Genomic DNA, 134,814 nt, shown 5'->3' on the forward strand with positions numbered 1-134,814 from the left:
CAGTTTGTACTCAATATGAATTTAAGAAGGAGCAGATCAAGTTGTTGGCTAGTGTGGATTTTCTGGGTAACTTTAAAACTTGAAATGTTCTACATTACATTCCAGCTTTTGATGATTTCTTTGTATTGGGTCGTAAATATTCCTCTTGCTATTTTTGTAATGTATCTTGTTTTTGAAAACATGTTACATGTTACATTGTCACAAAAAAGTTGCCGAACAGCCTTGTGTTTGTCCACGCAAAAACATGAGTCTAGTTAGTCATTTTAAACGCTACTCACTTTTCATTTGATTCAATACGATGAGTACTCATTAAATGAGTACTCATCGTATTGAATCAAATGAAAAGTGAGTAGCGTTTAAAATGACTAACTAGACTCATGTTTTTGCGTGGACAAACACAAGGCTGTTCGGCAACTTTTTTGTGACAATGTAACATGTAACATGTAACATGTTTTTAACCTGCCGCTAGAGGGCGCATTAACATTTTATGACATCACTGGTAATTTATTTTGTAAAGTACAACCTAGCCTGAAACTGACATCGTTGAAAGCAAGTTCACCTCTTTTTCCACTTTCAACTTATACACAGGCTTTTCCTGTTTGGTCCGGAAGGAAGGGTCACGTGATTCAGCACACATGAGATAAAATAAAGATCATGGATTACTCTATCAATTCCCGCAACCGTCAAGTTCAGTTGATTTTATATTGATTTTCAAAGATTAAATATTTTAATCTTAAACGTGACGTCACGTGACCCATGATGACGTCATCGTGACGTCACTTTAATTTCCATTTATAACACATCCCATACACATCAACTTTCAACCCAGTCGGACCTTTAGTTCTGTAACTATAGTAAGCATTTATATGACTAACTATATAGCTTGAAAGTTTTCATATATGCTTTGGTAGTAACAGCTACTTCAACATGGTAGTTTTCAATTATTGTACTTTGCGCTATGGTTCCATAAGAGAAACACAGAGATGCTGGAAATTAATTGATATCTCAAACTCATTTCATAATTCATAATGCCTCGCGATAATTTGCACCACAGTCCAAAGAAAAGTTGATCGCCTAAGGAGCCGGAAGGGATTTTCCCAATTTCTTTCCCCAGAAAGATTTGGTTTTTCGCCTTTCCTAGGAGCAATGATAACTTAACCCTAAAAGGGCCGGGTTCTGTTGACCATCTCTCAGCTGGGGGTGGGACGGATTCCGCCCCCCCCCCTAAGATCTCGGCCATCGAGTGACGAAAAATTATGAAACTCGGTTCATGCATTACTTATCATGAACATACCCAAGAAATTTCATGACTATAGACAGCTCGGGTCGCAAAAAAAACAAACACTTTTCGAGGCTATCGCGGAAAAAGTTGAAGGGGGGGGGGGGGCGGATTTCGCCCGGCCCCTTAGAGGTTGATTCGATGGGGATAATGTTAACAAATGTCGTCTTCTTTTTGGACACATCAGGCTTTTGCCCCTAGGAGTTGCAACGAATCACTGATTTTTGTGACTCGAGTTGATTCGATTCTTTATAAAGAAGTGACTCGAGTCGAGTCTTTAGGTCAAGAAGGTCAAATCGAGTCGAATCGAGTCTCAAGTGGACTCTCGAGTCGAGTCGAGAACGAGTACTGCCCAGCACCCCTAAATATGGGCCAATCGGGCAGTTGCGCTTGGTGAAATTGCGGAGAGTTATTTGTTTTGCTGGCTTTATTATTTTCGTATAGAAATTCTATTAATTGCCTCCTCATTCAGCATTTTGATATGGCGGCTGCAAGTACCATTTTGAATTTTCGTTCATCTGCATGGCTTGAAAAATAAGGCAATTTCAGAACAGAACTACCTGACTGTGGCTATATAGCAGCACACGTCGCGGTCATTCTTCGTACGTCCCATGGGCGTCAATCTGTGTGGGACGGGAGGGGTGGAGCAATTTTTAAAGTGGAGGCCGGGGGTTTCATTATGTCAGCCCCCACTTTTTTCGTCCCCGACGTTAGAATAGCTGACCCAATGACTCTGAAATTAATTATTTTAAAATGGTAATCTTTGGCTAAAAAGAATTGGCTAAATTAGTCTGAAATTGCCTCAAATTATACCGCAGAGCGTGTAGAACCAAAAATTGTTCGGGTCCCTCACACCCTTTTTTGTTTCCAAATAAAAATTGCAGCATACGTGATTCAATGACTCCGAACTAGGAAATGATAATGTTTTGTTTAAAAAATTGATTAAAGTCGTCAGAAATTGACTCAGATTGCACCACAGAGCGTCTAGAGTCCACAATGTTTCGGGACCTGCTTAAGGGGACCCAGCGCTGTAAGGGTTTAATTCGGTAGCGCTCGCAAGTAAGTTCTGATAAAAGTATTCCCCCCCCCCCCCCGGCCGCGATCCCCCCCCCCCCCATTTTGAAAAGCGATAGACGCCCTTGTCGTGTATGTCCCGATTGTGGATTTATGTTAATAACTGATATCTGAAAAAGCTAGAGAATAAAGTTTATATTCTTTATTTTCTGATGTTTGGTGTCCGCACGTCAGCGTACCAAAAGCGTCAAAAATGTGCCGCCGGAAGCGAATTTCTTTTCCGTAAAAAAAAATCGCAGGCGGGGTGCTCCAAAGTCATGAATAATTCAATAGTTTCGATCGGGCCAGTATGTTTATTCATGAAACAGAACAATACTACCAAGAGCATTGCTGTTATTAAGTCAATCGGCTACCTTTAAAGCATTTTAAAGTACGGATGTCGTCGAGCTACGACAGTAGCCTTGCGGATAGCGTGATGAGCTATGCCGTCTACAAAGATCCCTGGTTTGAATCCGCGTCGTCGCTGCTCATTTTCATCGACAAGTTGTCTTCTCTGAATTTATCGTTTGAGATAATTTTATTTTAAGGGAGAAAAAGGATACAAGAACCTAAGTGTCTTGCAACGATTCAAAGGAAAACTGAATTATGCATCATATCGAGCAACTAACCTATAGATACGGGGAAAAAATCGCGGACCGAGCCCCACATCCGGCGGGCTTTTTTTTTTGCCTGCGGCAGCGGCTAGTGATATACAACTGTCCGTTACAATATCTTCTATAACCCGTTGGTAACAATTGTTCTAAAAACTAGTACGTTTAAATTTCAAATTGTTCAAAATTGTAGGCTGATCGGGAGGAGAGGCCGACTCTTGACTTCGTGCGCAGCGGAGAGCCGCATATGTCCGCATGATCGTTCGGAGCAAATAGCGCCCTCTACTTTTTAAAACATCCGTCGAAATACAAGACGGCTTGATTAAAGACTAAATAAAAACCAGTCTCGTCGTGTCCCCAGTCGCCTGCTATTACATTAGCAACATTAATTTGGTGATTGGAAGCTACGACCGACTAATGTATTATGACAACTTTCACAGATCGGCTATCGGGTCAGCTGACTATCGGCCAGTGCAGTACATGTACATGCATGACATGGGGCCAGTGTAAAACTCGAAGTCCAAAGAAATAAAATGGCAATTTCTGGAGTAACACTGTATCATTTCTTGCTGGTTGGTTTTATTTCTGCCAACGCAGCTGTCCAGCAGCCTTCAAGTTCAAGATGTGTTTCTGTTGTGTTGGATCCAGCTACCATGACCCTAAAATTAGTGGACGGATATCATCCGAATTCTAGCGTCGCATGGGCGAACTTCACTGACCATCAACAACAAACGGGGTACGTAGGCTCGAAAACAAAGTCAGTCACTGCACTCGAGCGAGCGCGAGACACGATGGCTCTGCATGGTACCCTAGGCTGTGACGGTACAAAGAAACCTGTGCATGCTGTGGCTGGACGGCACTCGGTTTGGATAATGCTTTGCACTTGTAAAACCTTCTTGTTCAGTTGTTGATTTAAATGATGATTGGAATTGGTTCAATTTCTTTTCGGAAAACTTAGGACGCCACTTCCAATTTCCAATACTTCAGTGGTTGTTGTGTACAAATTTCAGTCTGTTTCCAGAACTGTAGTGTAAACTGTAAGGTTTTTACAAACAAGTGACGGATGAAAAGATTCCCATATCTGGCCATCACTTGTCACCCTGTGCACAAACCCTATGTGACTGGTCTGAACATTTCTAAAAGTTTTCTCAGTGAATACTTCAATATTTTCCCTGCTAAATTTGACTTTTTCTTAAAAAAAATAATTTTAGGACAAAGGCCCTATACTGTGATAGGTCACTGAAGGAAAAAAAATTAACAGTGATGACCAGATATGGGAATCTTTCCTCTCATGTCACAAAATGTTTGGCCCAGTATTATCTTGATGTCGATAGGAACTCCTAGAACTATGAGGCTCCATGTAGTGTAGCCCCACTAGTGTGGCCGTCGGTATGCTGCGCTGAACCTCTGGCCACACACCGTGGTACCGCGCGCTACTGAGGACGAAGTTTTCATAAAATTCAGGGCAGTTTCTTACATTTTCAGTTTCTTACTTTCTTATGGTTGTATTCTATGATGTCTCACCTATCACTTCTGGGATGCTTAGCATGTGCTTAGGTCTAATGATGTTCCATTTTCCGAGATATTCTTCAATCTTTCTGGAGTCCATATGCACTCGTGAAACGTCTGGTGATGGCAGCCATTTTGAATGGGACAAGAGATGACCTCAAGCTGTGACGTCGCGTGTATGCAAATTGCTTGTCGAGCGCGCGAGGGCGCGAGTTGCAAATGCGACGGCTGTTTCCTGTACCATGCATTTATCGTCAGGGGGCCACGTGCACCGATCTCTATTCAGGATCTACGGCACAGGAAACAGCCGTCGCATTTGCAACTCGCGCCCTCGCGCGCTCGACAAGCAATTTGCATAAACGCGACGTCACAGTTTGAGGTCATCTCTTGTCACATTCAAAATGGCTGCCACCACCAGACGTTTCACGAGTGCATATGGGCTCCAGAAAGATTGAAGAATATCTCGGAAAATGGAACATCATTAGACCTAAGCATCCCAGAAGTGATAGGTGAGACATAGAATACAACCATAAGAAAGTAAGAAACTGAAAATGTAAGAAACTGCCCTGAATTTTATGAAAACTTCGTCCTCAGTAGCGCGCGGTACCACGGTGTGTGGCCAGAGGTTCAGCGCAGCATACCGACGGCCACACTAGTGGGGCTACATGTAGTGGAGCCTCATAGGTTCAGAACCCCGCAAAATTGTTGTCAGCACAAAACACTAATTAAGTACAAAAACGTCCATCCCAACCAAGCTTTTTCCCACAGAACCGCTGCACAGTTTGCCCCTAAACTCCGTACAATACCTCATGACATACTCACGTTATGTGCACCCAACAAACATCGGTGGATTCTGTCTGTTTTTAGGCCAAAATGATGAAAAATATGCCCTTTCCGCACTGAGCCAACCTGACAATTGAAACGTGCACGCGCGCAGAATGATCGCAGTCATTTTTCGGTTCGATCGCTCGGAGCGCGCCGCGGGGGGTACGTACTTGCACTTGTACGCATGCGCATACTATCGTTCCGCTCCTACACCATACCCCCCGCGGCTTTCATTCATCGCGCCAACTGGCTAAATTAAAAAAAAAAACAATTTCTCGTCCAGCCATTTCGAAAAAATGAAGGAGGTGGGCGCTTCTTTGTTTCAGTGTTGGTTCCCAAGTAGCCCCATAAATGTGGCCTATTTACTGGACTGCCTCCGTAAACATAGGCCACACATCCACATGTACAAAAACGTGTCGCACTTTGCCAAATTTTGATTTTCGCATTTAGGCTTAGTTTGTAGGTTTTTTTTGCTTTAGAAGCATACTCACCCTCTTTATAGGCGAATCAGAAAGTGCTGCCTTTTTCAGATGTATATTTTTCGTGAAATTTCCAGATTCATTTTTACATGTTTGCGTATCAAAATTTCAACATGAAATTTCACAAAAATTAGACATCTGAAAAAGGCAGCACTTTCTGATTAGCCTATAAAGAGGGTGAGTATGCTTCTAAAGCAAAAAAAACCTACAAACTAAGCCTAAATGTGAAAATCAAAATTTGGCAAAGTGCGACTTGTTTTTGTACATGTGGATGTGTGGCCTATGTTTACGGAGGCAGTCCAGTAAATAGGCCACATTTATGGGGCTAGTTCCCAAGATGGTGGATTTTCCAAGAAAGCAGATTAATATTTCAATTTTTTCGACTATTTTGTTGATACAAAATTGTATCCAAATTTAGAGGCATAACCCTTTCTACATAGCAACCAGTTTTGTTAGGAACAAATAAAAAGACAATATATTGACAATATAATGTGCAAAAAAAAAAGGGAGGCGGCCGGGAAAAACAGAAGCGGGAGGGGACGAGAAACTGGTTTGTTTTTAGATATTGCGATAGCGTATTCCTTCCGTGTGTATGTCTGTATGTCTGTATGTATGTCTGTGTGTCTGTGTGTTATGCTTTGGTATGGGTTAACTCTTCTCCGCACGATAACTTGAGAAATTTGGTTTGTGGATTGTTCTTGGTAGTCTAAAGAAGCCTATTGCTTTTGGGGCCGACAGGTCAAAAGTCAAGGTCACTATTACTGAAACAATAGAAATGTTGTCAACGCCATAACTTGAGAAATACTTTACTGAGGAACTTGAAATTTGGTTTGTGGGTTGTTCTTGGCAGTCTCAAGAAGCATATTGCTTTCGGGGCCGACAGGTCAAAGGTCAAGGTCACTATTGCGAAAACAATAGAAATCTTGTCAAGCCATAACTTGAGAAATACTTTTCTTTGGAACTTCAAATTTGGTTTTTGGGTTGTTCTTGGCAGTCTTAAGAAGCCTATTGCTTTTGAGGCCGAAAGGTCAAAAGTCAAGGTCAATACTGCTAAAACAATAGAAATCTTCCATTTTGGTTAGGGACACTGACAAGTATCCGTACTAACTGACTGTATAAAAACTGCCAGCATGCCAGGGGGATCGCGCAAGTCTCACTTGCAGTAATTTTTTTACATGGCCTAATCATGTTTTTGTAATTTGTATCAAAGCATGACCAATAAAGTATCCTATGAATTTCTGTGTGTTCTCTCACTCAGATGGAACTATTTGACAGTCTCTACCAGCCCCGAGTACAATGACACCCTCCAAGCCTACGCTGCCGGTCTGGTGGAGGGCTTCCTCACGGCAGACTACATCTACATGGAGTGGTTTAACACCATGGCAAGCTTCTGCCATTACATGACGTCTGACTGTCTGAAGATCCAGGCTTTCCTGACGGAGAACCTAGAATGGATGGAGCAGCAGGTGAAGGCCAATCCAAACGACCCGTACTTCTATCAGGTGGGTGACCCGTGCATCTACACACACATTGTAGTCCAAATCCAACAATAATAATGTGTATTTGTTTCAATATTAGGTTTTTCCCTTCACCGACGTATCAACACAGTATACTCGATGTGTTACCTCCGGAGTGAAAGTTGGAAAAATCACTCGGGTGGGACTCTCATGAATAGTTTAAGTGCAATACCCGCTGCTACATGTACATCAGATTCAAACCACCAGACCGATCCCGCAAGCTCGGTGGTCTAGTGATAAGACGTGTGCAATAGAAAGCAGGAGGTCTTGGGTTCGAGTCCCACTCGAGTATTTTTTTGCAACTTTCACTCGGGAGGTAACACGCTGAGTATACAGTGTTTACACGAAGGGCAAAAACCTAATGTTGAATTACATCACCCCGACGCAAATTCCATCTTATGAGTAGGTTATGTAATTATATAGCAGATATATCCACCGGTGTTGGTGCTCAAGGCGCTACATCATTATTACCCTGCTCATTGGGCCAATGAAACATTCCAAAGACCATCTCAGCTTCCTGGGGAGTGTACAGTTCAATGCAGCCATTTCATCGCAAAGCAGTTAAAATCAACCACAATCACCATCTCTGCCCTCACAGGTACCCATTTACTCCTGGGTGGGGAGAAGCAATGAGTGACAAAGTGCCTTGCCCAAGGGCACACGCACCATAACCCCAGGCTGGGCTCGCACCCACAACCTGCAGAATTACCTGCAGACCACAGATTCAATGCTCCAGACCAGGAGGCCACATCACTCCACAAAATTTGTGGAAAGTGTAGAGTAAGGGCCCTCCCCCCCCCTCCCCCGATAAAATGGAAATGTGTGAGTTTACGTGAGTTCACGGTAACGCCCTAAAAAGTATAGGTCAGTAGGTAGGAAACAAACATATGTCTGTCAATCTTTTACAGTTTGGAAACTCACATAGGAAAGACTTTATTTTCAAAATATTCTTCCTTTAATGTTTTTTACCAAATGTGGTAATAAGTAGTTTGAGTTAGGCAATGTGGCCGCAAAAAATCCAGATACATTGTGTTACTGTAAACGCACAATATTTGGGGGGCATATCTTTGTTTTTGGTTTTTTATTAATCTTGCATTTCAAAATAAAGGGGAACATTTTCTGTCTACTGCTTGCAAAAAAAATTACATTTGAAAAAACAAAATTCTGACTCAATACATGGAAATGAGTCCCATTTTATGTAAGAAGTATTTTTAAAAATATTGATAAAAACATTTAAAAATATAGATAACTGGAATATGTGTCAACGTTCCCTGGATCCATGATGGCCGAAATAATGTATACATTCAACAATCACTGTTTTGTCTTTTCGGATTCTTAATCGGGCCTTATTCTAGATGAGGTCGACCCATTAATGGATGAATTCATAGTCTGGCCTAGTATTGATCAGCACTGTTTTGTACGTTATGATTCTCAGATGGGCCTTATCCTAGTTCAGGTGGATGGACTGAAAGATGGCTACATGAACAAACCCGACAGACCCAGCATCGACATTGACCCGTTCGGTTTCCTGTAAGTTCTGTATCTATAAGAGTTCCTGTCTTTTTTAAAACGGGCTAAATTTAGATCACTTCCTTCCCAACATTGTTCAGTTGGAGAACAATGAATGTTTTAATGATGTGGCGTGATAGGTGCAGACCAGTAAAGAAATTTTCATCGAGACATTGTTGTAGGACTCATACTCGGACTCGTACTCACATTCAAGTACATTTTTTTTCATACTCGTATTTTTAATACTCGTATTTTTAACATGACAAGGTTTTTTTTTTACGACTGCACCACCGTTGGGGAAAATGTTAACTGACAAGAATAAGAAAAACAGGTGTCCTTCCCCATGGGTTCATATTTTAGGAGAATATTTTTTTATTTTACCCCCGGGGGCCAACACCAAATATGCAGGGTCATCGTTTTCCTTGTAATGAAGACACAGTGACTTCAAATGAAATTTGTCTTAAGGGAACGGTAGGGTTTACAGCCCTAGGGGAAAAAAAATTACCCTAAATGCATCAAAATACATCATTTTAATAACGCCTCTACTTTCGTAGCTTCTTTTTTGGGGGGGGGGGAGGGGGTAGCTGTTTTTATTTTTTTCCTTGCTGGTTTTAAAAGTCATTATGAAAGTGCTTGCCATTGGTTTGATTACTGCAAAACACACCAACTAATGATTTCAGCAAATTCAAGTTCAGAGAAAAAAAGAAAGAAAAATGATAGACTCAGAATTGTTTGAAAACTCAATATTTTAATCAAAATCGCACTAGGAGAGGATGTCGAGCATTGATCTTGGCCCAGCGGCATATTAAAAAAATCAAACACAAACAATACACTGTGTATCATTGACACAATAGATAGTTGCCGGTCATTGAGAGATGTATCAACTTAACCTCTTGGAATGTGATCAAGTACTAAAGGCATTTCCAATGCTTTGTAAATAAATAGATTTACAAACATCGTAGATTCTTTGCAAATAAAACTGGAGGATAGATTGAGTAAATACAAGGTCCCATTTTAGAAATTTGAGTTCTGTTTAAGCGTTTGTTAAAACTTCTAAACAGATTTGACTTTTTTTTCGTTTAAACGTCACATCTATACATTATATGTGAAGGTTTTGTTAGATGTCAAATTCTGAAAGATCCCGGACTTTTCTATGCAGCCTTTTCCAAGCCGATGGCGATCTTGGTGACATCCAGACGGCCCTGAAGGCCGATAGCGGCCAGAAACGCGGCAGATTTGCCGGCCACTGCTCAGCCCTCATCAAGTTGTTGCCAGGCAACAAGGATCTCTTTGTTTCGCATGACACTTGGACGGAGTACGGGAGCATGCTCAGGGTCGTGAAAAAGTACAACTTTGCTTTCAGGATGTCTCCGAAATGTAAGTACATACATACATTGGACTCAACTGTTAAAGGGAATGTACAACATTTGCTTTTGCTGAAATTTTCAGAAATGGATGGATTTGGGGGGTTAGTATTTTATGGCAAATATTGCTACACTGACTTGTTTGAAGTTTTGTGTTCGTAGATGCTGGAAAAACCAAGAAAAACAATCCTGTTCTTGTAGTCTGGTTCCTTGACCCCAGTTAAATTGAAATGGAGCAATTTATAGACGTCGGGGGAATTGTAAGGTCAGGGAGCCAGCCTAGCTGGCTTGTACCCGTTCACAGATGTGTAACCGACTGCAAACAAAATTCAGACAAAACAAAATATGGTAAGTAGGGGGCAGTATTTCAAAAGCCAGTTTTTTTCAACGCTGGTCGGCTGACCAGCGTTGGAAATTGATACAAATATACCGCTTTTCTTGAAAATGTCAGCGCACAAGGTGCCATGATTTTTCAGGATGCTTTAGACTGTCATTCACTAACAGTCCAGCAAGATATTTCATAACGATTTGGTAATTTTGTTTTTTGATGTTTGCAAATGTGATACATTATGATTTTAGTGACCAAAGTTTTCTTGGTGTGCAATGTTGTACATGTATTTTCAGAGCATTTCTGATTTTAGGCAAAAGTTGTGATTTTTTCTTCTGAAGAACATACTCAGATTTTGCACAATATTTCTGTTACTTTTGAAACACTTGAAAACTCTTTTCATGAACTGTGTAATTGATATTAGAACATAACAACTTTCATTATTTTTAAAAATTTTTTTAAACAACGAATTGACATCGTGGGCGGTCTGCCCCTGCTGTGGCATTTTGCTGACTGTGGCTATCATATCCACTGATCTTTATATAAAGACTGGATAGCGGATATGCATACAACATTCACACAGAAGACTTTGCATGTTGACCAATTCGCCCCCGATCTCACGAAGATGGCCGCGTATAATACGAACGTTCTACGCGTAAATACGCGCGCGTTGTATCAACAGTTGACGCGCATTTTGGTCATGTACACATATTATGATGTTCTAAAAGGGACACATTTCCATAGTGATTATTATTTCAAAACGCCGAAAAAGTTATATTTGCGGCATTTTAGTAACCACAACGTTAGAAAAATTGTAGTTAACCTTGGTCAGTGATGGTGGTCAAAATATAAGTCAAGTGAACTGCGACGTTACAAAAGAAATCATGCTGTCTATAAAAATGACAACTTGTCCTTTGTAGATCACCAGCCGGTCTCAGCAATATGGCGTCAAATTCGTACATTGTGCGGCTCTTTATTAGCTATCCAGTCTTTATATAGAGATCAGTGATCATATCTGATCATTAGGTAGAAATAATATGCCTGTATGTGCCTGGGTGGGGGGAGGGAGGGAGGAGGGAGGGGGGGGGGGCTGCTCCAGTGGGTTTCCTTTTGCAATAATAATTAAGGGTTTCTCCCACCTCCCAACCTGAACATTTCTTCAACATCTTATATCTCAAGGTTTCTTAAGGATTTCAAGCTACATTGCCAATGCGTTTCTTTTTTTGTAGAAACCCCAGTGTTCATGTCTAGGTTTTATTCAAATTTTCTGTCCACTTTGCCTGCAGCGTCTGCCTTTGTTCCTGGTCGTGAGGTCTCATTTTCCTCCTACCATGGCCCGCTTCTCTCTGGCGACGATTATTACATCATGGGCTCAGGTCTGGTAAGTCGGAGTTTTCAACTTTTTTTCGAATCCTGTAATCAGTATAGGTACATCTTTGGATGATTTTTTTCTTCACTGTATTAATCGCAACAATGCTGAATTCTACCATATGCTACAGTGGGCAATCACCGTTTGATCTGGTAGTTCAGACTGTAAGTAGTAAAGTCCATCACAAGCCAATGTGGCCCATCAGGCCGGCGTTTACCTCCGGTTTCCTTGGCATGAAACGACTGAAAATATTTCTATTCCCCCTGGATGGGATGCCAGTCCTTCGCAGGTTACTCCCCAGCTAATGCTGGTACCCATTTATACTCCTGGGTGGAGTAAGGCAAGTGGGGGCGATGCAATGGACTAGCATCCCATCCAGGGGAATAGAAATATTCTCAGTCGTTTCATGCCACTGAAACCAGAGAGAAACGATGGCATGATGGACCACATTGGGTCGTGACAGACTTTACTTACTTTACTTCATTGCTACTTGTAAAGTGCGGATATGTTTGTCATATAGGTTTCCATGGAAACGACAATAGGTAATGACAACCCAGACCTATGGAAGTATGTGAAATCCAAGGGGACTGTTCTGGAATGGATGCGCACCCTTCTCGCCAATCGCCTCGCCAATTCAGTCATGGAGTGGACGGATATCTTCAGCAAGTACAACAGTGGCACGTGAGTTTGGCAACTTGTTGGGGAAAAAAATTAGCAGAACGGCATCCTTACTATAATTCCAGGAATCCCTGTCTTTCTGTTTGTCTGTATTTGGATTATCTCTAGAACCGGGCACCGTATGAAGTTGAACATTGGCGGGTATATTGCTCGGGGCCACAGAATGTGCAGTGCCAAGTTGGAAGTTGTTTGGACGAGCAGTTCTCGAAAAAGCTGCAGAAAAGCAGCATTTTCTGAGCCTCAACGTGGCAGATTATAGCCTAGAACACGCACAGTCCTTTTCAATTGTTTACGTCATGTTTGAGCTTAAGCGCGCATGCTCAATATGACGCAACAATGGAAAAAGGATGGGCGCACGCATTGTAGGGCGATCATTGTCCAGAGTATTGGTGAATATCATGCACTGCGTACCATGTTTCCGTAACTCACGTACGTCAGTAGCTGCACGCAGTGCACAGGCACATGCATTTTGCAGGCCACTGAGCAACCATCACTGTAGGGCGATACCATTGTCCAGTATGGGTGAATATCATGCACTGCGTACCATGTTTCCGTAACTCACGTACGTGAGTAGTTGCACGCAGTGCACGGGCACATGCGTTTTGCAGGCGACTGAGCAACCATCACTGTAGGGCAATACCATTGTCCAGTATGGGTGAATATCAGTGCTGGGGATGGCCTGGCCACATGTACAAAGTGCGTTCAACCTGTGAGTGTGAGTTCAACCTGTGAAAACAACACAATTGAAACGTGTGCGTTGTTTGCATGAGCAGTTTGAAATTGCCCCCACCGAACAGGCGCATTTTTCGACGGGCCCTGCACTAGTAGCAACAATAATCATGATCACGAGTACTGAAGGTGGAACTTCAATGAGGGCTCTGTTTCAAGAACACAGAGGACACACTCTTGCAAGACGTGATTTAGTACTCGTCTTTTCATATAGGATCATTTGCTTTCATGCATTTTGTTCGTTTCCAATCATACCACTTAAATTCTTATGAAGACTGTTCAGAACCTAATCTATTGAAATTTCAGCTCGGTGGATATTACACTTTTTGAGAAAACAGTGAAAAAACCATGCACAATTTTTGAACACGAAAATTGATGTTGTCAATAGCAGTCTTTATTTCGAACAATCAGTCAATTGAATGATCGTCGGAAATCACCTACATTTTTTCTAAACGACAGCAAGCCAGACGGAATAATTCTGTAGGCTACTTTTTGGATAAATGCAAATTATTTAAAGGTATAGTCCATCATTTGTAATTTGTGCATTTTGTTCGTTTGAAGCAACAAAAGTGCTCAAGATCTAAAGAAGGGTGCTGAACAACTAACCTGATGAAGTTTCAGCTCAGCTTCAGCTGTATATTCCGAGAAAAACAGCATTCTAGGATCTCAATTTCAAATCAAAAGTTGCTGAATCATGTTTTGAATTGGGCCTGAATTCAGCGTCCGAGCCCATTGCAGCTACGCGATGTCGTGCACTGATCCGACGAATTGTAACAACCGCGCGCATGTGTGTCGTGCTAATGCTTGCGTGCGCTTCACCGAATAACAAAACGAACTACTAATTTGAATTTCCTACGGTGCTTCTTAAGAAGCACCGTTGGAAATGCCTGCTTTTGTTGTTTTTTTCAAAATGACAGCTTGCCAGCAAGAATAATTTCACAGGGAGTTTAGTCCCCTTACTATCTTTCAATCAAGTATGTTTTTCAACAATAATTACGCCAGTTACTTTTTGGATAGCTGAAAATGATGGACTCTGGCTTTAAAGCTTTAACTGCTTTAATAGGCAGTGCTAGAGATTATCTGTTTTATTGGGGTGCTTAGATCTTCACACTTTTACTTGTTTGTAACAATTGGTAATGTGTAAAGAAAGGCTGTCTTTTTTGGTAAATGTGAAATGGATGTTAAGCATGGCATCAAGAGTGTATCAGTGTTCTCCAACCTGATGCCCCGCCAAGCTTTCTGAGGCGCCCGCCAAGCTTCAAAAGTTGCAGCCAAGCTTAAAAAGTTGTCTGCCATAGACAAACACGTGGGACTACCCTTACCCTCCAGGGTATATTTGGCCAGAAACTCTGCCAAAAGTAATAACATGCAACACTTGTCAAACTGAGAAGCCTGCCCATTGTAGCAATCCATCAGACCAAAAGTCTCAAGGCCAATTTGCCTCGGAGTCCCTGGTCACTGACTGTTAAAAAAAGATGATGCCGAGCTAGTATTGTACTGTGTTAGAAATGGCTTAAAAGCTGTTGTCCATACATAAATTGCATGTTCATCTGCAAATAGCGCCCCCTAGCATAAAGAAATGTATAATTAATTATACATAATTATAGCGTGCCCCCCCCCCCCTCCGCTTTTTGACGGCGCACCGATCTTTAATTTCAAAGTTGGACTTTACACGATTGATAGTATACATGTATAGCATCTGTATCTGTTATTATAAGATGGAATTTTTGCGTTGGGGTGATATAAATCAAATTAGTGCTTTCTGCACTAGAAAGCAGGAGGTCGTGGGTTCGAGTCCCACCGGAGTGATTTTTTCCAACTTTCACTCGGGAGGTAGCACACTAGGTATACAGTGTTCAAACGTCGGTGAAGGGCAAAATCTAATTTGATCTGTATCTGTGTTGCCTATTTTTCTCATTTTTTTGAGTTACTGCCTAAATTCATGAATAGGGCTCTATCAGTCACCCATGTGACCCAACCTACATTCGGAAAGTCAGCATCGCCATTGTAGTGGGCAACGATCGTATAGCGCCCCACGCAGTAGGTTGTAGGAAAGCATTCAAAGCTGCGATGGATGGCACAAACTGTTTTAGAGGAACGCGGAGCCAACACCCACTATTGGGTCAGCACGATTATGACAACCGTACACGGCACAGGTAGTGACCATTAGGTCACTTGATAAAAAAAGTTGCAATTGACAATTGTTTTATGTGAAAATGACTTGTACTGTCTAGTTTACAATGCACAACGTGGTTGCTAACCAAACGCCTGCCTACTGCCATGGCAGCCAACCACAGGGAAACCAGATAGTCACGTGGTACTTTGACTTCATATGATCGGACCCTATTGTATAACTATCAATTGTGCGTTGTTTTAAAGCTACAACAATGAATGGATGGTAGTAGACTACAAGCATTTCACACCTGGACAGCCATTGCCAAAAGAGGGCGTCCTTGCAGTATTAGACCAACTTCCGTAAGTAGTCTGCGTTATAGTGTACATTTTTTTTAATTGAAGATCAAAGATTTGAACATTTGTTCACTTTTGTTTGATAAAAAAATGTGATGTACAATACATTTTAACATTTAGACAGTATTAGACTGTGCTTTGTGGAATTATCAAGCACCTAAAATGCCAAGCTTATATGTTTTAAAGGGAAAATACAACATTTGCAAACATCAAAAAATAAAACTACCAAATCATTTTGAAATACCTTGCTGGACTGTTAGTGAATGACAGTGTAAAGCATCCTGTAAAATCATGGCACCTGGTATACTGTCATTTTCAAGAAAAGTGGTATTTTTGTATCAATTTCCAACGCTGGTCGGCCGATCAGCGTTGGAAAAACTGGCTTTTTTTTTCAAATACTGGCCTCAATTGACCATCGCACTTGTTTGCAATCGATTACACACCTATGAACGGGTACAAGCCAGCTAGACTGGTTCCCTGACCTTACAATTCCCCAATTTATGTAAACTGCTCTGTTTCTTCTTATATGGAGTCAGGGAACCAGACTACAGGAAAATGATTGTTTTTCTTGGTTTTTATAGCATTTTCGAACCCAAAACCTCAAAAATGTCAGTGTAACTATATTTGCTATATATTTCCAACCCCCCAATTCCATCCATTTCTGAAAATTACAGCAAAAGCAAATGATGTATATTCCCTTTAAAGCATATTATGTTTGTAACATATTTTGTTATTATTAACCCCAAGAGGGTGGAGTAGGGGAACCCCCTCCCTAAATTTTCTTTAAAACAACTGCAATAAATTTTTGTTGTTGCACAAAGCTTGAAGAGTTGTTCTGCTAAAGTCGTGTTCAAGTCGTGTTCAAGTCATAGCAGTTATGAAAATTAGACTGCTGTTCTTGTGAAATACAACCTTTTCAAGCTCAAGGTAGTGAAAAATGTGAACTTTTTGCATTGATAGTGTAGAGTAAAATATGCTCAGGCAGAGAACTTGAAGTATATTGCAAATTACAATAATTTGTAACTAAAGCCTTTGTCAGAGTGGATTGAAAATTTGTAATAATGTGCGGCATACCTGATCAGAAGAAAACAATTGTCACAGGACAGTGGAGATCTGAAGGAGGATTGGAATAACCCCCACCCCCAAACTCTGCTGTAAGATGGTTGACAGAGCTCTTTTTTGACTTAGGAAGAACTCACACTTGGAATTTTCCTTTTTATGTTTTTTTTTACCCCCAGTGGACAGATCGAGAAGAAGGATATGACATGGTTACTCACAAAACAGACCTACTGGCCGAGTTATAATGTTCCGTAAGTAGATTTTATGACTTCTATCGCTTCTATCGCCCTGAAATGGTAACTAGCTTCCCATATGGGCTTTGTTTGCGAACAAGAGAAGGTACTTTTTTAACTGCTTTCGAAAGCCCAGTGTATGGAACACACCTCGTGTGTATGCTTGTACAAGCATTACATTCACTGTGTGGACTAACGAACAAAAGAGGTCCACATAAACCAGTTTTCAGATACGTTGTGTGGACTTGCCCACGCCCACACAAGGTTTCCCCCTCTCTGGAAAACAGGTTTAGAGGCATTTTTGAGTTGGCAAAATGAAGAGAAACACTAAAGGGAATCATAGAACAAAAATTGGGTTGAAAGTGTTTTCACAATGTGAGTAAAATGAGTTTTTTTCAGAGGTTTTTCTTAACTACACAAAAACAAAGGAATGTCCACACTAGGTATGTAACGCAAACATTGTATGTTCGCGTACGTATTACGCAAAGAATGCACAACTTTATTTCATTCTGCATGTGCACAAAGCCATAATATCTTCGCGTGAGCGCCAAGCGTCGTCAGCAATGTGTTCGATGTTCGATGTCCCAGTGGTCTCCCCCAACTCTCCCTTTCTTACCGTTGAGGGGGTACTGGTGCACGGAGCCCATTAAGATTCACTACGGCAGTAACAAGTCCTTGATTTGAAGTGTGCGTTTGGTGGTTTTTATTTTCAAGGTGAATAACTGGTCAATGTTTTTGTGAATACAGTGGAACGCCGCTATAACGAACATTGTTGGATACACAGAAAGTGTTCGTAATAACGATCGTTCGGTATAGTGATTTTGAACCGCTGGTACCGACCAATAGTGAAGTGGAATTTTCCACATCCCGCAGGCGCACGAGGAGTTGTCACGATACTTAAGCAACGGGTGGTTTTCCCTTTTATTCCTTTGGGAAATAATAGCCATCTATCAATGTTCAACATTCAAACATTCAAACTATGGGTCGTTTGATGTTCGGGAATTAAAAGTGGCCCAAATAGTGTTTAATACGTGTACAATCGGAAGATTTTTTTGTTAATCTGTTGACTTTTTTCAGCAACAATGTTCGGTACATTTTGCACATTAAAAGCGGGAGCCAAGGATGATGTTCGGTATAGCCGAATGTTCGGTATAGCGGTGTTAGCTATTGCGGCGTTCCACTGTACTTTACGCACTATTTGAGCGTCATTTATTACTTCTTACTGGTCATGAAATCAAAGGTTATTCTAAATGCACAGGCACTTCGGCATAAAAGATCGTAGTGGGAGAAATGTGGTAGAAGTGTTCATTTTAGAGGTGGGAGGAAAACCTGGTGTCATATGGAATTTGGACTCCTATGATATCCGGTCTCTTTTACCTTATGTGGACTCTAACCCTCACACAAGATCTGTCACTGTCCTAAGTGTGTGCACTTTAACGATACACACAATACATGCAAAGAGTCCGTATTTCATGAAGTCTAAATTTGACACTACACTGGGATTTTCAAGGACAATCCAAGCAATCATGCAGGGACCAAAAACTCAATCCTCAAGTCTGCCCGGGTGAGATAAGAACCTCTGATCATCCCCCCCTCCCCCACCGCCAATACAGAGTAAAGGCTAGGTCATACTTCAAGCGAAACAAATTTCATGATGTCACCATTTGAAGATTCATTGTGTCGCTCACCGTCACCCTGTAGAATTCATTTCACATCAAAATTCACGTCACTAACTTGCAATTGATAGTCGGGTGTCATTCTTCCTTTCAGTTATTTCCCAGACATCTTCAAGAACGGTGGCTTTGCCAAGCAGGCTGCCAAGTACGGGCCGTTCATGCAATACAACAGCACCCCCAGAGCCAACATCTTTCGGCGGGATCATCACAAAGTGACCGACATGGAGTCCATGATAAAATTGATGAGGTTCGCTGCTTGTCAACTTTCATATTCTTACATTTTTCATGATAGTAAAGTGGGTATTAAGTTCTTAGAAAATCTAAACAACTAATCATAGACATTTTTTTTTTTTGCTTTTTGCGTAGAAAAAACAGGTGACCAAGCAAATTGTTGTGCAATGCATATGTATTTTCTTCTTGTATCCCCCCAATCCAATATTACTATTATTATTATTATTTATATCAGGCTGACTTGATCCGAAAGAAATAAATTTCAGGACTTTGTCTTTATTTCTCATATTTCTTTGAAAATTCTTCGCTCACCGATGCAAATTTCATGCCGCTCGAAGCTGCCATTGTGGTGGTTGACAACAGTCAGACAATGTGTACGTGTTCATCTTTTCCAACCGTGAACAAAAAATACCAGAGAACAAAAGAGAATAATATCATCCACGATTCCCAGCATCTGCGATTGGGGTCGTGTACAAAACCTACGGGAGTCTTTCTAAAAAGTTAAGAGTACAAACAAAAGAGGGACAATAGGACGTCCACGATCGACGGTGAACACACGTTTGTGTGCGTGGGATGGTACCACGCACTACACTCTGTTGACTGGTTGACAACTGAGTTTCTACGCTCTTGATTGTGCGGGAACCAGCGAAATTTGTTAAATTGCCCGGATGAGGTCAATTTACAAAATCTTATATCACATGTAACGGAGACAAAAAAAGTGGATCCCAAATTTACAGAATCACCCCATTCTGAATCACCTGAATATGATTTTTGTGCGCTCTGACTAAAGCCCGGTTCATAATTCACGCGAAAGCGAAAGCGAAGCAAAATTTGTGACGTCAACAATACGTTCAAAGCACGTCCACCATTGTTGACAACATGGATTTCGCTTCGCACTTGCTTTCGCATGAAGTATGAACCGGGCTTTAGATCAGTCTGGGACTAGCTTTACTAGACTTGGCTAGTCTTGTTTCTAGTCTGAAAGTGACTTCATCTGTGCCTGTTTTGTGACTTCTTTCAGGTACAATGATTTCCAGCATGATCCGCTCTCCCGATGCAATTGTACGCCGCCCTACAGCGGTGAGAATGGCATCTCGGCACGCTCTGACCTCAATCCAGCCAACGGTACCTACCCGCTGGAGTTCCTCGGTTTCCGCTGCCACGGTGGCACAGACATGAAGGTAGGCATTGTCCTTTCAAAGTTTTCGAACATTCCTGACCACTCCGTAGTGTGGCACTCAGGATCTTTCGGACTTTATTATTTCTATCAATTGTTTAAATTTTTAGACATTATAAGTCTAATAACTAGTCTTGTTATATAGTTTTGAGTCACCATTCAATGTCTGGAAAATGTTTTATTTTTATATTTTTAGAGTCAGGATCTCGAACTCTTTTCAAGATCCTGTTTTTCCATCAAATGTTTATTTGAAAATCAACTTTAACAAGAAAATATGCCTACTGTTTGGTTTATTCTAAAGTAAATCATGGTAAAAGCCTTACCCCATTTTCATTGGGGTTCACTCAAATTTGACACTCCCTTATGTAAGCAGTTTGTGAGGTCACAGAAAAGTTCTCAAGTACATCACTGCCATTTCAGCATCTGCCCATACAAAAACATCTAGTTCTGAATTGCCCCCAAAAATGCCAAAAAAAGACACACAAAAAACCATCGTAGATGCTGGAAAAACCAAGAAACAATGCTGTTCTTGTAGTCTGGTTCCCTGACCGTACTTCAGATGAAACGGAGTAGTTATAGATGTCGGGGAATTGTCAGGTTAGGGAACCAGACTAGCTGGCTTGCACCCGTTCATGGATGTGTAACCGATTGCAAACAATATGTGGACTAAATAAATCTGGTAAACTGGGGGCAGTATTTGAAAAAGTCATTTTTTTTTCAATGATGGTCGGTCAAGTATCATTGGAAATTTATACAAGAAATTTATACAGCACACCCAGGTGACATGATTTCACAGGATGCTTGAGACTATTATTCACTTACAGTCAAGTAGGGTATAAACATTTCATAATAAGGCCAAAAAAAAAAGTCTCCGGTTTCTGGTATGCGCGCGCGTCGCCGTAGCCATGCGCATCGGCAAAATGAAAAAGTTTTTTTTTCAATACAAGATGATGTCTCAAAACCGCCAAACTCACTGGTTTGACTGAAATCCTGCTGCTGCACAATTTTAACGTGTTTTTAGATGGGGTTATGATCGAGAATAAGCTTTATGTGGCCTCTCTGGACTCCCATATATTTGCATTAAGTTTAGTCGGGCACCATTTGCAGTCATCAGCCGACATTTGAAGACAAAAAAAAAAAAACAGGTAAAAAAAAAAAAAAGCCGCGTTGCCGCACCACTTTTGGGGCAAGCTCCATACCAGAAACCGGAGACTTTTTTTTTTTGGCCTAATTTGGTAGTTTTTTTTTTTTGATGTTTGCAAATGTTGTCTATTACCTTTAAATTTGAAGTGTAAGATTGGACTGATACTTTTTGAAATAGATGGACCATTTAGTTGTGCAGACTGCAGTTGTGTACTGACTTGTGCACGCATGCTGCACGCGTTCTTGAAGACAAGGCGTGCGTGCATTTTGGTTGACCCTAATGGTCAAAGGAGCCGGGAGTGCGTGCGTGCTGACGACTGAGTCAGGCATGCAACTGGGAATTTAGAAATAATGAGGAAACTCCAAACCACACAAGACTTTGTACAGTGTTTTTCAATTTATAATGGCATTCATGAGAAGTAAAAAAAAAATGAGGAAATCAGCGGATCCGAGGAAATGTTTGCATGCCTGCTGAGTGCGACTTCAGAAAATTGCTGTCGCCGGATTAGTCCATACACAATTGTTATGAAGTCAGGTGTCCGGTTTACTTTGCTAGAGGGTACTTCTTCACGGTGTCCCTAGTCATCATCTTTGTCCATATTTGCACAGGTGACCAGCAGTGGCATGGCCAAGACGCTGTCCATGATGGCCGTCAGTGGGCCCACCCATGACCAACAGCCCGTCTTCCAGTGGAGCAAGTCTCCATGTGAAAAGGAGCAGCTTCACCTGGGCCACCCTGACCTCTTCAACTTTGAACCCATGAAGATCGTTTGGGAGCAGCCGTAAAATAGAACCAGTACCTGCTGTCAGTGCAAGTGCCAGCAGCCGATTTCACGAAAAAGGGCGTAGCTTGCGCCATGCATAGGACTTACGCAACAAATTTGTTGCACAACTGCGCAATAAACTTAACAATCAATTAAGAATCAATAGCTGTGCAACGTTTTAAATAATCTAAACATCTTGGACGAGGATAATAACAGCATTTACGACGGCTGTTTGTGTACGATTTTGTTCGATCAGGAAACAGTCGTTGAATCACCTCAGCCTGCCATTTTAAAAATAATCTTGTCCGAGTTGCTTCGGAATTGTGCGGCAACTCTAAACGCTTGGTCACTAGTAGAATAGCAATTTATTTACTTCAAACACAAAGCTGTGACTGTCTTGTTTCAACCTTGATAAGTTGTGCAGTAACGGGCACCAGGACGATCACGATTTGCTGGTAAAATAAGTCATTTTCGGTCGCTACGCCACAACTTACACCACCTAAAATTTTTGCTTAAGTTATGCCATAATTTGTTGCGCAAGTCGCGGATTTACGCGTTGTGAAACTTTCGTGAAATTGTCATCAACTGAAATGTTGCGCAGTGTGAAATGTTGCGCAACTTGCGCAATAAAATGTGGCGCATGTGGATTTATGCCATTGCGTAAAGTTTCGTGAAATCGGCTGCAGTATATGTATAGTGCAGGTGTCAGTATTAGGCCCGGGTATAGCCAAGTGATTTGTACGACCTTTGTTTACTGCTCACGAGTGTGAATTGATATGTTTGGAAAGTTAAATTTTTCAGTGTGGATGTTACAAAACAACATTTTCATGATACTGAAGTTTTAATACAATAAGCACGAAGCAATAATCACAAACTCCAGTCATAGCAGTTTATCATTAGCAAGCATTCACAATGACGCACCCTTGCGCGCAGTTGCTGTGAGCGAGAATCTTGTGTTTGGTGTGCGACATCACGTAGCTACAATGTAATGGGAATCATGTCCCAAATGCTGATTTGGGGATTTGTGTCACAATTCAAAATACAACTATGCAACTGTTAAACAAAAATCGAAATCCAGAATGTTGTGTTTTCTTGAAACATACAGCATTCATAGAGCTAAAATTTAGTCGTTAAGCACTGGTCTTTAGATTTTGAGCACTTTTATTGCTTCAAATAAAAAAAAATGCACAAATGACAAAAATGGTCCATCCTACCAACTTTCCCATTGAAACTGGTACATCAAACTATAGTTCATGCTTTGTTCTATATCAAGGCTTAGCACGGAGGCAAGTTTGTTTGGGGGCTTGTGATGGGTTTCGCCCTTCACTATAGAAATACACTACTAGTTACTTTCTGAAAATAATACTTTCAAAAAGGGCAAAGCCCAATATTGAAATAACAATTTATGTGTCAATTCGTTCATCAGGATTCAATTCTGGCTAACATTTACAAAGAGGAATTTCTTAAAACGTACTTTGTCCGTTTTTAGTTACGTTGTATAAGTAGAGGACGGGATTAGACAAGTACATGTCCTTTTTTTTGGTGAAAACATGCAATGTTTACTTTTAAGGTTTTATTAAGTTCTATTTTTGTGTCAGGGGTGCTAGTCTGTGCCCAATTCTTTCCAAAAATGAAGTGGAATTTTTGTACCATTTTTTTTTTTAGTTTAAGACAATGACAGTCTTAGTATATTTTATCTTTATATTTTTGGTCATTAGAAGGTGGTGACTTATGCACATGCTTGTTCTACATTGTAGCATGTTACCATTTTTATTTTAATTAATGAAAATGGTTGCTCAGGGTGACATTCCTATAGACTTGTGCACAAACAGAATTATTACTTTAACCCTCCTATGCAAATATACATTATGTGCCAAGTAGTCCTTTCAGTCAAAAATCAATCAAGTGACTGTTTTCAACAGTTAAGAATTCTCAGTAAAAGCATAACATTTTGTCTAGAAATAGGACTTCAACCATTAGGGAGACATTAAATGTCTCCCTCATCTACCTTGTCTGCCCCGTTATCTCAGGATATCACACCAATGTTAGGACAGCTTGCTCGTACGCAGAAGAAATGTATAATACACTAAAAAGAAAGTCCCCCTTTAATACTTTTTTGTCTAACTCAAAAACTACTGGGCACATCGTGCTCAAATTATGACTGATTAGTACAGAAATTCCTTAGCAATCCAGCCATACTCGTTGTTTGGCCCAAAACAGTGATAATGTGTACAAAATTACGCAATTTATGACAAATGGTACCGGAAAAAAGTTACACTTTTGTATACGTGCAAGTGAGTGTGAACCACATCTTGCACGTATTCAAAAGTGCAACTGTTTTCGGTATCATTTGTAATAAATTCGTACACATTATCACTGTTTTGGGCCAAACAAAGAGTATGGCTGGATTGCTAAGGAATTTCTGTACTGATTAGTTGTTATTTGAGCAAGAGGTGCTCAGTTGCAAGAATTTCAAGCAACAGTCTAAACAGTAGTTGCAGCATTATGAGTTTATTCAGTTTTTTTTTCAATACATTATCTTAAAATTTATACATGTAAGTGGTTGACATTTGTAATTCATACACGTTTTCTCAATTTCAAATTGAACCAAGACATGGACAAAATGGGGAACCGTCTGGATAGCTCAGTTGGTAGAGCACTGGAATGGCAATCCGGAGGTCGCAGGTTCAAACCCTTCTCCAGTTGATTTCTTTGTTCAACTTTAAAATTAGCATCAAATTAGAATAATAAATAGTATTAACTTCACCAAACAAATGTAAAAATCCCAAACGTAGCAAATTTGTTTATATATCCAAGATTTTGTCTAGTTTTATTTTTCTTCACAAAGACGTTTTGGTTGTATTTTTTTTAAATTAAATATATATAACCTGCCATAAGATGGCTCTTTATCGTAAGTAAAATCACCTATGTTTGGTTCAGAAGGATGTTTATACATAGATTTGTAATAAATAATGCAAGGTGATCATATAACAAAAATTTGCATTAAAAATTAAGCCTTGTGTGACCTGGCCATTCAAGTCAAGATAGTTATTAAGTTATCGCAAGCCATCCAGTCAGGCGAGTAGCATTCAATTAGCTTATTTCCCACCTAATGTGTTTTGACTTGTGACCGACTCCATGACAACTCGGTCTTTAGCGCGTTATTACAAAATTTGAAAAGTACACCCTGTTTAACCTTGAACGTATTGTAGCCTGAGCATTTCGACCACCAATTTATACAGCATGTCGCAATAAACATTGTGCATAAGAAATCGCTGATTTTCTCAAAAGTTGGTCAGACTAGCTAATCAAATTTTATAGCATTTTTAAGCCTATGGTCTTGTTTATAATTGGTGAAAAAATCAAGAAAATCCAACAATGCAAACCAGAGGTATCTTTGATTTGGTAAGGCTATGTATTTTTCGACCTGCACAATGTAATTTTCCACACTTAGTATTTGTTTGTATATACCAATCATTGGGTTATTGGTATGTGTTACGCAGTGCTTGAAATATTGCATGGCATTTGGATAAGAGTGTTCACAGATAACATTTTGGGTACATAACATTATATAATCAAATCTAATACCACTTGGAATGCCTGATATCACGTATTTAGTCTTTGACAAAGATTTTGAAAGGACAATGAACAATGACAATGACAATCTTCTTTGACAGCTGAAATGTATTGGTAGCTTAACTACAGGATTCGAATTGTGCAGGAGGAAAATAATATAGCCTCACAAAATCAACGATATATCTCTGGTTTGCATTGAAGGATTTTCTTGATATTTTCACCAATTATAAACAAGACCGTAGGCTTTAAAATAATATAAAATTTGATTGGCTAGTATGACCACCTTTTGAGCAAATCAGCGACTTCTTCGTGCACAATGTTTATTGGGACACGCTGTACTGGTGGACATGCAAGTTTTAAATATGCACTATTAGCATTTATTTTGTTATTACTTAATTTGCTGAAATGACAAACATTTCCAAAAACATATTCTTTGGCAACAATTTCAAAATGGTGATAATTTTTATGAAAAATTTGGAATAATTTAGGCATCAATCTTAAAATCACACTATTGAAAATGAAAACTGAGCTTTCACTCCTCAGGAATACCAGCAGGAAAGAGTAGCAAAATGTGACGTCAGTTGGCAAGACAACTGTCTCCAAACAAACTTCTATCGTGGCCTTTGGGTGTTCAGCATGATGAAAATAGATTCTTTCTGTGACCACATTGTGAATTTGAAAACATTCCAGGGCCGCGTACGACTTGCTTGGCTCGGCTTGAAATTACACACGTGTCTATGGGAAGTGGCTGCAGCCGCTACCATAGACATGTGTGTAACTTCAAGCCGTAGCCAAGAATTCGGACACGGCCCAGTATAACCTCTATCACTAAGCTGCTCAGCACAGAAATTTGCTAAACACAAAAAAGTATCTGCTTAGCAGAAACAGGTTACCAGCACGCATTACATACTGCTTGTGACTGGTTCCCTGCTGATCTCTGCTTAGCACATAATTTCGCTAAGCAACATTTTCTGCTTCGCCGCTCCAGGAAATTCGACCCGGCAATCTATTTTACGAAACTTTACGCAATGGCGTAACTCTACTTGTGCCACCATTTATTGCATACGTTGAACAACATTTTCAAGCTGCGCAACATTGCAGTTATGACACATTTCACGAAAGTTTCATAGGTGGCATTTTAATGGGTGGTATAAGTTGTGGCGTAGCGAATGAAAATACTTATTTTACTAGCAAATCGCGATCATCGTGCAGCTTGTCATTGCACAACTTAATATCAAAGTTGATACCAGACACTTTGTGTTTGAAGTGAATGAATTTTTTGTTTGTTACTCGTGACAGAATTTTGAGATTTCCTGCACGATTCCGAAGAAATTCAGATAAAATCTAAAATGGTGGACGGAGGTGATATTTGTTGTGTAAGTCATCCGCATGACGTAAGTTATGCACATGATGTTTCGTGAAATCGGCTGCTGGTTTGCAAGCATATTGACCTGAATTTAGCCTGGTCTGGTTCTAGGTACTGCACAATGACGTCATCATTTCGTCACCCTCTTTTTTCCATATTGTATCCATCCCATAATCCTTTGGTTGTAGCCTAGGCAACCGCCACCCTTGGGCGATGACATCATGAAGACTCGTTCAGCACGCTGATGAGTTCCTGGAAGCTGGAGACGAACCACTTGGCTCCCTCTTGGACCTTGGCTCGGACTTTGTTGCCACCGAATCCGATGAAAGCATCCTGGGGGAGAAATAAGGATGAACGAAGACTTAAGAACAGACTAGAATCTTGACTGAACCTCGCCCAATAATGGGCGCAATTGCTTTTTCCTCCTCTGCATTCCACACTTGTGCCAACCATATTAAAAGTTTGACGTCTTGAAATAGTTGTGCTACGCTGAAGATTGTTCTGAGATCGAAATTTCCAGTTCTATTACTTTAATATTTTTTTTTTTTCTGGAAGCATTCCTTCTAGAAATTTCTTATGGGAAATATTTTCAATACAACGTAGTATCAGTGATGAAAATTAGGTACCGTTTTTATTCTGAGCAAGTTATGCTTTCCAATAAGCCATTGCACAAAATTTTTATTAAATGTGAATGTTTACTACACAGCTAATTACTCCACGTACATTTGAATGTCTACGTTGATTTGAATGGGAAAAAAATCAAAATGGCCACAACATGATAATGGTCTATTTGGAGTTTGACCCAGCCAAACATAAATTGCCACAGGTCTAGTTCCCGATGTACTTACAGCAGGTGGACAAGCCTCCAGGTCTGTGGCGCCGTCCCCAATCATCACCACATGTCGGTAGCCGTGCTTCTTTTTCAGCATGCCCACTACCTTGGGTTTGCCCCCGGCTTCGCAGGTGGGCTGCTTCTCACAGAATCCAGCAAACTCACCTGGACGGACAAAGATTTCATTTCCATTCAATTTGTTTTGGCTTGTGGCTGTCCAACGACAGTCTGGTTGACTCATTTGTTGGTTTTAAAATAAATTACAGAAAAAGCACACTTGACTAATCATTGACGATTCGGTTATGATCCATTGTAATTCTTAGCTAAAAGACCTGAAAACCAACAGTCACTATTGATCTGGTATTCTTGGTTAATTAATAAATTACCTGCTCAGATTCAAAATTAAATTATTACGTATTGTAAAAATGTATTGAAGTATCAACACAAATGTCTTACCATTGTAGAAAAACTTAAGCTTGTTGGCAAAGATGTTTTCTTCCGGGATCTTCAGCGCTTTGGCCAGCTCACTAACTGTGCAGAAGAAACCTCCAGTTACTAAGTACACTGCCGTCCCTCGAGCTAGGAGTAGCTGAATCAATTCCCTAGAAAGAAAATTGTACAATGTCTTAACCCTAACTCCCTAGGCATTTTTGCTAGCATGCAACCTCAATCCTGCAAAATCCTCCATGTAAAAATTGTATCAGCGTCTATCCTCCAAAATCATCTGTCATTTCTTGAATGTGGTCCTTGGAGGGGCGACCACTTTCCAATCCTGCAAAATCCTCCAGCAATCACTGTCAATATGTTGAGGCAGAGCCAGTGACATCCTGGAGTAGTGCGGAGGATTCGGCAATTAATTTTACAAAACAAGGCTACGTCTTGATCTGAAGACTCTGACCATTCAGCAGGACTCTTGTATCGTTTCTTCCGTAACCCATTGTTGTATTACGAAAAAAAAGGCCAGCCACATTGACCAATCAAGAGCTTATTTCCTTATTTCTGATCAAAATGAAGTCACAGTTTTTAAAGTCAACTCCAAATGGCTGGCGCATAAAATCTGCATGCTCGGATACATCAAACATTCGTTCTTGTGGCTCTGCGCAAGTGAATGCCTGATCCTCAGACTACACCCCCCCCCCCCCCGGCACCCAGCCCATCAAACATCAAGCTAACCCCACCCCTCCCCTCATCGATGGGGCATGACAACAGACTAGTGACACCGGAGAGCCGAACTCACGTCACACCAGGCGTCAGATAATCGGCAGGCGGGTGGTTCTCTATGAAAGCCTTGACTTGAGCTTTGGTAGGGTTGATGATGTCCATTCTGGCCTGCAGTGTTTCCTTGTACGTTATGCTGCCGTCCATGGCCTTCTTTGTCCTGAAATGATAAAAAAAACGAGCAGCTAATCAATAATCAATATGAAAGCTTATATCAAAGTGAACTGTTACAAACCTTGATGCTGTAGTTGTTGTCAAGACTGTCATCATCACTGCATTGTCATTGTCATCTATCATTTGTCAACCATCATCCGTCACTCTCACAGTCGCCGATATCGTCATTGTTGACACTGTTGTCCATGTCATCACTGTAATCATCATCATCATCCCCATCACTTTCTCTATCACTACCAAAATCACCCAATTCATCACCTTCACCTTCATTATCTCACCATCTTCGCCCCCTCCTCTTCACTCTACATATTTTTCATGCAAACCACCATCGTTCTTCTCAACGTCATCATCCTTTCCATCACTCATCCATCACTCACCATCATCATCATCATAATCTGCATCATTATCTTCCTCAACATTTATTTCCTTAGTCCTCCCAAAAAAATCACACCCTGTCAAACCATCATCAAGATCATCATTCCTTGGCTTTGGCAGTCATCATAAACAATAGCCGCTGTAAATTATGACCATCACCATCTCCGATCACTGTGAAGCTGTGTCTTACCATTGCGCAACCTCCTCCCCAACGCCGCAGTGTGCGGCAAGTTCATCGATGGCTTCCTCTGTGCTGACTGTGCTGTCGACATCGAAGCACACGACGTCTGCGTTCCTCCAAACTTCCTTCGTCTCTTCAAATGTTGCCATGGTAGATGATTAACTGAAAAAGCAAAATAAAAAAAAAGTGACACAAAGGTGGTTTGAGCCAACACACAGTCATTATATATGCCTAAAGGAAGGAAATGTCAAATAAGTTCGGCCAGAAATGTGGAATCTGTCTATCTGAAAAGAAGTTACAAAAAACACTGAAAGACAAAAACAACGAAACAAAACAAATGAAATGAATAAAACAAAACGAGGCAGCACAATTGCAGAATACCCCGCCACTCGATCTATCTACCTTGTAGCCGGCTACGAGGTCACGGTTGGTTGACCTCAATAAACATTCTCAGCGCTACTTGTATGTACTATGCGTCATGCTCCATTGCACTCGACTCCCACTTCGTAAGTGCTTAGCCGCCAACAGGGTAGTTAGTTTGGACTTAGAATTTTTTCAGCAACTCCCATTCCTTTTGTGTTGCTTCGTTCTCAAGCATATTCGGGAACTCCCACTCCGTATCCGCGTAGCCGCCAACAGGGTGGTTGGTTTGGACTTAGAATTTTTTTCAGCAACTCCCATTCCTTTTGTGTTGCTTCGTTCTCAAATGATGGACCCCCACTCAGTATCCGCGTAGCTGGAATGGACTTGAATTGTTTCTTTTCCAGTGATTCCAACCTCGTAGCCAGAGAATTTAGGGGTGTATTTCCAAGTGGCAGGGTATTCTGCAATAACTCCCAAAACGAAACATTTTTGCAACAGATTTTCTAATCACAGTCGTCCGAAAATCATCGCTCGATCATATGCGTGCACGTTTCAAGTGTCAGGTTGGCTCAGTGCGGAAAGGGTATATTTTTCATCATTTTGGCCTAAAAACCGACAGAATCCACCTATGTTAGTTCTGCGCATGATACGTGAGTATGTCAAGAGGTAAAGTACGGAGTATAGGGGCAAACTGTGCAGCGGTTCTGTGTGAAATGTCTCCATTTTGATGGACTTTTTGTACTTTATTAGTGTTTTGTGCTGCAGACAATTTTGCGGGCTTCTACATCTATGAGGCTCCGCTCACGCGGAGCCTCATAAGTCATAGTTCTATACACGGGGAGGACAACAACTTTGAACAAGTTATTACAAAAATCTTTAAATTTAGCAAGTTAAAAACAATCGATTTATAACACTTACGGTACACAGATAAATATTGGTCGATTTGGGAGCAAAAAGTCACTATTAATTAGGCCTAGGTGATTTATTCACAATCACAGGATTAACTACTTTACCACGCTTAGTTTACGCACGATCAGCTGTTGGTTGATGATCCGCGTATGCATAACGCACGTGTGTTGATGATCGGCTCGATATATATCGAGCAACCGTGAACTAGGTCTGCCGCCCTCTTGTGGTCCATTTCACTCTGGCATGGCATGCAGAATGGCCGACTAGTAGCATTAGCAACGAACCGACGCTTTTTGTGCGACTCTTCGTTAGCTTGTTTTCTTTTACATGGTAGGCCCTACGTTCAGTAAAACAAAGTCTTTTGGTTCAGTCAACTTGGTGGAATGGTATAAATAAGTAATATCATTATTACAACAGCCGAAATATAAAAAATTGAAATTTTTCTGGCCACCTTGAACTTGAACTTGCTCTTGCACTTGCAGAACACTTGCAGTGCATACGCAAAAATTGAGTAGCTAGTTAGCTTAAGGAGGCCACCTCATCAAAGGCTCAACAGTTATGCGCCTATCAAATGTTTCTCCCCCCTTCACCATAATATTAATATTATTATAAGATATTTAATTATCATTCCACTTGTTGAGTGCCTCGCGTACGTGGCTAGTGGATATCACGTCGGCCTCACAAGCAACGCTGCTTGAGTTCAAGTCGCAGTGAGACCGATGTTTTTTAAACTTAATTTGTTTATGGACATCCCAAAATATAAGGATTGTCATCTTTTTATTATGTAATATTGAGTCCTACATTTTAGTTGCAAAGTATTTCATTTCTTATTCTGATATGTGGCTCTGGAAAATTTTATTTAAAGGGAAATAAAATTCAAAAATTGTCAAAGTCACAAATAGGGCCTAGGCCTACAATGTAAGCGCTGAACCAAGTCCCCAAAAATAGTCACTGCGCACGTTCAGTGCTGTGCTGGAACAATACTGAAAACTATCGGGGACCAGTTCACGGTCAAATATACTGTCTTCAGAATTTAAGTCATGTGCCCTTCTTTGCGCCATACGTGCTTGAACCAGTCCGGGCACACGGTGTCCACAGCCAACCCAACATGTTGTTAGAGTTGACCATAGTCATAATTTTGAAAACGCGAGTCCAATGTTATGCTTCGCCCAACTAGGAGCCTACAAAATCTTTTTTTTTTAAAGATTTGGACGTGATCTGGCAATAGTAGAGTCGGAAGTTAATCTAGCCTATGCCTTGCCTTTGAAAAACCAATCACCCACCAAAACCATCAGATTTTTGTTCAGGCAATATGCCATCTCAGAAATCCGAGATTGAAGATTAAGATGATGGTATTTAGGTTAACTTATGACACAGATGAATATTGAGATTTCCCATTCTTTTCCTAGATAGAGCTGCCGTTCATTTGTATCTACACGTCACATTCTGATGGCACGTAGTGCTGATCGCGTTCCGCCTAAGCAACCCTCACCCCAATTTTTGTCCAATGTCTGGACTACACCTTTACTCAAAAAGTTTTCTTTTCTTTTCTAACAGGTGGTGGTTGTCTTATGTTTGGGGAGGTGCATGACTCGTTCTTTGTGCAATCTCCAGCCTTCATGATTCAGTTTCTGTTCAAGATATTACAAGATTCAAGATGATTAGGTTTAGTCAATGTCTTGGTCATTGGTGTTCCTCTGGAGGCACGTAGCATTCCTTTATTTATAGAGCACCACCTCCAGAATGGAAAGCGTAAGTTTTATTTGTCAGTTTTAATGTCTTTGTTTTACAGGGTGGCCCCAAAAATACGGACTGGCATACTTCCGCTACCTGACACGAACCACCTTCACCAATAGATGGAGAATCTTTTTAGAAGAACTATGATACCAAGATCTCCCGATTCAGTCAAGTAGTTGTTGCTGCAGTGCCTATTTCCTGAAGCACATCTTTCATGTGTGTATTATTACATATTATATAACCGACATACAGATCCTTGTCATTTGATTGGTGGAACTCGCATCACGTGGCATTTGTTATTGCTCCCATTCATGCCACGGCTCAAAAAGTACTATCCACCCATGGGGAATGGGAAATACTATTCAACAGTTAGGATCATGACGCGGTATTTGTGTGCAAATGCATGCTGGTGTGCGCGTTCAGCGTTGCGCGTAGCGCGTATTGTTCCAAAGAGACAGCGCTACAGCGTTGGGTTCAAACATTTTCGTGAAAGGGTGGTTTGGAAGAGAGAAATACATTTTCCTCCAGTTTTTCCTCCAGCTTTTCCAGTTCACTCGGCTTCGCCTCGTGAAATGGAAAAGTCCAGATTTTACCTTGCGATAATATTCCTCCCATTCCACGCTGAGCCACTCAATATTTGTATAACATTTAATCCCTCTATCCAATTCGTAAGTGCGGTTTAGTAATTTATCGTGACAAAATGACTCGCAACTTTGATGAATTCACAAAATAGGCTCTAGAACAAAAACTACTGGACTGAATCGGGCGATCTTGGTATCGTTTTTCTTTTAACAGAATTACATAATGTACCTATGCATTGGTATAGGTTGTTTGAGTCTCGGGGTAACGGAAGTACGCCGTTTGGTTGTTTTGGGGGCCACCCTGTATTGTATTTTCTTTTGGTGGGGGGTATGTTGTGGGGGTCAGTATAAATTTTGATGACTGGTCACTTTATTTGTTCTGGAGGACTAAAATACTGCCAGTTTTACCATGAAGTGACAGACAGGAAAGGTTTGATGGACTATTGCCAGTGTTGTAGGACTCAAGTCGGACTCGAGTCAAACTTTTCGTGACTCAGACTCGACTCGAGTCACATTGGAAAATGACTCGGACTCGGACTCGACCATGATGAATCGGACTCGAATTTAAAAAAATTGATTAGTTTGGTGAACAACTAAGAACAAGTGACTCGTGACTTGGACTCGGACTCGAGGCATGTGACTCGAGACTCGGACTCGAGGCATGTGACTCGAGACTGGGACTCGGACTCGAGGCTTGTGACTCGAGACTCGGACTCGAGGCATGTGACTCGAGACTGGGACTCGGACTCGAGGCTTGTGACTCGGGACTCGGACTCGAGGCATGTGACTCAAGACTGGGACTCGGACTCGAGGCTTGTGACTCGGGACTCGGACTCGAGGCTTGTGACTCGAGACTCGGACTCGAGGCTTGTGACTCGAGACTCGGACTTGAGGCATGTGACTCGAGACTGGGACTCGGACTCGAGGCTTGTGACTCGAGACTCGGACTCAAGGCATGTGACTCGAGACTGGGACTCGGACTCGAGGCTTGTGACTCGAGACTCGGACTCGAGGCATGTGACTCGTGACTGGGACTCGGACTCGAGGCTTGTGACTCGAGACTCGGACTCGAGGCTTGGGACTCGAGGCTTGTGACTCGGGACTTGGACTGGGACTCGAGGCTTGTGACTCGGGACTCGGACTCGACGTTGGTGACTCGACTACAACACTGACTATTGCAAAGTTTCCTAATACCTGTAAACTACATGTACATTGTATTCTTGAACGTGAAACATAAAAAGATAGGTTGTGAAAGGACATGTACATGTAGCACTTGTTTAAGTTTTGAAGAAAAACGTCAGCTTTAAAAGGACATGGTGTTCATATTACATGGACTTTGTGTACAAAAGTAGATTTTCCAATACAACTGTATTTTAAGAAGTCAAATTCTAGAAAACTCATTTTCAAAAGTAAACTGATTTGTTAAAACAATTTAATTTCAGTTAGTCAAGTTTGGAATTTTAGTGAGTTTCTAGGTTTTGAAAATGGCCTTCAGACGCACATCCGGGGGGGGGGGGGGGGGGGTGTTGTGTTAAAACAAAAACCCAGCTCTGTCAAACAAATTTTTTCTTCATCGAAAAATCTTAAAAATAATCCGAATCACCTCCCTACCCCCCCCCCCTCCGACACCCAAAACAATTATACTGGTAATAATGTCCGCCTGTGCACAAAATATAGCCAGCCAGCTTGCTTGTGCTATTTCTACACTATTCTGTAATATAGTGTTAATAATCGTCGGATTTGAACAGCGCCTCCATTGAAAGTATGGTACGAGCCCCCCTTCCCCTGGATCCGCCCCTGGGCTTACTCATATGTTTTATTTTGCATCCAAATTCTTGGAATCTTATTCAAACAGGGTTTGTGAAAAGTATATAAATCCAATTACATTATCTTACCCTTGGCACTATTTTACCACAGGCTACCACAGCCGCCCCTAGTGAGTTGCCCCTGCCCGTCCCGGTGATTGTAGTCATAGCAATCGGAGGATATCTTCTCCTCATCGTTGCCCTAGTGGTGGTCCGGCAGTTTCTTGTGGTAAGTGTTAATTGAGAGAGATAAAAATCCAGAGCACATCTCCAAATGTATCCTCTTTTTGGAAATGTGATATTCACTGAATTAATTTTGTGGGAGTGGGTTGGGGAATTTTTTTATTGCATTCCCCAAATTGAAGGCATAGAACCTTCGAATGATTTGAAGAAAATATCTCCCAAAAGGCAAGAAAAGGTTTGGTTCGTTCAAGAAAGATAGTAATAAGCACCTGCATCCACACCATTCCAAAGAAGAAGTGGGCTAGAACTGTATTTTGTGGATAATTTTCGAGGGAAAATAGACATTGTCTTCTGTTCAATTTTTCTTGTTTACCTAGCATTTTATGTACACTTGAGTTTCAAGTAAAGGGATTGTCAGGGTTTAGCCATCGCAGATCAACGGATCTGGTATTCTGATGGTCTGCCCGCACCAAGCAGGGATTGGTATCACAGCCTCTCGCTGCAGCCCTCCTCGCGTGAGCCTGTTGGAGGCTCAGTAGGCCAATGGCCGAGCCACTTGCTCGGGGTCACTGGTTGCAAGGGTGACTGCCCGACGTGGCTGTACTCTCTTTGCGACGGTGGCAGCCTTCTTTCAGCCTGTTGATGCGCATGGTTCCGAACTTGCGCATTTTCAGATGAAAAGCTGCCGTTTTGGGGTTTCTACTCCTTACAATGCTGTTACTCCATGAAGAGGTCTGGTATAAAGTTTTTAAATTTTGTTTTTGTTTTTCTCTGAAAAGGCCCGAGGTGTCTGCATGGCCTGTGCGCCTTGTGGGAAGGAGGACGGTAGTCTACAGTGTTGTGATTGTTGGATCTCCTGTGCCGAGGGATGCAACTGCTGTGCTTACCCCAATGTCAAATCCTGCTTAGACTCAGTGTGTGGACCGCCTGATAATGTGAGTAGAAAAACAAACTAAAAATAGATGCCAAATTTAAAGTTTGGCTCCATTCAGCCAAATTACCCATTAGTCAAAAAAAAAAAAATGGTGTGTTTACGGCAACCCGACCTACCTGGAATTTTTGCTGCCAAATTGCCGACCTCAATTTTTTTGGATAATTTGGAAAAGTGGCCATCTTGAAAAAGGATCCCACCACAACCAGGGGTGTGAAATCTCAGCTTTAAAGCTGATTTCAGCTTTTTTTGTTTTGGATTTCAGCTTTTTCCCTCATTTGCTATGTACAAAAGTATTGGAGATTTCCAAAGTTCAGCTTTTTACACCTTTTTCAGCTATTTCAGCTATTTTGATCAGTGGTCAATCACACTCCTGCACAACATTGCTAAATAGCGCCACTTTTAGGCCCAATTGCATCCAAAATGCTCGAAATTGGAAGCCACAAGTCCGAGCCAGAGGTGCATTGCCGACGTATCACTTCAATTGCCCAATTCCTTTGCTCTCAGAACTCTCTAAGTGTATAACTCTTATTCATGAGCTTGGTGGAGGGACTTTTGGCCTATTTACTGGGGTGTTCCCCTCAGGTGCCCGTAATTGGCCCCCATTGACTGCACAGTGCCTGAACAAATCGCGGATAATTCAATTTCGCATGCTCCCATGAACACAAGCACTGTACGATTGATATTTTGCAACTTTTCAAATCCTTTTTCTTAAACCATTGTCCACACATCTACTCATTTCTGTCAGGTTGAATCTGTAAATTGAAATCTCGTATTACACGACACATTTTTATTCTTTTTACCCAGGGCAATTTCGTGTTTTTAATCAGACTTATACTAGATAATGCTTTTTAAATCGCGATGCGAAATGTGTGTGTTTAATGTTTATACCCCTCGTACATGTAAGTTCCAACCATTTCCCTGTTTTCTTTCTCCCCGCTCATATCCCCCTGGCTTTCTTATATTTCCCTTCCCATTTTTGTGCAACAGGCTTTTTGTTATTATACATATCTATAGCTCTATAGATCAATCCAGATATTTTATTTATTTATTTAATTAGGCTAAATTTGTTGTTCTATTTCTGGTTACGTGTACCCTTGTAAGTTTTCTCATATTGTTACGTCTATTTGTACATAATGTATATGTTTTTATGGTTTTAATGTGAAGTTTTTAATGTGTATATGACTATTTGTGTGCAGAATGGAGGAGACAAGTTTCATCTTTTTACATGATGAGAATAAAAAATTGAAATTGAAGAAATTGAAATTGAAGAAATTGAAATTGAAATTGAATTGATTTAAAATGTAGCTAACAACATTCCCCAAAGGTTTATATAAATGACGTCATCATAAGACGATCAGATTCAAAATTACGACCCCTTCAATAATGTGGACTTTCTTTTTTTGCGGTGTTTTTTTTTAATTTATGCGCGGAGTGATCATTCTTGTGATTTCAGAGATGCAGTATGAATAAGTGCTTATCCTGCCAGGCTTGCCAGAATGAAATGTGCTGTGGAGACGAAGCTTCAGGATTTGAGGTATGTCAGAAATCTCAGAATTGGGCAGCAATGGGGGAAAAACCCATTATCATTAGCACAGTGGTTTTACCAATGGAATGCACTGTTTTCGTCCCTTATTATGATTTATGAACCTTTAAACCTGTCCATGACCATTCTGGTGCCAGGGTTGTAGTCGAGACCATCACAAGTCCAGTCACAAGTCCAGTCACAAGTAACAGTGGATGAACAATAACAAAGGAATGCCTTTGTCAAAGCTCGTTTGAGTAGCTTGTGATTTGATTCATGACTGGAGGACTTGTGGTGGACTTGCAGGGACTTGTGATAGACTTGACTACATCCTACAAAACAAATAGTTTTGTTGTCCGTTTCAATGTTCATGTACTTTGTATTTCCGAGTTCACTCCTGTCAGTGTATAAACCCAACTGATGTTCGTTCCGGTTGAGTATTCCACCGTCGTTAAATCTTAACCCCGTTTCAGACAGGCATTTTAGAGTTGCACCGAACCAAATTATCAGTAAGATTCGACTAAAGTTTCACATCTAAAACAGTTAGGACTTATCGCGAAAGATTGACTTTTGCAGTCGGTCGGAATGACTTCGGGGTATAGTCAATGGAAAATTTGATACATGAAGTTCACCTGTCGGCAGCGACAAGCTTTAGTTGGGTTGACCCGAGTCACGTGTAAGGCCATGTCCGAATCGCTTGGCTATAGACCTTTATCATGCTGCCACCATTGCAGTCATGTTCCCTGTCTCCAATAACAGTACTGAATGATAATTTTTTTTGTGCAAAAAGGAACCAGACTATTTTTCCTTCCAGCCTCGCTTTGGTTATGTTGATTTGAATGGGAAAAAAACAAGATGGCCGCAACCTGATAATGGTCTATAGGGCTGTCCCAGATATTCCGAATATCCGAAAAGTCGATCATCAACCGAATATTCGAATAACTTTTTGCCAGTTTGAATGTTCGAAAACATAAATATGCGCGCGCACACACAACTGTGGTGTTATTTTATTGTAAAGTTCGGCGCTTTATTTGTAGGTGCCTCTTTTTGGTCAACTAACATTTTTTGTCAACGGCGGTTCATTTTTCCCATCCTTTTAGCAGGTGAAGGCCCTTGACAATATAAAAAACTAATACTACAAAACATTTCAGCAGCCTGTAGGAATCGCCGCATCCAAATTTTAACTTTTGCAACTTTTGACCAACACTGCACGCAGCTGCAGGAGGTAGTTTTGAATATCCGAATATTCGGTCAAACGCAGTTTCAAGTAATCAAGTACTAAATTATTTGAAAATGGACAGCCCTACTTGGCTACGGCTATGTACAACATGTGCACCTATGGAAGCCACTGGCCAGCGGCTGCAGCCACTTGCCATAGACTCATGTGTTATTGCCGCAAACGGCCGACGTGACTCTGGAATGCCCGTCTGAAGCAAATGTTAGGCACATTTTATGGACAATATAACCTTCACCTGAAGAGGTACATATAATTGTTGACTGCTGTGGTGTGGGATATGGCGTTTTAACACCCGAGGGACGCATAGCACCCGAGGTGAAGCTGAGGGTGCTATGCATCCAGAGAGGGTTAAAAAGACCATATCCCACATCACAGTAGTCAACAATTGTTTTGTTATATCGTGCCAATAAGTCAAAAAAGGTTTTTAACTCACTATTCAAGAAATAAATGAAATCGCTGCAGTGTAACCTTTTGATTACTGTGAACTTTTCTGCCAGACTTGAGATTGAGAGGATTGCAGTCCGCTGTTGTGAGGCATGCGGGCTCTGCACACGCACCCTTCACGCACGCACAATACAGGGTGGATAAAAAAAAAACGAAACCAAGATATTATTGCTAATTGGAACAGAAGTAGGGCACATGTGAATCAAAGGGAGATATCCTCTGTTAGGGTTGAATCTCCTCTTTAAAATGACACCCTGACCGTGTCCTTACATTCACGGTTGGCTGAGCAGTGACCAACTTTATGCAAGGGTCTATTCAGAAGCTTGCGCCACTTTTCATGGTGAAATCACTTTTTTCCCCACCTGCCTTGATTGGCAACCATAGCCTTTCACTCTGTGACAAATGACGCCACAAAGACCACAATTGAAAAGTGGCGCAAGCCTCTAAATAGACCCTTTCATAAAAGTGGTCACTGCTCAGTCAACTGTGAACGTAATGACATGATCAGGGTGTCATTTTAAAGAGGAGATTCGACCCTCACAGAGGATATCTCCCTTGATTCACATGTGCCCTACTTCTGGTCCAATTAGCAATAATATCTCGGTTTCGGTTTTTTTATCCACCCTGTATATGCAACAAGGTGTACATGTATATGAAATCACTTCTATGGATAGCAGTGTATATGATATCAACAGTCATATTTATATACCAGACACGTGGCTTTTCGAGACCTTTAAAAATTGCGGTATCCAAGGCACGATATAACAATAAATATTCATGCGCTTTCCCAAAGTAACACATCAGCGTCTTCTTTATTCCATCCCCCTTGACACCTGTATGTGTAGTCATGTTGTGGAACCGGGGATAACTGTGGCAAAGGATGCGAAGTAAGTACCAGTCAACCAGTGTCTGTCCTCATGATGATGAATGCTTGGCCTGCTGCTTGCCTAGAGCTTCCCAAATATTATCCCATTGCATTGCATTGCATTGTACCGTGCTTGAAAATCTAGCTTGCTGTCTGCATGTCTATAGTATAGGGAATTTTGCAAAACTTTGAATGCTTGGAATTTTTCTCTTACTTTCCACTGCTATGCTTTAATAGCAAAGGGAACGATCCCATAGTAGACAAATTCTGCACTGATGGTAATGTACGTTGTCAAAAACTGATTAGCGAACAGTACTTGTGTGTATGTGTGAGCAGGCCGTCACCACCTTATGGGAAATTGTTGTTGTTAGGCAAATTAGGACTGAGTTGTAGGGACGAAGCGCTTAGGAAGCAGCACGATTTTCTGCTCTAGTAAGCACAACATTTCTGCTAACTTAAGCTGTGCTATGAAATTGGGCACTGGTTTGCATAAGAATTATTGTTAGTCAGCGCTCCACTGACCAGTGGACAACCGACTTCTGTAGCCAAATATGTGGAACCTTGCAGGCTGTGTGTGCCTTGTTGCCCCCCCCCCCCATCATAAATGCTTATACCCTAACCTTCCCAAATCCTCCCAAATCCTCTTTGCAAAACGGAGGATTTTGCAGGATTGAGGGTATGGCAAAATTGTGTGGCTGATTTTGGAGGATGCACTGTGTCAAGATCTTGGGCCGACCTTGTGTTGTTTATGCTAATTTACATGTAGGCCCGGATTATACTTGAAATCCTCCGCACTGCTCCAGGCTGTCACTGGCTCTGCCTCAACGTATTGACAGTGATTGCTGGAGGGTTTTGCAGGATTGATGAGGCAGTGGTCATCCCCCTTCCTGGGGACCACATTCAAGAAAGAACAGAGGATTTTGCAAGATTGAGGCTGTATGCAATGTTCACATGCCTATAGGGAGTTAGGGTTAAAATGCAAAAAATTATTTGGAAGGTTTTGTTCGCATGACACAAGAGGGCTCGCTCACATGATGCATGTACCCTATGTGGTGCTATCAATGTTGTATTTCTCAGAGCTCAAGGTGCTTCATGCATTTCACATTACCCTTGAAATGGTTAGGCGTGTAGTTGTTACCGACAGTAAAGACACGTAGAATCATTTGCTTTTCAAGAATTTGTTCGTTTTATAATTACTAGCATGATGACGTGCTTAACGCGGCACCTGCTAGCCGAGTTGAGTCGTAAAGCCCTCAATTGAGGTGCAGTCAGGTTTTCGAAATGCATTTTCATATCGTATAAATTCGTAAGATCAACGGTTGAAGGGTTATATACTAAAGTATTACTTTGACCTTCATTTGCATGTTGAGCCCAAATGGGTGTGGTAAACCTTGGTGAAGCAATTGTGCCACATATTTCATCATCAACGCTATGTTTTGCGTAATAGCGAAACGTTTTTGGATGGTTTTCATAGAGATAATGTTGTACTATTTCACTATTCAAAGTGTCAAAGAAAGAAATTAGCCAAACAAGGAAAACGAAACAATTTTTTTTTTCCCAGTGCCAACCGTGTCTTTAGTCTGAGTATCACCCGTTATCCACGGAGCCATCTCTTGTCTAACGTCTGATATGTCAAAGCATGCAGATTTATGCAAGCCGCGCGCCAGCCAATCGGAGTCGACTTTACTAAATCGTGACGTCATTTCATCCCAATATCAGGACTAATGCTGTGATTGGTCAATTCGAATGCAGCGTTTTGTAATACAACAACAGCCGGGAGCACATTCGCGTAACATGATACCGAGCGCCGCTCGCCTTTACATTTTTTTTTTAAATCCATGTCTATGACGCGCAACGGGTGAATGACCGAAGACCCGATAGACCTATCGAAAGCACCTGCTGATTGGTCAAAATCTAGGAAGTCAAGAGGCGGGGTCTTGCCTAATTAATCATCAAATCTGTTCGCACATAATAGACCACGGCATTCCTATTACATAGACTACCGTGTCTTCAGAGGACAGTGAAATCAAAGCATGAGACCTGTATACACAGGATACCTCCCCATTAGCCCTTCATTTTGTGCGTGCCTCCTGACACTCCTTATTATTAGGCCTTTTGCCAAAGCATTGTGACACACAGGCAGACAGCTAAGACAGACAGTGTAGGATCTTAGGATTAGAGTCCCTCCGGTTCTTTTCAGAACCACACATACTCACAATTAAGAGATTTATTCACATGGTGCTACCGCAAACTCATCTTGTCTTAGTATCTTTCCACCATGCAAACCTTCAAATCTGATCTTAGGATTGATGGGATTAAAAGTGTAAAGGCCTTCAACTCCCATAAAAAGGTTTTACTACAATTCAAAATTTGCCCCCGCATTTGTTGTAGAATTTTTCAGCAGCGAAAATAGTCTTCTGTAAAAATATATTGAGTGAAAATTCAAAAAAAAATAATGTGCTCAGTTCATCAACTAATTCGTTCATTTTTTTTAACTTTAATTACCCATATAACTAAAACCATCAAAGTACTCATTAACTACTGAATGAAAAGAAGCAAACAAATTTCCACAATTTTTGCAATATTTGCAAGCATAAAAAAAAATACTACAGTTGAATTATGGAATACCTTACTTGACTGTTAGTGAATAATAGCCTCAAGCATCCAATGGAAATCATGGCACCTGGTGTGCTGTCATTTTCAAGAAAAGTGGAATTTTTGTATCAATTTCCAACGATGGTCGGTCGACAATCGTTGGAAAAAAAATGACTTGTTTCAAACACTGCCCCTAATTTACCAAATTTAGTTAGCCAACAATTTGCAGCGACAATAGTCTTCTGTAAAAATTAATTTTTGCCTGTTAACGTTTTGCTCAGTTCATCAACTACTTATACTTATACTTATTTTTTTTTTTTTAATTATATAATTAAATTTTTAATTTTTTAATAAACTACAAAAAAAGGAGAAAACAAAAGATTTTCCACAATTGTTGCTGGTCCCTAATACCTGTACATATGGAGATGAAAGGTAATTGTATACAATATTTGCAAACATAAAAATATTTGCAAACATAAAAATAAACTACAGTGGAATATGAAATACCTTACATGTACTTGACTGTAAGTGCATAATAGCCTCAAGCATCCTCAACCATAAAATGCTTTCCCAATATTTTTTGGATTAATTATTTTGTGTTTGGCTTTGGCCACTAAGTTATAAATACAAAACAATCTCAACTAAGAAATTCAGCTTTAGCCTTTTCACAGTACGTTTATATTTTGCTTACAGCTTGGAAACATCTAGACAACAATTTTCAATCAGACAATTTTTTTTAGAAAATTACCAGCATAATACAGGTCACTTATCGCCCTTAAAATACCATGTTAGTTTGGAGAAAAAAAATATACAGGGTGAGTTTAAAAAATAAAACCCAAATGTCATGACCGTTGTTTTAGTGAAGTTCTCCATGTAGCGCTTTCAAAATCTAGGATATGAAAGCCTAATTCATAAGCTTTCTTTTAGTACAAGAATCAATCAAATGACTCAAGAATTTTTCAAGTTACGGAATTTTAAACACAACCACTTTTTTAAAGTTCTGTCCATGGATCACAAATAGGTAAGTGTTCTTTCAGCAAAACGAAAACAAATCACATATGTGTGAATTGATTTCGTTTTGCTAAAAGAATACACAGATTTTAAAAGTGCTACATGCATAACTTAACTAAAACAATAGTCCCAAGTCCCGACATTAAGGTTTTAGTTTTTTTACTCACCCTGTATAAGCAAGCTACACAAAATCACAACTTCAAACCATTTTCCCTTTTAAAAATATCCAAAATAATTTTTAAGAAATAGTATAAATGCATAAACCAACCATATATGTATCAAGTTAAAACAACACAATATTTTAAACCATTCAGACATCCACAGTTTGTTTTGGAGTTTGATCCATTGTGGGTAGTGGCAGGTAGTCGATAGGAGCTTGAGTGGGACTCTCATCCTCTCCATCATCATTGCCCTTGACGCAAAGCTGGAAGCTTCTTCCCTCTGTTATACCAGAAAGTAAACAAGACAAACTTGCTGTAGTTGAAAAATTGTGGCACATTTAGGAACTGTGGCACATTTAGGGTCTTTTCAGAGAGTACATTCGATGAAAGTTGCGTTCCCCATGCTCTGCAATAAATAATTTTTTTTTTTTATTAATAATTTTCAACTCGTATGTTTTCTTCAAACCAAAAAACCCTCTTTTCCCCTTTTTTTAGAAGTCTCCAATTCTCTGAAAGTGTTTTGTTTTGTTTCGGGCACAGACGGATCCACTTGGAAAGCAGACTTGCTTGCGGTCCGCACATATTTTGATATTGATTGTTGGGCGGGAACCAGTAATAATTCAGTAACTAATTATATTGGCTGATCTTTTGGGGGTCGATTTCTCATTCACCAGTGAATAACTTTTGAAGTGCTAGAAAAATAGCACTTTAGAAAAGGAATCTATTATTCGGGATGAAATAGCACGGGGAATGCCGCTTTCAAACCTCAGACCAAGCAAAGGATGAGAAAAAGTGATAGGAGAGTAAATGATTGTATGACTTACTGCCGAAGTTCTCTCCATCCTGAATGGTATCAGGCAGACTGTATCCCATGGTCTCTGGGAGCATCAGAGACAAGACTCCAGCAATGATGGCGCTTCCTCCAAAGACACAGAGAGGTAGTGGTTTCCAGTACTTGCCCAGGATCAAGATGATAGGACAGAGGATGCCACTAACACGAGCCATCATGGAAGATGTACCCATGCCGATACTCTGGATGATGGTTGGATAGATTTCAAGAGAGTAGATGTAGATGTGAACGAATGCTGCACTGATTGCAAATTTGCCGAACATGGCAACTGCAGCTCTGGCAGCTCCAAGAGGAATGAAGATTGTAATGAGGCAAAACACTCCACCAAAGATGTAGAAGGCAACTAGGGTTATGCGTCTGCCAAAACGGTCCATCATATACCAACAGAAAAGATAGCTGGGTATCTCTATGGCACCAGAGACAAAGGCAGCAAGGTAATCATCTACCCCCAAGGCAGAGGTACTCAGAGATAGTCCGTAATATACCATGTTGGCAACAAACCAGTCAACCCAAAGGATGAGAGTTTTCTTGCGGAGGTTGGGAGTGCGGATCAGATCAAGTTGGGTGACAGGGATGCGAGAAGGCTGCTTCTTGTCTTCTTTGCTTTCTTCACTCAGTTTGTCCAGTAAGTCTTCTGGAGCCTCGGTACCATTCACTTTAGCTATCTTTTCAATGATTTTGGTAGCTTCTTTGTATCTGCCTTGGGTTATCAGCCAGCGAGGAGATTCAGGGAACACAATGATCACAAGAAAAGTCAGGACGAAAGGGAGTGATATAGCTAACTGTAGGTGGCGCCATTCTTTCAGAAGGAATGCCAGAAGGGACAGAATCATGTAACCTACAGCAAAGGCTAGAAATAGCACAGTTGTTGCACCTACACGATTTTTACGACCAACTATTTCAGAAGCTAAGACGTATATCATGAGATATATACCGTATGCACAGGCTGCTGTAAAGAAGCGCATGGCAGTGTAGGCAGTAAAGTTGGGCACAAAAGATGTAACAGTCGATGAAATTGTGACAAGAATGACATTTAAAATAAAGGTCTTTCTCCTACCAATCCAGTCACCCACAGAACCCCACACCAAGGAACCAACTAGCAGTCCTGCAAACCAAACTGACTGGGCATAGGCAGGTAGATCCTGTCTGTCACAGACCAAGCTGAAATCTTCGTTGATGGTGGACTTGTAGCTCGAGTGATCAAATTTCCAGCCAGCATCACAGGAGATGACGTCCGTTGAATTAAAACTCATGTTTCTACCAACGTCTTCATCATTCATGACATACCGCTCACACGAGGAGTAGACTTTGTTTCCATCATCATCAATCTCATAGGGAATACTGTAGCTCTTCTGCTCTTCTTGACACTCTGCCAGCTGGAGTTGGCTGCAGTTGATCATCTGGCTGGCTGGTACTGCACACCAGTGATCGGTGTTAGCAGCCAGGAACACCTGCCCTATGGAGTGAAATGCGGTTGGAATCTTAACCATAAACAAGGCAAACACCAGCAGTTTCTGGTACTTGCAAAAAGGCCCGATATGATTCAAAATGTCCTCGTAATGCATGTTGAATTCTTCAGTACTTGACCAATGTGTTGGCAAGAGTCGTGCATTAAAAGTGAGAGCTGAGCTGTTGCATTTGGAGAAGTGTTTTTCCTTTAAAGTCTAAACCAATTACAGTTACCGTTACCTTTTGAATGCAATCTGTGTATAGGACCTGTATGGCATTGTTGAACCAGAGTATATTGTTGTCTGGGTATTAGGCCTATATCTCTCAAGCATAAAAGGCTGTGGTCAGTGTACTGTCATTTGAAGGACAAATGTATATAAAATCTTTCTATACTATTTGTCTGTGCAGGATGAGTGTGCTAACATCTTTTGTGACCTCCTACAGAGCTGTAGGGGGAAAAGGTCATGTAGGGGAAAAATGCGACACAAGTGTTCTGGGTATCACTTGTAGTTCATGCATTCATTCAATGGAGAAAACAACTTTTTTTTGGCAGAAAAATGTAATAAATTTGTTTTTAATAATAATAATTGAAAACGTACAGGCTTTTAACTCCCACCAATAAAACCTGCTAAAACAAATTTCCCCAGTGTTTGCAACAGAATTTTTTTAGCAGCAACATATTAGTAAATTCTGTAAAAATATATATCAAGTATATTGAGTGAAAATTCAAAAATAACTTTTTTTTGTCTATCACTTTCTCAGTTCGTCAAATAATTTATTCAATCATTTTCAAACTACCCATATTCACAACTGTCAGGTTCACATTAACCAAAAAAGAAAATAAAAAATTAGCTTTTCCACAAACGTTTGTGTGTCCCAAATAATATACCTGCACATATGATATGTAGTTTAAATTGCTTTACCCATGCTATTTTGGAATTTTATCCTGAAAAATACATTTCTTTTCCAAATTTTTAATTTTCTAATTCACTTTTGAATGAGGCATCAACTGAACAAATTGGCCCATGTTTGTTTATTGAATTATTACTTTTCAAATTTTGAGTTATTAGCTGCCAGACAATAATTCTGATCTTGCTCGGTGGGCTGGTCCTACCCCACAATCAGTATCAATAATGTACGGACCAGGAGCCAGTCTGCACGCCAAGCTGATCTGTTTGTGCCCAAAATAAACATTTTTTCCCGAAGGTTGCAGACAACCAAAAAGGAAAAAGATAGGTGTTTGTTTTGTTCTTGGATTAAAACACACAAGTTGAAAATTGAAGAGCATGGGGTACGCAACTCTCAAAGAATATTGACCATAACATGCTCTCCCAATATGTTTTGGATTAATTATTAAGGACCAGGAGCCAGTCTGCTCGCAAAGCTGATCTATTCGTGCCTAAAAATAAACCATTTTTTATTCAGAAGGTTGCAGACCTCCAAAAACCGAAAAAATGAGGATTCTTTTTGTTGGATCAAAACATACAAGTTGTAAATTGATTAAGAGAAATAAATGGATTTTGTTCAAGAGCATAGGCTACGCAACTCTAAAAAAATATATATTAACCATAAAATGCTTTCCCAATATGTTTTAGATTAAATATTATTACGTTTGGTTTCGGCTACTAAGTTATAAATTGATACATAATGATCTCAACTAAGAAATTAAACTGGAACATTTTTACTGTATGCTTATTTTTTTTACTGAAAGTGGAAACAACTAGACTACAATTTTTAAATCAACCTGTTTTTGTTGGAAAATAACCAGCACAATATCGGTCGTATATCTCCCTTGCAATATAATGTTTGTTTGGAATTAAAAGAAGAATAAGCAAGCTACAGAAACTGGAAACTAAACTGTTATCTATTTTAAAATGATCCAATATAATTTTTAAAAATATTTAAAATACTGAAACAAACCATATATTGTCGTGTGCCAAGGAAAAGGTCGTAAGTAGCTCAGGCACGCAAAAAGCACTTGTGGAGATAATCAAGTTGAAAGGTTTTGCGCTCCCATTTCTAAATTAAAAATCACATAAGGCTGAAGTTTGGACGCATGAAAGTAGTTTATAATTACAATAATATTGTGCATATTTCTTTCAAAATATTACGTCATTTTGAAGTTAATTCAATTTTATTGCTTACGACCTTTTCCGGGAACTTCATCTGCCTTAAACATGTTCTTAAGCGGCATGTTAAATCACAATGACCTTTTGCTGAGAACAAACTTGGCTTTGCACTTGGAACATATTTTGTGACATTAGAATTACACGCTACCGACCTTTTGCCGGGGAACAAATAATGAAAAACCTCCTTACGACTTTTGTTTATTGTTAATTAAGTCAGTATGATGTAGCCCTTTGAGACAAAACGTATATCATATGAAGATATTTCCATGCTCTATCCATAACCCAAAAAATCTGAATTTAACCTTTGATCCATTGTTCGCCCTAAAGACCTTCTTCCACGCACCCGACAATATGAAGCAAGCACAAAAAAATTATTGAATTCCACAATTTAAATCATTCAGACATCCACAGGCTGCTTGACAGTTTGATCCATTGTAGATAGAGGCAGGTAGTCTTTAGGAGCTTGAGCGGGACTGTCATTCTCTCCATCATCATTGCCCTCAACGCAAAGCTGGAAGCTTCTTCCCTCTGTTATACCAGAAAGTAAATGAGACAAACTTACGCATTAAGAAACTTGTAAGTCTTCGTAGAATGAATCTAGTCATCATTATTTTCTTGTTTTTTTTTAAAAAATGGACACCATTAACCTTCCTACTCTTCTGCAAGTTTGCCAAACCATTTTTCCCAATAGAGTTATCATCCACACTTCAAATGTCTTTTGAGGTAATCTTCTGTGGGGTATGGACAGCACTTAAACTCCTTGCACAATTCCTTTGTATGGTTAAGATCAGGGCAAGCGGGAAGATTCAGTCACTCTTCACTGCTCTCCACAGTGCTGTTTTTGTGCAGTGACTGGGTGACACAGTTACTTTAACACTTCATATCTCTTCATCTGAAAGTGAACTGGAGGGTTTGAAGGGTTTTACATATTGCTCCTGATATTGACTTCTCACGAGGAGGGTTAAGACCTTCGGACTAAGCAAAGGATGAGAAAAAGTGATAGAAGAGTAAATGATTGTATGACTTACTGCCGAAGTTCTCTCCATCCTGAATGGTATCAGGCAGACTGTATCCCATGGTCTCTGGGAGCATCAGAGACAGGACTCCAGCAATGATGGCGCTTCCTCCAAAGACACAGAGAGGCAGTGGTTCCCAGTACTTGCCGAGGATCAAGATGATAGGAGAGAGGATGCCACTAACACGAGCCACCATGGAAGATGTACCCATGCCGACGCTCCGGATGATTGTTGGATAGATTTCAAGAGTGTAGATGTAGATGTGAACGAAGGCTGCACTGATTGCGAATTTGCCCACCATGGCTACTGCAGCTCTGGCAGCTCCAAGAGGAATGAAGATTGTAATGAGGGAAAACACTCCACCAAAGATGTAGAAACCAACTAGGGTTATGCGTCTGCCAAAACGGTCCATCATATACCAACAGAAAAGATAGCTGGGTATCTCTATGGCACCAGAGACAAAGGCAGCAAGGTAATCATCTAGCCCCAAGGCAGAGGTACTCAGAGATAGTCCATAATACACCATGTTGACAACAAACCAGTCAACCCAAAGGATGAGAGTTTTCTTGCGGAGGTTGGGAGTGCGGATCAGATCAAGTTGGGTGACAGGGATGCGAGAAGGCTGCTTCTTGTCTTCTTTGCTGTCTTCACTCAGTTTGTCCAGTAAGTCTTCTGGAGCCTCGGTACCATTCACTTTAGCCATCTTTTCAATGATTTTGGTAGCTTCTTTGTATCTGCCTTTTGTTATTAGCCAGCGAGGAGATTCAGGGAACACAATGATCGCAAGTAAAGTCAGGACGAAGGGGAGTGATATAGCTAACTGTAGGTGGCGCCATTCTCTCAGAAGATATGCCAAAAGGGACAGAATCATGTAACCCACAGAAAAGGCAGAAAAAAGCACAGTTGTTGTACCTACACGATTTTTACGACCAACTATTTCAGAAGCTAAGACATATATCATGAGACTTCCACCATAAGCACAGGCTGCTGTAACGAAGCGCATGGCAGCGTAGGCAGTAAAGTTGGGCACAAAAGATGTAACAGTCGATGAAATTGTGACAAGAATGACAGTTAAAATAAAGGTCCTTCTCCTACCAATCCAGTCACCCACAGAACCCCACACTAAGGAACCAACCAGCAATCCTGCAAACCAAACTGACTGGGCATAGGCAGGTAGATCCTGTCTGTCACAGACCAAGCTGAAATCTTCGTTGATGGTGGACTTGTAGCTCGAGTGATCAAATTTCCAGCCAGCATCGCAGGAGATGACGTCCGTTGAATTAAAACTCATGTTTCTACCAACGTCTTCATCATTCATGACATACCGCTCACACGAGGAGTAGACTTTGTTTTTATCATCATCAATCTCATAGGGAATACTGTAGCTCTTCTGCTCTTCCTGACACTCAGCCAGCTGGAGTTGGCTGCAGTTGATCATCTGGCTGGCTGGTACTGCACACCAGTGATCGGTGTTAGCAGCCAGGAACACCTGCCCTATGAAGTGAAAGGGAGGTGGAATAAAAACCAAAAACAAGGCAAACACCAGCAGTTTCTGGTACTTGCCAAAAGGCCCGATATGATTCAAAATGTCCTCGTAATGCATGTTGAATTCTTCAGTACTTGATCAGTGTGTCAGCATGAAAAGTTTGAGCTGAGCTGATGCATGCGGAAGGATGTGTTAATTTCCTCAGGCAAAATGAACTACTGCCCTTTTAACCCATGAATCCAATCTGTGAATAGGACCTGTGCATTGCTCAAGCAGAGTATGTGTATTGTTGTCACCCCATCAAGCATAAAGGCTGTGCTTTATGTACAGTAGTCTATGAAAGCATTGAAAGCACAAAGAATATATCAATACACATATTTAACCACTTTTGTGACCTCTTACAGAGCTAGGCTTTTTGTGTCACTCAATTCTGTATAGGACTGTATGCGCGTATGGCCGTGTTCAGGTTTTTCAAATTACTTTCATTCCCAAGTATCTGACTGAATTCCAGAAAACTTGGACGCAAGGGTCACTGAGTGTCGAAGATGATGTGGGGTATTTTTCAGGGGGAAGGTCGTGTGTCAAAGGTCAGCTGAGGTCAATAATTGATTAATTCATAGAAGTTTTAGGTTGAGTTTTTGAAGAACCTTTGTAACATTGTACATGCTGTGATGGATCCTGATGAAACTTTGAAGCAGTGGGCTTTGGGTGGCAAGAGACAATTCTTCTCTGGGAGGTTGAGGTCAGAGGTCATGTAGGGGACACTAGAGATCATTGTTGTTTTCTTGCATCCTCGCTGCGATTGTGAAATTAATTTAATATTTTTGGTCGCCGTAAAGTCTCCTAGGGAGCGCATATAATGTGACAGGCCCTTTTGTTCTTAAGACAAAAACAGTAAGCAGTTATTGACAAAAGGCAAGATTGAGCACTCAAGACGTGCTCTGGCAAGCTAGATGGAACGCAGTGTGTTGCTTTCTGAAGTTCAAGTGAGGAAAATTTGATCGTACAGTCGTTTTCCCATTCCGGATAGCAAACATCGTTCAAGCTGTTTTCGGCTCAACTGATTCACAAATTCAAGTAACATTGATTAAAAAGTTTGCCTTGAGTGATGGAGATACTACAAAATATTTTTTCAAATTCAAGCTGTTTTAATTTTTACTTTGCGACGTCAAAAGTACAGATGCCACTTTTCCTATTTCTGGATCAGTTCAATCAGTTCTGAATCGATCAAAAACTGCTTTGCTCGAGAAAACAAAATCACGCAAGAGAATTCCAGCAAAAATTGAAGAGAATTAATGTAAATGATTTTTGAACTTTTGTCTGCAGCGCGACGGCCCGAACATGCACCGACCGTAACCTTTGACCCATCACAGAATACGTCACATAAAATCAATTACTGCGCGTGTAGTTCCTACTTGCACGTGCGATCCGGAACTAGGCAAAAACATACCGTCATTCATTGGCAAATTTTCAAATATTAGAGACTCTACAACTTATTTGATTCAACAAACATTCGATGCAAGAGTTTATACGACTGCAGAGTACGAACAAAATATTCGAAATCACACGGTACGAGTGTTGTGCCAAGGAGATTTTTTTTTTGTGGCTTTTCCGCAACTTTGCGGACAAGCCTGTATTTTTTTACATAACCAAATGACGTATCCACCTTCAAAATGTGTCGTACCATGTGGGAATTGCAATCATGGGGCCAAAAGGCAAGATGACCATTTTTTTGGTAAGAGACCAGTTGCATGTATAGGAACTGTGATGATTGTGTTATACAATTTGTCTTGCTGTGCCGATGGTTTATTTACAAATACATGTACCTGTATAGGCCCTATTCATTGAAATCGAAACTAGACTGAAATTAAAACCAAGGACATTTCTGTAAAATGTTTGGGCAATTACATTATGCATGCATGAGATTAGTCATGAAATAAATCTGAGCTGTGAATTTACAATGTGCATGGAGGCCTAATTGCTCCTCTGTTTTAATTTGATTAAATTACACTAATTTGAAAGTTGAATTCAATTTACATGTTCAAGCAGTTTGTTCTTATTGATAAACTGAAAATTTCTACTTGAAACACAACATTAGAAAGCAAAGCATCCTTGCAACAGTTTACAAAGTCTATAGAATTGCTTTTCAAAAATAAAATGCACGAAAATAATTATGCAGACGAAAATACATGGTTATCAAATGAGATACAGAAGAAACTTAAAAGGCTTGTAAAAGCAAGAGTATTTTTAAACCAATAAAAAAAATCTCATAATCTTGAAACATTTTGCTCAAATAAATCAGGGAAAGAGGGGCCAGGAATCGCTCAGATTTTACCACAGAGCATTTAGAATCCAAAGTTTCCTGGGGCCCTTAAGCAGTCCCCGGACCACACAACGTATGACATTCGCGCTCCGCTTTTGTCCTCGAGGCAGATGTCCCTTCGCATTGTTGCAACAGTTGACAAACTAACTCTATATAATTCACTTTCAAAAATGAATTGCAAGAACATAATTATGCAGACGAAAATACATGGTTATCAAGTGAAGAACCGATGAAACTTAAAAGACATACAAAAGCAAGAGTATATTTTAAACCAATTAAAATTTCGTTATAATCTTAAAAATTTTGCTCAAATAACTTGGGGCTAAGGGAAAAGGGGCCAGGAATCGCCTGAGATTGCACCACAGAGCATCTAGAATCCAAATATTCTGGGGCCCTTCAGTGGGCCTGGACCCCACACCGTAAGACATTTGTGATATGCGCTCGCATATAGTCCTCAGAGCAAATGCCCCAACGCATCGCTGCAACAGTTTACAAACTAAGTCAATACAATTCCTTTACCAAAAATAAAATGCAAGAAAATATGAAGACGAAAATACATGGTTTTCAACTTTGAAGTACGTACACCAGTAACTTACAATTTGTAAAGCAAGAGTATATTTATAACAATCCTTATGATCTAATAAAATTTTGCTCAAATAATTCAAGGGAAAGGGGCCAGGAATCGCCTCAGATTGCAGCACAGATCATCTAGAATCCAAAATTTTTCGGGGTTCTTAAGCGGGCCCCAGACCCAGTGCCGTAAGGGCTTCGCGCCCCGCGCTCACATTAGTTGCTCCAAAGGTGTGCCCCCTGTCTAAAGAAATCCTGGATCCGCACCTGTATTCAGACATCCACAGGTTGCTTGGGAGTTTGATCCATTGTGGATAGTGGCAGGTAGTCGATAGGAGCTTGAGTGGGACTCTCATTCTCTCCATCATCATTGCCCTTGACGCAAAGCTGGAAGCTTCTTCCCTCTGTTATACCAGAAAGTAAACAAGAAAAATGTGCTGTAGTTGAAAAATTGTAGCACATTAAGGAACTGTGGCACATTTTTTTTTTTATGGACAATGATCAACTCGCACATGTTATTCCAACCAAAAAAAACCTCTTCTCCAAACCTCTGAAAGTGTTTTGTTTTGTTTCGGGCACAGACAGATCCACTTGGAAAGCAGACTGGCTCGCGGTCGGCACATATATTGATTGATACTGATTGTGGGGCGGGAACCAGTGATAATTCAGTAACTAATTATATTGGCTGATCTTTTGGGGGTCAATTTCTCATTCACAAGTGAATAACTTTTGAAGTGCTCGAAAAATAGCAATTTAGAAAAGGAATCTATTATTCGGGATGAAATAGCATGGGAATGCCACTTCCAAACCTCAGCCCAAGCAAACGATGAGAAAAAGTGATAGGAGAGTAAATGATTGTAAAACTTACTGCCAAAGTTCTCTCCATCCTGAATGGTATCAGGCAGACTGTATCCCATGGTCTCTGGGAGTATCAGAGACAGGACTCCAGCAATGATGGCGCTTCCTCCAAAGACACAGAGAGGTAGTGGTTTCCAGTACTTGCCCAGGATCAAGATGATAGGACAGAGGATGCCACTAACACGAGCCATCATGGAAGATGTACCCATGCCGATACTCCGGATGATGGTTGGATAGATTTCAAGAGAGTAGATGTAGATGTGACCGAATGCTGCACTGATTGCAAATTTGCCGAACATGTCAACTGCAGCTCTGGCAGCTCCAAGAGGAATGAAGATTGTAATGAGGCAAAACACTCCACCAAAGATGTAGAAGGCAACCAGGGTAATGCGTCTGCCAAAACGGTCCATCACGTACCAACAGAAAAGATAGCTAGGTATCTCTATGGCTCCAGAGACAAAGGCAGCAAGGTAATCATCTACCCCCAAGGCAGAGGTACTCAGAGATAGTCCGTAATACACCATGTTGACAACAAACCAGTCAACCCAACGGATGAGAGTTTTCTTGCGGAGGTTGGGAGTGCGGATCAGATCAAGTTGGGTGACAGGGATGCAAGAAGGTTGCTTCTTGTCTTCGTTGCTGTCTTCACTCAGTTTGTCCAGTAAGTCTTCTGGAGCCTCGGTACCATTCACTTTAGCTATCTTTTCAATGATTTTGGTAGCTTCTTTGTATCTGCCTTTTGTTATCAGCCAGCGAGGAGATTCAGGGAACACAATGATCACAAGAAAAGTCAGGACGAAAGGGAGTGATATAGCTAACTGTAGGAGGCGCCAGTCTCTCAGAAGGAATGCCAGAAGGGACAGAATCATGTAACCTACAGCAAAGGCTAGAAATAGCACAGTTGTTGTACCTACACGATTTTTAGGACCAACTATTTCAGAAGCTAAGACATATATCATGAGATTTCCACCATAAGCACAGGCTGCTGTAAAGAAGCGCATGGCAGCGTAGGCAGTAAAGTTGGGCACAAAAGATGTAACAGTCGATGAAATTGTGACAAGAATGACATTTAAAATAAAGGTCTTTCTCCTACCAATCCAGTCACCCACAGAACCCCACACCAAGGAACCAACTAGCAGTCCTGCAAACCAAACTGACTGGGCATAGGCAGGTAGATCCTGTCTGTCACAGACCAAGCTGAAATCTTCATTAATGGTGGACTTGTAGCTCGAGTGATCAAATTCTTAGCCAGCATCGCAGGAGACGACGTCCGTTGAATTAAAACCTGTGTTTCTACCAACGTCTTCATCATTCATGGCATACCGCTCACACGAGGAGTAGACTTTGTTTCCATCATCATCAATCTCATAGGGAATACTGTAGCTCTTCTGCTCTTCCTGACACTCAGCCAGCTGGAGTTGGCTGCAGTTGATCATCTGGCTGGCTGGTACTGCACACCAGTGATCGGTGTTAGCAGCCAGGAACACTGCCCTATGGAGTGAAATGCGGTTGGAATCTTAACCGTAAACAAGGCAAACACCAGCAGTTTCTGGTACTTGCCAAAAGGCCCGATATGATTCAAAATGTCCTCGTAATGCATGTTGAATTCTTCAGTACTTGACCAATGTGTTGGCAAGAGTCGTGCATTAAAAGTGAGAGCTGAGCCGTTGCATTTGGAGGGGTGTTTTTCCTTTAAAGTCTAAACCAACTACAGTTACCGTTACCTTTTGAATGCAATCTGTGTATAGGACCTGTATGGCATTGTTGAACCAGAGTATATTGTTGTCTGGGTATTAGGCCTATATCTCTCAAGCATAAAAGGCTGTGGTCATTTGAAGGACAAATGTACATAAAATCTGGGTTGACTTTCTATATTATTTGTCTGTGCAGGATGAGTGTGCTAACATCTTTTGTGACCTCCTACAGAGCTGTAGGGGAAAAAGGTCATGTAGGGGAAAAATGCGACACAAGTGTTCTGGGTATCACTTGTAGTTCATGCATTCATTCAATGGAGAAAACAACTTTTTTTTGGCAGAAAAATTGTGATAAATTTGTTTTTAATAATAATAATTGAAAACGTACAGGCTTTTAACTCCCACCAATAAAACCTGCTAAAATTCAATTTTTTTTCCCAGTGTTTGCAACAGATTTTTTTAGCAGCAACATATTAGTAAATTCTGTAAAAATATATATCAAGTATATTGAGTGACAATTCAAAAATAGCTTTTTTTTGAATATCACTTTCTCAGTTCGTCAAATAATTTATTCAATCATTTTCAAACTACCCATATTCACAACCGTCAGGTTCACATTAACTAAAAAAAAGAAAACAGCCCCCCCCCATGAAACCTTGTCGCTGAGATTTTGAGTTTCTAAAAAAATTATCATTGTTCTACATGACGCCATGGGCGTCAATCCTGGGGGGACAGGGGGACTGGTCCCCCCCCCCCACTTTTTGAAGGGTGGGGGGCACAATATCAAATGTCCCCCCCCCCAGATTTTTGAACTCGTGTCTCATTTACAGGGCCCTATTATGTACTACAATGTATCTTTTGTTTAGAAAATATTGGTTAAAGTGGTCAGAAATTGCCTCAGATAGCACCACAGAGCATTTAGGATCCAAAATTTGTCGGGGCCCTTAAGCGGGCCCCGAACCCCACGCCTATAGCTCAGAATTCTGGTAGCTGATTCAATGACTCCAACCTCGAAAACAATGTTCAAAAAATTTTCTTATGCCTTTAGCTGAGAAAACCTCGAAAAATATGTTTAAATTATTATCTTTTGTGCTAAGATAATTTTTGGTTAAAGTGGTAAGAAATTGCCTCAAATCACACCACAGAGCATCGAGAATCCAATTTTTTTCGGGGCCCTTAAGCGGGCCCCGAACCCCACGCCTATAGCTCAGAATACCGATGGCTGATTCAATGACTCCAACCTCGAATACGATGTTCAAATAATTATCTTTTGCTAAGAAGATATTAGTTAAAGCATGGAGGAAAGTGGTAAGAAATTGCTTCAGATCACACCAAAGAACATCTAGAATCCAATTTTAACGCTTCGCGCTCGCATCAGTTCTGATCAAGGTATGTCCCCCCCCCCACTTTTGAGAAGCGATTGACGCCCCTATATGACGCCCCCCCCCCATGAAATGTTCCAGCCCCCCCCCCCACTGAAAAATTCCTAGCTACGCCACTGTATGAAAGATATTTCCATGCTTTATCGGTTACCCGAAAAATCTGAATTTGACTTTTACCATTTTTTGTCCTACTACACAGGCCCCTCGCCAAGGGGTGGCCTAGTGGGGCTGGGCCCCCCTTGGTGAGCACTCCCCCCCCCCACCACCACGGCAAAAGTCATACATAAATGTATTTTGTATTTTTTATGGTAGTGGGCCCCCTTATTTGATACAATGGCCCCCCTGAAGCTAACCAAGATGGTTAGTGACCTCTATATTTTCCTTCTAAAAATATCCTCCTAGCCAAGATGATTAGTCACCTCCATATTTTCCCTTCTAAAAAATATCCTCCTAGCCAAGATGGTTAGTCACCTCCATATTTCCCTTCTAAAAAAATCCTCCTAGCCAAGATGGTTAGTCACCTCCATATTTCCCTTCTAAAAAATATCCTCCTAGCCAAGATGGTTAGTCACCTCCATATTTCCCTTCTAAAAAAATCCTCCTAGCCAAGATGGTTAGTCACCTCCATAATTTCCTTTTTTAAAAATATTCTCCTAGCCAAGATAGTTAGTCAACTCTATATTTCCCTTCTAAAAAAATATCCTCCTAGCCAAGATGGTAAGTCACCTCAATATTTCCCTTCTAAATAACATATCCTCCTTTAATACCAAGATGATTAGTTACCTCCATATTTTCCCTTCTAAAAAATATCCTCCTAGCCAAGATGGTTAGTCACCTCCATATTTCCCTTCTAAAAATATCCTCCTAGCCAAGATGGTTAGTCACCTCCATAATTCCCTTCTAAAAAAAAACCGCCCTAGCCAAGATGATTAGTCACCTCAATATTTCCCTTCTAAAATATTCTCCTAGTCAAGATGGTTAGTCACCTCCATATTTCCCTTCTAAAAAATATCCTCCTAGCCAAGATGATAAGTCACCTCAATATTTCCCTTCTAAAAAATATCCTCCTAGCCAAGATGGTTAGTCACCTCCACAGTTCCCTTCTAAAAAATATCCTCCTAGCAAAGAGGATTGATCACCTCCATAATTCCCTTCTAAAAATATCCTCCTAGCCAAGATGGTTAGTCACCTCCATATTTCCCTTGTAAAAAATCCTCCTAGCCAAGATGGTTAGTCACCTCCATATGTCCCTCCCAAAAAATATCCTCCTAGCCAAGATGGTTAGTCACTTCCATAAATAAGTTTTCTTCACTATTATCCCCATTATCTCCATCTCAAATATCTATATAGATTAGTTATTATCATTTTAAATGTTCTATAAAAATTATTTATTACCATAATCGATATCTCGACATGCAAATACATTTTTGCAACAAACTGTCAGGTCCAAGTCACGACTCTCTCAAACAGGCCGCCTCATCCCCGATGTTTCATCAGCACTCAAAGCCAGATAGACACTGTCCTCCTGTTGAAAAATCCATTTCGTTGAAAACAAATCTACTAGTTTTTTTAAGAAATTAAAAATATTAATATAATAATAAAAAAAAAATAAAAAAAAAATAAAAAAAAAAATTAAAAAAAAATTAAAAATTCAATTTGACAAAATTTAATTTTAAATATTTAAAAATAAATCATATTATTGTCAATGACCGTGTATCTTATAGATGCCTCTAAGTATCCATTCTCTTTGTTTTCTAATTCATAGTCTGGCATGCGTTTTTCACCCATTCTCACGCTGTGCTATTAACCCATGTTCCTTCACTGACTATCCCTCTTGCCGAGTATGATATATGTCTATATCTTTTATAAATAGTCGTCATGCTCATTCAAAGGCAAATCCTTTGAGAGGTCGAAATCTCCTTGCTACCACGGTGTCAGATTTAACGTTTGATATACCGTGAGGTATATCTAGGTTGTGTAAACTTTAGGTTACTCCGATCTTAACGACAACCAAGTTAACGATCATTAAATAAGAATTATTGTTAGTCAGCGCTCCGCTAGCAGTGGACAACCGACTTGTGTAGCCAAATATGTGGAACCTTGCAGGCTGTGTGTGCCTTGTTGCCCCCCCCCCTCCCCCATCATAAATGCTTATACCCTAACCTTCCCAAATCCTCCCAAATCCTCTTTGCAAAACGGAGGATTTTGCAGGATTGAGGGTATGGCAAAATTGTGTGGCTGATTTTGGAGGATGCACTGTGTCAAGATCTTGGGCCGACCTTGTGTTGTTTATGCTAATTTACATGTAGGCCCAGATTATACTTGAAATCCTCCGCACTGCTCCAGGCTGTCACTGGCTCTGCCTCAACGTATTGACAGTGATTGCTGGAGGGTTTTGCAGGATTGATGAGGCAGTGGTCATCCCCCTTCCTGGGGACCACATTCAAGAAAGAACAAAGGATTTTGCAAGATTGAGGCTGTATGCAATGTTCACATGCCTATAGGGAGTTAGGGTTAAAATGCAAAAATCATTTGGAAGGTTTTGTTCGCATGACATAAGAGGGCTCGCTCATATGATACATGTACCGGTACTCTATATGTGGTGCTATCAATGTTGTACTTCTCAGAGCTCAAGGTGCTTCATGCATTTCACATTACCCTTGAGATGGTTAGGCGTGTAGTTGTAACCGACAGTAAAGATATGTAGAATCATTTGCTTTTCATGAATTTGTTTGTTTTATAATTACATGTACTAGCATGATGACGTGCTTAACGCGGCACCTGCTAGCCGAATTGAGTCGTAAAGCCCTCAATTGAGGTGCAGTCAGGTTTTCGAAATGCATTTTCATATCGTACAAATTCGTAAGATCAACAGTTGAAGGGTTACACACTATAGTATTACTTTGACCTTCATTTACATGTTGACCCCAAATGGGCTTGGTAAACCTTGGTGAAGCAATTGTTCAACATTTTTCATCATCAACGCTATGTTTTGCGTAACAGCGAAACGTTTTTGAATGGTTTTCATAGAGATAATGTTGTAATATTTCACTATTCAAAGTGTCAAAGAAAGAAATAAGCCAAACAAGGAAAACAAAACAAGTCATTTATTTTCCCCGTGCCAACCGTGTCTTTAGTCTGAGTATCACCCGTTATCCACGGAGCCATCTCTTGTCTTATGTCTGATATGTCAAAGCATGCAGATTTATGCAAGCCGCGCGCCAGCCAATCGGAGTCGACTTTACTAAATCGTGACGTCATTTCATCCCAAAATCAGGACTAACGCTGTGATTGGTCAATTCGAATGCAGCGTTTTGTAATACAACACAAGCCGGGAGCACATTCGCGTAACATTATACCGAGCGCCGCGCGCCTTTACAATTTGTTTTTAAATCCATGTCTATGACGCGCAACGGGTGAATGACCGAAGACCCGATAGACCTATAGAAAGCACCTGCTGATTGGTCAAAATCTAGGAAGTCAAGAGGCGGGGTCTTGCCTAATTAATCAGCAAATCTGTTCACGCATAATAGACCACGGCATTCCTATTACATAGACTACTGTGTCTTCAGAGGACAGTGAAATCAAAGCATGAGACCTGCATACACAGGATACCTCCCATTAACCCGTGCATTTTGTGCGTGCCTCCTGACACTCCTTAAGCTTTTTGCCAAAGCATTAATTGTGACACACAGACAGACAGCTAAGACAGACAGTGTAGGATCTTAAGATCAGAGTCCCTCCGCTTCTTTTCAGAACCACACATACTCACAATTAAGAGATTTATTCACATGGTGCTACCGCAAACTTATCTTTCCATAGTATCTTTCCACCATGCAAACCTTCAAATCTGATCTTAGGATTGATAGGATTAAAGGTGTAAAGGCCTTCAACTCCCGTAAAAAGATTTTACTGAAATTCAAAATTTGCCCCCGTATTTGTTGTAGAATTTTACAGCAGCAAAAATAGTCTTCTGTAAAAATATATTTAGTGAAAATTCTAAAAACAAATGTGCTCAGTTCATCGACTAATTCACTCAATTGTTTTTTTTAATTACCTATTTAACTAAAACCATCAAAGTACTCATTAACTACTGAATGAACAGAAGCAAACAAATTTCCACAATTTTTCCAATATTTGCAAGCATAAAAAAAATACTACAGTTGAATTATGAAATACCTTACTTGACTGTTAGTGAATAATAGCCTCAAGCATCCAATGGAAATCATGGCACCTGGTGTGATGTCATTTTCAAGAAAAGTGGAATTTGTGTATCAATTTCCAACGATGGTCGGTCGACAATCGTTGGAAAAAAAATGACTTGTTTCAAACACTGCCCCAAATTTACCAAATTTAGTTAGTCCACAATTTGCAGCGACAATAGTCTTCTGTAAAAATTAATTTTTGCCTGTTAACGTTTTGCTCAGTTCATCAACTAATTTACTCAATTATGGTTAATTACCCATAACTAAAACCATCAAGTATTCATTAACTACAAAAAAAGGGGAAAAAAAGATTTTCCACAATTGTTGCTGGTCCCTAATACCTGTACATATGGAGATGAAAGGTAATTGTATACAATATTTGCAAGCATAAAAATATTTGCAAACATAAAAATATACTACAGTGGAATATGAAATACCTTACATGTACTTGACTGTAAGTGCATAATAGCCTCAAGCATCCTGTGAAATCGTGGCATCCGGTGTGCTGTCATTTTCAAGAAAAGTGGAATTTTTGTATCAATTTCCAAAGATAGTCAGCCAACAATCATTGGGAAAAAAAACGAGGATTTTTGGGGGGTTGGAATGAAACATACAATTTGTAAATCACTTAAGTGAAATAAAAGTTTTTGTTCAAGAGCATGGGGTACGCAACTCTAAAAGAATAAAAACCATAAAATGCTTTCCCAATATTTTTTGGATTAATTATTTTGTGTTTGGCTTTGGCCACTAAGTTATAAATACATAACAATCTCAACTAAGAAATTCAGCTTTAGCCTTTTCACAGTACGTTTATATTTTGCTTAAAGCTTGGAAACATCTAGACAACAATTTTAAATCAGACAATTTTTTTTAGAAAATTACCAGCATAATACAGGTCACTTATCGCCCTTAAAATAACATGTTAGTTTGGAGAAAAAAAATATACAGGGTGAGTTTAAAAAAATGAAACCCAAATGTCAGGACCATTGTTTTAGTGAAGTTCTCCATGTAGTGCTTTCAAAATCTAGGATATGAAAGCCTAATTCAAAAGCTTTCTTTTAGTACAAGAATCATTCAAATGACTCAAGTAATTTTCAAGTTACGGAATTTTAAACACAACCACTGTTTTAAAGTTCTGTCCATGGATCACAAATAGGTAAGTGTTCTTTCAGCAAAACGAAAACAAATCACATATGTGTGAATTGATTTCGTTTTGCTAAAAGAATACACAGATTTTAAAAGTGCTACAGGCATAACTTAACTTAAACAATAGTCCCAAGTCCCGACATTAAGGTTTTAGTTTTTTTACTCACCCTGTATAAGCAAGCTACACAAAATCACAACTTCAAACCATTTTCCCTTTTAAAAATAACCAAAATAATTTTTAAGAAATAGTAAAAATGCATAAACCAACCATATATGTATCAATTAAGTTAAAACAACACAATATTTTAAACCATTCAGACATCCACAGTTTGTTTTGGAGTTTGATCCATTGTGGATAGTGGCAGGTAGTCGATAGGAGCTTGAGTGGGACTCTCATCCTCTCCATCATCATTGCCCTTGACGCAAAGCTTGAAGCTTCTTCCCTCTGTTATACCAGAAAGTAAACAAGACAAATTTGCTGTAGTTGAAAAATTGTGGCACATTTAGGAACTGTGGCACATTTAGGGTCTTTTCAGAGAGTACATTCGATGAAAGTTGCGTTCCCCATGCTCTGCAATAAAAAAAATTATTTTTTTTTATTAATAATTTTCAACTCGTACGTTTTCTTCAAACCAAAAAACCCTCTTTTCCCCTTTTTTTAGAAGTCTCCAAACCTCTGAAAGTGTTTTGTTTTGTTTCGGGCACAGACGGATCCACTTGGAAAGCAGACTTGCTTGCGGTCCGCAGATATTTTGATATTGATTGTTGGGCGGGAACCAGTAATAATTCAGTAACTAATTATATTGGCTGATCTTTTGGGGGTCGATTTCTCATTCACCAGTGAATAACTTTTGAAGTGCTAGAAAAATAGCAATTTAGAAAAGGAATCTATTATTAGGGATGAAATAGCACGGGGAATGCCGCTTTCAAACCTCAGACCAATTAAAGGATGAGAAAAAATGACAGGAGAGTAAATGATTGTATGACTTACTGCCGAAGTTCTCTCCATCCTGAATGGTATCAGGCAGACTGTATCCCATGGTCTCTGGGAGCATCAGAGACAAGACTCCAGCAATGATGGCGCTTCCTCCAAAGACACAGAGAGGTAGTGGTTTCCAGTACTTGCCCAGGATCAAGATGATAGGACAGAGGATGCCACTAACACGAGCCACCATGGAAGATGTACCAATGCCGATACTCCGGATGATGGTTGGATAGATTTCAAGAGAGTAGATGTAGATGTGACTGAACGCTGCACTGATTGCAAATTTGCCTAACAGGGCTACTGCAGCTCTGGCAGCTCCAAGAGGAATGAAGATTGTAATGAGGCAAAACACTCCACCAAAGATGTAGAAGGCAACTAGGGTAATGCGTCTGCCAAAACGGTTCATCACGTACCAACAGAAAAGATTACTAGGTATCTCTATGGCACCAGAGACAAAGGCAGCAAGGTAATCATCTACCCCCAAGGCAGAGGTACTCAGAGATAGTCCGTAATACACCATGTTGACAACAAACCAGTCAACCCAAAGGATGAGAGTTTTCTTGCGGAGGTTGGGAGTGCGGATCAGATCAAGTTGGGTGACAGGGATGCGAGAAGGCTGCTTCTTGTCTTCTTTGCTGTCTTCACTCAGTTTGTCCAGTAAGTCTTCTGGAGCCTCGGTACCATTCACTTTAGCTATCTTTTCAATGATTTTGGTAGCTTCTTTGTATCTGCCTTTTGTTATCAGCCAGCGAGGAGATTCAGGGAACACAATGATCACAAGAAAAGTCAGGACGAAAGGGAGTGATATAGCTAACTGTAGGTGGCGCCATTCTTTCAGAAGGAATGCCAGAAGGGACAGAATCATGTAACCTACAGCAAAGGCTAGAAATAGCACAGTTGTTGCACCTACACGATTTTTAGGACCAACTATTTCAGAAGCTAAGACGTATATCATGAGATATATACCGTATGCACAGGCTGCTGTAAAGAAGCGCATGGCAGTGTAGGCAGTAAAGTTGGGCACAAAAGATGTAACAGTCGATGAAATTGTGACAAGAATGACAGTTAAAATGAAGGTCTTTCTCCTACCAATCCAGTCACCCACAGAACCCCACACGAAGGAACCAACCATCAATCCTGCAAACCAAACTGACTGGGCATAGGCAGGTAGATCCTGTCTGTCACAGACCAAGCTGAAATCTTCATTGATGGTGGACTTGTAGCGTGAGTGATCAAATTTCCAGCCAGCATCGCAGGAGATGACGTCCGTTGAATTAAAACTCATGTTTCTACCAACGTCTTCATCATTCATGACATACCGCTCACACGAGGAGTAGACTTTGTTTCCATCATCATCAATCTCATAGGGAATACTGTAGCTCTTCTGCTCTTCTTGACACTCAGCCAGCTGGAGTTGGCTGCAGTTGATCATCTGGCTGGCTGGTACTGCACACCAGTGATCGGTGTTAGCAGCCAGGAACACCTGCCCTATGAAGTGAAAGGGAGGTGGAATAATAACCAAAAACAAGGCAAACACCAGCAGTTTCTGGTACTTGCCAAAAGGCCCGATATGATTCAAAATGTCCTCGTACTGCATGTTGAATTCTTCAGTACTTGATCAGTGTGTACGTGTCAGCATGAACAGTATGAGCTGAGCTGTTCCATATGGAAGGGTGTGTCTCTTTACCAACCACCGTCCTTTTAACCTAGAGATGAATCCATCAGTGTTACTCAAGCATAAAGTAGTCAAGCACTGTAGTCTGCATTAGCATTGGAAATACAAAGACCTGATTGATTGAAATGATTTTCATGCTTTGGCAAACAACAGCTCAATACTAATCAAGAGCAACATACATCACATGGAGTTTTTGGCTGTTAACCTGCTTTTATAAGCAAGACTTTTTTGTGCTAAGCATATTTTTTTTGCTTAGCAGCGCCGTGAAATTGGGCCCTGATCTGTTTGTGCCCAAAATAAAAACTTTTTTTTTTTCCTCCAAAGGTTGCAGATGTCCAACAAAGAAATATAATGAGGGTTTTGTTGAGGTTGAATTAATACATACAAGTTGGAAATTTATTAAGAGAAAACTCTTGAGATTTAAACCATGAAATGCTTTTTCAATATATTTTGAATTTATTATTTTTATGTTGGCTTTAGCCACAAAGTTATAAATACATAATGATCTCAACTAAGAAATTCAGCTTGAGCCTTTTTACAGTACGTTTATATTTTGCTTGAAGGTTGGAAACATCTAGACTTCAATTATAAATCAGACTATTTTTTCAGAAAATAACCAGGAAAATACAGGTCATATATCTCCCTTAAAATAACATGTATGTTTGGAGAAAAAAATATACAGGGTGAGTATTAAAAAACGAAACCCAAATGTTGGGACCATTGTTTCAGTAGCGCTTTCAAAATCTAGGATATGAAAGCCCAATTGTAAAACAGTTAAAGGAATGGTTAACACGAACACTGTTTTAAAGTTCTGTCCATGAATCAGAAAAAAGGTCTGTGTTCTTTCAGCAAAACGAAAGATATCACATATGTGTGAATGGTTTTCGTTTTGCTGAAAGAATGCACACCTTTTTGTGATCTGTGGATAGAACTTTAAAACGGTAATTGTGTTTAAAATCCTGTAACTTGAAAAGTACATGAGTGATTTGAATTATTCTTGTACTAAAAGAAAGCTTATGAATTAGGCTTTCATATCCTAGCTTTCAAAGTGCTACATGCATAACTTTACTGAAGCAATAGTCCCGACATTAAGTTTTAATTATTTTTACTCACCCTGTATAAAGCAAGCTACACAAAATTACAACTTTAAACCATTTTCCCTTTTAAAAATATCCAATATCACAATACCGGTATCACATAAGGCTGAAATTTGGACGCATAAAAGTTGTTAATAATTGCAATAATACTGTGCATATTAATTTCAAAATATTACTTACTTTTAAAGTTAATTCAATTTGTATTTTGTATTTTTTATGGTAGTGGGCCCCCTTATTTTATTGGTTACGGCCTTTTACCGGACACTCCATCTGCCTTAAACGTGTGCTTATAAGTGGCATGTTAAATCACAATGATCTTTTGCTGGGAACCAACTTGGCTGTGCGTACCCACTTGAGTGGGACTTTAGCTCATTTGGAACATGTTTTGTTACATTAGAATTACACGCTGACGACCTTTTACCGGGAACTAATAATGAAAAACTTCCTTACGAATTTCGTTTACTGTTAGCCTTTTGAGACAAAATGTTAATCATATGAAAGCAGTGGCGTAGCCCCCCCCCCCCCCCCCCACTTTTTGAAGGGTGGGGGACACAATATCAAATGTCCCCCCCCCCCCATATTTTTGAACTCGTGTCTCATTTACAGGGCCCTATTATGTACTACAATGAATCTTTTGCTTAGAAAATATTGGTTAAAGTGGTCAGAAATTGCCTCAGATAGCACCACAGAGCATTTAGAATCCAAAATTTGTCGGGGCCCTTAAGCGGGCCCCGAACCCACGCCTATAGCTCAGAATTCTGGTAGCTGATTCAATGACACCAACCTCGAAAACAATGTTCAAAAAATTTTCTTATGCCTTTAGCTGAGAAAACCTCGAAAATTGTGTTTAAATTATTATCTTTTGTGCTAAGATAATTTTTGGTTAAAGTGGTAAGAAATTGCCTCAAATCACACCACAGAGCATCGAGAATCCAATTTTGTTGGGGCCCTTAAGCGGGCCCGAACCCCACGCCTATAGCTCAGAATACCGATGGCTGATTCAATGACTCCAACCTCGAATACGATGTTCAAATAATTATCTTTTGCTAAGAAGATATTAGTTAAAGCATGGAGGAAAGTGGTAAGAAATTGCTTCAGATCACACCACAGAACATCTAGAATCCAATTTTTCGGGGCCCTTAAGTGGGCCCCAACCCCCACGCCGTACGGGCTTTGCGCTTCGCGCTCGCATCAGTTCTGATCAAGGTATGGCCCCCCCCCCCACTTTTGAGAAGCGATTGACGCCCCTACATGACGCCCCCCCCCCCCCCATGAAATGTTCCAGTGCCCCCACTAAAAAATTCCTGGCTACGCCACTGTATGAAAGATATTTCCATGCTTTATCGGTTACCCGAAAAATCTGAATTTGACTTTTACCATTTTTTGTCCTACTACACAGGCCCGTCGCCAAGGGGTGGCCTAGTGGGGCTGGGCCCCCCTTGGTGAGCACTTGCCCCCCTCCCCCCACGGCAAAAGTCATACATAAATGTATTTTGTATTTTTTATGGTAGTGGGCCCCCTCATTTGAATCAATGGCCCCCTGAAGCTCAGGGCTGGCGACGGGCCTGCAAATACGACCTTCCACGGACCGAACAATGTGTACATGTATCAAGCAGAAAAAGTTAATTTATGAAATTCCATAATTTAAACTAGAATTGTGAACAGACACATAGCTGTTTTGACAGTTGTTTTAGAGAGATAGTCATGTAGGAGTTTCATCCAATTCTGATACTGTACCCATGTACATATGTACATGTGTATGGTTCCGAAGTCTGATGTACATGTACATGTACATGTCTATGTGTAGGGTTCCGAAATTAGTGGGGTGTGTAGAAGTGAATTTGGTATCAACGTCTGCCTTATGGGCTGGGGAACTATCAGTAGCTAACTCGACTGGTTAACAAAGTTGCAGTGGTGGGTCATACCCTCTTGTGATATTCATGGTCGTCTGCGGTGTTTTATTTATTTTGTTTCATGCTACACAAGCATAGCAGATATGTGTGAACTTGGGAATGTCTTTGAAACTTTCATAAATTTAATGACCCCTCAACAAAACAAAAACCAGGAAAACTATTTTATTAACTGCCTTAGAATATACATGTGCTGCCTATAAACTGAACGGTTGTAGCAATTCATTTTTCTCCAATACAACAACCCCATGAACAAGTTGTATTAAATTTCCCCCTGAAAATAGAAGGGTCTGATGTTCGCAAAATATACTGTATACAATCAGCTACATATGGTTTAGGTGGTTGGGGGATGGAGTGACTGACATTCAATCCCGTTGACAGTTGTAAAAATGCCCCAGTGTATGGTTTGATGACTCCATAACATCTGCCAGTAGTATTAAGTGCCAAAGTGTATGGTTTGAAGAAAACGTGTACAAAACCTATGGAGAAACAAATGCATCTTTAATGTGGTGTAACTTGACACCTGATTACATCATCGCGATGAAAATCTTTAGCATACATCTTCAGGTGGTGGCCTAACTGTGTGTCAAGTCTGAAGTCGATCGGATTTCTGAAAGTGCCAAAGTGTGTGGGTGGAAGGAGAAGAGTCTGAAAAAGAAGTCCGCAAGGCCATGTGCCCCCCCCCCCCTCAAATTGAGTCCACAAAAAAAGGGGGTGGGGAAGAAGAAGAAAAAAAAAGAGGGGGAGGTGAGAGAAAAGGAGCATTTTCACTGAGTCCAAAACATGTCCTTGTAAACTCCTGAAAAAAAATGAAACACCCCTGAAGATATACATGGATCCGTGATAAAACGTCTTTTTTAATGAAGAAAGTTGAGATCAAAAAGTTGGTTTTGACTTTACTCTTCATGTATATAACTCTATATAACTCTATATAACTCTATATAATTAGCTCGGTGGTCAAGTGGTAAGACATCTGCACTAGAAAGCAGGAGGTCGTGGATTCGAGTCCCTCCCGAGTGATTTTTTCCAACTTTCACTCGGGAGGTAACACACTGAGTATACAGTGTTTAAATGTCGGTGAAGGGCAAAACCTAATTTGATTTATATCACCCCGCCGCAAATAATTCCATCTTATAATAAAAACTTGAATTCAATTTACATGTTAAAGCGGTTTGTTCTTATTGATAAACTGAAAATTTCAACTTGAAACAAAACATTAGAAAGCAAAGCTTCCTTGCTACAGTTTAGAAACTAAGTCCATAGAATTCCTTTTCAAACATAAAATGCACGAAAATAATTATGCAGACGAAAATACATGGTTATCAAAGGCTTGTAAAATCAAGAGTATTTTTAACCAATAAAAAAAATCTTTAATTTTTATGCCCCGCGGCGAAGCCGAAGGGGCATACTCTTTCCGCCTTGTCCTTCCGTGGGTGGGTGTGTGGGGTGGGTGTGTGGGTGGGTGTGTGTGTGTGTCCGGACAAATCTTGTCAGCGCGATAACTTGAGAAATACTTAACATATGAACTTCAAATTTGGTTTGTGGATTGTTCTTGGTAATCCTAAGAAGCCTTTTGCATTTGGGGCCAAAAGGCCAAAGGTCAAGTTCACAGTGGCTAAAACAATAGAAATCTTGTCAGCGCGATAACTTGAGAAATACTTAACATATGAACTTCAAATTTGGTTTGTGGATTGTTTTTGGCAATCCTAAGAAGCCTTTTGCATTTGGGGCCAAAAGGCCAAAGGTCAAGTTCACAGTGGCTAAAACAATAGAAATCTTGTCAGCGCGATAACTTGAGAAATACTTTACATGTGAACTTCAAATTTGGTTTGTGGATTGTTCTTGGCAATCCTAAGAAGCCTATTGCATTTGGGGCCAAAAGGTCAAGGGTCAAGTTCACAGTGGCTAAAACAATAGAAATCTTGTCAGCGCGATAACTTGAGAAATACTTAACATATGAACTTCAAATTTGGTTTGTGGATTGTTCTTGGTAATCCTAAGAAGCCTATTGAATTTGGGGCCAAAAGGTCAAGGGTCAAGTTCACAGTGGCTAAAACAATAGAAATCATGTATTTATTCTGAGATTATAGGGATTAGGGATTAATTCATATAAAACCTACAGAAGACACTAATGCTGTCAATGAATGTTCCATGTGACCAAGGTACATGTAAGTTGATGTTAAAAGAGTGGTGTTATGTCATGGGAACTGTAACCGTTGCGGGGCATTTGTGTTTGTAAACACACCTGACTTGTTTTTTGTTCAAATAGCTCAGGGAAAGAGGGGCCAGAAATTGCTTCGGATTTCACCACAGAGCATCTAGAATCCAAAGTTTCCTGGGGCCCTTAAGCGGGCCACACAACGTATGACATTTGCTCTCCGCTTTAATCCTCGAGGCAGATGTCCCTTCGCATTGTTACAACAGTTGACAAACTAACTCTATATAATTCATTTTCAAAAATAAAATGCAAGACCATAATTATGCAGACGAAAATACATGGTTATCAAGTGAAGAACCGAAGAAACTTAAAAGACATACAAAAGCAAGAGTATATTTTAAACCAATGAGAAAACCCTTATAATCTTACAAATTTTGCTCAAATAACTCAGGGCTAGGGGAAAAGGGGCCAGGAATCGCCTGAGATTGCACCACAGAGCATCTAGAATCCAAAATTTCTCGGGGCTCTTCAGCGGGCCCGGACCCCATGCCGTAAGACATTCGTGATCTGTGCTCGCATATAGTCCTCAGAGCAAATGCCCCAACGCATCGCTGCAACAGTTTACAAACTAAGTCAATACAATTCCTTTTCCAAAAATAAAATGCTAGAAAATATCAAGACGAAAATACATGGTTTTCAACTTTGAACTACACCAGAAACTTACAATTTGTAAAAGCAAGAGTATATTTAAAACAATCCTTATGATCTAATAAAATTTTGCTCAAATATTTCAGGGGAAAGGGGCCAGGAATCGCCTCAGATTGCAGCACAGAGCATCTAGAATCCAAAGTTTTTCGGGGTTCTTAAGCGGGCTCCAGACCCAGCGCCATAAGGGCTTCGCGCCTTGCGCTCACATTAGTTGCTCCAAAGGTGTGCCCCCCGTCTAAAGAAATCCTGGATCCGCGCCTGTATTCAGACATCCACAGGTTGCTTGGGAGTTTGATCCATTGTGGATAGTGGCAGGTAGTCGATAGGAGCTTGAGTGGGACTCTCATTCTCTCCATCATCATTGCCCTTGACGCAAAGCTGGAAGCTTCTTCCCTCTGTTTTACCAGAAAGTAAACAAGAAAGTGCTGTAGTTAAAAAATTGTAGCACATTTAGGAACTGTGGCACATTTAGGGTCTTTTCAGAAAGTACATTCGATTTAAGTTGTGTTCCCTATGCTCTGCAAAAAAAAAAATCATTCTTTTTTTACGAATAATATTCAACTCATACATTTTATTCCAACCAAAAAACCCCTCTTTTCCCCCTTTTTTTAGAAGTCTCCAAACCTCTGAAAGTGTTTCGTTTTGTTTCGGGCACAGACAGATCCACTTTGCGAGCAGACTGGCTCGCGGTCCGCACATATATTGATACTGATTGTGAGACGGGAACCAGTGATAATTCAGTAACTAATTATATTGGCTGATCTTTTGGGGGTCAATTTCTCATTCACAAAAGAATAGCTTTTGAAGTGCTAGAAACATAGCGATTTAGAAAAGGAATCTATTATTCGGGATGAAATAGCATGGGGAATGCCGCTTTCAAACCTCAGCCCAAGCAAAGGATGAGAAAAAGTGATAGGAGCTAGAGTAAATGATTGTGTGACTTACTGCCGAAGTTCTCTCCATCCTGAATGGTATCAGGTAGACTGTATCCCATGGTCTCTGGGAGCATCAGAGACAGGACTCCAGCAATGATGGCGCTTCCTCCAAAGACACAGAGAGGTAGTGGTTCCCAGTACTTGCCCAGGATCAAGATGATAGGACAGAGGATGCCACTAACACGAGCCACCATGGAAGATGTACCCATGCCGACACTCCGGATGATGGTTGGATAGATTTCAAGAGAGTAGATGTAGATGTGACCGAATGCTGCAGTGATTGCAAATTTGCCCAACATGGCAACTGCAGCTCTGGCAGCTCCAAGAGGAATGAAGATTGTAATGAGGCAAAACACTCCACCAAAGATGTAGAAGGCAACTAGGGTAATGCGTCTGCCAAAACGGTTCATCACGTACCAACAGAAAAGATTACTAGGTATCTCTATGGCTCCAGAGACAAAGGCAGCAAGGTAATCATCTACCCCCAAGGCAGAGGTACTCAGAGATAGTCCATAATACACCATGTTGACAACAAACCAGTCAACCCAAAGGATGAGAGTTTTCTTGCGGAGGTTGGGAGTGCGGATCAGATCAAGTTGGGTGACGGGGATGCGAGAAGGCTGCTTCTTGTCTCCTTTGCTGTCTTCACTCAGTTTGTCCAGTAAGTCTTCTGGAGCCTCGGTACCATTCACTTTAGCCATCTTTTCAATGATTTTGGTAGCTTCTTTGTATCTGCCTTTTGTTATCAGCCAGCGAGGAGATTCAGGGAACACAATGATCACAAGAAATGTCAGGACGAAAGGGAGTGATATAGCTAACTGTAGGTGGCGCCATTCTCTCAGAAGGAATGCCAGAAGGGACAGAATCATGTAACCTACAGGAAAGGCTAGAAGTAGCACAGTTGTTGCCCCTACACGATTTTTAGGACCAACTATTTCAGAAGCTAAGACATATATCATGAGACTTCCACCATAAGCACAGGCTGCTGTAATGAAGCGCATCGCAGTGTAGGCAGTAAAGTTGGGCACAAAAGATGTAACAGTCGATGAAATTGTGACAAGAATGACAGTTAAAATAAAGGTCTTTCTCCTACCAATCCAGTCACCCACAGAACCCCACACCAAGGAACCAACTAGCAATCCTGCAAACCAAACTGACTGGGCATAGGCAGGTAGATCCTGTCTGTCACAGACCAAGTTGAAATCTTCATTGATGGTGGACTTGTAGCTCGAGTGATCAAATTTCCAGCCAGCATCACAGGAAATGACGTCCGTTGAATTAAAACTCATGTTTCTACCAACGTCTTCATCATTCATGGCATACCGCTCACACGAGGAGTAGACTTTGTTTCCATCATCATCAATCTCATAGGGAATACTGTAGCTATTCTGCTCTTCCTGACACTCAGCCAGCTGGAGTTGGCTGCAGTTGATCATCTGGCTGGCTGGTACTGCACACCAGTGATCGGTGTTAGCAGCCAGGAACACCTGCCCTATGTAGTGAAAGGGAGGTGGAATAATAACCAAAAACAAGGCAAACACCAGCAGTTTCTGGTACTTGCCAAAAGGCCCGATATAATTCAAAATGTCCTCGTAATGCATGTTGAATTCTTCAGTACTTGATCAGTGTGTCAGCATAAAAAGTATGAGCTGAGCTGTTACACATGGAAGGGTGTGCTCCCTTTACCAACCACCGTCCTTTTAACCTAGAGATGAATCCATCAGTGTTACTCAAGCATAAAGTAGTCAAGCACTGTAGTCTGCATTAGCATTGGAAGTACAAAGACAATTGCCAAACTGATAGTGTTACATTGTTGTCGGTGTATATAATCCCGCAAGCACAAAGTAGTCTAGCACTGTTTTCCGCATTAATTAGCATTGGAAGTACAAAGATATAGAAATACACATATATTATGACTTTTGTGACCTCACAAACAGCTAGGGTTTTTGTGTCACTCAATTCTGTAGGACTGCATAACGGTATGCCCGTACATTGTACATGTTCAGCACCCGATTTCATCAAACTCTTCGTAACTTACGATGCATCGCAGCGCTGCGACGCGTCGTATCTCTACGATGCATCGCAGCTGCGACGCATCCTGCGATCCATTTCACTAAACACGTCGTAAGTGCGACGCGTCGTAGGTGTATTTATAGCACAACTCGGTGACTGTTTTATGTCTCTAGTCAGCGTACAGTAAATAGTAGTCTGATATTCAACAAAGAGTCGTCGGATTTCGGCTCGAAATTTGTTAAAACGTAAAACAAAATGGCGGCCGTGCGATGCAATTTTGACGGAAAACAATCTCTCATTGGACTGTATAGCTACTTTGAAATTTCAACTCTAATATTCCGGTCTAATTCATAATTATTCAATGAATTTTCTATTTACAACTTTACACACATTGCCTGGGTATTATAATCTCGTTAATGTAATGTTTGTGGCATAAAACTGGCTTAGAAATGACTCTTCTTATTTTGCGATGACCACTAGACACGTCGTAACTTGCGACGTGTTTTAAGCTGTTGTCAAGGAACTTACGACGCGTTCAACACATCGCAACTTTAGTGAAATGGAAGATACGACGCGTCGTGAGTTGCGACGTGTTACACGTCGTAACTTGAGTTGCGACGCGTCGCAGCGCTTCGTGAAATCGGGTGCTGGTTTTTCAAATTGCTATCGTTTCCCAAGTACCCAACTGAATTCCAGAAAACTTGGACACAAGGGTCACTGAGTGTCGAAGATAATGTGGGATATATTTCAGGTGAAAGGTCGAATATCAAAGGTCAGCTGAGGTCAATAATTGATTAAGGGGGTATTCTCTAGGCAACCTGCCAAATGCAACAGAATGTAGTGCCAACCTTGGTACCAAGTACCTACACTGCCAAATGCAATGGAATGCAGGCATGGAATGCATGCAGATCAGGAGACTGCTAAATGCAACAACTTGCAACAACGTTTTTACTACTGGTGCATTCTGTGGCATTTAGCAGGGTTAGGGTGAATTCATAGAAGTTTATGTTAAATTTTTGGAGAAAATTTTTAACATTGTACATGCTGTGATGGATTCTGATGAAACTTTGAAGCAGTGAGCCTTAAGGGTGGCAAGAGACAATTCTTCTTCGGGATGTTGAGGTCAAAGGTCATGTTGGGGACATTAGAGATCATTGTTGAAATTTAAATGTACCTTTGTCTACCTCATTTATTTTGATGTAACTTTGATTAGGGACTGCAGACAAAGGCGATATCACTTGTAGTTTGTGCATTCATTCGGTGAAAAGCCTTTTTTTGGCAGAAAAATGGTGTTTATAATATTGATTGAAAATGTAAAGACCTTCAACTCCCATTAAAAAATACTAAAATTCTTTATTTTTCCCCATTTTTTTTAATACAATTGTTTAGCAGCAACATATTAGCATTCTGGAAAAATATATAGAAATATTAATTAGTGAAAATTCTTTAAAATCTTCTTTTTGTCTGTTAACATTTTGATCAGTTCATATCATCAAACATTTATTTAATCATTTTGAAATTACCCATAACCACAACCATTAGGTTTTCATTAACTAAAACTAAAGAACAGAAAAATGAACCTTTCCACAAATGTTTGTTTGTCCCTTAAACTCTGTACATATGTAGTTTAAACTTCTGTTAACCGTGCTATTTTGGAATTTCATCCCGAAATATTGATTTCTTTTGCAATTTTTTTTTCTCTTTTAGCTGTACGAATGTTTTTCATTACTGGATGAGGCATTGACTGGAAAAGTTGACGCATGTTTATTAATTGAATTATTACTTCACAAATTTTGAATCATTGGCAGCCAGACAATAATTCCATTCTTGCAGGGTAGACTGGTGCTGCCCGGGAATCAGTATCAGTAATGTATGGACTGGGAGCCAGTCTGCTCGCAAAGCAGATCTGTTTGTGCCCAAAATAAAAACCATTTTTTTCCTCCAAAGGTTGCAGACGTCCAACAAAGAAATGTAATAAGGGTTTTGTTGAGGTTGAATTAATACGTACAAGTTGGAAATTTATTAAGAGAAAACTCTTGAGTTTCTTCAAGAACATTGGGTATGCACTTCTAAAGCAATACAAACCATAAAATGCTTTTCCAATATATGTTGGTTTAATTATTTTGATGTTGGCTTTAGCCACAAAGTTATAAATACATAATGATCTCATCTAAGAAATTCAGCTTGAGCCTTTTTACAGTATGTATATATTTTGCTTGAAGCTTGGAAACATCTAGACTAGAGTTATAAATCAGACTATTTTTTTAGAAAATAACCAGCAAAATACAGGTCACATATCTCTTTTAAAATAACATGTTTGTTTGGAGAAAAAAAAACTATGCAGGGTGAGTATAAAAGAAAGAAACCCAAATGTTGGGACCATTGTTTAAGTGAAATTCTCAGGTAGCACTTTCAAAATCTAGGATGTGAAAGGCTAATTCATAAGCTTTCTTTTAATACAAGAATCATTCAAATGACTCATGTAATTTTCAAGTTACGGAATTGTAAACACAACCACTGTTTTAAAGTTCTGTCCATGGATCACAAATAGGTAAGTGTTCTTTCAGCAAAACAAAAACAAATCACAAATGTGTTAATTGTTTTTGTTTTGTTGAAAGAATGCACAGATTTTGAAAGTGCTACATGCATAACTTCACTAAAATAATAGTCCCGAGTCCCGACATTAAGGTTTCAGTTTATTTTACTCACCCTGTATAAGCAAGCTACACAGAATCACAACTTAAAACCATTTTCCCTTTTAAAAATATCCAAAAGAATTTTTAAAAAATTGTAAAAATGCATACACCAACCATATAAGTATCAAGTTAAAACAACACAATATTTTAAACCATTCAGACATCCACAGGTTGCTTGGGAGTTTGATCCATTGTGGATAGTGGCAGGTAGTCGATAGGAGCTTGAGTGGGACTCTCATTCTCTCCATCATCATTGCCCTTGACACAAAGCTGGAAGCTTCTTCCCTCTGTAATACCAGAAAGTAAACAAGACAAACGTGCTGTAGTTGAAAAATTGTGGCACATTTAAGAACTGTGGCACATTTAGGGTCTTTTCAGAGAGTACATTCGATGAAAGTTGCGTTCCCCATGCTCTGCAATAAATTTTTTTTTTTTTATTAATAATTTTCAACTCGTACGTTTTCTTCAAACCAAAAAACCCTCGTTTCCCCTTTTTTTAGAAGTCTCCAATTCTCTGAAAGTGTTTTGTTTTGTTTCGGGCACAGACAGATCTACTTCGCGAGCAGACTGGCTCGCAGTCCGCACATATATGACATTGATTGTTGGGCGGGAACCAGTGATAATTCAGTAACTAATTATATTAGCTGATCTTTTGGGGATCGATTTCTCATTCACCAGTGAATAACTTTTGAAGTGCTAGAAAAATAGCAATTTAGAAAAGGAATCTATTATTCGGTATGAAATAGCTCGGGGAATGCCGCTTTCAAACCTCAGCCCAAGCAAAGGATGAGCAAAAGTGATAGGAGAGTAAATGATTGTATGACTTACTGCCGAAGTTCTCTCCATCCTGAATGGTATCAGGTAGACTGTATCCCATGGTCTCTGGGAGCATCAGAGACAGGACTCCAGCAATGATGGCACTTCCTCCAAAGACACAGAGAGGTAGTGGTTCCCAGTACTTGCCCAGGATCAAGATGATAGGAGAGAGGATGCCACTAACACGAGCCACCATGGAAGATGTACCCATGCCGATACTCCGAATGATGGTTGGATAGATTTCAAGAGAGTAGATGTAGATGTGACCGAACGCTGCACTGATTGCGAATTTGCCCAACAGGGCTACTGCAGCTCTGGCAGCTCCAAGAGGAATGAAGATTGTAATGAGGCAAAACACTCCACCAAAGATGTAGAAGGCAACTAGGGTAATGCGTCTGCCAAAACGGTCCATCATATACCAACAGAAAAGATAGCTGGGTATCTCTATGGCACCAGACACAAAGGCAGCAAGGTAATCATCTACCCCCAAGGCAGAGGTACTCAGAGATAGTCCGTAATATACCATGTTGACAACAAACCAGTCAACCCAAAGGATGAGAGTTTTCTTGCGGAGGTTGGGAGTGCGGATCAGATCAAGTTGGGTGACAGGGATGCGAGAAGACTGCTTCTTGTCTTCTTTGCTTTCTTCACTCAGTTTATCCAGTAAGTCTTCTGGAGCCTCGATACCATTCACTTTAGCTATCTTTTCAATGATTTTGGTAGCTTCTTTGTATCTGCCTTTTGTTATCAGCCAGCGAGGAGATTCAGGGAACACAATGATCACAAGAAAAGTGAGGACGAAGGGGAGTGATATAGCTAACTGTAGGTGGCGCCATTCTCTCAGAAGGAATGCCAGAAGGGACAGAATCATGTAACCTACAGCAAAGGCTAGAAATAGCACAGTTGTTGCACCTACACGATTTTTAGGACCAACTATTTCAGAAACTAAGACATATATCATGAGATATTCACCATAAGTACCGGCTGCTGTAAAGAAGCGCATGGCAGCGTAGGCAGTAAAGTTGGGCACAAAAGATGTAACAGTCGATGAAATTGTGACAAGAATGACAGTTAAAATAAAGGTATTTCTCCTACCAATCCAGTCGCCCACATAACCCCACACCAAGGAACCAACCAGCAATCCCGCAAACCAAACTGACTGGGCATAGGCAGGTAGATCCTGTCTGTCACAGACCAAGCTGAAATCTTCATTGATGGTGGACTTGTAGCGTGAGTGATCAAATTCCCAGCCAGCATCGCAGGAGATGACGTCCGTTGAATTAAAACTCATGTTTCTACCAACGTCTTCATCATTCATGACATACCGCTCACACGAGGAATAGACTTTGTTTCCATCATCATCAATCTCATAGGGAATACTGTAGCTCCTCTGCTCTTCCTGACACTCAGCCAGCTGGAGTTGGCTGCAGTTGATCATCTGGCTGGCTGGTACTGCACACCAGTGATCGGTGTTAGCAGCCAGGAACACCTGCCCTATGAAGTGAAAGGGAGGTGGAATAAAAACCAAAAACAAGGCAAACACCAGCAGTTTCTGGTACTTGCCAAAAGGCCCGATATGATTCAAAATGTCCTCGTAATGCATGTTGAATTCTTCAGTACTTGATCAGTGTGTCAGCATGAAAAGTTTGAGCTGAGCTGATGCATGCGGAAGGATGTGTTAATTTCCTCAGGCAAAATGAACTACTGCCCTTTTAACCCATGAATCCAATCTGTGAATAGGACCTGTGCATTGCTCAAGCAGAGTATGTGTATTGTTGTCACCCCATCAAGCATAAAGGCTGTGCTTTATGTACAGTAGTCTATGAAAGCATTGAAAGCACAAAGAATATATCAATACACATATTTAACCACTTTTGTGATCTCTTACAGAGCTAGGCTTTTTGTGTCACTCAATTCTGTATAGGACTGTATGCGCGTATGGCCGTGTTCAGGTTTTTCAAATTACTTTCATTCCCAAGTATCTGACTGAATTCCAGAAAACTTGGACGCAAGGGTCACTGAGTGTCGAAGATGATGTGGGGTATTTTTCAGGGGGAAGGTCGTGTGTCAAAGGTCAGCTGAGGTCAATAATTGATTAATTCATAGAAGTTTTAGGTTGAGTTTTTGAAGAACCTTTGTAACATTGTACATGCTGTGTTGGATTCCGATAAAACTTTGAAGCAGTGGGCTTTGGGTGGCAAGAGACAATTCTTCTCTGGGAGGTTGAGGTCAGAGGTCATGTAGGGGACATTAGAGATCATTGTTGTTTTCTTGCATCCTCGCTGCGATTGTGAAATTAATTTAATATTTTTGGTCGCCGTAAAGTCTCCTAGGGAGCGCATATAATGTGACAGGCCCTTTTGTTCTTAAGACAAAAACACTAAGCAGGTATTGACAAAAGGCAAGATTGAGCACTCAAGACGTGCTCTGGCAAGCTAGATGGAACGCAGTGTGTTGCTTTCTGAAGTTCAAGTGAGGAAAATTTGATCGTACAGTCGTTTTCCCATTCCGGATAGCAAACATCATTCAAGCTGTTTTCGGCTCAACTGATTCACAAATTCAAGTAACATTGATTAAAAAGTTTGCCTTGAGTGATGGAGATACTACAAAATATTTTTTCAAATTCAAGCTGTTTTAATTTTTACTTTGCGACGTCAAAAGTACAGATGCCACTTTTCCTATTTCTGGATCAGTTCAATCAGTTCTGAATCGATCAAAAACTGCTTTGCTCGAGAAAACAAAATCACGCAAGAGAATTCCAGCAAAAATTGAAGAGAATTAATGTAAATGATTTTTTAACTTTTGTCTGCAGCGCGACGGCCCGAACATGCACCGACCGTAACCTTTGACCCATCACAGAATACGTCACATAAAATCAATTACTGCGCGTGTAGTTCCTACTTGCACGTGCGATCCGGAACTAGGCAAAAACATACCGTCATTCATTGGCAAATTTTCAAATATTAGAGACTCTACAACTTATTTGATTCAACAAACATTCGATGCAAGAGTTTATACGACTGCAGAGTACGAACAAAATATTCGAAATCACACGGTACGAGTGTTGTGCCAAGGAGATTTTTTTTGTGTGGCTTTTCCGCAACTTTGCGGACAAGCCTGTATTTTTTTACATAACCAAATGACGTATCCACCTTCAAAATGTGTCGTACCATGTGGGAATTGCAATCATGGGGCCAAAAGGCAAGATGACCATTTTTTTGGTAAGAGACCAGTTGCATGTATAGGAACTGTGATGATTGTGTTATACAATTTGTCTTGCTGTGCCGATGGTTTATTTACAAATACATGTACCTGTATAGGCCCTATTCATTGAAATCGAAACTAGACTGAAATTAAAACCAAGGACATTTCTGTAAAATGTTTGGGCAATTACATTATGCATGCATGAGATTAGTCATGAAATAAATCTGAGCTGTGAATTTACAATGTGCATGGAGGCCTAATTGCTCCTCTGTTTTAATTTGATTAAATTACACTAATTTGAAAGTTGAATTCAATTTACATGTTCAAGCAGTTTGTTCTTATTGATAAACTGAAAATTTCTACTTGAAACACAACATTAGAAAGCAAAGCATCCTTGCAACAGTTTACAAAGTCTATAGAATTGCTTTTCAAAAATAAAATGCACGAAAATAATTATGCAGACGAAAATACATGGTTATCAAGTGAGATACAGAAGAAACTTAAAAGGCTTGTAAAAGCAAGAGTATTTTTAAACCAATAAAAAAAATCTCATAATCTTGAAACATTTTGCTCAAATAAATCAGGGAAAGAGGGGCCAGGAATCGCTCAGATTTCACCACAGAGCATTTAGAATCCAAAGTTTCCTGGGGCCCTTAAGCAGGCCCCGGACCACACAACGTATGACATTCGCGCTCCGCTTTAGTCCTCGAGGCAGATGTCCCTTCGCATTGTTGCAACAGTTGACAAACTAACTCTATATAATTCACTTTCAAAAATGAAATGCAAGAACATAATTATGCAGACGAAAATACATGGTTATCAAGTGAAGAACCGATGAAACTTAAAAGACATACAAAAGCAAGAGTATATTTTAAACCAATTAAAATTTCGTTATAATCTTAAAAATTTTGCTCAAATAACTGGGGGCTAAGGGAAAAGGGGCCAGGAATCGCCTGAGATTGCACCACAGAGCATCTAGAATCCAAATATTCTGGGGCCCTTCAGTGGGCCTGGACCCCACACCGTAAGACATTTGTGATATGCGCTCGCATATAGTCCTCAGAGCAAATGCCCCAACGCATCGCTGCAACAGTTTACAAACTAAGTCAATACAATTCCTTTACCAAAAATAAAATGCAAGAAAATATGAAGACGAAAATACATGGTTTTCAACTTTGAAGTACGTACACCAGTAACTTACAATTTGTAAAGCAAGAGTATATTTAAAACAATCCTTATGATCTAATAAAATTTTGCTCAAATAATTCAGGGGAAAGGGGCCAGGAATCACCTCAGATTGCAGCACAGATCATCTAGAATCCAAAATTTTTCGGGGTTCTTAAGCGGGCCCCAGACCCAGTGCCGTAAGGGCTTCGCGCCCCGCGCTCACATTAGTTGCTCCAAAGGTGTGCCCCCTGTCTAAAGAAATCCTGGATCCGCACCTGTATTCAGACATCCACAGGTTGCTTGGGAGTTTGATCCATTGTGGATAGTGGCAGGTAGTCGATAGGAGCTTGAGTGGGACTCTCATTCTCTCCATCATCATTGCCCTTGACGCAAAGCTGGAAGCTTCTTCCCTCTGTTATACCAGAAAGTAAACAAGAAAAATGTGCTGTAGTTGAAAAATTGTAGCACATTAAGGAACTGTGGCACATTTTTTTTTATGGACAATGATCAACTCGCACATGTTATTCCAACCAAAAAAAACCTCTTCTCCAAACCTCTGAAAGTGTTTTGTTTTGTTTCGGGCACAGACAGATCCACTTGGAAAGCAGACTGGCTCGCGGTCTGCACATATATTGATTGATACTGATTGTGGGGCGGGAACCAGTGATAATTCAGTAACTAATTATATTGGCTGATCTTTTGGGGGTCAATTTCTCATTCACAAGTGAATAACTTTTGAAGTGCTCGAAAAATAGCAATTTAGAAAAGGAATCTATTATTCGGGATGAAATAGCATGGGAATGCCACTTTCAAACCTCAGCCCAAGCAAACGATGAAAAAAAGTGATAGGAGAGTAAATGATTGTAAAACTTACTGCCAAAGTTCTCTCCATCCTGAATGGTATCAGGCAGACTGTATCCCATGGTCTCTGGGAGTATCAGAGACAGGACTCCAGCAATGATGGCGCTTCCTCCAAAGACACAGAGAGGTAGTGGTTTCCAGTACTTGCCCAGGATCAAGATGATAGGACAGAGGATGCCACTAACACGAGCCATCATGGAAGATGTACCCATGCCGATACTCCGGATGATGGTTGGATAGATTTCAAGAGAGTAGATGTAGATGTGACCGAATGCTGCACTGATTGCAAATTTGCCGAACATGTCAACTGCAGCTCTGGCAGCTCCAAGAGGAATGAAGATTGTAATGAGGCAAAACACTCCACCAAAGATGTAGAAGGCAACCAGGGTAATGCGTCTGCCAAAACGGTCCATCACGTACCAACAGAAAAGATAGCTAGGTATCTCTATGGCTCCAGAGACAAAGGCAGCAAGGTAATCATCTACCCCCAAGGCAGAGGTACTCAGAGATAGTCCGTAATACACCATGTTGACAACAAACCAGTCAACCCAAAGGATGAGAGTTTTCTTGCGGAGGTTGGGAGTGCGGATCAGATCAAGTTGGGTGACAGGGATGCAAGAAGGTTGCTTCTTGTCTTCGTTGCTGTCTTCACTCAGTTTGTCCAGTAAGTCTTCTGGAGCCTCGGTACCATTCACTTGAGCTATCTTTTCAATGATTTTGGTAGCTTCTTTGTATCTGCCTTTTGTTATCAGCCAGCGAGGAGATTCAGGGAACACAATGATCACAAGAAAAGTGAGGACGAAAGGGAGTGATATAGCTAACTGTAGGAGGCGCCAGTCTCTCAGAAGGAATGCCAGAAGGGACAGAATCATGTAACCTACAGCAAAGGCTAGAAATAGCACAGTTGTTGTACCTACACGATTTTTAGGACCAACTATTTCAGAAGCTAAGACATATATCATGAGATTTCCACCATAAGCACAGGCTGCTGTAAAGAAGCGCATGGCAGCGTAGGCAGTAAAGTTGGGCACAAAAGATGTAACAGTCGATGAAATTGTGACAAGAATGACATTTAAAATAAAGGTCTTTCTCCTACCAATCCAGTCACCCACAGAACCCCACACCAAGGAACCAACTAGCAGTCCTGCAAACCAAACTGACTGGGCATAGGCAGGTAGATCCTGTCTGTCACAGACCAAGCTGAAATCTTCATTAATGGTAGACTTGTAGCTCGAGTGATCAAATTCTTAGCCAGCATCGCAGGAGACGACGTCCGTTGAATTAAAACCTGTGTTTCTACCAACGTCTTCATCATTCATGGCATACCGCTCACACGAGGAGTAGACTTTGTTTCCATCATCATCAATCTCATAGGGAATACTGTAGCTCTTCTGCTCTTCCTGACACTCTGCCAGCTGGAGTTGGCTGCAGTTGATCATCTGGCTGGCTGGTACTGCACACCAGTGATCGGTGTTAGCAGCCAGGAACACTGCCCTATGGAGTGAAATGCGGTTGGAATCTTAACCGAAAACAAGGCAAACACCAGCAGTTTCTGGTACTTGCCAAAAGGCCCGATATGATTCAAAATGTCCTCGTAATGCATGTTGAATTCTTCAGTACTTGACCAATGTGTTGGCAAGAGTCGTGCATTAAAAGTGAGAGCTGAGCCGTTGCATTTGGAGGGGTGTTTTTCCTTTAAAGTCTAAACCAACTACAGTTACCGTTACCTTTTGAATGCAATCTGTGTATAGGACCTGTATGGCATTGTTGAACCAGAGTATATTGTTGTCTGGGTATTAGGCCTATATCTCTCAAGCATAAAAGGCTGTGGTCATTTGAAGGACAAATGTACATAAAATCTGGGTTGACTTTCTATATTATTTGTCTGTGCAGGATGAGTGTGCTAACATCTTTTGTGACCTCCTACAGAGCTGTAGGGGAAAAAGGTCATGTAGGGGAAAAATGCGACACAAGTGTTCTGGGTATCACTTGTAGTTCATGCATTCATTCAATGGAGAAAACAACTTTTTTTTGGCAGAAAAATTGTGATAAATTTGTTTTTAATAATAATAATTGAAAACGTACAGGCTTTTAACTCCCACCAATAAAACCTGCTAAAATTCAATTTTTTTTCCCAGTGTTTGCAACAGATTTTTTTAGCAGCAACATATTAGTAAATTCTGTAAAAATATATATCAAGTATATTGAGTGACAATTCAAAAATAACTTTTTTTTGAATATCACTTTCTCAGTTCGTCAAATAATTTATTCAATCATTTTCAAACTACCCATATTCACAACCGTCAGGTTCACATTAACTAAAAAAAAGAAAACAGCCCCCCCCCCATGAAACCTTGTCGCTGAGATTTTGAGTTTCTAAAAAAATTATCATTGTTCTACATGACGCCATGGGCGTCTGGTCCCCCCCCCCCCCAGGGGGACAGGGGGACTGGTCCCCCCCCCCCACTTTTTGAAGGGTGGGGGCACAATATCAAATGTCCCCCCCCCCCCAGATTTTTGAACTCGTGTCTCATTTACAGGGCCCTATTATGTACTACAATGTATCTTTTGCTTAGAAAATATTGGTTAAAGTGGTCAGAAATTGCCTCAGATAGCACCACAGAGCATTTAGGATCCAAAATTTGTCGGGGCCCTTAAGCGGGCCCCGAACCCCACGCCTATAGCTCAGAATTCTGGTAGCTGATTCAATGACTCCAACCTCGAAAACAATGTTCAAAAAATTTTCTTATGCCTTTAGCTGAGAAAACCTCGAAAATTTTGTTTAAATTATTATCTTTTGTGCTAAGATAATTTTTGGTTAAAGTGGTAAGAAATTGCCTCAAATCACACCACAGAGCATCGAGAATCCAATTTTTTTCGGGGCCCTTAAGCGGGCCCCGAACCCCACGCCTATAGCTCAGAATACCGATGGCTGATTCAATGACTCCAACCTCGAATACGATGTTCAAATAATTATCTTTTGCTAAGAAGATATTAGTTAAAGCATGGAGGAAAGTGGTAAGAAATTGCTTCAGATCACACCACAGAACATCTAGAATCCAATTTTTTTGGGGCCCTTAAGCGGGCCCCGACCCCCACGCCATACGGGCTTAACGCTTCGCGCTCGCATCAGTTCTGATCAAGGTATGGCCCCCCCCCCCCACTTTTGAGAAGCGATTAACGCCCCTATATGACGCCCCCCCCCATGAAATGTTCCAGCCCCCCCCCCCCCCCCCACTGAAAAATTCCTAGCTACGCCACTGTATGAAAGATATTTCCATGCTTTATCGGTTACCCGAAAAATCTGAATTTGACTTTTACCATTTTTTGTCCTACTACACAGGCCCCTCGCCAAGGGGTGGCCTAGTGGGGCTGGGCCCCCCTTGGTGAGCACTCCCCCCCCCCCCCCCCACCACCACGGCAAAAGTCATACATAAATGTATTTTGTATTTTTTATGGTAGTGGGCCCCCTTATTTGATACAATGGCCCCCCTGAAGCTAACCAAGATGGTTAGTGACCTCTATATTTTCCTTCTAAAAATATCCTCCTAGCCAAGATGATTAGTCACCTCCATATTTTCCCTTCTAAAAAATATCCTCCTAGCCAAGATGGTTAGTCACCTCCATATTTCCCTTCTAAAAAAATCCTCCTAGCCAAGATGGTTAGTCACCTCCATATTTCCCTTCTAAAAAATATCCTCCTAGCCAAGATGGTTAGTCACCTCCATATTTCCCTTCTAAAAAAATCCTCCTAGCCAAGATGGTTAGTCACCTCCATAATTTCCTTTTTTAAAAATATTCTCCTAGCCAAGATAGTTAGTCAACTCTATATTTCCCTTCTAAAAAAATATCCTCCTAGCCAAGATGGTAAGTCACCTCAATATTTCCCTTCTAAATAACATATCCTCCTTTAATACCAAGATGATTAGTTACCTCCATATTTTCCCTTCTAAAAAATATCCTCCTAGCCAAGATGGTTAGTCACCTCCATATTTCCCTTCTAAAAATATCCTCCTAGCCAAGATGGTTAGTCACCTCCATAATTCCCTTCTAAAAAAAAATCGCCCTAGCCAAGATGATTAGTCACCTCAATATTTCCCTTCTAAAATATTCTCCTAGTCAAGATGGTTAGTCACCTCCATATTTCCCTTCTAAAAAATATCCTCCTAGCCAAGATGATAAGTCACCTCAATATTTCCCTTCTAAAAAATATCCTACTAGCCAAGATGGTTAGTCACCTCCACAGTTCCCTTCTAAAAAATATCCTCCTAGCAAAGAGGATTGATCACCTCCATAATTCCCTTCTAAAAATATCATCCTAGCCAAGATGGTTAGTCACCTCCATATTTCCCTTGTAAAAAATCCTCCTAGCCAAGATGGTTAGTCACCTCCATATGTCCCTCCCAAAAAATATCCTCCTAGCCAAGATGGTTAGTCACCTCCATAAATAAGTTTTCTTCACTATTATCCCCATTATCTCCATCTCAAATATCTATATAGATTAGTTATTATCATTTTAAATGTTCTATAAAAATTAATTATTACCATAATCGATATCTCGACATGCAAATAAATTTTTGCAACAAACTGTCAGGTCCAAGTCACGACTCTCTCAAACAGGCCACCTCATCCCCGATGTTTCATCAGCACTCAAAGCCAGATAGACACTGTCCTCCTGTTGAAAAATCCATTTCGTTAAAAACAAATCAACTAGTTTTTTTAAGAAATTAAAAATATTAATATAATAATAAAAAAATAAAAAATAAAAAAAATTAAAAAAAAAATTAAAAAAAAAATTAAAAATTCAATTTGACAAAATTTGATTTTAAATATTTAAAAATAAATCATATTATTGTCAATGACCGTGTATCTTATAGATGCCTCTAAGTATCCATTCTCTTTGTTTTCTAATTTATAGTCTGGCATGTGCTACCGCGTTTTTCACCCATTCTCACGCTGTGCTATTAACCCATGTTCCTTCACTGACTATCCCTCTTGCCGAGTATGATATATGTCTATATCTTTTATAAATAGTCGTCATGCTCATTCAAAGGCAAATCCTTTGAGAGGTCGAAATCTCCTTGCTACCACGGTGTCAGATTTAACGTTTGATATACCGTGAGGTATATCTAGGTTGTGTAAACTTTAGGTTACTCCGATCTTAACGACAACCAAGTTAACGATCATTAAATAAGAATTATTGTTAGTCAGCGCTCCGCTAGCAGTGGACAACCGACTTGTGTAGCCAAATATGTGGAACCTTGCAGGCTGTGTGTGCCTTGTTGCCCCCCCCCCCTCCCCCATCATAAATGCTTATACCCTAACCTTCCCAAATCCTCCCAAATCCTCTTTGCAAAACGGAGGATTTTGCAGGATTGAGGGTATGGCAAAATTGTGTGGCTGATTTTGGAGGATGCACTGTGTCAAGATCTTGGGCCGACCTTGTGTTGTTTATGCTAATTTACATGTAGGCCCAGATTATACTTGAAATCCTCCGCACTGCTCCAGGCTGTCACTGGCTCTGCCTCAACGTATTGACAGTGATTGCTGGAGGGTTTTGCAGGATTGATGAGGCAGTGGTCATCCCCCTTCCTGGGGACCACATTCAAGAAAGAACAAAGGATTTTGCAAGATTGAGGCTGTATGCAATGTTCACATGCCTATAGGGAGTTAGGGTTAAAATGCAAAAAATTATTTGGAAGGTTTTGTTCGCATGACACAAGAGGGCTAGCTCACATGATGCATGTACCCTATGTGGTGCTATCAATGTTGTATTTCTCAGAGCTCAAGGTGCTTCATGCATTTCACATTACCCTTGAAATGGTTAGGCGTGTAGTTGTTACCGACGTTAAAGACACGTAGAATCATTTGCTTTTCAAGAATTTGTTCGTTTTATAATTACTAGCATGATGACGTGCTTAACGCGGCACCTGCTAGCCGAGTTGAGTCGTAAAGCCCTCAATTGAGGTGCAGTCAGGTTTCGAAATGCATTTTCATATCGTATAAATTTGTAAGATCAACAGTTGAAGGGTTACACACTATAGTATTACTTTGACCTTCATTTACATGTTGACCCCAAATGGGCTTGGTAAACCTTGGTGAAGCAATTATTCAACATTTTTCATCATCAACGCTATGTTTTGCGTAACAGCGAAACGTTTTTGAATGGTTTTCATAGAGATAATGTTGTAATATTTCACTATTCAAAGTGTCAAAGAAAGAAATAAGCCAAACAAGGAAAACAAAACAAGTCATTTATTTTCCCCGTGCCAACCGTGTCTTTAGTCTGAGTATCACCCGTTATCCACGGAGCCGTCTCTTGTCTAACGTCTGATATGTCAAAGCATGCAGATTTATGCAAGCCGCGCGCCAGCCAATCGGAGTCGACTTTACTAAATCGTGACGTCATTTCATCCCAATATCAGGACTAACGCTGTGATTGGTCAATTCGAATGCAGCGTTTTGTAATACAACAACAGCCGGGAGCACATTCGCGTAACATGATACCGAGCGCCGCGCGCCTTGACATTTTTTTTTTAAATCCATGTCTATGACGCGCAACGGGTGAATGACCGAAGACCCGATAGACCTATCGAAAGCGCCTGCTGATTGGTCAAAATCTAGGAAGTCAAGAGGCGGGGTCTTGCCTAATTAATCATCAAATCTGTTCGCACATAATAGACCACGGCATTCCTATTACATAGACTACCGTGTCTTCAGAGGACAGTGAAATCAAAGCATGAGACCTGCATACACAGGATACCTCCCCATTAACCCGTGCATTTTGTGCGTGCCTCCTGACACTCCTTAAGCTTTTTGCCAAAGCATTAATTGTGACACACAGACAGACAGCTAAGACAGACAGTGTAGGATCTTAGGATCAGAGTCCCTCCGCTTCTTTTCAGAACCACACACACTCACAAAAGAGATTTATTCACATGGTGCTACCGCAAACTTATCTTGTCTTAGTATCTTTCCACCATGCAAACCTTCAAATCTGATCTTAGGATTGATAGTATTAAAAGTGTAAAGGCCTTCAACTCCCATAAAAAGATTTTACTAAAATTCAAAATTTGCCCCTGTATTTGTTGTAGAATTTTTCAGCAGCGAAAATAGTCTTCTGTAAAAATATATTGAGTGAAAATTCTTGTAAAAAAATGTGCTCAGTCCATCAACTAATTCATTCAATTGTTTTCCTTTAATTACCCATATAACTAAAACCATCAAAGTACTCATTAACTACTGAATGAAAAGGTGCAAACAAATTTCCACAATTTTTGCAATATTTGCAAGCATAAAAAAAAATACTACAGTTGAATTATGAAATACCTTACTTGACTGTTAGTGAATAATAGCCTCAAGCATCCAATGGAAATCATGGCACCTGGTGTGCTGTCATTTTCAAGAAAAGTGGAATTTTTGTATCAATTTCCAACGATGGTCGGTCGACAATCGTTGGAAAAGACTGACTTGTTTCAAACACTGCCCCTAATTTACCAAATTTAGTTAGTCCACAATTTGCAGCGACAATAGTCTTCTGTAAAAATTAATTTTTGCCTGTTAACGTTTTGCTCAGTTCATCAATTAATTTACTCAATTATGGTTAATTACCCATAATAGTGGAGCTGCTAAGCGAAAAATCGTGCACTTTGTGGTAAAAGCATGAAATTTGGCATGTGGGGTCAAAATGGGCTAAAAATCATTTTAAGATCGGGACCCATCCTGGATCTTGCCCATTTTGGGGGCGGAGCTTGATTTTTCCAAAAAAGGGGGTGCAAACAATACAAACTCATGAAAACTGTATTTAAAATCAAATTTCCTTGTTTTTTTACGCTTTGAAATAAACTTAAACATGAAATAAGACATTTTAGCATTCTAACACCTGTTAATTTTCCACCCATTTTGTGGGCGTGGTCTAAATGGTAAAAGAGGCGGTATATATTAGCAGTTTGGTTCTAATATGGAAAACATCATTCAGTTTGGTGGTAAAATTCTGAAATTGGCATGTCCAATTGAAATGGGCGAACATAATTTTTAGAGGTGAACGCATCTTGGATCTTGCCCATTTGCGGGGGCGGAGCTTGATTTTTCAAAAAGGGGAGTGCAAAAAAAGAAAACTCAGAAAACTGTTTTTTACATTCACTTTGTAAATTCTAACATTCTAACGTGTTATTTTCACCCTTTTGCGGGCGTGGCCTAAATATGTAAAGAGGCGGTACATTAGAGCAGCTTGATTCAAACGAGGGAAAATCATCATTTTTGCTGGTAAATCACAACTTTTCCATCGGTTAACTATGTTTACCATACACTGTAAAGATAAGTTTAAACGGTTGCAAAACTAATTAAAAAATCATATCTAAATTGTTATGATTGTCTACAAGTAACTTACACAGGGTGAGTCAAAAAAAGGAAACCCAAATGGCAAGACAAATTTTTTTAATGAAGTTCTGCATGTAGCACTATCAAAATCAAGATATGAAAGCCCAATTTATAAGCTTTGTTTTAGTACAAGAGTCATTCAAATCACTTATGTACTTTGCAAGTTACAGAATTTTAAACACAAACACCGTCTTAAAAGTTCTGTCAGCAAAACGAAAACAATTCACATATAGGGGGATGCGCTGGAATTGTTTTCGTTTTGCTGAAAGAACACACACCATTTTTTGTGATACGTGGACAGAACTTTAAAACAGTGGTTGTGTTTAAAATTCCGTAACTTGAAAAGTACATATGAGTGATTTGAATGATTCTTGTACTAAAAGAAAGCTTATGAATCGGCTTTCATATCCTAGATTTTGAAAGTACTACATGCAAAACGTTATTAAGAAAATGGTCCCGCCATTTGGGTTTCCTTTTTTGTTCACTCACCCTGTATACTTACAATGGCGGCATTTCCTAATTGTGCATGTATTATAAACACAATGGGGATCACAAGGAGAGGGAGGGGAATTAGGGGCGGCCCAATGAAGGATTTCTTGAAAGTGCTCTTCTAACTTTCTTGGACGTGCTAGGGGGTGCCCTTTCAGGCGCTTTTATGCCCCGCGGCGAAGCCGAAGGGGCATACTGTTTCCGCCTTGTCCTTCCGTGGGTGGGATTCCCTATGTGGACTTGTGAACAAAAGATGTCCACATAATGCAGGTTGTGTTAACGTTATGTGGACTAAGCCGTGTCCACATAACGTTTTGCCCTTTCTGGAAAACAGGTTTAGAGGCATTTTTGGGTTAGGTTTATCTGTAGCAGAATGAAGAGAAACACTATAGGGAATCATAGAAAAAAATTGGGTTGAAAGAGTTTTCACAGTTTAAGTGAAGTTATTTTTTGTACCGAGTTTTCTTAACTACACGAAAACAAAGGAATGTCCACACAAGGTATGTAACGTAAACCTGGGTGTGTGTGTGTCCGGACAAATCTTGTCAGCGCGATAACTTGAGAAATACTTAAACATATGAACTTCAAATTTGGTTCGTGTATTGTTCTTGGTAATCCTAAAAAGCCTTTTGCATTTGGGACCGAAAGGTCAAGGGTCAATGTCACAGTGGCTGAAACAATAGAAATGTTGTCAGCGCGATAACTTGAGAAAAACTTTACATATGAACTTCAAATTTGGTTTGTGGATTGTCCTTGGCAATCCTAAGAAGCCTTTGCATTTGGGGCCAAAAGGTCAAGGGTCAAGGTCACAGTGGCTAAAACAAAAGAAATCTTGTCAGCGCGATAACTTGAGAAATACTTTACATGTGAACTTCAAATTTGGTTTGTGGATCGTTCTTGGTCATAGGCCTATCGCATTGGGGGTCGAAAGGTCAAGGGTCAAGGTCACAGTGGCTAAAACAATAGAAATCTTGTATTTATTCTGAGATCATAGAGTTTAGGGATTAATTCATATAAAACCTACACAAACGTGTTTGCTAAATTTTCATTCATACAGATGCGAGTAAATGCTTCAAAATTGGAAGTACCAGTAAAAGCAAATGCCATGTTTTATTCATACGAACATGGTATCATTTGTACTTTATGAACTTTGTTAATATTAATTTTTCGCGATTAACATATAATAAATGCTGTAGCTTTGCGCAGAATTATTTACTTTTTAATTTCAAGGTTGCCCCAACCCAGCCCTGTGAATGACAAGTGCAAATTTGAAATCTGAAGCATTTACTCCTTTATATTCATACGAAACGTACAGATGGCAATAATGCAAATGCCAGTTTTTAGTCATACGAACTACCGTATGGTATTATTTGTACTTTTTCGCGATTAACATTAATAAATGCAGTAATTTTTGCGCATAATTATATGCTTTCATATTTTCGAGGTAGCCCCAACCCAACCTTGAAATATGACAAGTAAATATTTAAAATTTGTAGCATTTACTCCTTTTTATTCATAAGAAACGAAGTAAACGCTTATAGTGTAGCAAAAGCTAAAAGGTAAAAGTAATTATTTTCAGAATTTAGCAAACGGTTTTTAGTAAAAGTGTTTGCTTAATTTTCATTCATACAGATGCGAGTAAATGCTTTAAAATGGTAGCAAAAGCATGTGCCATGTTTTATTCATACGAACATGGTATCATTTGTACTTTATGAACTTTAATAAATGCAATATTTTTTGCGCAGAAGTATTTTACTTTATAATTTCAAGGTTGCCCCAACCCAGCCTAGTAAATGACAAGTGCATATTTGAAATCTGAAGCATTTACTCCTTTATATTCATACGAAACGAAGTAAACGATAAATAATTTTTTTCTGGTAATGAAACCAAGGATCCTCAAAAGTGCATGCCCCAGGCACTGTAGCTCGCAAACCCCGAAAAAAAAACGTAGAGAGAAGACAATGAGAAGAAATTACAGTTTTAGAGGTGGGAGGAAAACCCCAGAAGAATAGTCTGGGGAAAACCCACGGAATCAGGTAGGGACTGAAAATTGAATGCGCAATTACCCACTGCAGCGATAACCCGCCACCGCGAGAGAGCGCAGCATAACGACCGCACCGTTGCGTTGAGCGCGAATCACGTGTTGCCGGTGCACCCTATACGAAGTTGTTTGCTTGGAGTTCATGCATACATGACTGGTCGTCAGCCAATTGCGAATATTCTTCATGTTGCCGTCAGGCGCGGATATCCGGGGAAAGGGAGCGGGGGTATGTAGGGTTCGTCAAAACAGCGTCAAAATGCTCGTCAAAACAGCGGGGATCCTCATACTATTTGGTAAGGAGCCCTGTTGGCGAGTCAAAAATTATTGGGATATGGCAAAGATGAAAGTACAGGAAGAAAGAAATCATAACATTCAGAAAGCAAACCGGTATAAATTTGTGTATAGTAAACGGTTGAAATGATTAGATGGGGTTATTTGAAACAATGACAAATTTTCTTCAGGATGTATGTTTTTACGTGTATGCCCAACCTTGGGTTATGGTTAGCCTGAACATGAATTATAAAAGATGAGTGAAATAAAAGAGAGAGCCTTGAGTCATGATAAAAAGCACTACAAGGTAGACGCCCAGGTTAAGTGACATTAAACAGCCGTCAGATTGAAACTCCATCATAACTGGTTGTCTAACTATAGGGCTTGGCAAGGACTTCGTACTTTTTAGAATGCATGATTCACATTGCGAAAGAGGACGGTTCAACAATGATATTTACAAGATGCAAGGTCAAACGTTCACAATGCGAAGGTATATGGTTCATATTGCGAAGAAGCAAGGTGCAACGTTGATATCAAGCATGATCAATGGTGTACATTGATAAGATCCAACGTGAATTTTAACAAGTTGGAACATTCACATTAAGAAGGAACAACTTCCAAAATGCGATATTAAGCCACGTGCAACGTGCATATTGCGAAGGTATAACGTCAATATTAAAAGGTTACAAGGTTCACATTAAAAAGGTCAATATTAAAATGTCGTTCCAGGGCCACCGTAGAAAACCCAATCCACATGTAGATCATGGGTACCGGGTGCCGATGCACAGCGCATTGTGCACGTAAACGGCATTACGTTCGTCGCGTTTGATGCGCTTTTTTTGTATCCGTCCTCCAGCACGTGACCCTCCCCGGTGCCGCTTTCCGTTTCGGTTATGATAGTGTTATTTTCTGCAAACTTATAAACATGTAAAGCTTTACATTTTGCAGGCCATTTACTCAAGAGCAAATGGTATTTAGTAAAAGTGTTTGCTTAATTTTCATTCATACTGATGCGAGTAAATGCTTCGAAAGTGGTAGAAAAAGCAAATGCCATGCTTTATTCATACAAACATATGGTATAATGAACTTTAATAAATGCAGTAGTTTTTGCGCAGAATTATTTTGCTTTATAATTTCAAGGTTGCCCTAACCCAGCCTTGTAAATGACAAGTGCATATTTGAAATCTGAAGCATTAACTCCTTTTTATTCATACAAAACGAAGAAAACGATTATTAGGCCAAAAAACGCTCTGGTTTCTGGTATGCGCGCGCGTCGCCATAGCCATGCGCGTCGGCAATGTAAGATGATGTCTTTCAATGTAAGATGATGTCTCAAACCACCAAACTCACTGGTTCGATGATCCTGCTGCTGCACAATTTTAACGTGTTATTTCTCATAAAGTTATTTTTCATGTCTAAGTTTATTTCAAGCATGAAGAACAAAGGAAAATGGATGTTAAATACAGTTTTTTTATTTTTTATTTTTTGCACTCCCCTTTTTGAAAAATCAAGCTCCGCCCCCCAAAATTGTGCAAGATCCAAGATGTGTTCACCTCTTATAATAATTTTCAGCCCATTTTAACTAGACCTGCCAATTTTCAGGATTTTACTACCAAACCGAATAATGTTTTCTATATTAGAACCAAACTGCTAATATATACCGCCTCTTTTGTACATTTAGGCCACGCCCACAAAATGGGTGGAAATTAACTAGTGTTCGAAAGCAAGAATGTTATATTTTATGTTTAAGTTTATTTCAAACCATAGAAAAACAAGGAAAATTGATGTTAAATACAGTTTTCATGAGTTTGTATTGTTTGCATCCCCTTTAAAAACAAATCAAGCTCCGCCCCCAAAATGGGCAAGATCCAGGATGGGTCCCGATCTTAAAATGAATTCTAGCCCATTGGGACCCCACCTGCCAAATTTCATGCTTTTACCACAAAGTGCACGATTTGGGCCAAAAATGGACCTAAGCAGCTCCACTATAACTAAAACCATCAAGTATTCATTAACTACAAAAAAAGGGGGGAAAAAGATTTTCCACAATTGTTGCTGGTCCCTAATACCTGTACATATGGAGATGAAAGGTAATTGTATACAATATTTGCAAGCATAAAAATATTTGCAAACATAAAAATATACTACAGTGGAATATGAAACACCTTACATGTACTTGACTGTAAGTGCATAATAGCCTCAAGCATCCTGTGAAATCGTGGCACCCGGTGTGCTGTCATTTTCAAGAAAAGTGGAATTTTTGTATCAATTTCCAAAGATAGTCAGCCAACAATCATTGGAAAAAAAACGAGGATTTTTGGGGGGTTGGAATAAAACATACAATTTGTAAATCACTTAAGTGAAATAAAAGATTTTGTTCAAGAGCAACTCTAAAAGAATAAAAACCATAAAATGCTTTCCCAATATTTTTTGGATTAATTATTTTGTGTTTGGCTTTGGCCACTAAGTTATAAATACATAACAATCTCAACTAAGAAATTCAGCTTTAGCATTTTCACAGTACGTTTATATTTTGCTTAAAGCTTGGAAACATCTAGACAACAAAATCAGACAATTTGTTAAAGAAAATTACCAGCATAATACAGGTCACTTATCGCCCTTAAAATAACATGTTAGTTTGGAGAAAAAAAATATACAGGGTGAGTATAAAAAAATGAAACCCAAATGTCAGGACCATTGTTTTAGTGAAGTTCTCCATGTAGCGCTTTCAAAATCTAGGATATGAAAGCCTAATTCATAAGCTTTCTTTTAGAACAAGAATCATTCAAATGACTCAAGTAATTTTCAAGTTACAGAATTGTAAACACAACCACTGTTTTAAAGTTCTGTCCATGGATCACAAATAGGTAAGTAGTAAGGGAGGCGGGGGTGCTGGACTTTGTCATAGGTCTGTGGGTAGTACAGGGCCATTAATGAGAAGTCAGGGTACCAGACTTTGTCATAGGTCTGTGGGTAGTACAGGGCCAATGGGAAATCCCCGATCTCAAGGAAAAAAAAAATAAATCTAACGGAGAGAGAGTGAGAGAAAGAAAAAAATTAGCTCCTTACCCTGTAAAAGGTGAGGAGCTGTTTTTTAATATAAAAATGGAGAGTAATATGTTTAGACCGACGAGTATTTGAAAAATGAATAAAAAATAATATCGGTTTTTATTAAATAGATGGAATACTTTGGGACGTCACAACTTGGGGATAAGTGCGATCATCATATAATCATCGAGAATGGTTTTTTAGTTTGTGAAACGTGCGGTGAAATAGTTTCACGTTACTTTGATTTTTTGGCAGAAAATGCGCAAGAAGATCGTATCAATTGGTCAACTTTAAAGAGAAACAAAAGCAAAACTATGGAGAAACTTATTTTGTCGGTTTGTCCAGAGCAAGGCTCAGAAGATGTTCAAGAAACAATCAATAAATATAACGAGCTCGTTAATTACAAAACATTGAGGGGAAATGGTTGCGTCAAACGGTCGTTAATAGCGGCGTGTTATCATCACGTCGTTGGATTAGACAAAGAACGAGTTAGAGATTTATTTAAAGTGACTCAAAATCAATTTAATAAGGCACTAAAAAGATACGATGACCACTACAATAAAGGCGGGGCCGAGGGTAACACCCTAAGAGGTGAAATAGAGGTATAACTCGGCGGTTCGCTTTCATAATGTTTATTTACCGAGAATTTGAACTTGTAAGTTTTTCGATAAGAGATTTTTTTTCTTTTGCAAACCGTTCGTCTACCCGTTTTTTAACTTCTTTTTCAAAGTCTGTATCGTTTTTAATCTTTTGAAGCTTTGTGCTGGTCTTTGTTCTGATTTTTTGCTTAAGCTCGTTAAATTTTGCGAGTTCTCTCGTAATCAGTAAGAACTCTTCGTGCGATATATCTCCGTCGTTGATGGCTTGAGACACGTATTCTTCAATCGTGTTAAGTTTGGAGTCTGCTAATATTTTAATCTGGTCGTGCTTTTTTAGCTTGGCGGATAATCGCCTAGACGCGATTCTAAGCAAAATATCTACACCAAAAGCGCCTATAAACGTTCCTTCTAGCACCAATCCAACGGGGGCTGATATAACACCCAAGAGAGCGGGAATACCGACAGCCCCCGCTATAGCCCCCAATCCTTCTAATCCTATCTCTACGTAATTAATAGTGTCGATCATTCTCTTTATTTTTTTATAAGTGCGCTCTCGGTGGTCTCTCTCTTTTAAGATTAAAGATCGAATCTCTTCAATCTTTTTTAGTCTGTACACTTTTGTTTCTTCGTTACTATTTAATCGGAGTACATCTCCAGAAATATCGGGGTATAACGCCTTACCATCTACACTCATGTTTTTAATATAAAAAGATTTTAAAATTAAAAGATCTCCAACTCGATCATGATACCCTCACCCTTGTTGTTGAATACCTGTCCTTTTTCACCGCTGATAGAAAATGTCAGTTTGTCGATTATACCGTTTTTAAGATTTTTGAATCCCTCGGCTCTATCAATATCGGGTTTGCGCGTAGCCACGGGTACGATTTTTAAGATGTCAGAAGGACGACCATTAAAAAAGTTTTCACTCGTACTTAATTGCGGGCAGCGAATAAACAAAAATTTAAACGGATTAACGTCGTAAGACCCCGTATACACCACTTTGGGTACCAGTCTTCCTTTGGGTAAATTGAGTAATCGAGATACTTCTCTGTTCAAGCGCAATTTGAGATTTACGTCGGTTATCACCAACGTCACCTTTTTAGATTCTCTAAATATTCGAAAACTTACCCCGGGTATAGAATTTAAAATGAAATCGAACCAATCGACGTCGTACCACCCCGGTGCTATGATGACCGAACCGGTGACTCCAGCTGGTAACGGCGCTAAAAGACTCGGAGAAATAAAATCTAAATTATCACCAGACACGACAAGACTCCCACGTATTGTTATCCCAGCATTTCTAATTACTCTCGCTCTAGGTTCGCTTATTATACCTTCGATATATTCTAGCGCTATCTTTTTACCTGAATACATGAAGCCTCTTCTTTCAAATAAAGTTGTTTTTAAAAATATAATCGTATTGTGTTGTACGTCGGTCAGTGTTTTGGTTTGTCTTTTATAGCTTAAAAGTCTTATAACATCTATAATTTGATCCATTTCTTCTTGGGTGGATTCTAAACCAGAGTCTAGTCTATCTTCTTCGTACGCTTCTATAAGATCGTTTATAACTCTATTGAAAGTATTTTCGTCGTTTATTAAAAAGTCGTAGGGGTACTCGGGTACCAATTGCGCAATAAAATCTCTATCTGTTCTTATTTCTACATCTGGGTTAACCCGTTCGGGTCTTATAACATCATCAGGTCTTTCAGCGGGTCTCGCGTCTATTTGCGTAAACCAATCAATCTCCGTGGCGCTGGAAATATTAAAATATCCGGCGTTAAACAACACCCTTTTTACGCGTATAGATTTTTGACCGTTTAAATTATCTACGACGTCTTCTAATTTAAACGTCTGCTCATTTTGAAACAAGTGAAACGAATGCATTTATTTTAAAGTCTTTTTATATTAAAACTGAAACTAAAATAATGAGTGATTTTAAGTCGTTAAAAAAGCAGATACAATCGATAGCCGATCAGGTAACGAAACAAGTAAATCAAAATGTAGCTAAACGACAAGCTACCACCCCAGCGCATGTACTAGACAGTCCGTATCTCACTGGCGAACTCGAGATTACGGTCAACGCGTCTAACACGTTTTTAACCCCGTTTCCCGACTTAATCTCGGACTATAAAATATCTCGCCTCAATACCAACGATGCTGTACTTCGTTGGAAAATAGACCCCATGTCTTTTTATCAAAATCAGTTAAACTTTGCGATCTATTGCGCTACAACGGGTTGTGGTGTTGGAATCGATATTTTAAACTCGAACAACCGTTACGTTAAAGCCTTATTTAATTTTCATCTATACTTTACGGTGAGAAGGATATTAAACGACATGGCCGTAGCAATACCGGGAGAAGACTTGTTTGACGCTCTCAGCAACACCTATGATCGTGGAGCATTTACCAACATCTGTCGGACGTTTGCCATCGATCAAAATAAGTCTTTTAAACAGACGAGAGATCAAAAGACTTATGGCTTAGGTCGGCTTTTTCTTTGGAACGAAAAAACAAAATCGTTTTTACTCTTGCCGTTAGACTATGATAAAAACACGACCACACTCGACGATTTTATCAACCCCACGGGTGATAAAAATTGGGGTTTAGACGATCCAAAAAAACACGATGCTTTTTTTAAGCATTGGAAGGGTTATCTCGAACAAGACGACATCGTCAAAATGGCTTGGTTAGATTTTATACCCGACACGAGTTCGTTTACCCCCGCGGGAATCATAAAGATCAACGAATCGATCAGATCTTACGTGTACGCTTTACTCGGTGCGCAGGCTCAAACAAAAACGAGCGTATTATCACCGGGCACCGGATTAGACGCTCAGAGACAATTTAACGTCATCGTTGAAGATATCATCAATGCAGCAGACGACATGGAAACGAGTATCAATCAATTTCAAGACTCGTTGCAGTATGCCAGAACACCTTTAAATTTTGTCGTAAAACCGGGGTTATATTTAATTCCATCGGATATGAACTTGAGGATTGGAACGCACGACGGCTATAACAACAATCTTCAAATCGCTACCCAGAGTATGAACACTGGTTTGGTGCCAGATTTAAACGCACAACCTCAGCCGGACGACTCTTTTGATGACACCGATGACGTCGCGCCACCAACACCCCTAGAGCCTATGACCGATGTTGTATCACCAGCACCAACACCAACACCAACACCAACACCAACACCAACACCAACACCAACACCAACACTAACACCAGCACCAACAGTTTTAACCCAACCCACGAAACTACAAACTCACCAAGACGAAAAATTATCGTTGACGGTAGGAATATTAGCTATCGTTGGCATGGGTATTTTAGCTTACGAGGCAACGCGATAAGTCACACTCTAATCTCACAACAACAAAAAAAAATAAGCCTTACCAACTTTGTGCTGGTAAGGCTTATTTTTTGTTGTTGTTTTGTTTTTAACTTTGATTACAACTACCATCGTTTTTGCAGGTACGCAAACACCAAGGCCCCCACACCCAAAAACAAAGCCCACACGTGTTCGGCCAACCACGATACGGACTTACTCAGCGCGTTAAATAGCCAACTCAGTATGCTACCTATGATGCCCGGCAGAGCACCCAATGCGCTCACTCCGAGTTTTTGAAGAGCAGATGCAAAATTAGCGAGTTGTTTTGAAATCCACTCTTTGATACCGCCTTTTGGTGGTGTTGGTGTTGGTGTTGGCGATGGTGCGGGTGGGGCACCCGCACCTCTCACGCTAGCGACGATGCTACTCACTATCGTGCTGATGGCTAAACTCAAAGCGGCTAAAATACTCACTACGGTCACACCTTGTTCTCTAAACAGAGTTTTAATCTTTTCTGCCAGAGTCGTGTCGTCGCCTAATATTTTATTAATCGTTTCTTTGATTCTAGCGATCTGACTTTTGAGCCCCCGTTCGTTGGTTTTTGCGGCTTCTAATCTGGCGGATCTTTCAACGTTCAAGTCGCTCAATTTATCGTTTAACTCTCGTCGACCCTCTTCGCTGTGAGATTCGTCGAGTTCTTGTCTCGCGTCTGCTATCTCTTGGTCTAGTTCTGTGAGACGCGATAAATTAAGTTCTAGATTACCTCTCAACGTCTGAAGAGTTTTGTCTAAACCCTGGAGTTCTCTGTAATTTAATCCTTCCGTTTGAGCGTCGGTGTCGCGTTGTAAATCGTCTATAATCTCGGTTATCTCATCTGTGACTCTGGGTAGTTCTGTCATGGGGATACTCTCAGGTTGTATCGATCGCAGTTGTTGACTTTGATCGTCACTGAGTGTCTTACGTTCGTAATGCGTAAAGCCTAATTTGTTTCTAATAAAATCTCTCCCGTTTAAACCAATCTTCCTTACATTTATCTCGATAGTCCTCAGAGTCAAAAATCTGTTTGGATCATTTCTAACCGTCAACCTAACATCACCTTTATCAGATTTGTAAAATAAACCATCTGTTTTGAGAATAAATTTTTCGTATCTAGGACGTATTGGTTCATTGTATATGTTATAAGTATCGTAAAACTCATCAACGCGCCCATTAGTGACCATGCTTCTTCCTTGGTCTAAAACGGCATCTATGTCGGTAGTGAGGATTGGTGGTGCAGGAGTATCAAAGTTGTCGTCCAGATTGGTCTCTGCTACATCATCGTCGTTATCATCTTCATCGTAATCGTAATCATCAACGGGGTCAAAGTCAAATCCTCCATCGGCCATTTATTTAATACGCCTATTTAAATTACGCCGTTTTCATTATACTGCCCGGTAGTATACCCTGGGTCACCAACCAATTTTGCGTGGCCAGAGCTCCACTTATAATACCCGTCAATTTAGCCACATCTTCTACGCTTAGTTTGTTTAAATCCGGCACTTTCATTTTGAGTAGTTTATTTCCTACCATGGCGTATCCCATTGAAAGACCCGATATGACGGCTCCGTGATAAATCGTATTAGCTATTCCGTTGGTGTCAAAGTTACTCATCGTTTTTAATATAACAATTTTTAAATTGCTGGTTTATTCCATGTCTAGCGTCTTGGGGGCGCTGGGTGTAGTGGGTTGGGTGACTATCGGCACTGGCTGTACAACCGGCGCAGTTGCCTTACTTTTTAGTACCAGCAACCCCACTCCTATTATAGACGCTATAGCCCCCCACATCACCCAAGAGTTGTAGTCCGGTGAGCTCGTAGCTTCGTTTGATGTTACGTACATTTTTGCTAATTTTAATTTCATCTGTCTATTGTGCTCGGCTAAAGCTTTACCCTGCTGTATTCGTTTAGGATTTTTAGTCTTGGTCACTCTCGTTACCGTCGGTGACGACGTTGTTTTTATCGGTTGGGGCGTCTCTGTCTCTGCTGGTTGAGCTGTGATCGGTGCTGTCGCTGCTTTCTGATCTTCCATTTATTATATTAGGTTTATTAAATTTTAAATGTTTTGTTGTGATTATCGTAGCAACTAGGGGCGATATTAAAGTTCCGTACTTGTAACAAACGTCGCTCAACATACCAGCCATACTCGCGCTGATAATAGGATCAGAACTCAAGTCGTTGGTGAGTTCTTCTTCAGAATCTATAGTGACGTTATATCCTAAAACTTGTACGGGTGTAACCACAGCTAACACTCTCGAAAATAGACTTAAAGTGTATTTACCAACGGTTTGAACAATTTCATTTCCAAATTTAGTTTCGTACAGATGATATAATTTGTCGAGTTCTTTACTGTCAAGAGCTTCGATATGTTTAACGGTGTATTCCTTTCCCAAGTACTTTCTAGAGTTTCCGGCTGCTACGACACCGCACAAACGATCTTTATGTTCTGCGTTGTGATCTTGTTCGTTCGTTAAAGTCAGTTTTAGGTCTTCCATTTAATTAGAAACGAATTTAATTTTGTTGTAGCTGTTGCAACTTTGTTACAAAAGCAAAGGTATTCGTAGGTGTAAAACGATAGATTAATCGATATGACGATAATAGCCAAAAACTGCAAATACTCGAATATTGCTATCATTTACTAACAGCAAAATGTATTTTGTTGACGTTTGTTGATTAACAAATTGTTATGCTTGTGTAGTTTGTTGAGTAGGTTGCTGTAATCAACTCAATAGTTAGCTGTAATCAACTCAATAGTTAGCTGTAAACAACTCAATAGTTAGCTGTAATCAACTCAATAGTTAGCTGTAAACAACTCAATAGTTAGCTGTAATCAACTCAATAGTTAGCTGTAAACAACTCAATAGTTAGCTGTAATCAACTCAATAGTTAGTTGTAAACAACTCAATAGTTAGTTGTCAACAACTCAATAGTTAGTTGTCAACAACTCAATAGTTAGTTGTCAACAACTCAATAGTTAAGTTACTAACCTACTCAAGTAGCTCGTAACTAACTGGAGGTTCGGTGTATACGACCAATTTACTATATTTCACATCTCTTAAACGTCGTTTTATATAATCTCGTTCTTCAATGGGTACGACGTCATTTTCGTCTAACGCTTGATCAAACGATGTTTTATCCTTGCAGTAAAATAACGCCAACCAAGCCGTGTTTTCTCTATAATCTTTTAAAACGCTATTGTACTTTTGGGTCAATAACCAACAGCTGTGATTTATGTGTCTTCCGCTAAATGCCATCTTGCTTAGCGCGCACGTCTTTTTACGATATTTAATCTCTTGATCCGAAGAGCAATCGTCCACGATAAACAGCGTGGCAACACCTTCGAATATTTTACTGTAAAAATCGATCGCTTCGTTGAGCGTCATCTTGTACAAATCCGGATCGCAGAGGTATACCTCGGGATCTGCTTGAATCCACTTTCTTTCGATGTACGTTTTGTTTTTAAATATGGTAGGGCAAATGATGACTATCGCTTCAAATGTATTTTTATAGTCTGACTCTAACAGATCCAAAATCCATTTGGTTTTACCCGAATTTGTTTTGCCGACGATTAAAGCGCAATGCGGTTGTGTCATTTTAACTTAACAGAGATTTAAAATTCCCGTCTTCCAAGTTCAATTGAGCATCCATGACCAAAAATACGTACATCGTGAGGTCACCTTGACTTTCGGCTTCTCTGTTAAATTGAATGTTGATGCCTCCTCCGTCTCCGAGTTTCCTACCGGATCCGTGAGCGGAGTTGTCGTCGTTACTTCTAAAATCGAGCCACAGACCGTACTTGTCTTTTAGGTAGTCTCCGAGGTCAAAACCCGTCAAATTTAAGTCTTTAGCTACTCCGCGCCCGCTTTCGGTATCGCTGTCTCCAAAGAACTTGTTGATTTCATTCCAGTGTTGATACTGAAACATGCCTTGACTGTAGAGTTGATTGGGTTTACCTTCTACGGTCACCGATGTTTTGGTTAGTTTTGGATTGTAAAATCGCTGCGGATTTTTGACCGCGGGATCTTTAAACAAAAACAAAATACCCTTGAGACTCCTGATGGGTTGATTGACGCTGACGTTCCAAAGCGTGTCCGATTTGTTGACGGATCTAACTTCTAGCGAGTGGATTTTATCAAACAGATATTGCATTAACCCCTTGTGTTTATTCCTGATGGTGATAGCTAGGTCTCTGTTGGTCACCACTTCGTATTCGAGAGACAAGTCTGAGATAGAATACATCGCCGCCGTATCTGAACTGTTGACTACTTTTTCGTGATCGTTAAACTTTATCTCGTACGTCAGAGGTTGTTTTAAACCGCTGGGGTAAAAAGGGTGATGCGAAGTCAGTATGTCAATGTCTAGGGGAATACAATATCTGTTACCATAGGCATCCGCGATAGCCTGATCTTTACCGCTGTTGGCGCCCGCGTTAGCATCTCCAGCCCCAATTCTTAGTTTAGACACGTTTTCTTTTTCTATGCCCGAGTACGCCATGTTTCGAGTTGCCGAGCTGTTGATCCAATTGTCTTTAAAGTTGTGATACACGTCGGCGTTACGATAACTTATAATTTCGTGACCTTGAAGCCTGACGCTGATTTCGCTGACTAAATTTCTGGCCAAATTACCAAAAATGGTTCTATTGTCGTCGCTTCCACCGTCGAGTTCTAAACTAAAAGCTAATTTACAAGTGCCGGGTACGATCACGTCGTCTACGCCCAATTGAGGAAACTTAACTCTCAGCGTTTGCCCCGCCGATATACTACTAGGATTGTGGGTAATGACCACCTCTTTTCTCTCACCCTTGATAGATCTGGGTATTTTTAATAGCCTGCTGGGATTGAGCTTTTTTCCATACGCATTCATTTTATTTATACGAGTTTTAAATTTAAAGATATCTGTAAGCCAAGAAGCCCACCAATAGCGTTCCTCCCGCGATAAACGCCAGTTCTTTTTCTATTTGTTGGTCGCTAGGCTCGTAAAAATCTTCGAGTTTGGGTTCGCGGGGTAACTCGACGTTTTCTCCGGTCATTTCGTTGTAGTAACGCAACGCTTGGTCTACGTTGGAAAATGTTTCTTTAGAGGCATTTTGTTTTCTGATACGTTCGTTGAGAAAATCGAGTCGTTTTGTTCGTTCTCGTTGCCACTGATATTTGGCGGCCGAGAGTTGTTCTGTCGCTAAATCGTGTCTCTTACGCTCTTTGCTGCCATCATCCCTTAGACTTGAAAATAAAAAGTTTGAACCTGTAAAAGCTAAGGCGTTTATGATCGCACCTCCAACCATCATAGCAACAGCTGACGCCATCTATTTAATGTATAAAGCCTTTTAAAATTATTATTATAGTAAATGATGGATAAACTTCAAAAACTGTATTATAGCCCGAGCGGTTATTGGAGAGGTGAAAGCGCCGTCGACCATTTACACGATAAAACCAAATTCGATAAAAAGGTAATCAGAGATTGGCTTAAAAAACAAGCGATCTGGCAAATTTATCTACCGGGTCCCGCGTATGTACCCAGGCCTACGAGTACTTCGCGAGAGTTTGAAACACCAAACGACTTTCACCAAATGGATGTGCTATACCTACCCTGGGATAAAGTAAAACGCAAGACTTATAAATACGCTTTGACGGTTGTCGACGTTGCGAGTCGATACCACGAAGCAGAACCTTTGGTTTCTAAAACGGCGGATTCTACCCAGGATGCTATCGTCAAGATTTACGCGAGATCGCCTTTGAGTTACCCTAAAACGTTGAGAGTAGATGCCGGTACCGAATTTAAAGGCGCATTTAAAAAATGGATGACCTCAAAAAACGTCGAGATTATCGTAGGTGAACCAGGAAACCACCGATCGCAGGGTATCGTAGAAAGATTTAACCGAACGCTAGCCGAGAGACTGTTTGGTCATCAGTACGCTCAAGAAATGTTAAATCCCGAGAGTAGAAACACGCAATGGGTCGAGCGATTACCCAGCGTGATCAAAGCTATAAACGATGAAACGACGAGACTAATAGCTAAAGCACCGTCAGAGGCGGTTAAACTAGAACAGGTCCGGCAATCGCCGGCTAACCCCGTTAAAACAAAAGAGCAACAATTACCGCAAGACGCTATGGTTAGATATTTATATTACCCGGGCGAGCAAGAGGGTGGAACCTCGAGAAGAGCCACGGATCCCATTTGGAGCGTAGACATTTATAACGTGGAAAAAAGAACGAGTCAATTTAAAATGATTAACGGTAAAAAAGTCACGACGGGTCCTACTCTTTATTACCTTCAAAACGGTCCAAAAAGGAGTTTTGTGAGACAAGAGCTTCAAGTCGTATCTGAGGACACGCAATTACCGCCTAATTAATATCTAGATTACGGTGACCATAAGCGAGCGTGTGTATTCCATCTGATAAAATGTACCTCTTGGTATCCAACGGACTCAACGATAGTTTATTTTGAGATATGGTGTAAAGGATGTGATTTTCCGACCGAATGTGAGTCATCGTTTCTGTTTTAGATTTATTTTTAAAGATGCAGTCGTAGTAGTGCCGGTGTTTTAATTGTTTGTCAGTGACCGATTTTGTGACCCCCTTGGCTTTTTTAAGAGTGATGTTGTTGTCATCCGCTAAAATCGAGTACATCTTAGGTCTTACACAAACGGCTTCTTGAATGACCTTACCTCCAAATTCGTCTTTAAATTTACCGATCACTTTCTTATTGGTTGGATTGTACAAAGGATGATCTGTTGGGTAATTTGAAAAGTCGTAGTGTTGCCCGTGAGATTGTATGTCTTCGTATATGTCATCCGTGTAAACGACAATCAACAGACTGTCCGTATCAGTATACATCAACCTGATTTGATCTCCGTACTTGTCTTTCAATCGATTGTAATAAAAATCGTACATCAGCGTCTTTGAGAGATCTAAGATACTCACTCCGCAGTAGATTGGTTTGTTTAACAAGGTTTTAGTCTTGTACGTTTCGACAAACGACAGGTCACATTCTGGAAACGGCGTTGTTGTTTTATAGCTCGGTTTTTGAATTATTTTTTTGTATTTTTCTTGATCGCTCTCGTTATTGTCTCTCAGTAGGTAACCGTCAATCCTGTTTCTGACGTTTTCCATCGTCTTACCAAACACGCTGTTATTCATCAGTTTAAAAAAGTCTTTCTCAAAATCAGAGGTCGCTTTGGTTCGGAGTTGTGTGTTTTTGTCGATGTAAGATTTCATCCAAGGCGCTTGTTTAAATTTTAACACGCGATGTACCTTTTTTAGTTTCAAACCGAGTTTGAGATACAATTGTAACGTGACGTAGTGCAACACGTATTTTTGTTTTGGATTGAGGGTACACGTTAATTTTTGTACGTCGCTACTAGGTTCGGTATCTAATAATTCGTTTTGATAATCAGACATCCACTCTTGGGGTATGATGATGTTTTCTGGTGCTAGGGGAAAATCGTTATGCTTGGTGTGTAGATCGTTCGGGTAATCGAGGTCTACTTCAAAGCAATAACCGGTGTTTGACGTTTTCTTCAGCGTTAATATTCTTTCTTCGGTAAACGGTTTCGAGGGTGTCCATTTAAAATCGCTGTACGGTAGATATTGACTCATAGCCCAACCGTACAGATTGTTGGCATCCAGATAAGCGATATAACTCGAGGGTTTGTTTGAATCGTAGTCATCGAGATATTGATTATTGGCTTTGTGATGTCTCATTCCACCCACGCTCGATATGCCTCCTCGTTTTGCTTTTTCAAAAAATAAATGTTTGTCTACGTCTTGCAATAGTTCGAGTTTAACTTCTGAGTGTTTCAATAGAGCATCCCAGGATAATCCGGGTGCGGTAAAATAATTGGCTGGATCTAACCCGTAGTTTGTAATACACGTTCTTCTAAAGTTTTCAAATACGCCTGCCAGTAATAACGTATCGGTGGTCACGTACAAGTCGTGATATTCTCCTAGATTTTGTATATTAAACTCGTTCCACACGCGTTGAGCTCTGTCGTAGTCTTGTTGCGATATATGTTCGTCTTTTAGTCTGCTGTAAAACTTGCCGATGGGTGGTAGGCTGGTCTCTTGAAATCTATCAAACGAGTTCATATATTCGTAGGGATAAATTCCTTTTTGTAATAGCAAGTCAGGATGTTTAAAATGCTTTTTGAGTAGCTGAAACGACTCTTTTGGACAAGCTTTCACTAATTTATCCAACGACGATGCCATAAAACTAAACGAGTCTAAAAATCGTAGATTTCCTATCGAGAACGAAATATACTTTTCTGAATTTTTAGCGATCACTTGTATTTCTGTTTGACTATCGTATTCTGTCATTCCCTGCATGATCAAGTGAGCGTCGTAATTTTGTAAATTGTGAAAAAAGACTGGTATCGGTGTACAACCGGGTTTAATTTGTAGTTTGAGGTTACAATAAGCGTGTGCAGCACCCCTATATTTACCAGTGACGTGGCAGTGATCTCTCACCTTTCTAAATGTGTTGATTCTCTTTTTACAGTCGAGACATTTAGACTCGGTAAATCCTTTTTTGTTTTTGCACTGATATTCTTTTATTTGTTTTATCGTCTTGGGTTCCCTGGGTTTCTGGCACTGACAGTTTCTCGAGTAATTGGGATAAATTGGTTTCTCGCAAATCCAACACGTGTTTGTTGTATCGTGATGGTCTTTAGCTCGCTCGTTAAATTTCATGGTTTGGGGTTTTTCAAATATGCAATTAATATCGCTTTGTAATTGTAACAGCGTTGTTATAAATCTAGTTGAAGCGTCTTTGCCTCTATAAGTCTCTTGATACACATTTTTACCGTCGCATCGGACGACAACTAGCGAATAACCGCTAGCTTTGTGAACGTTAATCTTTATTGTGTTTGTCTCTTTATCTGTGGATGTTGTTGTTTGTAATATGGATTCAAAGTCGGCATAAATGACAAATGGTGCTTTTTGTTTGTGCCTATAGTTTTTAAATTCTAATATCGGTACGTCTCTCTCTTCACTTGGTTGCCCGTCTATGTATTTTGGTTTACCCATAGGAAATACAATCTTTGATGGATGTGCATCTATACCCTTACAATCGGCGATATGTCTGTCTAATTTGTTTTGATTGGTAAAATGACATAGACATCTTCGACAAAAATATTTCTTACATTTATGTTTCGTAACGTCATACATCAACCTCGTAAAATATTTTATCCAACAATAGTGATGCTTGTCACCTTTAGAAATCAAAAGCAGATCGATCTCTTTTGCCCCGTAGTTTTTAGACACGTATAATGGATATATCTCACCCTCATAACCATATACGTTTATCGATAAATTATTTTGTCTTTCTATCTTGGCTATCTGATCGAGTGGTGTCGGAAAGTCAACGCCTTTAAAACTGAGTCCGTCGTCTTTGGTGTATACAACAGGTTCTTCTTTATGAATTTTATAATTAAGATTATTTCTTATTTGATTTTTTACTTTATCCGTATACAACTCAAGAGCAGCTCTCAAACACCATCTCAAACACTCATCGTCTTTGTTTTTGATGTTGATCATCGCCTTCTTAATTTTAAGATATTCGGGTAGGTCTATGTAGGAACTACCTCTCGCTGGATTATATCTGTTGATGTTGATGTATAACGCCATTATCTTTTTTAAAACCCAACCCGATCCTTGATTCGTATACCTTTCATCCTTTTTGAATAGCTCTTCGATCTCTTCTTTTAAAGCCTGTTTTATTTGACTTTGATTTAAAACGGCTTTTGGCTTGCTATAATGAATAGCTTCGATCGTTTCGATCGTACCATCCGGTTTGGTTTTTTCGTATTTTATTTTGATTGTGAGCTCCATTTTTAAACCTCTCAGCTCTCTCAATTCAGACTTGATTTTATTGACTATTTGTTCCTTGTGCGAATCAAAAAACTTGATTAAATCGTGGTTATAAAGTCTGGGGTTTAATTCCCAGTTTCTGTAGTAATTTCTAAACCTTCTCGTTTCTCTAAAATCTGACTCTGTAAAGTATTCGGGTTGTCTGTATGTTTTAATCGTTGAGATTAAATCTTTTTTCAAAACTCGTCCTTTATAACCCGTCGGTACGTATTCTAGATTGTGTTCGTCTACAATCTGTTTGAGCTCATGTAGTGTCTTTTTCCTCAAGTTTTTAAATTGACTTTCATAATGTTTTATCCCCTCGATGTAAACTTTACGAGTAAGAGAAACATTTTCATTGTGTGGTATACTATACCGCTGCACGTAATCACGCAGTGTGGCTTTGTTCCATTTAGAATATCCTTTGACGGTTGGTCTAAACATATTACTCTCCATTTTATTATAGGAAATATAATATTTTTTTTCTCATTTTTTTTGGAAGACAGACTTTAGATTTATAAGCAATCAGACCCCGTTCCCACTTGATCCACCAATTGGGGGATCTGATCCACCTTTTGGCAAATTGCCGGATCAGATCCCCCAATTGGTGGATCAGATCCGGCAATTGTGTGTAGTGGGAACGCTAACCGTTATAAGGTGGATCAGGATCAGATCCACCTTTTCTGATCCACCTCTGGACCAGGATACAGATCCCCCAATTGGTGGATCAGATCCGGCAATTGCCGGATCACGATCAGATGGGAACGCAAAAGGTGGATCTGATCCGGCAATTTGACCTGTTAACATCCGCCCGGTGCACGAGTGGCGCGAAAATGTTGCGGTCTCATGAACGAAGAAACACGTTTTCAGGCGTGTAGCTCATGTGAACATTTCCAGCGTATACAACATGCACAATAAACAACCGCTGAACTACGGGCTAGCACCGCGCATGCAAAAGCGCACGTGGTATCCTAAACTACACTATATAGGCTTTATTTTTGTTGCGTGTTCGTCCATTACTAAACCTTTTTCATTCCTGAAATTTTACTTGTTTTTCCATCCATAAATGACTCTGAGTCCGCACTCACCAAAAGACTTCACTATGGCACAGAATCATGGAAAAGCGTACGAGTATGCGATGAGAATAGTGCCGATAACGCGGTACGTACGGAGGTGACAAATCTGAAGTATTGATTATAGAAAATTGGAAATTGATGTCGTAGTACATCTTGTGACCGTTTCTAACCAATGAGAAGCTTCAGAACCAGGGAATCCCTTATCGATGCATTGGTTTCTGCCGTGATGTCACACAATGAGCGGCTCTGTTGGATTTCACCTGTTAATTTATGCACGCACGAATCCTCTTCGGATCCCTGATTTATGTTGGTGAATTCGCGTAATTTTTGTCGGTGAATTCTGATAGTGCTATTTGAAAACTGACCCATCCTGGCCTAGCATGCAACCATGCAACAATGGCACTCCCACAGAGCGCGCGTAATTCCGAACTCAGTGACCTTTCGGACCCAACATTTCCGTACGAAAAGGTGGATCAAGCATAAGTGGAAACGCGACTTGCGGTTTCGTTGCGGTAAGATAACGATCACACCAAAATGCTGGATCTTGATCCACCTTTTCCCAATTCAAGTGGGAACGCGGTGTCAGACTCACCTCATTCGTGCCTCAACACGTTTCAAGGTCGCGTTGTTTACGCCAAAATTTTATCGTGCCTCAACACGTTTCAAGGTCACGTGGTGGTGACTCCCACATTTTTCAAGGTCACGTGGTGGTGACATCACCTCATTTTAGCGATTACAGATTTTTTTTTTTTTTTTTTTTTTTTTCTCCCGGCGTCAGATATTTTTTTTTTCTCTCTCTCTCCCGGCGTCAGGATTTTTTTTTTTTTTTTTTTTCTCTCTCCCGGCGTCAGATATTTTTTTTTTTTTCTCTCTCTCTCTCTCCCGGCGTCAGGATTTTTTTTATTTTTTTTTTTCCTTGAGATCGGGGATTTCCCATTGGCCCTGTACTACCCACAGACCTATGACAAAGTCTGGTACCCTGACTTCTCATTAATGGCCCTGTACTACCCACAGACCTATGACAAAGTCCAGCACCCCCGCCTCCCTTACTACTAGGTAAGTGTTCTTTCAGCAAAACAAAAACAAATCACATATGTGTGAATTGTTTTCGTTTTGCTAAAAGAATACACAGATTTTAAAAGTGCTACAGGCATAACTTAACTAAAACAATAGTCCCGAGTCCTGACATTAAGGTTTTAGTTTTTTTTTACTCACCCTGTATAAGCAAGCTACACAAAATCATAACTTCAAACCATTTTCCCTTTTAAAAATATCCAAAATAATTTTTAAGAAATAGTAAAAATGCATAAACCAACCATATATGTATCAAGTTAAAACAACACAATACTTCAAACCATTCAGACACCCACAGGTTGCTTGGGAGTTTGATCCTTTGTGGATAGTGGCAGGTAGTTGATAGGAGCTTGAGTGGGACTCTCATTCTCTCCATCATCATTGCCCTTGATGCAAAGCTGGAAGCTTCTTCCCTCTGTTATACCAGAAAGTGAACAAGAAAAACGTGCTGTAGTTGAAAAATTGAAGCACATTTAGGAACTGTGGCACATTTAGGGTCTTTTCAGAAAGTACATTCGATGAAAGTTGCGTTCCCCATGCTCTGCAATAAATAATTTTTTTTTTTTAATAATTTTTAACTTGTACGTTTTCTTCAAACCAAAAAACCCTCTTTTCCCCTTTTTTTTAGAAGTCTCCAATTCTCTGAAAGTGTTTCGGGCACAGACAGATCTACTTTGCGAGCAGACTGGCTCGCGGTCCGCACATATTTTTATATTGATTGTTGGGCGGGAACCAGTGATAATTTAAGAACTAATTATATTGGCTGATCTTTTGGGGGTCAATTTCTCATTCACCAGTGAATAACTTTTGAAGTGCTAGAAAAATAGCAATTTAGAAAAGGAATCTATTATTCGGTATGAAATAGCACGGGGAATGCCGCTTTCAAACTTCAGACCAATTAAAGGATGAGAAAAGGTGACAGGAGAGTAAATGATTGTATGACTTACTGCCGAAGTTCTCTCCATCCTGAATGGTATCTGGCAGACTGTATCCCATGGTCTCTGGAAGCATCAGAGACAAGACTCCAGCAATGATGGCACTTCCTCCAAAGACACAGAGAGGTAGTGGTTTCCAGTACTTGCCCAGGTTCAAGATGATAGGACAGAGGATGCCACTAACACGAGCCATCATGGAAGATGTACCAATGCCGATACTCCGGATGCTGGTTGGATAGATTTCAAGAGAGTAGATGTAGATGTGACCGAATGCTGCAGTGATTGCAAATTTGCCGAACATGGCAACTGCAGCTCTGGCAGCTCCAAGAGGAATGAAGATTGTTATGAGGCAAAACACTCCACCAAAAATGTAGAAGGCAACTAGGGTAATGCGTCTGCCAAAACGGTTCATCACGTACCAACAGAAAAGATAGCTAGGTATCTCTATGGCTCCAGAGACAAAGGCAGCAAGGTAATCATCTACCCCCAAGGCAGAGGTACTCAGAGATAGTCCATAATACACCATGTTGACAACAAACCAGTCAACCCAAAGGATGAGAGTTTTCTTGCGTAGGTTGGGAGTACGGATCAGATCAAGTTGGGTGACAGGGATGCGAGAAGGCTGCTTCTTGTCTTCTTTGCTGTCTTCACTCAGTTTGTTCAGTAAGTCTTCTGGAGCCTCGGTACCATTCACTTGAGCTATCTTTTCAATGATTTTGGTAGCTTCTTTGTATCTGCCTTTTGTTATCAGCCAGCGAGGAGATTCAGGGAACACAATGATCACAAGAAAAGTCAGGACGAAGGGGAGTGATATAGCTAACTGTAGGTGGCGCCATTCTCTCAGAAGGAATGCCAGAAGGGACAGAATCATGTAACCTACAGCAAAGACTAGAAATAGCACAGTTGTTGTACCTACACGATTTTTAGGACCAACTATTTCAGAAGCTAAGACATATAACATGAGACTTCCACCATAAGCACAGGCTGCTGTAAAGAAGCGCATGGCAGCGTAGGCAGTAAAGTTGGGCACAAAAGATGTAACAGTCGATGAAATTGTGACAAGAATGACATTTAAAATAAAGGTCTTTCTCCTACCAATCCAGTCGCCCACAGAACCCCATACCAAAGAACCAACCAGCAATCCTGCAAACCAAACTGACTGGGCATAGGCAGGTAGATCCTTTCTGTCACAGACCAAGCTGAAATCTTCATTGATGGTAGACTTGTAGCGTGAGTGATCAAATTCCCAGCCAGCATCGCAGGAGATGACGTCCGTTGAATTAAAACTCATGTTTCTACCAACGTCTTCATCATTCATGACATACCGCTCACACGAGGAGTAGACTTTGTTTCCATCATCATCAATCTCATAGGGAATACTGTAGCTCTTCTGCTCTTCCTGACACTCAGCCAGCTGGAGTTGGCTGCAGTTGATCACCTGGCTGGCTGGTACTGCACACCAGTGATCGGTGTTAGCAGCCAGGAACACCTGCCCTATGAAGTGAAAGGGAGGTGGAATAATAACCAAAAACAAGGCACACACCAGCAGTTTCTGGTACTTGCCAAAAGGCCCGATATGATTCAAAATGTCCTCGTACTGCATGTTGAATTCTTCAGTACTTGATCAGTGTGTCAGCCTCAAAAGTATGAGCTGAGCTGTTCCATATAGAAGGGTGTGTTCCCTTTACCAACCACCGTCCTTTTAACCTACAGATGAATCCAGTATATGTGTTTACTCAAGCATAAAGTAGTCAAGCACTGTAGTCTGCATTAGCATTGGAAGTAACAAAGATCTGTATGGCATTGCCGAACCGTAGTTGTCGGTGTATATAATCCCGCAATCACAAAGTAGTCTAGCACTGTTTTCTGCATTAGCATTGGAAGCACAAAGATATAGAAATACACATATATTATGACTTTTGTGACCTCGCAAACAGCTGGGGTTTTTGTGTCACTCAATTCTGTAGGACTGCATAACGGTATGCCCGTACATTGTACATGTTCAGGTTTTTCAAATTGCTATCATTTCCCGAGTACCAGACTGAATTCCATAAAACTTGTACGCAGGTGTCACTGAGTGTAAAAGATAATGTGGGGTATTTTTCAGGTGAAAGGTCGAATATCAAAGGTCAGCTGAGGTCAATAATTGATTAATTCATAGAAGTTTAGGTTAAATTTCTGGAGAAACTTTTTAATATTGTACATGCTGTGATGGATTCTGATGAAACTTTGAAGCAGTGAGCCTTGGGTGGCAAGAGACAATTCTTCTCTGGGAGGTTGAGGTCAGAGGTCATGTAGGGGACATTAGAGATCATTGTCGTTTTCTTGCATCCTCGCTGCGATTGTTTAATTAATTTCATATTTTTGGTCGCCGTAAAGTAAAATGTGACAGGCCCTTTTGTTCTTAAGACAAAAACAGTCAGCAGGTATTGCCAAAATTCAAGATTTAGCACTCGAGACGTGCTCTGGCAAGCTAGATTGTAAAATTGGTGTGTTGCTTTCTGAAGTTCAAGCGAGGAACATTTGATCGTACAGTCGTTTTCCCATTCCGGATGGGAAACATCATTCAGTCTTTTTTCGGCTCAATTGATCCACAAATTCAAGTGACATTGATTAAAAAGTTTACCTTGAGTGATGGAGATACTACAAAATAATTTTCCAAATTTAAGCTCTTTTAATGTTGACTTTGCTACGTCAAAAGTACCGATGCCACTTTTCCCATTTCTGGATCAGTTCAATCAGTTCTGAATTGATCAAAAACTGCTTCGCTCGAAAAACAAAATCACGCAAGAAAATCAATTTTCTGAAAAAGTATTATTTAATTTTTTGAAAAACAGTTCATTCAAGAGAATTCCAGCAAATATTGAAAAGAGAATTAATGTAAATGATTTTTAAACTTTTGTCTGCAGCGGGACGGCACGAACACGCACAGACCAAAACCTTTGACCCATCACAGAATACGTCACATAAAAGCAATTAATGCACGTGTAGTTCCTACTTGCACGTGCGATCCGGAACTAGGCAAAAACATATCGTCATTCCTTAGCAAATTTTCAAATATTACAGACTCTACAACTTATTTGATTCAACAAACATTCGATGCAAGAGTTTATACGACTATAGAGTACGAACAAATTATTCGAAATCACACAGTCCGAGTGTTGTACCGAGGAGATTTTTTTGTGTGGCTTTTCTGCAACTTTGCAGAAAAGCCTGTATTTTTTTACATAACCAAATGACGAATCCACCTTCAAAATGTGTCGTACCATGTGGGAATTGCAATCATGGCGCCAAAAGGCAAGATGACCATTTTTTGAAAGAGACCAGTTGCATCAATATCTATTTTAAAATGATCCAATATAATTTTTAAAAATATTTAAAATACTGAAACAAACCATATATTGTCGTGTGCCAAGTAAAAGGTCGCAAGTTGCTCAGGCACGCAAAAAGCACTTTTGGAGATAATCAAGTTGAAAGGTTTTGTGCTCCCATTTCTAAATTAAATATCACATACATGTAAGGCTGAAATTTGGACGCATAAAAGTTGTTAATAATTGCAATAATACTGTGCATATTAATTTCAAAATATTACTTACTTTTAAAGTTAATTCAATTTGTATTTTGTATTTTTTATGGTAGTGGGCCCCTTATTTTATTGGTTACGACCTTTTACCGGAAACTTCATCTGCCTTAAACGTGTGCTTATAAGCGGCATGTTAAATCACAATGATCTTTTGCTGGGAACCAACTTGGCATTGCGTACCCACTTGAGTGGGACGTTAGCTCACTTGGAACATATATTGTTACATTAGAATTACACGCTGACGACCTTTTGCCGGGAACTAATAATGAAAAACTTCCTTACAAATTTTGTTTACTGTTAGCCTTTTGAGACAAAATGTTAATCATATGAAAGCAGTGGCGTAGCCCCCCCCCCCTACTTTTTGAAGGGTGGGGGACACAATATCAAATGTCCCCCCCCCCCAGATTTTTGAACTCGTGTCTCATTTACAGGGCCCTATTATGTACTACAATGTATCTTTTGCTTAGAAAATATTGGTTAAAGTGGTCAGAAATTGCCTCAGATAGCACCACAGAGCATTTAGAATCCAAAATTTGTCGGGGCCCTTAGGCGGGCCCCGAACCCACGCCTATAGCTCAGAATTCTGGTAGCTGATTCAATGACTCCAACCTCGAAAACAATGTTCAAAAAATTTTCTTATGCCTTTAGCTGAGAAAACCTCGAAAAATATGTTTAAATTATTATCTTTTGTGCTAAGATAATTTTTGGTTAAAGTGGTAAGAAATTGCCTCAAATCACACCACAGAGCATCGAGAATCCAATTTTTTCGGGGCCCTTAAGCGGGCCCCGAACCCCACGCATATAGCTCAGAATACCGATGGCTGATTCAATGACTCCAACCTCAAATACGATGTTCAAATAATTATCTTTTGCTAAGAAGATATTAGTTAAAGCATGGAGGAAAGTGGTAAGAAATTGCTTCAGATCACACCAAAGAACATCTAGAATCCAATTTTTTTGGGGCCCTTAAGTGGGCCCCGACCCCCACGCCGTACGGGCTTCGCGCTTCGCGCCCGCATCAGTTCTGATCAAGGTATGGCCCCCCCCCCCCACTTTTGAGAAGCGATTAACGCCCCTACATGACGCCCCCCCCCCCCCCCAATGAAATGTTCCAGCGCCCCCCAATTGAAAATTCCTGGCTACGCCACTGTATGAAAGATATTTCCATGCTTTATCGGTTACCCGAAAAATCTAAATTTGACTTTTACAATTTTTTGTCCTACTACACAGGCCCGTCGCCAAGGGGTGGCCTAGTGGGGCTGGGCCCCCCTTGGTGAGCACTTGCCCCCCCCCCCCCCCCCCACGGCAAAAGTCATACATAAATGCATTTTGTATTTTTTATGGTAGTGGGCCCCCTTATTTGATACAATGGCCCCCTGAAGTTCAGGGCTGGCGACGGGCCTGCTAATACGACCTTCCACGGACCGAACAATGTGTATCAGCAGAAAAAGTTAATTTATGAAATTCCATAATTTAAACTAGAATTGTGAACAGACACATAGCTGTTTTGACAGTTGTTTTAGAGAGATAGTCATGTAGGAGTTTCATCCAATTCTGATACTGTACACATAGCTACATATGTACATGTGTATGATACCGAAGTCTGATGTACATGTACATGTCTATGTGAAGGGTTCCGAAATTAGTGGGGTGTGTAGAAGTGAATTTGGTATCAACGTCTGCCATATGGGCTGGGGAACTATCAGTAGCTAACTCGACTGGTTAACAAAGTTGCAGTGGTGGGTCATACCCTCTTGTGATATTCATGGTCGTCTTCGGTGTTTTATTTATTTTGTTTCATGCTACACAAGCATAGCAGATATGTGTGAACTTGGGAATGTCTTTGAAACTTTCATAAATTAAATGACCCCTTAAAAAAACAAAAACCAGGAAAACTATTTTATTCACTGCCTTAGAATATACATGTGCTGCCTATAAACTGAACGGTTGTAGCAATACATTTTTCTCCAATACAACAACCCCATGAACAAGTTGTATTAAATTTCCTCCCTGAAAATAGAAGGGTCTGATGTTCGCAAAAATATACTGTATACAATCAGCTACATATGGTTTAGGTGGTTGGGGGATGGAGTGACTGACATTCAATCCCGTTGACAGTTGTAAAAATGCTCCAGTGTATGGTTTGATGACTCCATAACATCTGCCAGTAGTATTAAGTGCCAAAGTGTATGGTTTGAAGAAAACGTGTACAAAACCTATGGAGAAACAAATGCATCTTTAATGTGGTGTAACTTGACACCTGATTACATCATCGCGATGAAAATCTTCAGCATACATCTTCAGGTGGTGGCCTAACTGTGTGCCAAGTCTGAAGTCGATCGGATTTCTGAAAGTGCCAAAGTGTATGGGTGGAAAGAGAAGAGTCTGAAAAAGAAGTCCGGCGGGGCAAGTGGTAAGACATCTGCACTAGAAAGCAGGAGGTCGTGGATTCGAGTCCCACCCGAGTGATTTTTTCCAACTTTCACTCGGGAGGTAACACACTGAGTATACAGTGTTTAAATGTCGGTGAAGGGCAAAACCTAATTTGATTTATATCACCCCGCCGCAAATAATTCCATCTTATAATAAAAACTTGAATTCAATTTACATGTTAAAGCAGTTTGTTCTTATTGATAAACTGAAAATTTCAACTTGAAACAAAACATTAGAAAGCAAAGCTTCCTTGCTACAGTTTAGAAACTAAGTCCATAGAATTCCTTTTCAAACATAAAATGCACGAAAATAATTATGCAGACGAAAATACATGGTTATCAAAAAGCTTGTAAATCAAGAGTATTTTTAACCAATAAAAAAAATCTTCAATTTTTTTTTGCTCAAATAGCTCAGGGAAAGAGGGGCCAGGAATCGTTTCGGATTTCACCACAGAGCATCTAGAATCCAAAGTTTCCTGGGGCCCTTAAGCAGGCAACACAACGTATGACATTTGCCCTCCGCTTTAATCCTCGAGGCAGATGTCCCTTCGCATAGTTACAACAGTTGACAAACTAACTCTATATAATTCATTTTCAAAAACAAAATGCAAGACCATAATTATGCAGACGAAAATACATGGTTATCAAGTGAAGAACCGAAGAAATTTAAAAGACATACAAAAGCAAGAGTATATTTTAAACCAATGAGAAAACCCTTATAATCTTACAAATTTTGCTCAAATAACTCAGGGCTAGGGGAAAAGGGGCCAGGAATCGCCTGAGATTGCACCACAGAGCATCTAGAATCCAAAATTTCTCGGGGCTCTTCAGCGGGCCCGGACCCCATGCCGTAAGACATTTGTGATCTGCGCTCACATATAGTCCTCGGAGCAAATGCCCCAACGCATCGCTGCAACAGTTTACAAACTAAGTCAATACAATTCCAATATCAAGACGAAAATACATGGTTTTCAACTTTGAACTACACCAGTAACTTACAATTTGTAAAAGCAAGAGTATATTTAAAACAATCCTTATGATCTAATAAAATTTTGCTTAAATAATTCAGGGGAAAGGGGCCAGGAAACGCCTCAGATTGCAGCACAGAGCATCTAGAATCCAAAGTTTTTCGGGGTTCTTAAGCGGGCCCAAGACCCAGCACCATAAGGGCTTCGCGCCTTGTGCTCACATTAGTTGCTCCAAAGGTGTGCCCCCCGTCTAAAGAAATCCTGGATCCGCGCCTGTATTCAGACATCCACAGGTTGCTTGGGAGTTTGATCCATTGTGGATAGTGGCAGGTAGTCGATAGGAGCTTGAGTGGGACTCTCATTCTCTCCATCATCATTACCCTTGACGCAAAGCTGGAAGCTTCTTCCCTCTGTTTTACCAGAAAGTAAACAAGAAAGTGCTGTAGTTAAAAAATTGTAGCACATTTTGAACTGTGGCACATTTAGGGTCTTTTCAGAAAGTACATTCGATTTAAGTTGTGTTCCCTATGCTCTGCAAAAAAAAAAATCATTCTTTTTTTACGAATAATATTCAACGCGTACATTTTATTCCAACCAAAAAAAACCTCTTTTCCCCCTTTTTTTAGAAGTCTCCAAACCTCTGAAAGTGTTTCGTTTTGTTTCGGGCACAGACAGATCCACTTTGCGAGCAGACTGGCTCGCGGTCCGCACATATATTGATACTGATTGTGAGACGGGAACCAGTGATAATTCAGTAACTAATTATATTGGCTGATCTTTTGGGGGTCAATTTCTCATTCACAAAAGAATAGCTTTTGAAGTGCTAGAAACATAGCGATTTAGAAAAGGAATCTATTATTCGGGATGAAATAGCATGGGGAATGCCGCTTTCAAACCTCAGCCCAAGCAAAGGATGAGAAAAAGTGATAGGAGCTAGAGTAAATGATTGTGTGACTTACTGCCGAAGTTCTCTCCATCCTGAATGGTATCAGGTAGACTGTATCCCATGGTCTCTGGGAGCATCAGAGACAGGACTCCAGCAATGATGGCACTTCCTCCAAAGACACAGAGAGGTAGTGGTTCCCAGTACTTGCCCAGGATCAAGATGATAGGACAGAGGATGCCACTAACACGAGCCACCATGGAAGATGTACCCATGCCGACACTCCGGATGATGGTTGGATAGATTTCAAGAGAGTAGATGTAGATGTGACCGAATGCTGCAGTGATTGCAAATTTGCCCAACATGGCAACTGCAGCTCTGGCAGCTCCAAGAGGAATGAAGATTGTAATGAGGCAAAACACTCCACCAAAGATGTAGAAGGCAACTAGGGTAATGCGTCTGCCAAAACGGTTCATCACGTACCAACAGAAAAGATTACTAGGTATCTCTATGGCTCCAGAGACAAAGGCAGCAAGGTAATCATCTACCCCCAAGGCAGAGGTACTCAGAGATAGTCCATAATACACCATGTTGACAACAAACCAGTCAACCCAAAGGATGAGAGTTTTCTTGCGGAGGTTGGGAGTGCGGATCAGATCAAGTTGGGTGACGGGGATGCGAGAAGGCTGCTTCTTGTCTCCTTTGCTGTCTTCACTCAGTTTGTCCAGTAAGTCTTCTGGAGCCTCGGTACCATTCACTTTAGCCATCTTTTCAATGATTTTGGTAGCTTCTTTGTATCTGCCTTTTGTTATCAGCCAGCGAGGAGATTCAGGGAACACAATGATCACAAGAAATGTCAGGACGAAAGGGAGTGATATAGCTAACTGTAGGTGGCGCCATTCTCTCAGAAGGAATGCCAGAAGGGACAGAATCATGTAACCTACAGGAAAGGCTAGAAGTAGCACAGTTGTTGCCCCTACACGATTTTTAGGACCAACTATTTCAGAAGCTAAGACATATATCATGAGACTTCCACCATAAGCACAGGCTGCTGTAATGAAGCGCATCGCAGTGTAGGCAGTAAAGTTGGGCACAAAAGATGTAACAGTCGCTGAAATTGTGACCAGAATGACAGTTAAAATGAAGGTCTTTCTTCTACCAATCCAGTCGCCCACATAACCCCACACCAAGGAACCAACCAGCAATCCTGCAAACCAAACTGACTGGGCATAGGCAGGTAGATCCTGTCTGTCACAGACCAAGCTGAAGTCTTCATTGATGGTGGACTTGTAGCTTGAGTGATCAAATTTCCAGCCAGCATCGCAGGAGATGACGTCCATTGAATTAAAACTCATGTTTCTTCCTACGTCTTCATCATTCATGACATACCGCTCACACGAGGAGTAGACTTTGTTTCCATCATCATCAATCTCATAGGGAATACTGTAGCTCTTCTGCTCTTCCTGACACTCAGCCAGCTGGAGTTGGCTGCAGTTGATCACCTGGCTGGCTGGTACTGCACACCAGTGATCGGTGTTAGCAGCTAGGAACACCTGCCCTATGAAGTGAAAGGGAGGTGGAATAATAACCAAAAACAAGGCAAACACCAGCAGTTTCTGGTACTTGCCAAAAGGCCCGATATGATTCAAAATGTCCTCGTAATGCATGTTGAATTCTTCAGTACTTGATCAGTGTGTCAGCATGAAAAGTTTGAGCTGAGCTGATGCATGCGGAAGGGTGTGTTAATTCCCTCAGGCAAAACGAACTACTGCCCTTTTAACCCATGAATCCAATCTGTGAATAGGACCTGTGCATTGCTCAAGCAGAGTATGTGTATTGTTGTCTGGGTATTTCACCCCATCAAGCATAACAGGCTGTGCTTTATGTACAGTAGTCTATGAAAGCATTGAAAGCACAAAGAATAATTATATAAATACACATATTTAACAACTTTTGTGACCTCTTACAGAACTGGGTTTTTTGTGTCACTCAATTCTGTATAGGACTGTATGCGCGTATGCCCGTGTTCAGGTTTTTCAAATTACTCTCATTTTCCAAGTACCCGACTGAATTCCATAAAACTTGGATGCAAGGACCACTGAGGGTCGAAGATAATGTGGAGTATTTTTCAGGTGAAAGGTCGTGTGTCAAAGGTCAGCTGAGGTCAATAATTGATTAATTCATAAAAGTTTAGGTTGAGTTTTTGAAGAACGTTTGTAACATTGTACATGCTCTGATGGATTCTGATGAAACTTTGAAGCAGTGAGCCTTGGGTGGCAAGAGACAATTCTTCTCTGGGAGGTTGAGGTCAAAGGTCATGTAGGGGACATTAGAGATCATTGTCATTTTCTTGCATCCTCGCTATGATTGTTAAATTAATTTAATTTTTTGGTTGCCGTAAAGTCTCCTATGGGAGTGCATATAATATGACAGGCCCTTTTGTTCTTAGGACAAAAACAGTCAGCAGGTTTCGCCAAAAGGCAAGATTTAGCACTTGAGACGTGCTCTGGCAAGCTAGACGGAACGCGGTGTGTTGCTTTCTGAAGTTCAAGGGAGGAAAATTTGATCGTACAGTCGTTTTCCCATTCCGGATAGCAAACATCATTCAGGCTGTTTTCGGCTCAACTGATCCACGAATTCAAGTGACATTGATTAAAAAGTTTACCTTGAGTGATGGAAATACTAAAAAATAATTTTCCAAATTTAAAGGGAATATACAACATTTGCAAACATCGAAAAATAAAACTACCAAGTTTTTACGAAATACCGCACTAGGATGTTGGTAAATGACAGTCTAAAGCAACCTGTAAAATTATGGCACCTGGTGTGAAGTCATTTTCAAGAAAATTGTATATTTGTATACATTTCCAACGCTGGTCGGCCAACCATCGTTGGAAAAACCTAACTTTTGTTCGACTTCTGCTCCAAATTTACCCTTTTTTTAGTCCAAATTTTGTTTGCTATTGGTTACATGTTCATGAACAGGTGCAGGCCAGCTAGACTGGATCCCCTTACCTTACAATTTTCTGGCATCTATAAATTGATCCATTTTATCTTTAGTTGAGTCCAGGAACCAGACTACTTGAACATTTTTGTTTTTCTTGGTTTTTCCAGCATTTTCGAACACAAAATTTCAAACATGTCAGTTTAACAATATTTGATCTATTATACTAACCCCTCAAATAGTTCATTTCTGAAAATAACAGCGACAGCCAATGATGTACATTCCCTTTAAGCTCTTTTAATTTTGATTTTGCGATGTCAAAAGTACCGATGCCACTTTTCCTAGTTCCCGATCAGTTTAATCAGTTCTGATTCGATCAAAAACTGCTTTGCTGGAAAAACAAAATCACGCAAGAAAATCAATTTTTTGGTCAAGTATTATTTAATTTTTTGAAAAACAGTTCATTCAGGAGAATTCGAGCAAATATTGAAAAGAGAATTAACGTCAATGATTTTTAAACTTTTGTCTGCGGCGGGACAGCACGGACACGCACAGACCTTTGATCTATCACAGAATACGTCACATAAAAGCATGCGTGTGTAGTTCCTACTTGCACGTGCGATCCGGAACTAGGCAAAAACATACCGTCGTTCGTTGGCAAATTTTCAAATATTAGAGACTCTACAACTTATTTGATTCAACAAACATTCGATGCAAGAGTTTATACGACTATAGAGTACGAACAAAATATTCGAAATCACACGGTCCGAGTGTTGTACCGAGGAGAATTTTTTGTGTGGCTTTTCTGCAACTTTGCAGAAAAGCCTGTATTTTTTTACATAACCAAATGACGAATCCACCTTCAAAATGTGTCGTACCATGTGGGAATTGCAATCATGGGGCCAAAAGGCAAGATGACCATTTTTTGTAAGAGACCAGTTGCATGTATAGGAACTGTGATGATTGTGTTATACAATTTGTCTTGCTGCGCCGATGGTTTATTTACAAATACATGTACATGTATAGGCCCTAATCATTGAAATTGAAACTGGACTGAATTAAAACCAAGGACATTTCTGTAAAATGTCTGGGCAATTACATTATACATGCATGAGATTAGTCATGAGATAAATCTGAGCTGTGAATTTACAATGTGCATGGAGGCCTAATTGCTCCTCTGTTTTAATTTGATTAAATTACACTAATTTGAAACTGGAATTCAATTTACATGTTCAAGCAGTTTGTTCTTATTGATAAACTGAAAATTTCAACTTGAAACAAAACATTAGAAAGCAAAGCATCCTTTCAACAGTTTACAAAGTCTATAGAATTCCTTTTCAAAAATAAAATGCACAAAAATAATTATGCAGACGAAAATACATGGTTATCAAGTGAGATACAGAAGAAACTTAAAAGGCTTGTATAAGCAAGAGTATTTTTAAACCAATAAAAAAAATCTTATAATCTTGAATTATTTTGCTCAAATAACTCGGGGAAAGAGGGGCCAGGAATCGCTTCGGATTTCACCACAGAGCATCTAGAATCCCAAGTTTCCTGGGGCCCTTAAGCAGGCCCCGGACCACACAACGTATGACATTGGCGCTCCGCTTTAGTCCTCGAGGCAGATGTCCCTTCCCATTGTTGCAACAGTTGACAAACTAACTCTATATAATTCACTTTCAAAAATGAAATGCAAGAACATAACTATGCAGACGAAATACATGGTTATCAAGTGAAGAACTGAAGAAACTTAAAAGACATAAAAAAGCAAGAGTATATTTTAAACCAATGAAAAATTCGTTATAATCTTAAAACTTTTGCTCAAATAACTCAGGGCTCAGGGAAAAGAGGCCAGGAATCGCCTGAGATTGCACCACAGAGCAACTAGAATCCAAATTTTCCGGGGCCCTTCAGCGGGCCTGGATTCCACACCGTAAGACATTTGTGACCTGCGCTCGCATATAGTACTCGGAGCAAATGCCCCAACGCATCGCTGCAACAGTTTACAAACTAAGTCAATACAATTCCTTTACCAAAAATAAAATGCAAGAAAATATGAAGACGAAAATACATGGTTTTCAACTTTGAAGTGCGTACACCAGTAACTTACAATTTGTAAAAGCAATCCTGATGATCTAATAAAATTTTGCTCAAATAATTCAGGGGAAAGGGGCCAGGAATCGCCTCAGATTGCAGCACAGAGCATCTAGAATTCAAAGTTTTTTCGGGGTTCTTAAGCAGGCCCCGGACCCAGCGCCGTAAGGGCTTTGCGCCCCGCGCTCACATTAGTTGCTCCAAAGGTGTGCCCCCGTCTAAAAAAATCCTGGATCCGCGCCTGTATTCAGACATCCACAGGTTGCTTGGGAGTTTGATCCATTGTGGATAGTGGCAGGTAGTCGATGGGAGCTTGAGTGGGACTTTCATTCTCTACATCATCATTGCCCTTGACGCAAAGCTGGAAGCTTCTTCCCTCTGTAATACCAGAAAGTAAACAAGAAAAACGTGCTGTAGTTGAAAAATTGTAGCACATTTAGGAACTGTGGCACATTTAGGGTCTTTTCAGAAAGTACATTCGATGAAAGTTGCGTTCCCCATACTCTGTAATAAATATATTTTTTTTTTTATAAAAAATTTTCAACTCGTTCGTTTTCTTCAAACCAAAAAAACCCTCTTTTCCCCTTTTTTAGAAGTCTCCAATTCTCTGTAAGTGTTTTGTTTTGTTTCGGGCACAGACAGATCCACTTGGAAAGCAGACTGGCTCGTGGTCCGCACATATTTTGATTTTGATTGTTGGGCGGGAACCAGTGATAATTCAGTAACTAATTATATTGGCTGATCTTTTGGGGGTCGATATCTCATGCACCAGTGAATAACTTTTGAAGTGCTCGAAAAATAGCAATTTTAGAAAAGGAATCTATTATTCGGTACGAAATAGCATGGGGAATGCCGCTTTCAAACCTCAGCCCAAGCAAAAGAGGGGAAAAAGTGATAGGAGAGTAAATGATTGTATGACTTACTGCTGAAGTTCTCTCCATCCTGAATGGTATCAGGCAGACTGTATCCCATGGTCTCTGGAAGCATCAGAGACAGGACTCCAGCGATGATGGCATTTCCTCCAAAGACACAGAGAGGTAGTGGTTCCCAGTACTTGCCCAGGATCAAGATGATAGGACAGAGGATGCCACTAACACGAGCCATCATGGAAGATGTACCCATGCCGATACTCCGGATGATGGTTGGATAGATTTCAAGAGTGTAGATGTAGATGTGACCAAACGCTGCACTGATTGCAAATCATAGCTACTGGGCACAAAAGACGTAACAGTCAATGAAATTGTGACAAGAATGACAGTTAAAATGAAGGTCTTTCTTCTACCAATCCAGTCGCCCACATAACCCCACACCAAGGAACCAACCAGCAATCCTGCAAACCAAACTGACTGGGCAAAGGCAGGTAGATCCTGTCTGTCACAGACCAAGCTGAAATCTTCATTGATGGTGGACTTGTAGCTCGAGTGATCAAATTTCCAGCCAGCATCGCAGGAGATGACGTCTGTTGAATTAAAACTTATGTTTCTACCAACGTCTTCATCATTCATGACATACCGCTCACACGAGGAGTAGACTTTGTTTCCATCATCATCAATCTCATAGGGAATACTGTAGCTCTTCTGCTCTTCCTGACACTCAGCCAGCTGGAGTTGGGCTGCAGTTGATCATGTGGCTGGCTGGTACTGCACACCAGTGATCGGTGTTAGCAGCCAGGAACACCTGCCCTATGAATGTTCAAATTCAAATGTTTCTTTCTCTACATAATTTGACGATTTTGATGTTACTGGGATTATAGCGACTGCGAAAGGAAAGCGACACATACTCTGCGTATCAATTGTATGTATTTTCATCTGGAGCAAAAAAGTTTTTTTTTTATAACGACTGGAAATGTAAAGGCTTTCAATTCCCATTAAAAAAAATAAGTAATAAAATGGCAGAGTTATTTTTAAGTATTTTTTGAGTGAAAATTCCAAAACAACTTTTTTTGTCTATTAATAGTTTGCTCAGTTTATTCAATCATCTTTAAATTACCAATAACCACAACCATCAGGTTTTTATTAACTGAAAGAAGAAACTAAAAATAAACCTTTCCACAATTTTTGTTTATCCATTAATTAATCCTGTACATTATGTACTTTAAAGTTACATTACCCGCGCTAGTTTGGAATTACATCCAGAAAAATACATTTCTTTTCTAAATTGTTATTTTTCTAGCAATACAAATGTTATTCACCTTTGAATGATGCATCAACTGAAAAAAGGTGACCCATGTTTACTTATTGAATTATTACTTTACAAATTTTGAATCATTGGCTGCTAGACAATATTTTTTTTCTGGCGGGGAAGGCTGATTCCCACCCCGCAATCAGTATCAATAATGTACGGACTGGGAGCCAGTCTGCTCGCAAAGCTGTTTTGTTCTATTAAAATTTTTGTTCTATTTTTTCGAAGGCTGCAGACATCCAAAACAGAAAAAAAATAGGTTTTTGGGGGGAGGGTGTAGAATTAAAACATACAAGTTGAAAATTACCCGTAACCTTACCGACTGCTTCAAAACCACCCCCATTTGTGAGTTCTTGGCCGATAAGCCATGTGTACCAAGTCTGTCCAAATCCACCAGCACCAGTGGTGGATTTCAATGGATTTAGTCCTGAACTATAATGTGAAGCAGAGTGAGTGATACATTTTGATGGACATGGTCTTCTCTGTAGTAAAACTCCTTTTTTAAGTAAGCAGTTTGTGTTTGCGTTTGTTGAAGAACATGGGATATGCAGCTCTAAAAAAATGGTAACCATAAAAGTGTTTTCCCACTTTTTTATTCATTAATTTTATGTTTGGCTTTGCCCCCAAAAATTATGTACATAATGATCTCAACTAAGAAATTCAACTCAAACCTTTTTATTGTATGTATACTTTTTTACTAAAAGTTTGCAAACAACTAGACTACGATTTTAAATCAAACTCGTTGTGTTATAAAATTACCAGCAAAATACAGGTAATATATCTCCCTTAGAATTATGTTTGTTCGAAATTAGAAAAATATAAGCAAGCTACAGCAACTGAAAACTAAAACCATTTTCCATTAAATTGTTTTTTTTTAAATAGTCAACTTGAGTTTGAAGGAAGAAACACATGGTATCGCTTGTTTTCTGATATTAGATGACGTTATCGTGACGTCATTACCACAAAACTTTAGAGCTATGTTATCTGTGCTATTTGAAGCAAATTTTTGGATAATATATCTCTCGCAGTTGACTTTTCAGCAACTTCTTTTTTCAGTTTAAAGGTCTTTTCATTGTTTCTTCTGGTCTGGTGACGTCATCAAACTGTCTCCCCCTGAACTTACTTGTTCTTAGTATGAAGCTGAATATATACCGGTATGTGTCAATTATAAAGTGATTTCAGCAAATTAAGCCACATTCATCAACTGATTATTAATTTGTAACATTTTCAACCTGTAGCTAGAGGGCATTCTAACATTCTATGATGTCACTGGTAATGTTTTTGTAAAGTACAACCTGGCCAGAGACTAGCATCACTTAAAGCAAGTTCCCCTTTTTTCCACTTTCAAATATTAAGGCACTTCTGGTTTGGACCACTAAAGAAGGGTAAAAAATGTAGACCCTGGATTATTCTATAAATTCCCACAAAACGCACAATCAGATCTCTCACAGTTGATTTTGTATTGATTTGAAAGATGAAATCTAGAAATATTTGTTCCTTGTAATCTGATACTTGATGTGGTCATCTTTACGTTATTACCAGAAAGCTTGAGAGCTAATGTTAGACAAAAAAAAAATATGGTCAGTCTCTGGTCAGTGCGCGCGTCGATTTTAATCATGATCGTCAATCTTTTTTTTCCCAAAATGTTCTGCGGTAGCTCCAACAGCGCCCTCTATTGCCGCACCTCCTCAAATTTTTGTACCAAAAAGCCCCAAGGAATGGGACATTGCACCAAGGCAAATGATCAAGGGCACCAAGGCAAATTACGGAGGACAATGTCTGTACAATCCAAGATTGAAAAAAAAAGCCACGTCGCCGCATCAATTCCAGAACTTTAGTCTGACCAGAGACCGAGTAATTTTTTTTTGGCCTTATTTAAAGCAAAAATCAGGATTATATCTCTCTTGTGGTTGATTTTCAGCAATTTTTTCCACATCTTTTTTCCACTTTCAACAATAAAAATCTTTCATCAGTAAGAATAGAAAATTCTTGAAAAAGTAATAGGTGTTGGGCTCATGCCTAACACCTAAAAATATATCATTTAGAATTCCATAATTTAAATCCTTCAGACATCCACATGTTGCTTGGGAGTTTGATCCATTGTAGATAGAGGCAGGTAGTCTGTGCGAGCTTGAGTGGGACTCTCATTCTCTCCGTCATCATTGCCCTTGACGCAAAGCTGGAAGCTTCTTCCCTCTGTTATACCAGCAAGTAAACCAAAAAACGTGCTGTAGTTGGAAAAATGTAGCACATTTTGGAAGTTGTGGGTCGTTTCAGAATGTGCAGTCAATGAAAGTTGTGTTCCCCGTCTTCTTCAACAAATTATTTTGTTATTTGGTTTTTGGGGTTTTTTTGTTTGTTAAATTTTCAACTTCTACGTTGTATTCCAACCAAAATCCTCTTTTTCCCCATTTTTGGGAAGTCTGAAACTCTCTGAATTTTTTTTTTTTAAGTTTTGGGCACAAATAGATCCTCTTTGCGAGCAAACTTGCTTGCGAACCACACCTAATTGATAGTGATTGCAGGGTGGGAAACAATAGCAACAGGGAATGCAGCTTTAAGACATCTGACCACGCAAAGGATGATCAAATGTGGTATTTCAAGACAATACAATTGGTAACAAAGGTTCAACAACAAGAATTATTAAGGTACCAGTATTTCACTGAATGAATTTAAAGTTTTTCTACGAAGAGTTTTGGCAACACTGCATGAGGAAAGTCAGGCAAAACACGAATGTGCACCAAATTAGGGAACACCTCTATATATTGGCTGATTTCTTTGGGGGGGGGGGGGGGGGTTCGATGTTTCATTCACAAGTGAATACATTTTGAAGTGCTAAAAAAATAGCAATTTAGAAATGATCAAATTTTTTGGGACAGGGAATGCCACTTTCATACCTCAGACCAAGCAAAGGATGAGCAAAAGTGATAGGAGAGTAAATGATTGTATGACTTACTGCCGAAGTTCTCTCCGTCCTGGATGGTATCAGGCAGACTGCAGCCCACGGTCTCTGGGAGCATCAGAGACAGGACTCCAGCAATGATGGCGCTTCCTCCAAAAACACAGAGAGGTAGTGGTTTCCAGTACTTGCCCAGGATCAAGATGATAGGACAGAGGATGCCACTAACACGAGCCACCATGGAAGAGGTACCCATGCCGATACTCCGAATGATGGTTGGATAGATTTCAAGAGAGTAGATGTAGATGTGACCGAACGCTGCACTGATTGCAAATTTGCCGAACATGGCTACTGCAGCTCTGCCAGCTCCAAGAGGAATGAAGATTGTAATGAGGCAAAACACTCCACCAAAAATGTAGAAGGCAACTAGGGTAATGCGTCTGCCAAAACGGTTCATCACGTACCAACAGAAAAGATTACTAGGTATCTCTATGGCTCCAGAGACAAAGGCAGCAAGGTAATCATCTACCCCCAAGGCAGAGGTACTCAAAGATATTCCGTAAAATACCATGTTGACAACAAACCAGTCAACCCCAAGGATGAGTGTTTTCTTGCGTAGGTTGGGAGTGCGGATCAGATCAAGTTGGGTGACAGGGATGCGAGAAGGCTGCTTCTTGTCTTCTTTGCTTTCTTCACTCAGTTTGTCCAGTAAGTCTTCTGGAGCCTTGGTACCATTCCTTGAGCTATCTTTTCAATGATTTTGGCAGCTTCTTTGTATCTGCCTTTGTTGTATATAAGCCAGCGAGGAGATTCAGGGAAACACACATGATCCCAAGTAAAGTCAGGACGAAGGGGAGTGATATAGCTAACTGTAGGTGGCGCCATTCTCTCAGAAGAAATGCCAATAGGGACAGAAGCAGTAACTCGAGAAAGGCAACAAAAATCCCATTTGTTGCACACAAAAAACAACAGCCAACAAAATACATTGTTGCAGCTACACGATTTTTAGGATCAACTATTTCAGAAGCTAAGACATATATCATGAGATGTAACACCATAACCACAGGCTGCTGTAAAGAAGCGCATGACAGCATAGGCAGTAAAGTTGGGCACAAAAGATGTAACAGTCGATGATATTGTGACAAAGAATGGCAGTCAAGATGAAAGTTCTTCTCCTACCAATCCAGTCGCCCACAGAACCCCACACCAAGGAACCCACTAGTAATCCGCAAACCAAACTGACTGGGCATAGGCAGGTTGATCCTGTCTGTCACAGACCAAGCTGAAATCTTCATTGATGGTGGACTTGTAGCGTGAGTGATCAAATTCCCAGCCAGCATCGCAGGAGATGACGTCCGTTGAATTCAAACTCGTCTCCTTCTACCAACGTCTTCATCATTCATGACATACTAACGCTCACACGAGGAGTAGACTTTGTTTCCATCATCATCAATCTCATAGGGAATACTGTAGCTCTTCTGCTCTTCTTGACACTCAGCCAGCTGGAGTTGGCTGCAGTTGATCATCTGGCTGGCTGGTACTGCACACCAGTGATCGGTGTTAGCAGCCAGGAACACCTGCGCTATATGAAGTGAAATGGAGATGGAATAATAACCAAAAACAAGGCAAACACCAGCAGTTTCTGGTACTTGCCAAAAGGCCCGATATGATTCAAAATGTCCTCGTACTGCATGTTGAATTGTTCAGTACTTGATCAGTGTGTCTGCATAAAAAGTATGAGCTGAGCTGTTCCACATGGAAGGGTGTGTTCCCTTTACCAACCACCGTCCTTTTAACCTAGATATGAATCCATCAGTGTTACTCAAGCATAAAGTAGTCAAGCACTGTAGTCTGCATTAGCATTGGAAGTACAAAGACAATTGTCAAACCAATAGTGTTACATTGTTGTCGGTGTATATAATCCCGCAATCACAAAGTAGTCTAGCACTGCATTAGCATTGGAAGTACAAAGATAGAGAAATACACATATATTATGACAGCTGCTGGGTTTTTGTGTCACTCACATCTTGTAGGACTGCATAACAGTATGCCCGTACATTGTACATGTTCAGTGTTTTTCAAATTGCTATCATTTCCCAAGTACCCAACTGAATTCCATTAAACTTGGACACAAGGGTCACTGAGTGTCGTAGATAATGTGGGATATATTTTGGTGAAAGGTCGAATATCACAACGGTCAGCTGATAGGTCAATAATTGATTAAGGGGGTATTCTCTAGGCACCTGCCAAATGCAACAGAATGCAGACATGGAATGCATCAGATCAGGAGACTGCTAAATGCAA

General features: G+C 40.2%; 12 protein-coding genes across 13 annotated transcripts in view; 2 read left to right on the forward strand and 10 right to left on the reverse strand.

The window, feature by feature from the left end:
- Positions 1-3,476: 3,476 nt before the first annotated feature.
- On the forward strand, positions 3,477-23,829 carry LOC119743079 (putative phospholipase B-like 2). The gene is made up of 11 exons (XM_038219422.1): positions 3,477-3,679; positions 7,015-7,258; positions 8,709-8,803; positions 9,942-10,159; positions 11,761-11,855; positions 12,364-12,524; positions 15,630-15,725; positions 16,958-17,029; positions 18,782-18,934; positions 19,940-20,099; positions 21,848-23,829. Exons 1-11 carry the CDS (start codon positions 3,477-3,479, stop codon positions 22,022-22,024), a joined length of 1,674 nt encoding a protein of 557 aa, XP_038075350.1. The 3' UTR covers positions 22,025-23,829.
- Positions 23,830-25,474: 1,645 nt separating this feature from the next.
- On the reverse strand, positions 25,475-31,216 carry LOC119743091 (phosphoserine phosphatase-like). 2 transcript variants are annotated; one of them, XM_038219441.1, is made up of 6 exons: positions 31,101-31,216; positions 29,734-29,886; positions 29,014-29,154; positions 28,233-28,378; positions 27,793-27,941; positions 25,475-27,277 (listed from the first exon to the last, which is right to left on the reverse strand). In XM_038219441.1, the coding sequence occupies exons 2-6, from the start codon at positions 29,871-29,873 to the stop codon at positions 27,164-27,166; spliced, it is 690 nt and encodes a 229-aa protein (XP_038075369.1). In that variant the 5' UTR covers positions 29,874-29,886; positions 31,101-31,216; the 3' UTR covers positions 25,475-27,163. The 2 variants fall into 2 exon arrangements, with proteins under 2 accessions (XP_038075369.1, XP_038075370.1); XM_038219442.1 differs by having other exon boundaries at positions 31,006-31,109.
- Positions 31,217-31,238: 22 nt separating this feature from the next.
- LOC119743421 lies at positions 31,239-40,464 on the forward strand. Its single transcript, XM_038219816.1, has 6 exons — positions 31,239-31,326; positions 32,554-32,748; positions 35,232-35,348; positions 36,082-36,237; positions 37,690-37,770; positions 40,285-40,464. Exons 2-6 carry the CDS (start codon positions 32,740-32,742, stop codon positions 40,447-40,449), a joined length of 528 nt encoding a protein of 175 aa, XP_038075744.1. The 5' UTR covers positions 31,239-31,326; positions 32,554-32,739; the 3' UTR covers positions 40,450-40,464.
- A 3,549-nt stretch (positions 40,465-44,013) lies between these two features.
- LOC119743420 (organic cation transporter protein-like) lies at positions 44,014-46,757 on the reverse strand. Its single transcript, XM_038219815.1, has 2 exons — positions 44,896-46,757; positions 44,014-44,351 (listed from the first exon to the last, which is right to left on the reverse strand). The coding sequence occupies exons 1-2, from the start codon at positions 46,484-46,486 to the stop codon at positions 44,221-44,223; spliced, it is 1,722 nt and encodes a 573-aa protein (XP_038075743.1). The 5' UTR covers positions 46,487-46,757; the 3' UTR covers positions 44,014-44,220.
- A 418-nt stretch (positions 46,758-47,175) lies between these two features.
- On the reverse strand, positions 47,176-51,257 carry LOC119743422 (organic cation transporter protein-like). The gene is made up of 2 exons (XM_038219817.1): positions 49,528-51,257; positions 47,176-49,027 (listed from the first exon to the last, which is right to left on the reverse strand). Exons 1-2 carry the CDS (start codon positions 51,116-51,118, stop codon positions 48,897-48,899), a joined length of 1,722 nt encoding a protein of 573 aa, XP_038075745.1. The 5' UTR covers positions 51,119-51,257; the 3' UTR covers positions 47,176-48,896.
- Positions 51,258-54,030: 2,773 nt separating this feature from the next.
- On the reverse strand, positions 54,031-65,924 carry LOC119743561 (organic cation transporter protein-like). The gene is made up of 2 exons (XM_038219983.1): positions 64,171-65,924; positions 54,031-54,298 (listed from the first exon to the last, which is right to left on the reverse strand). The coding sequence occupies exons 1-2, from the start codon at positions 65,759-65,761 to the stop codon at positions 54,168-54,170; spliced, it is 1,722 nt and encodes a 573-aa protein (XP_038075911.1). The 5' UTR covers positions 65,762-65,924; the 3' UTR covers positions 54,031-54,167.
- Positions 65,925-71,976: 6,052 nt separating this feature from the next.
- On the reverse strand, positions 71,977-74,497 carry LOC119743311 (organic cation transporter protein-like). Its single transcript, XM_038219715.1, has 2 exons — positions 72,658-74,497; positions 71,977-72,107 (listed from the first exon to the last, which is right to left on the reverse strand). The coding sequence occupies exons 1-2, from the start codon at positions 74,246-74,248 to the stop codon at positions 71,977-71,979; spliced, it is 1,722 nt and encodes a 573-aa protein (XP_038075643.1). The 5' UTR covers positions 74,249-74,497.
- A 3,015-nt stretch (positions 74,498-77,512) lies between these two features.
- LOC119743312 (organic cation transporter protein-like) lies at positions 77,513-79,914 on the reverse strand. Its single transcript, XM_038219716.1, has 2 exons — positions 78,185-79,914; positions 77,513-77,643 (listed from the first exon to the last, which is right to left on the reverse strand). The coding sequence occupies exons 1-2, from the start codon at positions 79,773-79,775 to the stop codon at positions 77,513-77,515; spliced, it is 1,722 nt and encodes a 573-aa protein (XP_038075644.1). The 5' UTR covers positions 79,776-79,914.
- Positions 79,915-82,295: 2,381 nt separating this feature from the next.
- Positions 82,296-85,176, reverse strand: LOC119742512 (organic cation transporter protein-like). Its single transcript, XM_038218459.1, has 2 exons — positions 83,418-85,176; positions 82,296-82,955 (listed from the first exon to the last, which is right to left on the reverse strand). The coding sequence occupies exons 1-2, from the start codon at positions 84,406-84,408 to the stop codon at positions 82,825-82,827; spliced, it is 1,122 nt and encodes a 373-aa protein (XP_038074387.1). The 5' UTR covers positions 84,409-85,176; the 3' UTR covers positions 82,296-82,824.
- A 28,499-nt stretch (positions 85,177-113,675) lies between these two features.
- Positions 113,676-116,323, reverse strand: LOC119743539 (organic cation transporter protein-like). Its single transcript, XM_038219965.1, has 2 exons — positions 114,539-116,323; positions 113,676-114,006 (listed from the first exon to the last, which is right to left on the reverse strand). The coding sequence occupies exons 1-2, from the start codon at positions 116,127-116,129 to the stop codon at positions 113,876-113,878; spliced, it is 1,722 nt and encodes a 573-aa protein (XP_038075893.1). The 5' UTR covers positions 116,130-116,323; the 3' UTR covers positions 113,676-113,875.
- A 5,465-nt stretch (positions 116,324-121,788) lies between these two features.
- Positions 121,789-124,197, reverse strand: LOC119743313 (organic cation transporter protein-like). The gene is made up of 2 exons (XM_038219717.1): positions 122,469-124,197; positions 121,789-121,919 (listed from the first exon to the last, which is right to left on the reverse strand). Exons 1-2 carry the CDS (start codon positions 124,057-124,059, stop codon positions 121,789-121,791), a joined length of 1,722 nt encoding a protein of 573 aa, XP_038075645.1. The 5' UTR covers positions 124,060-124,197.
- Positions 124,198-127,677: 3,480 nt separating this feature from the next.
- Positions 127,678-134,814, reverse strand: part of LOC119743314 (organic cation transporter protein-like) — a 9,136-nt gene continuing 1,999 nt past the window's right edge. The window contains exons 2-6 of the mRNA XM_038219718.1: positions 133,925-134,092; positions 132,509-133,257; positions 128,778-129,031; positions 128,354-128,619; positions 127,678-127,808 (exon numbers count right to left, since the gene is read on the reverse strand). Coding sequence (XP_038075646.1) covers positions 127,678-127,808; positions 128,354-128,619; positions 128,778-129,031; positions 132,509-133,257; positions 133,925-134,092 — 1,568 coding nt within the window. The remainder of the gene's footprint in view (positions 127,809-128,353; positions 128,620-128,777; positions 129,032-132,508; positions 133,258-133,924; positions 134,093-134,814) is intronic.

The sequence above is a fragment of the Patiria miniata genome, unplaced genomic scaffold (assembly GCF_015706575.1).
Source record: "Patiria miniata isolate m_02_andy unplaced genomic scaffold, ASM1570657v1 HiC_scaffold_6, whole genome shotgun sequence".
Taxonomy (NCBI): Eukaryota; Metazoa; Echinodermata; class Asteroidea; order Valvatida; family Asterinidae; genus Patiria; species Patiria miniata.

Coding starts and splice junctions, on each gene's coding strand:
- LOC119743079 (XM_038219422.1), top strand. CDS start 3,477: ATGGCAATTTCTGGAGTAACACTGTATCATTTCTTGCTGGTTGGTTTT. Junction 7,259..8,708: donor ACGACCCGTACTTCTATCAG/GTGGGTGACCCG, acceptor TATGATTCTCAG/ATGGGCCTTATCCTAGTTCA. Junction 8,804..9,941: donor ATTGACCCGTTCGGTTTCCT/GTAAGTTCTGTA, acceptor TTTTCTATGCAG/CCTTTTCCAAGCCGATGGCG.
- LOC119743091 (XM_038219441.1), bottom strand. CDS start 29,873: ATGGCAACATTTGAAGAGACGAAGGAAGTTTGGAGGAACGCAGACGTC. Junction 29,155..29,733: donor GGGGAGGAGGTTGCGCAATG/GTAAGACACAGC, acceptor TTATCATTTCAG/GACAAAGAAGGCCATGGACG. Junction 27,278..27,792: donor TGGAGGCTTGTCCACCTGCT/GTAAGTACATCG, acceptor TTTCTCCCCCAG/GATGCTTTCATCGGATTCGG.
- LOC119743421 (XM_038219816.1), top strand. Junction 36,238..37,689: donor TGTGTGGACCGCCTGATAAT/GTGAGTAGAAAA, acceptor TTGTGATTTCAG/AGATGCAGTATGAATAAGTG. Junction 37,771..40,284: donor ACGAAGCTTCAGGATTTGAG/GTATGTCAGAAA, acceptor CTGTATGTGTAG/TCATGTTGTGGAACCGGGGA.
- LOC119743420 (XM_038219815.1), bottom strand. CDS start 46,486: ATGCATTACGAGGACATTTTGAATCATATCGGGCCTTTTTGCAAGTAC. Junction 44,352..44,895: donor GGATGGAGAGAACTTCGGCA/GTAAGTCATACA, acceptor CTGGTATAACAG/AGGGAAGAAGCTTCCAGCTT.
- LOC119743422 (XM_038219817.1), bottom strand. CDS start 51,118: ATGCATTACGAGGACATTTTGAATCATATCGGGCCTTTTGGCAAGTAC. Junction 49,028..49,527: donor GGATGGAGAGAACTTCGGCA/GTAAGTCATACA, acceptor CTGGTATAACAG/AGGGAAGAAGCTTCCAGCTT.
- LOC119743561 (XM_038219983.1), bottom strand. CDS start 65,761: ATGCAGTACGAGGACATTTTGAATCATATCGGGCCTTTTGGCAAGTAC. Junction 54,299..64,170: donor GGATGGAGAGAACTTCGGCA/GTAAGTCATACA, acceptor CTGGTATAACAG/AGGGAAGAAGCTTCCAGCTT.
- LOC119743311 (XM_038219715.1), bottom strand. CDS start 74,248: ATGCATTACGAGGACATTTTGAATTATATCGGGCCTTTTGGCAAGTAC. Junction 72,108..72,657: donor GGATGGAGAGAACTTCGGCA/GTAAGTCACACA, acceptor CTGGTAAAACAG/AGGGAAGAAGCTTCCAGCTT.
- LOC119743312 (XM_038219716.1), bottom strand. CDS start 79,775: ATGCATTACGAGGACATTTTGAATCATATCGGGCCTTTTGGCAAGTAC. Junction 77,644..78,184: donor GGATGGAGAGAACTTCGGCA/GTAAGTCATACA, acceptor CTGGTATTACAG/AGGGAAGAAGCTTCCAGCTT.
- LOC119742512 (XM_038218459.1), bottom strand. CDS start 84,408: ATGCGCTTCTTTACAGCAGCCTGTGCTTATGGTGGAAATCTCATGATA. Junction 82,956..83,417: donor GGATGGAGAGAACTTTGGCA/GTAAGTTTTACA, acceptor CTGGTATAACAG/AGGGAAGAAGCTTCCAGCTT.
- LOC119743539 (XM_038219965.1), bottom strand. CDS start 116,129: ATGCAGTACGAGGACATTTTGAATCATATCGGGCCTTTTGGCAAGTAC. Junction 114,007..114,538: donor GGATGGAGAGAACTTCGGCA/GTAAGTCATACA, acceptor CTGGTATAACAG/AGGGAAGAAGCTTCCAGCTT.
- LOC119743313 (XM_038219717.1), bottom strand. CDS start 124,059: ATGCATTACGAGGACATTTTGAATCATATCGGGCCTTTTGGCAAGTAC. Junction 121,920..122,468: donor GGATGGAGAGAACTTCGGCA/GTAAGTCACACA, acceptor CTGGTAAAACAG/AGGGAAGAAGCTTCCAGCTT.